This window comes from Stegodyphus dumicola, chromosome 5 (genome assembly GCF_044657685.1).
Source record: "Stegodyphus dumicola isolate Sdum_Otavi_A_Nest chromosome 5, ASM4465768v1".
NCBI classification, from domain to species: domain Eukaryota; kingdom Metazoa; phylum Arthropoda; class Arachnida; order Araneae; family Eresidae; genus Stegodyphus; species Stegodyphus dumicola.
In genome coordinates this window covers 82164355-82308533 of record NC_140772.1, presented here as the reverse complement: position 1 = coordinate 82308533, position 144179 = coordinate 82164355, and the positions used below count along the sequence as shown (strand labels likewise).

Genomic DNA, 144179 nt, shown 5'->3' with positions numbered 1-144179 from the left:
AGCCTTTCTTTTCTGCGTTATCTATTCTCTTGTTATCAATTTGTAAAAATCCTTCAATAGAAAACTTACTTCTAAAAAGCTGTAGCTCATTCATTACAGAATGTCTACCAACAGACCTTTCGTTAAAAGTAATTACTGCTTCATTTCCAGCAATTTGAACTATCCTACTACCAGCACGACATGTCTTTGGACAAAATTTCCAAATTAAGGAATTAAATGATTCATTATTATTTTCTGTTTTGCCGCCAAGGCAACGTCTATATAACGAAGGTTGTGACAAATCTATAAAAACTGGCTTTATTGCCTCCATTACAGCGACTGGTTCAGAATTTATATGCTTATAATCAGCTTTATTTTGCTTAGCTTTATTGTATTTGCACCATGTGGTTTCATTTGTAGGACAAACGTCATGAATCGGCTTTTCATGACTCGATATTTTGTGGTAGTAAATTGCCCAAATGGCTTTTCTCATATCACTAACAGACTCATTATATTCTCTAATCACATTACCATATTACGAAGTTATTTCATTTAATTACTTATCTGTTAGTCTCCCTTTTCCAGACAGATTTTACCGTCATTTAATTTCACTTTTTTTCTTTCAAGTTTTAATTTGCGTAGCCATATTCCCATTCGTTTTTGAATATGTCCAACACACTCAATTTTTTCTATATTTAATGAACCATATGGTTTGGCGTCAGTTATACCTGCAAATGGTTTTGCATCACCTATGTAAGGATATTAAGTATTACTAACGTTTATTTTATTTTAAATCTTTACTATCACTTCTTATTTTCTACTTCCGGCCAGAATTAAAAGCGTTAACTTATTTATGCAAAATTTGTGTGGCGAACGCCAAGTACTTAAGATGTGGCTTTTTGCCAAGCGAGAGAGAGGAAGGAGTTAGTCGAAGCAGGCCGCTTACCTTAGAAGTTTTACTCAGTTGCTGGTTGCCTTCTAGGCCAGAGGTTTAATCCTCGTGATAATTTTTAAACGTATTGTAGTTTTAACAGTTCTCTGTACTACATACGGCTTCCTGTTAATATAAGGCCAATCTTCCACGTTTATTATTCCAAAGTTAAGTTAGAGTTTAGTTAAATATTTTTATATTCTTACGTTTAGACCACAAGTCGTGGGACTTTGTATTCCGAAATGCGGAAATTATTGTAAAGAGAGAAAAATAAAGGGTTTTGTATACCTTTCTTGTGTATCCTGTCTACTTCCCACAGTTATTGAACATAGCTTTAGTAAGCTCTCTGTTCCGAGTCAGGTCCTTGCATATTCCCGAAGAAAGTAAGACGGAACATTGAACCTGATAGTGGCGCCCAACGAAGAAGAATAACCATGGCCGAGTTTCAAGAAGAACCTGTGCTGCCTGCAGAAGCGGCTCAGAATCCAGAAATGCCAGCTGCCGCCCTGGAAAGATTTGGTTACATCGTCCAGACCATGCGCGCTTCGATGAAACAAGAAGCAACATTTAATGGAAACTCACCGGTAACCAGTTTTTTGGAAAAATTGGATGACCACTTCATGCTCTACCCCGTGCACGAATTTCAAAAAGTTACCTTAGCTACCAGCGTTTGAGGGGCCAAGCGCTTAATTGGTTCAAATGTATAGGCAGAAGTCTCTTGGGTCAAGCAGGAAGTCCCACCTATACTTACGAGAATTTCAAGACTGCCCTAGTAAAAGCCTTCCCTGTCGTAAGGGATCGTGCGAAATTAGAAACGGAACTTTTCAGCATATATCAGCAAAGAATCGAAAATCTCTCAAGCTGTATTTTAAGAAAAATTCACGTCTTCAAAATCTTGTATGGAAACCGTCCGGATCCTGAGATAATTCAAGTGATTTTGCCGAGGTTACTCCCCCAAGTGCAAGACTTTATTGAATTAAGAAATCCGACTACACTGGAAAATTTATTTGAGCTAGCAATCCAGTTTGAAAGTAGAAGAACGGCGGACATTGAAAGAAGACGCCAATGTCAACTGCGAAACCAATTTGGTGCGCCAAGTCTACAGCAAACTCAAGCACACGGCTACGGAAGCAAAGCGAATCAGTGGGCAAGGAAACCCGAGCATTCAAAAAAAGCCGGCGAACGTCGACAGTTCAATAGCAATCTAGGAAAAAAGTCTCAAGGCCAGTGGAAAAAGAAGGAAAGCACGGAAATGAAAAATAATTTAAACTAAAACGGATTTCTGCTGACTGGAGGGTGCGAAAATCCGAAGGCCACGAAAAGCCCTATTCCTTCAAGTTAAATACAGTAATGGTGAAAAATTTGACTCTTCCGAAGATTGAAGTGTTGGTAAATAATATCCCAGCCACCGCACTCCTGGATAAAGGCGCGCAGTGTTCCTGTGTGGCAGAAGATTTTTTTAGGAAGTATTTTCGTAAATATCGTATATATAATTCGGATAATACGACAGTGTTAGCTGCGCAAGGAGAGAGATGTAAGTGTATAGGTAAATTACCGCTGTATGTCCGTATCAAGGACGAACAAGTAAAGGTTATGTTTTTCATAGCAAAAAATCTGCAAGCACATATTATCTTAGGAATAGATTTTCTTTCAGATGCACAAGCAACGCTAGATTTTAATGAAGCGTCTCTTAAGCTGACAATGAAACCAGTTCGTGAAGAGAAGGCTGAACCGCCGATGTTAAACCATGACCACCTGCCTAATGAAGAGCAACAAAGAATCCGACAAGTGGTAAGTGAATTTGCTTCGTTATTTAGTGATATTCCAGGATTTACTCAGGTTACTAACCATAGTATTGAAACCGGAGATTCAATGCCAGTTCGCCACAAAGCATACCGGTATGATAAGAATAAGGAAAAAATTATAGAATGGCATATCACCGATATGCTACGTATAAAGATCATAACGCCCATCTGAAATAGTTATGCTAGCCCGGTGGTTTTATGTAAGATAAATAATGACTATCCATTGACACATCCAAAAAGGTGGAGATTCGCAATTGACTACGGTATATTAAACTCCATAACTAAATATCCGGTATATCCGTTACCTATTACTGAAGAAATTCTAAGGAACATAACATCCACCAAATATATGACGACTTTAGACTTAAGGACTGGTTATTTTCAAATAGGGATTAGGCCTGAGGACGTGCCTAAGACTGCTTTTATAACCAAGTCTGGCACTTATGCATTTCTGCGCATGCCGTTTGGCCTTACAGGGGCACCGGCAACATTTCAGCGATGCATGGACATTGTGTTAAGGACTGTTCATGGAAAGTCCACATTTATCTATTTAGAGGATATCATTATTACTAGTGATAATCTCGACCAACATGTACAGGATTTAAGACAGGTGTTTTCTTTATTAAATGAGGCCGGTCTAAAAGTTAATGTCGAAAAGTGCAAATTAGCAGCACTTGAATTAAAATATTTAGGTTACAAAATATCTCAGAAAGGAATAGAGACAGACGAATCAAAAATAATCGCTGTACAAAAGTATCCGACTATGCATTAACGCAAGCCCCTGTGCTGAAATTTCCTGAAAAGGATGAGAATTTAGAAATTTCAGTGGATGCTTCGGATTATGCGGTAGGAGCGCTACTTTCGCAAAATCAGCAGACCGTGGCATTTTTTAGCCGAACTTTAAATCAAACACAAAGAAACTATTCCGCGACCGAGAGAGAGGCACTTGCAGTTCTGTTAGTAGTGCAATAGTTCCGAGTCTATTTTGGAAAGGCGCCAATAACAGTGTACTCTGATCATGGGCGGTAACTAGATTGTACTCAGGGAAAAACTTATCCCCAAGGTTAATAAGATGGGCACTCAAGCTACAAGAATATAATCTGGTACTCAAGCATACCCCCGCAAAGGAAAATATCGTAGCAGATGCCCTATCCAGAATTAAAATAGATGAAGAAGGTAATACTGTAAAGGTGGCAATGCTCACAGCATGTACAATAAATTCCCGAGAAACTGTCATAACCGAACTGGGTAAGGATCCTGAGTTTGAAAGCATTTATTAGTATTTAAAGGATCCTGAAAATTTTAGCGACCAAGATATTGTGGCGATAAGAAATAGGGCGGCCCATAACGAACTAATAGATGGTCTATTATTTTATACAAAAACTACGAATTCCAACAACGAATTTCGACCTGTTATCCCAGCTAGTCTTAGATTAAATATCCTGCAGGAGCTCCATGACAGCCCTTTAGCTTCTCATGCTGGTATTCGAAAACCTATCCAACGCGTACGCGAGGCAGTCTATTTTCCTGAACTGCAAAAGTTAACAAGGGCGTATGTCCAGTCCTGCCCAACATGTCAAGCAGTTAATTATATTAATTTCCGCCCGGCCGGGTTTCTAAATAGTATTAAATCCGAATTTCCAAATGAAATAATTGGCATCGATTTATTGGGCCCTTTCCCAAAAAGTCAGTTAAATAAAAGTCGCTATCTCCTTGTTATGGTTGATCATTTTAGTAAGTGGACCGAAATTGTTCCCTTAAAGCGAGCCTCCGCGAAATTAGTTACTGATTCTATTTTAAATAAACATATTTTAAAATACGGAGCGCCCCTATAAGTTATATCGGATAATGGTCCTCAATTTGTAAGTAATGTATTTGAAGACATGTGCCAAAAACTGGGCATACGTCATTTAAAAATGGTCCCGTATCGGCCGCAATCAAATATAGCGGAACGGGTGAATAGAAATATAGTGAAAATTATCCGTAGTTATGTTAACAATTTTCATAAAAGCTAGGATAACTATCTCAATGAATTTGCTTTCGCCCTTAGGACCGCAAAACATGATACAACGGGCAAAACTCCTGCTGAGTTACTTTTAGGTAGAAAGATTATAACGCCGTTAGATAAATTATTTTATGTGCAACAGAGAGCCACAGAAATTAAAATGGCTGATATAGAAAAACTAATTAAAGAAGCAAAAAAGAATACTGAAGTAGGACAGAGAAAACAAAAGCTGTATTATGACTTGAAACGACGGGGAGTAACTTATAAAGTAGGGGATGAAGTGTTAAAAATTAAGCATTAACTTTCTTCAGCACCAGAAGATAAAACTGCCAAATTTTTTCCACGATTTGAAGATCCATATGTCAAAGAAAAAATAACTCACGCTGTAGTAGTGTTAAAAGCCAGGAATGGTGAAACCTGCTCCGCAAACATTGATCAAATCAAACCCTACTATGATCGTAATAAAATGCAAATATTTACAGATCTTTTGCAGGATCCGGCACGGCAGACACGGCGGGCACAAGCTCCAGAGGTGGAACAACGACAAGTACAAGGGCAAGGAATTAAGAGGCAGGAGCAAGTGAAAAGAAAGTTTCCCCGCGGGAAAATTAAAGGTAACAAGAAAAAGAAGCAGTTCCACCGTCCAGAAAAGAGAGCTCACGAACACCCCCAGAATGAAGAAGGGAGAAGGACGACGTATGCAAAGAGAGCCAGGAGAAAAGACGGCAACTATAATCCGGCTCTAAAACGGAAGATCTACTCATCCGATAGGACTCTCCGCAGCAAATGTCGCCGAACTGCGGAAGCGCCACCAGCGGCGGAGGAAAAGTTACAAGGAAAATTTGAACGGCCAGCAACGAGGTCCAAGCAGGAACGCGAAAGAAGTCTCCCGGTTCCGCCAAGACCAGCTGCCATCAAACGGCCAAGACCACAGGCAGAGGCGAAAAAGAAGGTATTCAAGGTTGACCGAACGGGAGAAAAAAAGACAGCTTCTAGAGGAAGGCACTGAAGGGCGAGCCCGCACAAGAAGGAGGATAAATCAAACGAGAATCTCTGCTACCTTCCAGGACTGGGCTCAGAAAAGAATGTCCGAATATAACAAAGATAAGTAAAATTTTATGTTACTTTGCAAACTTAAGTTAATCTTTCATTCTTACTGCAAGTGGCAGATTTCAAAAGTTTTACGTCATGCGAGGTCTAACTTTATCGCCAAAAAGGCGAGAAATGAGTTGTTACCGATTTTGGTATTATGTTTTTCAATTACTCGCGCGTAAAACTAAAGTTGATGTATAATAGGAATATGTAAAGACTTAAATATTGTAAAAGTTACTGTATAAATTTTATTTAAAACATTCTGGCAAGAAAGAAGTTTTAGTCTGAAAGACTTTTTGAAATGTAGTATTTCAATGTAGAAGAATTGGCACTTGATTTGAAAAGAATAGAAGTTAACAATGTGCTACTAATGTATGTTTTCAAATGCGTAAAATTAACGGCATGTTAATATGTTCTTATATACAATGTGAACTGTTATTTTAAATGTTAAGAAATACCGTGATATGGTAAAAGTGAAAGTAATGTTAAATTTTTTTTTTATTCGTGTGACTGTAAAAAGACCAAATCATGGTGAATATGTGTTAAAGGTTGAATGAATGTAGTTAGGCTCTCTGACGCTACACTTCAGAGTTAGCCACTTTCAGAATAGTACCTCAGGGTTTAGAGTTGAAGTTAGGGTGTGTTATGAGGTCTTGGTATGTTGAAGTTTTAACACGTTAGTGTTTTGATTGTAGGAGGAAGTGTTGAACACGTATACATAAACACGTTCGTGTTTGGTGTTCTTTTACAACACATGTCAGAGAGCACGGGGAGAGAGAATTAAAATAAAGTCATGTATGAAATAAGAATGTTAAGAGAAATATAAATATGCATGTTACTTGCCATTTCATTGTGTAACATTTCATTAAACTAGTTTTCCTTCCAGATCTCTGGAAGGAACCAGATTTGAATAAAAGCTCCTGTTTAGATGCAGTACAGATGAAAAATTGCGTGTCCTTGGAGCTGCTATTGTAAAAACAAATTTCTTTCTTTTTTTTTTTTTTTTTTTTTTTTTTAATTTCAAGTTTTTAGTGAGAAATGTTTGTAAAAGATTAGGCCTCGCGTTAGATTCTAGAGCTAAAAGTTTTCAACAAGGCCGTTTTAGACCTCAGTTTAAAACTAATTAACTCTGGCGGGAAGAATGTAAGGATCTTAAGTTTTACTAACGTTTATTTTATTTTAAATCTTTACTATCACTTCTTATTTTCTACTTCCGGCCAGAATTAAAAGCGTTAACTTATTTATGCAAAATTTGTCTGGCGAACGCCAAGTACTTAAGTTGTGGCTTTTTGCCAAGCGAGAGAGAGGATGGAGTTAGTCGAAGCAGGCCGCTTACCTTAGAAGTTTTACTCAGTTGCTGGTTGCCTTCCAGGCCAGAGGTTTAATCCTCGTGATAATTTTTAAACGTATTGTAGTTTTAACAGTTCTCTGTACTACATACGGCTTCCTGTTAATATAAGGCCAATCTTCCACGTTTATTATTCCAAAGTTAAGTTAGAGTTTAGTTAAATATTTTTATATTCTTACGTTTAGACCACAAGTAGTTTGTCTTTGTATTCCGAAGTACGGAAATTATTGTAAAGAGAGAAAAACAAAGGGTTTTGTATACCCTTCTTGTGTATACTGTCTACTTCCCACAGTTATTGAACATAGCTTTAGTAAGCTCTCTGTTCCGAGTCAGGTCCTTGCATGTTCCCGAAGAAAGTAAGACAGAACATTGAACCTGATACCGTCACCAATATAAGAAGTATATTTTACACCTCTTTTTTCCATGGAACATGAAAAATTGTTTATCTTTCCATTCATTTCCATTTTTCCTGAAGAACCAGCATGATTCTCTAAACAGGCCTTGTGTTCACTTACGCCATTTCCTAGAAATGACTCGCAACCTTTGCAATATAAAGACAGTATTTCTGTATCGATTACTGTGTTGCTTTCTGACCCTATTACGGAACAGACTCCAACCAAAGACGTATGTCCTCGAGTCTTCCACGTACCGTCTCCACTTACAGTCACATATAACGACGAATTTGAAAGAACGATGTGCAATCACAGGAGGGAGATCCATAACGCAGCAGAATTTCTGCATAGCAGCTTTCCCTTGACCAAGAGTTCGCATTGCATACGTAAATCTTCTGTTTAGCTCTGATATATTTTTTCGGACACCCATCATATTAGAGTTTCTGAAAGTTCTTTTACATGAACACTTTGAGCATAGTAACTCAAATTTTGAGCTTAAACCATGATGAAATAGTTCACTTAAATGAACATTACAAATTTTACAACATAAATTATTTTCAATAAATTGAAATAGGATATCCAAATCAAATAGTCTATAACCACTAAAATTAGGCTCTAAAGTTATCTTTATCTCTTGGTGGCAAAACAGTGTCACTATTTAATTTTTTAAAAGAAGAACTGACACCACACTTCTTATTCATTGTATCATTATGCTGATTTCCCTGGAACTTTTTTTCTTTGGTCGATGACCATAAGATCTTTTATTTTTTACATCTTCCTTACAATTTTCCATAATTATCAGGTGATAAAAATACTAAACAAAAACTGCAATGTTATAATAAAAACACCTTCAAAAAAGTCAAAAGAAATTTAGAAATCGCAAAAGAGCTTGTAAACAATCACGTTTCACGCTAATCCAAAGCTGGAGTAAGATTTCAACACATGCCTATGTTAGATGCCTATGTTAGAATAGTGCTATGTATAAATCTAATATATTCCTAAGTCGCGCTTTCGAGACATGAAAAACGCAGTTTGAATTTTGTCAATCGGCCCAGTAGAACGGGAGATATAGCACAGTCCTCCCCCCCTTTTTTTTTTTTTTTTTTTAGCTTGATAACACATCAGCACTGTTTTTCCACCATCTCAAAATAAATTATGAAGATTTGTGCTTTTGCAACTAGTTGAATTTCAACAGAAATACACGTTCATATGAAAACGTTGAAGCTCTTTTAAGGGGCCGGTTTTATACCTTTATGCAAATGTAATTCTACCGCATATAGCAGTACTTCCCTGTTAGCTGAATTACTTTCACACTGAGTCTTCCGATGAGAATTTTCCTAATTAAATACCAAAGGATGAATGATTATAAATTTCAAAGCACCTACTATCTTAACGATCGTTTCACTCAAAATCAAATATTCGAAAAGTGAGCAGAAACGCAAAATAGACAATAGCTAAACATGGGAACATTGAATGTGAATAGCACTTTATTGTTGGTCTGCTGCCTTTTACCAGCTAAGATAGTACTTGCCAGAAACCTAAGATTATCCAACTGTGGGCATTGTGGTAAGAAGTCCTTTGCTGAGTTCTCCAGCCGAGTAAATAAAAATGCGATTAACCTCTCGAAGCCGGCTCGTACAGCAGTTGTACAAGGAGAATGACTTTCTCAGACGCCGGCATTGGTACAACTGTCGTACCATCCATGCCCTCCCCATTTTAGAGAATCGCCTATCTGTAGATCTTTGGGTGGTCCATTGTCGCTGCTCAGAGTAGCCGCTGGCTACGCATTATTTCCCTCTTATTATCAGTTTAGCTACATTTTGGCAAAAACCGCAGGTTTCGTCTCGCGCCAATATACTTGAAAATTAAATAGAGGCCATCTCTTTCTCAATCTGTCTCATAATTTTAATGCTACTTTTTTTAGTACTGACTTTTGCTATGATTAAAACGTCAGCGATTTTGCACGCTCTTTAAGCATACCATATTTAATGTTCTTTAATCATAACAAATAAGAATAGATTAATATTTTAGATTTAATGCCCTTCTAGAAAATAGGTAAAACCGTTTTTATCGTTTACTCGTTTACTTCATTTTCCTACTTATGAATAATAAGATTTTATTTTGACATTGTTTTGTGGAGTGCATAAAACCCTTAAGAACTGTCAACTCTTTCAAAGTGCTTCTATTATGCAGGCAATTTTGTCTGATTTATCAAGAGATAAATAAGAGACAATTGTATGCATAATAGTTTTTCTGATTTTCATTCATTCAGTGATTGCTTTCAATGATTTTCATTGATTGTAAATTAAATAAAATCAATTTATCTTTACACCCTATTTTAGGATGAGATCTGCCAAAAAATATTTAAATATCAGTAAAGCTCACGTTACTTCTAAACTGAATCAAAACATCAGTTAAATGTTATAAAATTTTGGCCAGTTTTATTTGCTGAAATTCTTATACTCTTCAAGAGATAGAGAGAATTCAGACAAGTTGATAAAAAAATATCTTAAAAAAGTTGTTATTTTGTCTGTAATAAGGTGTATGTCAACTTACTACTAAATGTATGAAAATTAGGATTGGATTACGGAAAAGCACGCGAACGCTATCTGCTTAAGGGAATGGATGCTTTCGTGTAAACCTTTTTAAGAGAAACTTGCTCGCATTTAAATTCCTGGTGGAAACCTCCACATGTAATCAACCCGTTCTTCGGTATTGATTGGATTAATTTGTTCGCTTACTGAATTACATCAAAGCACCCAACGATTACCTGTATAAGGGGAGTTATGTCTTCGCGGAGGACTTTCTAAGAGAAGCTGGCTTGCATTTACGTTACACAAAAACCATGAATCCAACTATTTATCCGGGATTCAAATCCAAGCGAGCTATAAGTGTTCAGCCACCTTTACCGCTTTACTGAAGAGCAGGTAAAAATATTGATAAAGGAAAAGTATTGAATTAACCGGTTTAATTTACTAACCTATATTTCTCAATCGGCAGTATATAAATTACGCATATGAGGGGGATTATTTGTGAATAAATAAACTGTATTGGACTTTTATCCACTATGTCATATTACAATGGAATTATTGCATTTCAAAGTTATTTCTCATGAATTAATTTTGTTCTTCATGATTTTTGATATTTTCAAAGAGAAAATTCCACACTTTAAATAAAAATATACACGAGAAGATACTTTATGCAAAATTTGGCGTAAACGGTTTTCTTAATTTTGCTTTGAAAATATTGCAGGGTAATCGTTTTCATTACTGGAAGAAATATAAAAAACAAATTTACTACATGGTATCAATACCCAATATTTCCTTATTCTTTTGAAAACGTGAAAGATTACTCTTTCTAAAATAAATTGGAAAATATATTATGTGCAAATAGAATATTCGTTGAAAATGAAATAGACTTCAACTTTTGGATATAACGATAGTTTTAGACGAAATTTCTACCTATGAAAAGAAATTGACGTATAATTAATTCTTCATGAACATTTAAAACTGTTCTCAAAATTCTTTTGATGATTGCATGTATAAGTCACGAATTTTTTTCTCGGCTAACATAAACAAAAGCCAATTTTACAAAGAAAAATTCTCGTTAAAGATATACCTTCTTTGCCTGATAGTCCAATGTAATATTTGTTAAAATTAATTATTAAACGCAACCAATGTATCTCGGATTTTGATTTTTATATTATAATAACAAAATTATCGAAAAAAGCAGATTTAAATCTCTGTTATTGTTATGTAAAGCTTTATTATTGCTGTCAGTTCATCTCAAAATCTATTTGTATTGAATCTCATTCTAATCATCTAATGGTAATAAATATTATTATTATTATTTCATTAAATTAGTCATTACCATTATTTTATTAATGAAAATATGTTATTAAAAATCGCATTCCGGCCTGCAGACTTACAGATCTAGTCTGTATTTACTATATTTTGTTAAATTTTGTTCTCGCTTTCTAATTTCTAATACGAAAATACGCGAATATAAATGAAGAGTGAAAACAAAGTTAAAAAATTCACAAATTATTTACGAGATTGATTAGAAATAATGAATGAAATATAAACATTGCATACATTTTGTTCTAAATAAAGTGTGCACTGGATATGCATCCAGTACTGCACATTTGTTTACGCACTATTTATTTAGAATTTTGCTTTCATTTAAATATGAAAACAAAATAATCATCGAAAAAATTGCAAATCTTGCAACTCCTCTACTATGGGACGTAGGCGTCCGACAAACATGTAAATTTTACTTCATCCATGGAGGGGAACTGACGACTTTTCTCATTAGGAAAGTGTGAAAGAGGGGACAAAACTGTTTCGGATCGCGCTGGTCTGAAAGCTATAATATGAGAATTTCGGCTCGGTATTAGAAGGTTAAGAGGGTAATGCTTGAGAACCTATTGTAATAATTTTGTGGAAACATTTATTTGGAAGAACGTTTATAAAAGTGTAAAGAAACATTACAATGAGAGAGAAAATATAAATTATTATCAGGTTTTAGTCAAATTATCTGTATATGAAACGTCGAAATGGTAATATGAGGAGGATTTTATTCATTTGTGTAAGCATTTTATTTACTTGCATACCAACGAGTTCTGACGAAAAGTCTGCATAGATTTATTACCTAATTATTGGCACTTCTTGCAGACGCAAATGAGATCTAATCAGAAAATAATCAAGCATCTGAATCAGTCAATCATCAACACGCACATTCTAAATCAGATTTCTGTATTACTTTCTTGAAGAGTTTACGGTCCAAATAAAACTGAAGAAACATTTTAAACACAAAACAAAGCAGCAGAAGTGTGAGAAGTATATATTACTATAAAGCCAACACTCTGTCAGTTAAAGACAAAGTAGTTTGATTAAATAAAGAAGGTGAACAGAGACACAGTTGTAGCCGTTTGTAATTTTAAAGTACATAAAGCGCAGGAGTATATGAGAAAACTAGTGAGTAGCACATTGGTTACAATTTTTATTATAAACATGCTGAAACTGTGAATATAATTTCAAGCATCGGTGGCAACATCGAATGGAGACATGCTTCAGTGTCAGATGTATTTCATTAAAAGATATGAAATATTTTTAAACGTTTAAGAACACAGTTTCTGAAGTACTTGACAGCTCACCCTGTATAAGCTTCATTCCTTTGTTTAAAAGTCGGTAAAGAGTTATCACAGATTTTCTTAAAAATTATCGGTGATCAATACTGGTATTGATCAATCATAACGACAATAACATACATTGTTATGGAAAGAGAGAAAGTACTTGTGAGGCTTTCTGAAAAACCGAGTCTCAGTTTTAATATTTTAATATTAATCTCTACAAGTCTGACCTAACTGACACTACTGAAATAGTTACGAAAAATTGATTCCCACTGTTAAAAAATTGATCTGCATTTTTTTTCGTAAATTTTATTTTTTTTAAACAACATGTCTGTAATCAATGTGCGCACCACATTGATGCTGGAAAAACACTAAAATTTGAATCATCGTTGTACAAGCTAAAGAAAAAAAAACAATATTTAATTGTGAGAATAAAATATTCTAACGACTATAATGATAAGTCAAGAATAAAATCAAATCTGTAGCTGCAAGCCTTTTTTAGCGTTATGGTGGTTAGGGAAAACTGAGTGCGATACCGAAGGGCTCGGGTTCGAATCCCGGAGAAGGCATGGATGTAAAATTGTATGTCCCTTCATAGGAGGCAATGATGGCCCGCCTACTAGGCGCCTCCATGATAAAGAGACTACCGATCTGGCCTTAGGGCAGGACGATGCCGACATAGGCAAGTGCCAACCATAAGAAAAAAAATTTGATTGTAATTTTATTCAAAAATTCCTAATTATAAGACGCAAATTTTTAGACACCTTTCTCATGTTCGTTTTTAATGGTAATCAAACTAATATGAAAGTGGACTGAAAAGTCATTTTTAAATGAACCCCATAATCTTATACGTCTCTGTACATTTGCATAAATCCATAATGGGCCAGGTATTATTTTGTCGAAGGACAAGAGTCTAAATGTAACGATTACTTCGCTTGCTTGCGAGTGAATTCTAGGAGGTCCGACGAAGACATCGCGGACGAAAACGTAGCGGAGAAAACAACGTAAGACGGAAACTTCGTTGTAGAAAACATGTGGGAGAAAAGAAGGCAGGAAAACATATCGTAAGTCTAAAACATCATCGAAGAAAACAATCGTGGTACAAAACATCGACGAAGAACAGAAAGCGGTTCCAAAACTTCGCAGTTTAAAAATATCGTCGTGGAAAATATATTCCTATAAAAGAGAGTAAATAAAATAATCGCATGACGATTATTCTGCAGATATATCTTTTCTACTTTTAAAAGGTGCTGGTGCGTATTCGAGTAATGAATTCTAGGTGCGAGTAAGAATGAGGAATATTTTTACCTCTATATTTCATATATTTCCTTTCATTAATAATTTTTTGCTAAAAATCCAAGAAGGAACTCTTGCATTGAAAAGTTGAAAGGAAGTAGAAAATTAATGATACGTATGGGAGTACTACGCAGTTTTTTATTTTTTATTTTAAGAGAATTTTAAATTTATTTACTTAACTATTAAACGTTATTATTTAATTAAGTCATTTCATAAAGTTGTATTGGCAGTTCTTCATGAACAATATATTTTTAAAAATTTAAAAAAGGGAAAAGGAGCATTTACTTTAGATTAAAAGTATTTAAAAGTTTTATGCATGTCTGAAATTTCTAATATTATGTTCTTTGAATAAAATTAAGACTTCTTTTGTTCTTTTTCCTTCAGCTTCTTCAAAGTAATCCTTTTATATGAGTATCCTTTGCATGTTGCGATTCGTTAGTTGTGATGACACAAGTCAGGATGAACTACGTAATATTTCAGTACCGTATTTATATTTATTGGATTATTGGAAGAGCTCGTTAGGGCTCTTTTCCTAAGGGGAGGGAAGCGTTTGGGGAGGACTTTCTCAGGAAAAGTTTCGTACGCACATTACACATTAGAAAAACCACAAAATTCTCAAGCAGCGTGTTTTTGTGCTGGGTCTAGCTACCAGCGTTCAACGACTTTACCTCTGGACCACTGCAGCCAGATAGAGTTATTAACGGAATAGATTATTAACGGAAATGCATTCATTTTCACACTATTTTTTTGAGAAAGATCAAATTTAAATTTAGATCTAGAAAATGTAAACGCAGAATTTTACAAAAAGAAAACATAGGTACAATAAATCCTCTTGTCGATTACCATCCTAAGATGACCGATGTTTCTGAGAAAATAAGTAAATATAGGTTTTTCACAATGTCTCTCTAAGATGACCGCATCAACGGAAGACTAAAGAGATATGGAATCGTCAACGATCGCTTTGAAACGAATATTTTATATTTAACTTTACATTTATATATTTTTATAAATGATTCTAAAATATGGTTAAGCTTTTGTGTCTCAGTGTGCCACTACATGGAACACCCAAATTGAATCGCTTCGAAAGCCTCTAAATTCAACCGTAAATAGATAAAAATGCTTTTATAATATACTTTGAACTTTTCTTTTTAAACCGTAGATAGCAGCATATCACAAGGAGACACATAACTTTAATTTATTATGTGTTATTAAAATCCATTTTTTTTAAGTAATTTTCTCTATTTTTTAATGATATAAAAATTTTATTTGGAGAAAAAACAGGCATAATTTTTTTGGCTGTACTCCAAATTATTTTTTTAATCTTTCATACAAAAATCATACGCAGAATCATTGAATAAAACCAGGCGTTCCATTAGCGGGAACACTGCGCCTTTAGCAATCTCATGCTCTTACTAATCAGAACATCTGTGCTCTTAGGAGAGAACATCCGTTGTTTTCGTTTTCTGTTTCCGTTGATTTTTTTTGGGGAGGGAATGAATTCAAACAAAGCAGCATTGAGGGGCGAGGTGGGTTTTGTGTTATGAAAGCATTAATATTGGCATCTCGAAATTTATGGGGGTAGTTTGTAGGCGGGAATTTCATTAGTAGTTTCACTCATCTTTACTTAGACCTACGCGAATGTTTTGCTGTTTTTTTAGTCTCCTTCCCGTTTATTTTCAATAATTGTGTAGATATTTTTCGTGTATCTCTATATTATAAGCTTATTTTTCTTTTTTGTTAATATTAATCGTAGTTAATTATTTTAATCTTAGTTGGTTTGTGCTTCCATCAAAAAGGTGTGACTTGCTTTGAACAATTTCACGAAGCTAAGAAATAGGAAAATTTATAAACATTTTTGTATATAGGACTTGTGTATATAGATATGTATCTCATTTATCCGTATATATTCAAGAATATTGTGTATATCCAGGAAACCATGTATACAGCCATAATACAGAGTTTTTTCATTCTTATGCAAACGCTTCTACTCATTTTCGTGCTTCACTGCAATGCTCGCTTAGTCGCACTTTTAAAAGCTCTGGCGGCGCAGTGTTCCACCTCATGGAACACCCACAGAATTAAAACGGTAAGTGCAATTTTTACAATATTTTACCTGTATACTTATTTAGGACTAAATAGACTGAATACAACGTTTCTTGCTGAAATTCCGACTTTAACGTACAGTGCGCCGCAAAGGATTAAATATTTTAGTTCTATGTTACGCAAATTGTATTTCCCTCTGTGTACCGAGGAGAGGCGCAGACACAAATTTGTTAGGATCGTAAAGCTCGGGTTTAGAGCTTTTAAGTTGCGGTGAGTTTCAACTAAGACGAGGTTCTCCTGAGTTTACTTGGTGAGCCGCTACTGAAGTCGCAGATTTCAAAGTGTTCTTCGCCGTTCCTCAGCCAACTTAATGTTTGAAAGCCAATAAAGTAGTTTCGGTCAACATTATGACTCTGAGGTTTCTTGGGTTCTACACTGAGGGAACATCAAGTGAATTTACAGTCCACTACTTTTGAACGACGGGACATACAGTTTTCACACACAATTTATTCGAAAATATTTTAGTTATTGCTTGAACTTTTAGAACGAAGTTCTCAGCGAACCACTTTTTTTTACGACCACTTCTTAAAAGTATAGCTGTGGAATTCTGGTACTAATTCTCATCTTTTTAAGATTTCCCATTTAGGTAATATTTTATTACTGTATTTTACAATATAAAGGAAGTATTATAATTACGAAAATTTTTAAATATCACATTTCAGTGGAAATATCCATTTTGTCCATATCTGAATCCATTTGGATGATTTTTGTGCGACATCTCATACGGACAGAATAAAGATATCTTCCTTTTCATAATATATATTATAATGCATTCAAAAGGGATTTTTTCGTGTTCTCTGTATGTATGTAGATATAATATATGTGTGTATGTATCTCGCATAACTCAAAAACGTTTAGCCGAAGAATATTGAAATTTTCTAAAGAGTAGGCTTGCTTCTCTCTTTATATTGCAGGTTAGCTGTACCAACCGTATATGTATATGCTCACGTATATGTACACCAACATCCTTTATCCGGCTTAAAAGTCCCTACACGACCTTTATTTTTGCAATCGTTGCTTGTAGTAATATACTTCCAGTTATCGAAATGTTTTTAAATCACGAAAATATTCATGTTTTGGCGATGTCAAATTTTAAAAAAAATTCTTTTTTGACAAATAAGTAAATCCAAATTTTAATACAGTCTCGCGGTTCGTATACTTACATTTGGGAAAGTTTCATACTTGTTATCTATATAGTATATAAAGAAGAAAGTTTGTGTGTTTGTCCTCTCATAACTAGGTCACTACTATAGCTATCACCACCAAACTTTCTACAGTTCTTTTATCGTTCCCGGAATAGGTCGACGTCACTTTTCTCCAAAAAAAAAAAAAAAAAAAAAAAAAAGTAGCTAAAATCAGAGCTATTAATTAAAAACTCGGAAAAACGATAATTTTCTTTCTCATTTTTCGAGTGGCAACAGTCTCGCAAGCTGGAGACGAAAATCTGCTTTATTTCGAAAGTTGTTACCATTGCTCTCTTTCAAATCCTAGAGTTTGTTAAAATACGAAAATAGACAAAAGATGAAATAAAAATAACTTTCCCAAACATTAAATACGTTATTCCCGACTCCGAAAATTCGAGGGAAGCCATTTCGACTATTCTCATCTTAACCACTTTCATGAGCCAAAATACTAATTAAAAATTCTGAAAGTTCTAATTTTCGCACTCATTTTTCCTAGTGGTAACAGTCTCGGGCGTTGGAGATAGAATTGTTTTATTTCGAAAAGTGTTGCTACTGCTCGCTTGCAAATCGTACATTTTGTTAATAAAAAAATTTGTAAATTTTACATAACCTATATATATAAAGAAGAATGTCTGTTTGTGTGTTTGTTTGTTTGTTTGCGTTATTGATTTCTGATCAATTATGATAAATATTTTGCGACATTGAATCGACTAAAGTTGAATATAGGTGAAATATTGGATGGAACTTGAGCTGTTATGGCCATTTGATTAGAAAGACGAAAATCACTAAAAGCTGAGTGACATTGCTTCTGATACAATGAGAGAGAATTATATTTTTCTATCGAAATTTTTTATGTGGGGTTTCATATCGCACCAGACTGAAAAATGTATAACTATGAATCGTATTTTTTACATCGTTAGAGAAGGATTACAACGGTATCGTTCTCTCTGTTGTTAGATACATTGCTTTCAATCTAACTTAATTGACATCGGGTACTTCCGCTAATAAAGAAATAAAATTAGAAAAAATTCATAAACGCACGACCAAAATTGTGCAGTATACGTAATTTCAAAATCAGCAACTTTCTTTTAGGAATCGGGTATTCAAGTTTGAAAGAGCAATTCGAAGAAATAAATTTAAATGATCAGCAGCAAAAAGTGTGTATAATTTAATAGGCCTTATAAGGAAATTCACATAACTTATAAGGAACAACACATAAGGCCTTACAAGGCCTTATTTGTTGTTCGCCTGAGATTTTTGATTTTAGTAAGCACATAATTTTTCGATTTTTTTCATTCGAAAAAATATGCGTCTGTTTCTCGTACTTTTCTAATATACAGTGAATTATTTCATAAGGGCATTACGCGGAAGTTTCTAATTATTAGTTTATATATAGTATATAGACATTGTCAAACATTCGTTTCCTCCAGATGTAAACCACCTGTTTCTCGACCTGGCCCAAACCGCTTTTTACATATTGTTAACTGCAAACAATCATTCGATTTACTGCATAGTTAAATGGAATGTATTCTGAGAGCTGAAAAATGTCATCTAAGCAATTTGCAATTTGATTCATTACTAGTAAATCTGAAATCAGTTTCGTTATTTTAACAAGAAAGGGCATTTTTATGCATAGTGCTGGAAATAGAATAAAGATTTAATAAAAATTAAATTTTAGGTTCGAGTTCCATTTGACGAATATCAAAATGTTTACCTTGAAATATTAATAAAAGTTTTTTGAAAATAGGAATGTAATTTTTAATTATTTTAAATCTATTTACTCTAAAGCAAAATGCCGTTACATTAAATATCAGAGGCACAAGTAGAAGATATAGAACTGGATATAGATGGCTAGAAGTAAGAAACAAACAGAAAAGAAAGAGAGAGATCAGAGTAAAATTATTCATGTTAAATTCAAATGGAAAGAATTTGAAAATGCTATATTTCAATAGCTAAGATTTAGTTAACTCTAACAGGGAGAAGTACCTCATATGGGCATAGTATACATCATAAGTGAAGTGGTGAAAGCATACGGTATCGTGTTTTTACTATTTGAACACTTTCGAAGATTTGAATGATGAGTTTATATATGTCAAATACTCTATTAATTACTTATCTCTATCTATCTCTAATTTTACACGTACTGTCCACCAATGAATGCTCGATGTATAGGTCACAGCCACTATCCCACCAAAAGAGAAAACTTTCATTTATAAAACTTCCTAGTACGTCTGCCAGGGAAACGAAAACTGGCTTTACATCTAACATTATCCTGCACATTTTTATGAAACATTAACATTTTGATTCGACCCTTTTGTTTTATTTTGTTTTGAGTTTTGTTCAAGCAAACGTTTCGAAAATCATTCCTACTTGTAAATACCTGTTTGTTTCTTGTATGTTTGGGGCACCATTGGTCATGTGGTTAGGATTGCAGAATACTGAGAGTTTTATGGAACTGATCATCCCAATTGTAATTTCCATTATTTATATACAAAAACAATATAGGAGCATGAAAAACACCAATATGGATAGTTTAATAAGACGAAACTTCAGCTCGTAAGTGCTGATAAAAAACAATGTACAATAACTAAATGTTACTCTAGGATGTTTATTATAGCTTAAATAAACAATATTCTGTTTTTGCTCAAACACAGCGTTAAAAATACCAAGTGGTTGACACGAAGCCACATAAATTTCGTTTGACTAATTATTAATATATTATTATATCATAATATTAGTTAGCAGTGGTAAATCTAGGTATTAAAAAACCGTAAACACGAATTTTTGAAAATTTTAATATTTCTCCTTTGACCACGTTTGAATTATCCATTTGAAGGTGGCAAGGGGCCTTCATTTTCAAGGAATGATTTCTACCGGCAGTAATTTTACAATAATATTATAAGATTAGACATAATAAATCTGACAGCATTAATGCATTATATGAAAAAAACCAGGAATTTGCATTATTTTGCTGTAGAATGTTATACTAATTCTCGATTATCCGTGTGTGGAATACCCGTCTTGCAATTTGGAACTAGGTACCGTTGAAGCAATTTTAAGCGACCAGCGAATATATTTTTCATTTAGTGAATTTGTCGAAATTTTAATCTTTTTAATTGCAGTTTTACATATTTTGATTACCATTAAAAACGAACGTGAGTAACTCATCTGAAAATCTATAAGCTGTGAGAGAAATCATATTGAATGATCTGAGCATACAGAGGAGACTAATTATATGCCTTTGGCTTTACAATCCTTGTTAGAATATTTCATTTTCAGAGTTATGTTTTTGTGTTTATTGCAGCTTGTAGGAAGATGAGTGAAATTGCTTGGAACTCCGTGCATTAAATAAGTGCAAACATTGATTACAGACCTTGTTAATTAAAAAAAAATAAACTTTACAAAAAATAATATTACAGAATACATATATTTATTTTACATTCCGAATCAATTTTCCGTACCTAGTTGAGTCACATAAATTATGACAAACTTTGAGAAATGAATTTAAAAGAATTAAATATGAAAAAAAGAATTTAAGAAAACAATTTTAACTTGGCTGTGCGAGAAATCTCACAAATACTACGTTTATGTTTCTGAACAAATGCATAATATTCCCTTCATTTCTATCCATCAATTTTATCATTTATCTCTCACACACTTTTTTATAAAAATCTGTGATAACACTTTACAAACATTTAAACAAATAAATGAAACTTATACAGATTGGACTGTCAAATACCTCGAAAAATTAGTTGTTAAATTTCAAAAAATTTCAGATTTGATTACGAGATATATCTCATAGATATCTGACATCGAAACAGGTCTCAATTCGATGATGTCATGGATTTTTAGAATTATGTTTACAGTTTGAAATTATCCTCATTATACGAAAAATATTAAATAAATTTCTTAATTATTAGTTTCCTTGCACACTCTTGTGCTATATGTACTTTAACGTACAAAGAACGTTATAGAATAGTGTTATCAAGGGTTATTTAAATCAAACTGCTCTGCGTTTTAAGGCTGAGCGGTGGCTTTCCAATTAACACGCTGAGTTCGGCGCCGAATTTGCTGTCCTTTCCATTCAGCCGGCAGCGAGTTAAACCTTAAAGCTAAGCCGTATTATTGTTTAGAATGTTTCAATACATTTCATTAAAGCTAAATTTGATCACATTTCATTGACACTATGTTTATTAACTTATACTGTCGGTCCCGTGGAACGACGCCAGGCAAACGAAAATTCCAGTGCCGGTCCCCAGGGACCGACGCCGGCCACACGGAAAGTTCACTGTCGGTCCCCAGAGAGCGGCGCCGCGATCAACGTGTTAAGAAAGTTTCGGGCCGGTAAGTAAATATGTATTTAATTCAAATATATGAATTAATATGTAATCTATATATATGATTGATTGCATTTGAGTTCCATTTCGAATACTCAAAACTTAAACACAAAGAACTAGAGCCAGCAGATACATAAATCAGTTTATTGAACGCAATTTAACAGAATCGTTAGAGGTGATGAGATGTGGGTAGCTCACTTCACCACAGAAACCAGCAACTCACGATTGATTGGCGTCACAGGGATCCACGCGCCGGACGATCCTCAGTCTATGCACGGAAATTGATGTGCACGGTATTCTGGGATAGTAAAGGCATTCTTCTCATTGACGTATTGGCGAGTGGTGCTCCGGTGAAAGCTGATCTTTATTACGCTTTACTAGAGAACATCTGAAGAGCCATTCAGAACAAATGGCTTGGGATGTTCAGTGCTGGTGTTGTGGTGTCCTACGACAACATCGGACGCATACGGGAAATTCCACAAAATATATGTTGTAGACGTTTCGCTGGGAGATGTCTGACCATCATGGCTCCGATCTTGCTGTCAAGTGCTTTTACGTGTTATTGCACCTGAAGACGTTCTTGTCTGGGCACACTTTCCTACAGGTGAAATGTTGCAGACAACTGTGACGGGCTTCCTTTCTTCCCAGGCGACAGACTTCTATGACACTCTAATGGAAATAGGTAACCGACGCTATGACAATTGGTATAGTTCCGATGTTTCTTATGCTGAGAAGTAGCAGAAATATAGCTGTATCTTTTGCAATAGATCTTTCCAGGTAATAAGACTTTGTTTTTATGGTTTACGGCAAAGTAATTTTTCGGACGACCCTCTTATTGTTTAAATAATCATTATCAAATGAATATACCTTCATCTAAATAAATATCTAACTCATTGAAATCATCATCTATATAAATTTCCTTCTAAATCCAATCAACTTCATCTGCTAAATTTAAATCATCATCTAAGACATCTAACTAAGCATAACTACCCAAAACACATCTTCATGTTAAACCATCATATATATATTATCATCATCATCGTCATTGAAAATATCGCCAAATTAAGATAAATCATCATAGCTCAAATCAACTAAATAAAAAGCAGTATCATCTAAATCACCACCATCAACAATATGATTCTCATTTGATCATCGTCTTCATCACCTCAACCGTCTAAATCACCATCAAAATTGTTATCTGAATAACCAAGAAAGAAATTATAAAATTATCACCAGATAATTCAAAACCATCATTTAAATAATCATCATCATCGAAATCATACCTTCAGTTTAAACCGTCGTATGTGTCATCATCACCATTATCATCGTCGAGATAGATAAATCATAATCCTCCAGATCATCTAAATAGAAAGCAATATCAACCAAATCATCATCTTCTTCATCCTCATTTAATCATCGTCTTCATTGCCTAACTCCTCTAAATTATTATATAAATCACTCTCACATCATGTATAAAATCGTCATCAGTCAAAACTATGTCACCATCAAATTCATCTAAATATTTATTATCACTTAATACACATCGTCATTTTAACCATCATGTATATCGCGTCACCATGATCATCGTCAGAATAAGATAAACCATCATTACCCAAATCACAAAATTTTAAACCATCCTATGTATCATCTTCATCATCATCATTGAAATCGTCGTCAAAATAAAAGATCTTCACCTAGATACAAAGCCCAATCACCTCAAGTTTTATTATCATCCTACTCAAATATTCATACTCTTCATCATTAAACCATATACTCACGATCAACTAAATAAAAAATCATCAGCAGTTAATCTAAATCCTCGTCCTTAAAATACCAGTTAAATTATTTAAATCATGATTTTTTAGTGTTTCGCTAGTGTGCCGTCAAAAAGAGCCAGTTTCGTTCAGGTACAGACAGAAGGATATCACCGGAAGTTCACTATCTTTGGTACAGGTGTAGTAACCAAACGCCCTCAGGAGATGCCAGAGGCTTGGGTACGTAGCCGAAACCTATGCCATCTTAGATAACGTGACACTCGGAAGTGACATAAGAGTTTGAATAACGTAATGTTTCAAAAAGTTTTGTTTTTGTGACAACGAAAATATTTTTTTAAGTTTCATGTCAAAACGACGAATTGTTTTCTTTTTTTTTAGGCAACGGCCTCTTGAATCTCTTGAAATCTTGTTTTTAATGACATTAAAAATTTCCCTTTTATCATTAAATCTGTATTTGATTTTAATTGAGCATCTCATTACTTACTGTTTGTTCATTTTGCATAATTTTAATATAATAATAATAAGCAAAATGCAAAATGTTAATCGTTAATGAAAAATGCGACCAGAGATATAAAATAAAAAATTAAAAGACAAAGAATTAAATTTATATATAAAGTTTTACCAGAATAGAAAAAAAGAGAAAGGACTTTAAAGAATAGAATAGTTGAAGGGGTGTTGTTTATGTGAGTATCGTTTGCTTCATTTTATTGTTGCAAACAGCGTAAATTCCTTTTGCTTTTCTTCCTTTAGTTTTGAACTTTATGTGTGGCAACAAGATAATTGATTGATAGAATTGTGTTTGTGACAGCCATGTAGAATGGCTCGCTTATTTTGTATCAATTATTTTGCATCGCTGACAAGTGTAATTTAATAAAAGTGTAGGAATACAGTTCACTTGTTGATTGATTATAGTTTGTGAAACATATTAATTTAATAGAATACAGGTGTTGAAAGCAAAAACATTTCATAAAATGAGGATTTCTGATATTTGCATTTTCAAATTCTCTATAATTTTAGCTTTCTTAAAACACCATTCTTTAATCTCTATGAAAATTAGGACTGTACAAAATCTAGCTTTAATTTGTCATTGAATGCTTTGATAATTGAGAATTTTTACATAAAATCGCCTTTTTCGAACGTGATTTTTTTATACTCGATGTAGTACCTGTTCTCAAGAACTACTGCTCACAGGTATCCGAAATGTTTATACCTTATTTACTACGTTTCCAAATATTTGCCGAATTGAGCTTTTGATTATAATCAGTGCTAAATTTTACTATGCGTAACAAAATATTCTGTAAAATACTCTAAAATTTAAAATGATAAAAAAGCTCGTTTCAGGATATTCAGCTAGGTATTGTGATACCTTCCCTTAGCGAAAGACGTTTCCAGAACATTTTATCCGCGAGGGGCGAAAGACGTTTCCAGAACATTTTATCCGCGAGGGGCGAAAGACGTTTCCAGAACATTTTATCCGCGAGGGGCGAAAGACGGTTAAAGGAAGGGACGTAGTTACGCCGGAAAACAGAGTGGAGGCAAGGTGGTGGGAAGAATACGAGACTTGTGACTTTTGCGGTTGGACCGGCAGTCATGCCGTGTGCAAAGAGGTAACTTAAGCTAAATGTATAGTAGTGGTATTTGTTTTATTGTGTATTGTGTAATAAATTAGTGGATAAAATTTCAAAGCTGATGGAGATTATTTTCCTATTATGGCGAGTGCATGAGAAATAGACGAACCCGCCTCGGAGTTGAAACGGCGCGAGGTGCAAATCGGCGCAGTCCATAGGATAAGATTGTGAAAAAGGAAATCCCTGAATAGTGAAAATAATAAATAAATATTATCGTAAAAAGTTACTGAAAATTATAAAATGAAATTCGGTGATAGTTCACGAATGGATCTACGGTATGAGAAGATTTTTATGAGGAAAGAAAATGGCGCGTTTAAGGCAATGTGTGCGAATAAATCATCAGATTTTGAAAGCGTGATATGCTAAAACGTTCACAGCCAGTAAGTGGTAAAATGTGATCATCAGTGTTCATCATCCTAGTGAAATCGTGAAAAGTTAAATCAGGGTAACGTGAATTACCGTGTTGTAATCATGTCAAGTTACGTGCCAGTGCAGTGTGCTCATGATTAAAGTTTACAACGTCAAGTTGTGCTCTTCGTTCGACATTTTCACTATCGGGATCAAAGGTAAGTCCTTCTTAATTTATATATTAACCATATTAACTTGGAAAATTAAAATTGTTTTTATGTCTGGTAATAACATGATTCGAATGTCAGGCGTTAAAACCAGTAGACGCCGAGAAAGTATTTTTTATATGCAAATGAGAAATTAAGGTTCTTATTTTTATCAAGATATAGGAGATATTGATTGTTAAATGAAAGTTAAAATAGTTCGGAAATATGATATCAGAAGTGATTCTGAAGCATTTGATTGTTTACTCAGATTACTAAGCAAGGTCGAACGGACTTGTTTGTTGTCTTGTTTTACCAAAATGTTTTAGTCACTGAAGTTAATAAGTTGATTAAAAATTAATTCGTTTAACCATTTGAAACAATACGTTTAATATGTGTGTCAAAAAGAGCCAGTTTCATTTAGGTACAGACAGAAAGATATCACCGGAAGTTCACTATCGTTGGTACAGGTGTAGTAACCAACCGCCCTCAGGAGATGCCAGAGGCTTGGGTACGTAGCCGAAACCTATGCCATCTTAGATAACGTGACACTCGGAAGTGACATAAGAGTTTGAATAACGTAATGTTTCAAAAAGTTTTGTTTTTTTGACAACGAAAATATTTTTTTAAGTTTCATGTCAAAACGACGAATTGTTTTCTTTTTTTTTAGGCAACGGCCTCTTGAACCTCTTGAAATCTTATGCTGCTGCATTGCCGTGCGCAATGCAGCAGTCAGTACAGGAATGCGTAAATGCGATACGGCGCAATGCAGCAGTATTCAAAACATTTTATTTTCAGGATAGTTTAAAAGATTAGCATATTTCTTTTTGCATTTATGTGTTTAACAATATATGGTTAAATATATGTTAAATGTTTAATATGAGAATCTATTATTCATTATAGTGTTCCCTAATGATATTGTATGCTAAGTGAATAATGGTAGTATTCAGTAGTAATGAAATATGTACGTTTGCCTATAATCAAGTGTTATTATTGTATTGCATGTGTAACGCTGTAAAACGGAAATATCACAGATTAATAAGGGTCTTAAAAGGAGAAATAGGGTGGCAGAAGAATCAGACGAAGTCATAAAATCCATGCAGACTTAAATTAAGTTAAAGGAAATGGGGCTACAGCTAGAAAAGTGTAAGTTGGAGGCAGATGCGGCTAAAAAGCGGTTAAAAGAGATGGGATTTACGGAAACACAATTAGAGAGAGAGCGAGATAAAAATTAAAGAAATAGAGCGTAGGAAAATAGATAAAGAAGGAAGCGTATCGCAATCAGAGGAGGATGGGGTTTCAGATTCTTAGAGCAAGGGAAACGATTATTGAAACATTTGAAAATAATGAAAGGAGTTATGATTGACCCACCATCGAAAGCTGAGAAATGGCCGTTCTTTTTACATCATGCTGAAGTGATTCTTAATCTCTATAAAATTTCTGAAGAAGGGAAAATTATTTTGCAGAGTTTAAAAAAAAAAGTTAAAAATTTGATCGCGACTCTCGATGAAATGGATTTAAATAACTATATTATGATTAAAGACACCGTATTAAAAAAATTCGAGATTCCTCGGAAAAACCGATCGAGGCAGGGTGGTGGGGTGAATACGAGACTTGGTACATTAGCGATTGGACCGGCAGCCATGCCGTGTGGAAAGAGATTACTTAAAACATGTTTTGCGCGTCTTATATTATGTATATAGATGATATTACTTAAAACATGTTTTGCACGCCTTATATTATGTATATAATTGAATGTATACTATACTAGTGATATATGTTTTATTGTGTATTGCGTACCGTTATGTGTAATAAATTAGAGGATAAAATTTCAAAGATAGAGATTATTTTTTTACTATGGCGAGTGCATAGACGAACCTGCCTCGTGCTTGAAAGAGCGCGAGGTGATAGATGTACTTTAATTACGTAAAAACCTTAAAGCCTGTAAGAACAGTAGATTTTTCAGAAAAGGTAATCCAAAAATGGCCAATTTAACATTGTTGCTATAGGGTTTCCAACACCCCTTAATAAAAAGGAGTAAAATATTTTTAAAAAATGGCATTTATGGAAATAAGAAAAAGAAATATGTTTAGCTTATAAGAGTATATAATATTTCTGTAAAATAAATAAAGTGAGCATTTAAAAGTAATTTTTTAAAATAAAAAACCAAAAGGAAATATTTATAGTTTTTAAAATCAGTATTACGTTTGTAAAATGAAAGAACTTAAAATCTTTTTAAAGTAAAAATAGCGAAAAGAAAAATTTAAATGAAAGTTTCACGTTAGTAAAGTTAAATATTAAAGAGAAAAACATTTTTGACACGAGAAAGGGAAAATAAAAGAATTTTAAAGTCAAAATTACATTTGCACAAGTTGCAAATTTGATAGAGATACGCGTTCCTTTAAGCCTCGGGCGCATCCCTATGACGGTCGGTTACTATTAAGCTTGTTATTGTAAACTGGCTATTCAAATTACAGTCGGTATGCGCAAAGGGGGCCTGAATCTTCATCCTGAAAAATAAACAAAATTATTGTGACACATCACATAAAAATATCAGTTAAAATGATAATTCAATTCTGAGTCACAAGCATGAGAATATTTGAGAAGTTTATATCGCATACGCAAATAACCAAAATGAAAGATACTCGAAACGGATGACTGTGCACTGTCTGCAAAATTTCAGACCGGATCTTGGTCGTTTGTGGTGGGCATTGACTTCCAAGTACAAAAGTGTCTTGAAAAACGTAAATGTTTGCGCTTTGGTACTTTTAAATTTAAAATAATTTGTTTTGTAAAAATTACGAAGCCTAGCTTTTCATATGTTTCTCCGACACTCATGATTTTATGAGGAAAAAGTTTGCACTCGTTATGAAATAAATTTGAACATAAGTATCTCCGTCTGATTTCGATGGACATCAGTCAATTGTTTTGTGATTTATTTCTTATAACCAAATACCTAGACAGAAGTCTAGGTATTGGAGGAAAAAATAATTAGTCAGATTTCGTACTTTGTGCAATAATAACCGTTTATTATTCGAAAAGACAAAAAGTTGCGTCATTTAAAACAGATTAATAATTGAAGTATATCCACGGTTGCACAAATAAAGAGCGAGTGAATATTTTGTGGACAGAGCGTGTACAATTTGATGAAAGGCATATGCAGTAGAAAAGTGCCCAAACTGGCGTAAATGGATAAAACGGCTTTTGTGGGAGTAAAATCTTTTTTATACTTAAATTTTAAATTAGTAAGTTATTTATTATGATATAAATAGTAAAATATAGATAACTGGTACTTTTGTTTTCAGCTTTTTTGAAATAAACTCATTACGCATCGTGCCAAAAGAAAATAAAAAACTTCTTTCAAAATTTAATGCTTAACTTTCTTTTTTGGAAATGAAAATATCAATTAACAATAGAGAAAACTCTTCCTTGACCTTGCAAATTATTCTAGAAATCCTTAACTTCCTTTAGCTGGTAAAAACCTGAAATCTCTTAGTAAATTTGGCATGGAATATGCCAGTAAATTTCAAACGTAAAAATGTGCGCCATTTGTTTTTACATAAAATTTCTCATATAAATAACTCTTGGATTAGACTTTTTTTGAAAAGTATCTTGACCCAAAACGTCTAAACTGTTTTCTTAAAACATTCGTTTGCTATTGAAAATTTTATAAATATAACTAGACTGAGTTTTGAATAAATGAAATTACAACGCATAAGCACATTGTTGGAACATTTTGTATAAGAAAACGTAATCGCATATAAATCAAGTTCTTATATCGCTTAATTACAATGCATCAGGTCTTTAGTAAATAAAGAAAGCAATAAAATACACATGGTGGTTTGGCAATACCAAAAACATCATATCCCGCAACAGCTCTTCTTGATTATTTCATACCTTAGGAAACACGAGCAAATATGTCAATTGCGGAAACATTGCAGTTTGGCAAGCGATAAGGTGGTGCGCAGGAGAAATGATTATCGGGGAAAATATTTCTGCAAGGTAGGAGGTGATTTGTATTCATTCTGGATGTGGAAGAGTATGTTATTCTAGGACTTCGAGAAACAAGGAACATAATTTGGATAAGAGTGCACTTTCGACCAAAGTGAATTTGCGGAATTAGGAGTCATGTTCTTCTTTCTGTAGTCATTTGAAACCGTGGTTCTGATGTCAACATCAAAGACTTAACGATATCACATTTGATTTTAGTGAAGTGTAGTTCATCCAGTGCTTTCTTCAGCAGTAGTTCTGGCTTTTGCCGAACGAAACAAACACAATGCAAGTTTCAAATGTTAAGTCATTCAGTTTGCGAAAGAAAATGGAAATCATGCAGTTTGGTTTTCGTGAGTGCTTCGTACACGAGTGGAGGAAACATGAAATTTTACAATGATTATTGCGCCAAAGAATAACTGTGCATTGCATAAAGAAGTAATGAAATAGCTTACCGTCGGCGAAAGTGTTGGAAACTGCATTGTAGAAAATCCCCATCATCGCTAGAATGAATTAATTGTAACAAGAAACAGCGTACGTTTCTTTGACTTAAAAATAGAAAAAAGGAGTGCAAATGGAAGTGAAAACTCTAAAGCAAACTGAGTTTGTGTTTTCGATTTACTTCACGGAATAATTCAGTTCTCCGAGAAAAAAAGACAAAATTTTTTCAAAGGCTTCGCAAATATAGAGATAAAACTTTGATGAGTTTTTAAAAATATGGAAAAATTTAATTACTATCACGTGTTGCAAATATGGATGTCATTCCAGTAGTTTTTATACGGTAGGAGATAAATAAACAATGATATGAAAGAAAAATAACGGTTAACATAGAAACAATAGTCCAACGAGAAATCTCACCTCACCGTACTGATTTCCTGCTTAGCCGACCGTACGAAATTAAAATCCCATCGATATCTTTAAAAGAAAGATTTTGCAGAAGTGCAGTTTCCCGAAAGTGTTTTCATCCGTATTCAAGAGAAATGATCGGCGGAGAAAAATGTCGTGAAAGTGTGGATAAGAAATATTTGGCAAAAGCTTCCTTTTGTCTCAGATAATCAAGAAAATCCAATACTTTGGGACATGTTCGATGTCCCAAAGTATTGGATTTTCTTGATGTTTTGGGACATGTTCAGCCTCCATCTAACGGATAACACAAATATGTTTTTGAAATAATGTTATACAGATATGACAGTTTATCCAGGCGGATTATTGCCATTAGTTCAGATATTAGGCATATATGTCAATATATCATCGATAGAATATTTTTAACGTCAGTGGAATACTCGAGCAAACGTGAAGGTGAAAAAACTGGTTACAAATGGAGACCAAATACGTCATGCCAGTCCATAAATAGTGTGTCAGTAAATAATAAAAGCACGGAATAAAATTAAACCCATTTAATATATGTGGTATATCTGACGGTCTAGTTGAAACGGAAGATGATTATTTATCTGTGGATCAGAGAAAAAGTGACGGCGAAAATGAAACAGAATCCGATGATGTGCTTGAAGATATAACTTAAGCCGAATATGAGGAACTTGGATCTATGGAAGTATGGATCAGATGTGAAGGTGAAAATGAAACAGAATTTTTATAACGAAAATTTTTAAGTACATAAACTGTGTTATTTCTTTTAAAGAAAAAAAATTTAATTACACGCAGAAATCTAATTTTCGTATGCTCACTTTTTCCATATTTCCAAACATAAAATTTTTATAGCTGGCGTACAGCGCGCACGCATAAATTTCTATCTTACATTTTGTTTTAAAAGTGCGTCTTATACGCCTGAATATACTATAACAAACATAGCTGAAACTTAAGTGATAGAGATATTTACATGCTTGCTGAACCATTATATTCTGCTTTTTCCCTTCTATTAGTTTACAAATGTTTTCAAAATGTCGATGTTACGTTTTTCGATCTTTGTGTTGAGAAAAGAGATAAGGAATTAAAATTTTTATCTCGGAAAACAAAATTCCAAATCAGATTTCTAATGAAGAAGTGAAATTTTCTATAGCTTTACTTTCCGGATTATTTAAAATTAAGAAAAAGAAGAGAGGAAAAAAAGAACTGATTTGGGTAACCAGAATATTTAGCCATTGAGTATCTATTGATGGGAATGTATATAACTCTAATGTATAGTACAGAAATAAGATAAAGTTACGTTTCGGTTTGTAGGCCTTACATTTCAAAATGCTTTTATACATCTTAAAGCGCATAGCAAAAGATTAGGCTCTCAACCGCTTTTTGTGTAATAACGTCAGAGAATAATTCTTACAGTTACAAGGTTTTCAAATAATACATTCCTTCAAAAGTAATCTATTGTATTAAGATAATGTGTTTTCGAGGGGGAAGAAAATGAAACAGAACGGCGAGATCCTTCAGAGTATGATCCTGTAATGCTTTAGCAAATCTTTCGCAGTCTAAAGTAATAGAGAAATGTGGTAGAGCTTCATCTTACACTATAGTAATGTAGTCAGATTATTTATATTATGTGATTTCACTATTTAGAATAAATATTCATTTTTCTGTCTAATGGGTTGGACAATAACCGAGAGAAGGTTCACAGATGAATGCTAAATTAATGATTAGATTGTTTGGATACACTTTGGGAAAACGAATTACAGAAAGAGAAATTTAACAAATAAAAGTCCTGCGACTCCTGGCGTAACGTGGTTTTTTTCTTTCGCAGTAAAATAATTTGTAGATTAACGCAGAGCTTAAATTGTGCCGGAGCCCACTGAGCCGGAGCCCGGGTATACTTCTCAGTTTCTGAGGTAACTCGTGATTCTAGCCGGAGCGCACCGGAACCCCATATAATAGGGCTCCTGCACTTCTTTGTGTAAATGAAACGCAATTTTAAAGGACACATATTTTGAAAATAAATATGCGATTATAAATTCCGAATGCATGCCTGGTTTTCTCTGGGGAATAAACAAGACGGAGGTGTTAGGACTTTTAAGGAAAGAAAATCCCCCATCCACATGTAAAAGACTTATTCTCCAATGAATTTATGAGAGCAGGAAAAAGGTTTTATTCCCCAAAAGTACTAAAAGTGGTTATTTTGGTCTTGAACGTCCAGTGCTAGTGACTTCTCACTGCAGAGCTCCTGCAGATTTCAATTATGTAACCAAATAAGGGGGATAAAATTTTTTACTTGTGCAGACCTTATGTTTGTTCTCATGTTGTTATCGGATCGGATTTGGGGGAAGTCTTTTTGCCCAGTTGCATTCTGCTTGACCGGTGAGAAAGCGTAAGGCTCTTCTCTCCTTGTTTTGGAAGCTACACTTCTCCATTTAAATTATTTTCATACCCTCATATTGTTTATAGTAATCACTGTATTCTCAGTAGTGACATTTTAATCGATTTACTTTTCTTCATTTGTGTGCTGAAAAAAAGAATGGCTTTTATTTCTTGAAGTAGTACGTTATACCCTATATTCAAAACTTGAATTTAGCCGGAGACCGCTAAGCTTTTGCTTAGTTTTCTGAACGAAATTTAAGTCCAGCCAGAGCTCCAAGTGAAATGAGACCGGATATTTTATTTCTTTTTTAACTATTTAATATAATGTAATAATTTATTAAATTTTTTTATATGTTTATATTTTATTGAGTTTTAATTTAATGATTTAGTCATTTTAATTATTAGCCAATTTTATTATTTTATTAGTTATTTTATTTAATTAAATTTCCCCCTTCTTCCTGACGGCCTTCCATAGGGATCCTGCACTTCTGATTTTGGAAACTGAGCCCTGGAGTAACGCAAAAACGCTACTAAATAGTATTGTTTGCCCATTGTTAATATCTTGCTTGTATTTAGCCATTGCAGATTCACAACAGTGTTTAATTCTATAGTGAACGGTATGTAAAATCGAAACTATTTCGAACCTAATTTCCTATGTAAATAAACTTATGTTTTTATTGTAAATAAATGTTATTGTTAATAAACTTATGTTTTTATTGTAAATAAATGTTATTGTTAATAAACTTATGTTTTTATTGTAAAAGGCAGTTTTTAAATGCCAGTTTACATGAAATTGATTAGTAGAAATCACTGGTGTCAGATCTTTTCCAACATTTTGGAATACGACAATGGGACATTTGTAAACGTCTAAGTTGCAGAAATGGTTAAAAGTTCGGTTGCAAAGCTTGTTAGCAATATCTTTGTAAATACTTATCAAAAAGATGTATAAGGTATTTCGTCTGCTTTCTTAACATGCCTTCGTGTGTAGTAGTCAGCACACTCGGCGCGTATTCGAGAGGTCCGTGGTTTTTTATTCCCGGCGAAAGCATTGCCCATTTTTCATCCCTCCTGCTTTCAAAAAATACCTAATGTCTCTACAGTGGTGCCTGAACTGAAAGTGTTGGATGATGATTCTCCACCACCAGGATTTGGCGATAGGGTCCTCTAATCCCCTGCCGGCCTTTAAAAGGGGGAGTGTATAACGTATTTCCCCTGCCTTTTTAGCATGCCTTCGTAGTGTAATAGTCAGAACGCTCAGCGCATATTCGAGAGATCCGTGGTTCGAGACCCGGGAAGGGTACATTTTTCATCTGTCCTGTTTTCAAAAAATACTTAATATCTCTACAGATGCAGATGCTATTTTTGAAGCGGAAACCAAGTTTTAAACTTTAAAGGTTAACTTCGAGGAGCTTCAATACTTGAATAGACAATTAATGGATTTTATGTTAGAAGCTGACAAAAAGAAGAGGAGATTGAAATCGAAAGTATGTTGAACAATATATTTAAGTAACTATTTTAAGGTCAAAGTAATGTTAGATGAGAAAAATAAAAAAAAAACAGATATTGATAACGAAACAATTTTTTTTGTTAATGTAAATATCTTGCAGAATAAAAAATTTAAACTTCCAAAAATTCAAATTTGAAGGAAAAAGTATAGAATGATTGTCATTTTGAGCAGAGCTGAAGAAAATAAAAGTAGGTGATAATATTGATCCTGCGGTTTTACTGTATGAAAAATTAAAAAGTAATAAATTATCAGGCCGGGGAACAAATAGACAGTTATTCAGCTATGGCAGAGAATTACTCACAAGTATTAAGACTTAACCTTAAAATTGAGATTTGGTAAAGAAGATTTATTAATCGTATACTGGAGAACTTTTGCCATTAGCCATTCATAACACCGCACAAAATTCTAATTCTTATCTTTTGGTTTTATCCGATAAATTACAATCTCATTGTAACGACAGAAACATATAATCCAATTCTGTTTCCGTTAGTCGAATCTTATATTCCAGAGGAAGAAGAGTCTCGCAAGCACAATCAGTAGGGGAAGTACCAAAAGATAGTCTCGGTAATTAATGAAATTTAAGATACTGGCATTGTATTTTTTCCCTCTGCGTTCTCCTTTGTTCTATTAAGCAGTTTTTAGAGTTCCTTGAAAAATTACGGTAGCTGAGAATTTTTGTTGTTCTACACCCGATGAATTATAATAATTTTGCGTTGCTGTAATTTTTTATGAGGAGTTTTCATTAGGCTTCGTAAAAATATTATTATAATATTTTTATATAAATAAACATACATAATTACTTTGCATAATTATAAAATTACATCGACAGTTATGTTAATTTAAGCGACCATCTCATCAAAACTGTCTGGGACCGTGGGGGGTCATCTTAAAGAATATTCACTATAATATATTATCACTTGTATCCAAATAGTGTTTTATGTTTAAATACAAGAAATTTAATATTTAGAACACTAACATGTTCTTAATATATTTAGGATAACTAAAGATATTTTATATCGAAATTTATCGAGCTTAGCAACAAATTTGATGACCATCTATATAAGCAATTCATATAAGGCAATTTTTGAAGTTACAAGAATTTTTGAGATAGTCAGGTAAGTAAGTTTGAATGCGTTTTTTAGCTAGTCATGTAAAAAGAAAAGCGAAGTTTTTAGACTTTCTCTTCGATTAACTTATGAAAAGCTTTCAAGAAAGTGGCTGCGTGTTTCACTTTCTTAAATATTGATCTTAAATATTTAAAATTTATATGAAATACGATAGAAAGGTTTACGGAAACAATTTTAGCACTCGATAGACTGCTTCTGAAACAGCAAAATTAAGTTTTATATGGTTTTATTTAGTTTTATATGCTTCCTGGACAGGTAATGCTCAAAGAAATGCCCGGAAATGTTCATCTGCCTTTAAGAAATTCAAAGAGATTCTGTTTCTTTACTTTCCAAATTAATGAAACTACAAGGAAATAACTTTGTTGACATACACCACTTTTAAACCCACACTTTCCCTCCTAAATGAAATATTTCTTAATGTTTCCTCAAAACTACAGGTAGCAGTTACCAAATAAACAGCGATCAATTAAATCATAATGGGTAAAACAGCACAGTGTGACTGGCTTCTAATAAATTATTAATGTCTCAAATCTGCCTGTATTTTGAGCGTAAAGGCGCGAAAGTGATTGCATTTAACTTGCTAAAGTAGAATAAACATTTTTTAATTCGACTTCTTGCTTTATTATACAAAAAGTTAATTTTTTCATTTTAAAAACTATTCTAACTAAAAATATTCTCATAAAATTCTCCATATTATTCAGAGAAATTTTATAGCCAGAATCATATCTTGAATCAGTAGTTAAGGAAATAATGTCTGAAGCTATCTCCCTTAAACAGTATCACTAATGCAAGATATCTTTATAGTTAACTTACAGTCTCTACAAAACCCAATCCGTGCGATTTTAGCGTAGTTTTTTTTTCTGACGTCTTTTAGTGTGTATTTTCGAATATTCTTGGCCATGAATAACCTGACTTATAGAAGCGCACTGAGAATGAGAAATTTACAGAATCTGTATATGTTTTACGAATGATTTCCTCCCTTAATGAAAATATGTTATCTCCATAACATATAACCTAATCTAATCTCTCTCAGTCGAACATTTTAGAGACCATTACCTTGATTCCTCTTCTGCTAAACATAGTGACAAAGAGTGAAGATGGATTCAAAGAGCGAAACCATGAAAGTGATGCATCATATTATTTTCACAGCTGGTATCGCAATTAAATCAAAAATAATGATTACAGCGAGACCTAATTTTTTGGATATAAAGTCGAAGTTCACTAAGGTTATTTTCTTTAAAATAGGAATTAACCCTATCGTTTATTAATTCTATCAAGGCCTTTCCTCTTACGATTCATCCGATGATTAATTATTTAAAAGTAATTATTATAACTCTCCAACGAAATTTTTTTGCAGGTTTTGGAAACAGAAACAGTGAATAATCCTTAAATCTTGGTAGGAATACATCAGGTGTTATCACGTCAACGGTGTCGTTTCTCCACGATATCTCCTCCTTTCTCCTATTCATAAAAACCAAACAAAACGCATTATTTATCGGGCGCCATAGCAACTGCCGAGAACCGTTGCCATCCGAGCAGACAAAATTCCCTGGCCTGGAAATGCAAAGCGGCATGCGCGTTCGCCGAAGCTCCTCAACGCGAGCAGCAAATCGATGATCTTGTTGCTCTTCGCTTCCCTACCGTTTTGCGCCGGTATCGTACCGAACAGAACGATGGACCCCAACGCACAACGTCCGTATGTGTCCGCTGACCGACCCGTCCACGGTCTACGAGTAACCAGTCGGAAGTCTGGCATCGAAATCTGGACGTGAAAATGATCCATGTGAGTTATCCTTTAAGTCACTGTATGCATGCTCGTCAACCTGTTTATTGCGTTGATGAAAAAAGAATTCGTGGCGACCAGCCAGGTTGGTGTTATTATGGGGAGGTCGCAGACGATTATATGCTGATTGCGTTAAGATGCTACCGTGATGCGGGTAATATTTTTGAATTTTCCCCCCCACCTCTCTTCAGAAACGTTTACTGTTTGAGCGTAATTATATTTGGATATCTTGTCATGCGATTTTAAACATTGCCGTTCCGTATGACTTTTTATCGACATTTGTAGACAGAATGTTCGCTTTGACACACGAACGTTTTTCAGTAGATAAAACTTTCTCCCCCCCCCTTATAAAATATTTTCGATTTAAAAATCTGATTGATGAGTATTTGATTTCATTTCACTTTTTTAAAATATAAATAAATGCTTCATATAAATTGTAAAGTTTTTTTCTTTTGTCGTTCCTACTCTATTTATTAAAAGATCCTTTATTGAATATCATTTTTGTTGTTTAAATTGTATATATTGAGCTGATGAAAGAATAATTCGTGAACGTCAGCCAAATTGGGTTATATTATGGGATGTAACAAACGATTATAAAAATTGAATTAAAATAGGTAAACAATTTTTTTAAATAAAACTAATCAAAAATGATAAAAAATTAATACAAATATATAAATATTGTTTTAATTTCAACCAGAAGAATTATTTCTCAAAACCATCTTTTCAAATGATAATAATGTGCATACGTGAATTTGTACTTTTTACCGAAATTTCTATTTACACTAAATTTAGATTTATGAAGTTTTTAACATCGAACTTCAAACTAAAGATGTGTCAAGTTAAAAATATTTCATAATTTACAGTTAAGGGACATTAATTTAGACTCTGTAATGCATTTTATAATTTAAACGATTTTGATATTATAAATTGAAGTGTTTGTTTAAGAACTCAGTAATATGAACATTAATTTTGAAGTTATTAGCCTCAGTGTTTTTTCAATGATCCTGAAAAAAAACTAATTTGTTTTTTAGTTATTTATTTGTTTTTAAAATTTATGCGTACAAAGCTAATATAGAAAAATTTTATTTATAACTGTCATTTATGATTATTCCACACTTTTAATATTTTGCTGAATTGAGCAATGAAATTTTATATTGTTACTACTAAAATAATTTCAGTTAAAAATAATTTAAACTGTCCTGCATTTTAAAATATTTGTCATGCAATACTTTAATGATTGTTAGCGTTAGTCAGCAAATGTGGGAGAAAGGGCCGCTCGGCCGGGGGAGCTGGGGTCTTCGCCTATCATGTAATAAGTTTCCCAGAGGATATTTAATGCTAAAGTCAGAGGTGGAGGAAGCTAATGTGTAATCATTAACAAGCTAATGTTGACAATTGCGTAGTCCTAGCAGTTCCTAAGATTCTGCATGAGCTTACACCATTCTTGCACCCTTTTAGATGTATTAGTATGCATTTATTTGTTAAGGAATATTATTTTAATGTAATACCATAGCCTACAGTTGTATTTTTAAAATGAGATCAACGCATTTAACTTATCTTGCATATTACGGAATGAAACATAGTCAAATTCTAATGTAATGATTATCACAGGAGCACTGAAAAGTTCTAAATTTGGATTTAATTGAGGAATCGTTTTAATTCAATTTTCAGTTTAATATAAATTCTAAAATGCTAAAATTTTTGTTTGCAGCAAGTACTCCTTTGATAATCATTTCATTAGCACTAAATTTGGATTTAATTTAGGAATCGTTTCAGTTAAATTTTCAGTTTAATATAAATTATAAAATGCCAAAAATTTGCTTGCATTTACTGGCTGCATTTACTGCAAGCTGGCTGCTTAATATTTTAAGCATACGCAGAGCAAAAATGTTACTTTAATAAAGGGTTAATTTTCCATTCATTTCATATCTTTCAATCTAGACGAAAACAATCGCCAAATAGAGGATAATATTAAACACGGGATTGTTTCTGTGTTTAAGGTATGAATAAATTATTTCTATATTTTCTTAATATGCTAGTCAGTGCACTGACTCCATGACAGAAACTAGTTTTATTTGTTATTTGGCAGGATATGCATTCCAGTCCATCGCAAACTAAATGCTAGTTAAAAGTATTTCTATTTAAATCTATATTTAGGATTTGATCTATTTTTTATGGTTATAATTCTTGTAGAATTATCTCAAGCGGTGCATTAAACTGCAATTGGAATGTCATTAATAGTTTAACACAGAAGAGTTATTGACACACAGCATAATCAATAATAAGCATAACAAAATCAATTTTTAAATAAAAGACATACAGAGTTGTTGTCATTTTCTTAATTTACGTATAACTATTTCTGTTTTTGTAGATCATAAAGGGTGGGCATAATTATGGACTTAAGAGATTAAAAGCTACATGCGATTGCTTAGAACGTAAAGTTTTTCAAATAAACAACAAACCATTAGTAATTTTATGATCCTGGTTTTAAAATTTATGTAAAAATGTCTATGTATAAAGAGAGAGTGTATTTGTTATTCTCTGTCGATTGGGATAATCTTCAGATAAAAAGACAAAAGTGTGAGTGGGAGGGAGGGAGGGAGGAATCTCTCATCTTTAATTTTGCTTAATTAAAACATTTTATTTTGCTTAATTAAAGCATTTTATTAAAGCATTTTGCTTATTTCTGAAGGGAAAAACTCATTTTTGCAGTGCATCAGCCTTTTAATCGAAAATAGCGTCAAAAAAGTTTAAAATTTGTTGATTATTAACTAATAAAAATAATGCTGGTTTTTAATGTTCTGTCGCGTTCAGCATACACTATCAACTTAATTAAATAATGTGTTATAAGAAACAACATTTTAAAATATGATGTAATAAGAAACTTATATATAGTTTTCTCTTGCGCATCATCAATTTGTGTTCTCTACTTCACTTGGAGTATGATAGTAAGAATTAAAACTGTTTCTCTTGGTAAAAATTCTGGTGACATTACTTATTTCTCAAATATGGCCTTACTAATTATCGCTTTTAATTTTTCGTACAATATTTTACCTGCAGTGTTTATTTCTGTTTGAAAGTCGATGATGAACCAGTTAAGTTAAAAGTCTGTAAGCAAAAGACTTCTGGAATCCATAGAGGAAAACATTAGTCTAATTAATTCAGTTGAAGCTTGAGGTTTAAAAATGTGTTCAAAGACTTAATCAGAGAGCAACGCATGTAGGTTTTCACTTTATATAAAATTATTTTAATTATGCTGACACAAAAAATGCATATGTCAGTTGAATCTTGACAAAAAGACTAGATAAAAGCAAAACGCCTATCACATTTAAGATCTTATGAAAATCTCAAGTATGCATTAGTATAAATCTGCCAGACAAAAAGGAATATAATAGTTAGAATGAAATGAAAGAGTATGAATCATACAAGCGATTATTTTTACCCCAAACGTTAGCCATTGTACATTTACTGTGAAATTATTTCATAGATTTAAAACTAAGTGAACTATAATCTTGCAGAGAATGGAATATGGCGATTAAGGCATAAAATGCTTGAAACATTAAAAAGACAGTTGTTAAGTTGAAGCATGTTTCCTTCAGATCATTTTCGAACATATGTAACCACACTTTTCCTCAAGAGTCTGATCATGGAGATAGTTATCGAGAGTGCTAATTCACAGATGCTGGTGTCTAGCTTGGTGCTAAAATCTTCTCAAAATATTAGAAATGATTAAAAGTGTTGAGAAAATACAGTAATTAGAATCGTGGCTTTTAAATGTTGATCATTCTAGATCGCAGTGAAGGATTAAAAAGCTGAAAGTTAAAAGCTAATTATTGAAAATCCATTGATTTATGCATCAGACACACAAACACATACACAAAAGAAATAAAAGAAGACAAAAGTATAATCAAACGTTTCAAAAATGAAGAAGAAAAGAAACGAATTCACATAATTTTTAAATTTACTTATTACACTTTTGTAAAATATCTCGTTAAAAATTATTATTTTAAATAAAAATGAGTTTCAAGCAGTTCCGAAAGTAAAATATTTTCATAACACATATATTGAAAGTTATTTCCTGTTTTTCAATGATTTTTTAATCTCATAACTTGCTTTTTGAACTGGGTTCGATGCTACACGAGCCATGATTGAAATTCAAACCTACGAAAGCCGCATGTTAATATTTGGACTTATTCAAGAGCCACAACTAGATACTTACATAATTTTAAATTAATAAAGTAGTACTTAAACAGAACAAAATATTTTCAACAAATGAATACGGATTTCACATTTTTAATCAATGAAATTATAAATAATTTTTATCATAAATTTTTTTTTTTTGCATTCAGAAGCTCTTTTACGATATGCAACTATTAAACTTTTACTTGATATACTGGAAATCCCCTCTAGATAAAACAGCAAGCTTTCCTTATGAGTTACATTTTCTCCTATTCTGATGACCAGCTAGTTTTTGATAGAAATAAACTGAAATCCAGCGAAAGATTAATGACCTTTATAACAGCGTAATAACCCAAAAAGATACCACAGTAACTTAAAAAATCGAATTAACGACTTTCAGTTAACATTAATGCACATTCACTCGTCTGGAAAAATAACATTTATGACAGAATACAATTCGCTACAGAGAAATCGCAGATTTGATAAGAAAATTATTTTTTTATAAATTTAGAAGTGTCCTTGAATGAAAAAAAGATTGTTTAGTTTGTCACAATCAACTAATATCAGAACCAAAGTTTAAAGGTCACACTTGTAAAGACTTAATGACTTCATTAGATACAGTTTATATCATAATATTTTGTTAACTTAATGAAAATTCTGCTTTACATATTTCAGCTTTCGTCAAGCAAATATGAGCCAATTTCACTTAGGAAATTCTCCACGAAGGTATCCGTTTCTTCAGGCAGTCCTCAAGTACTTTATTCAAACAATTTACCATTCAGTATGGTTTCAGATATATCATTTCCGCAGTGTATTTTCGAATTATCTGTTTTTCCCCACCCCCAACGGCATCAAGTCACAGAAACGGTGTTATTTGTTCATTGTTTTCACTTTGAACATTCACATTTTGAAATTCTTCTTAAATTGCTATATTCATAACGTTATTACAAATAAATTAATGACTGTCAATAGCATGTAACGTATCGCAGCAATATCTGCTTCTGTTTTTTTTTTTTTTTTTTTTTTTTTTTTTTTTTTTTTTTTTTAAATTATACTACAAGAATAAAGCTATTGCTTGTTGCAATGAGAGCCTACATTTAACAAGCTAAAGAACCGCAGTGCAGTGATGCCGACCAGTTGGTCCTGTACTTCTATAGATTCATTCTACAGATATTTGTTCTGTAGTTCTACAGGTTTAGCGAATGTTAGGTAATGTATTGCATTTGATTTTCGATGACTTCAGAATTATCGATTTTTTTAAAATAATATTTTTACCTTATATGTTGAAGATATTCAGCAATGGCCAAATGTACCTTCAGTATGCACACTGGTGGTAAAAATTAAAGGAACAACTATAAAAAGGTACTTTATGTTAACTCTAGATAGTGATGTCTAGTAAAAGATTGTCAGTTAAGTGTACTAACATTATCACGTAGTCCAGTGGGATTTACAGTCGGTTGTTCACTCAGAACTTCTCACTGGCGTAGCAATTAAATTTCGGAAGCAGTAACGCAAAGCCGAAGCAATTACAATCGTATCAGAGCTGGCGAAACCTAGTAACGTGGTCTCGAATGGCAGAAACACGCTCTGTTCTACAGTCCCAAATTCCCAACTTAAATACTGTCAAACTGATTTGCATTCTTGTGAGAAAACGGAAAGGAGAAGGTATAGTAAAAATCTAAATCATAATAACTGCTTAATTAAAATGATAATAATCTTAAAATGAATTCTCTTCAGAAAAGAGCTCTTACAATAAAGTAATGAGAAATAAATTTCGCGAAGGAAGGAAATTTAAACTTTAAATGTCATGGTGAAAAATCAACGACTAGAGAGTAAGTCCAGATCCTGGTGGTGACGAATTATTGTCAGCCACCTTTTAGTACGGGCGCCACCATAAAGTTCTAGCTAATTTACATGTCCTTGGGTACTAGAACTTTAGTGAAGAGTCTAGTGACTATTCGCTGGTCCAATGAAGGTCCAAAGAAGGGTTAAAATACCCTTTTATTCTCTCAAAGAACTAATACAGTCAATCTCTCCTTGGGCTTACAGGAAAGCCTCCATTGGGCTTTAACTTAAGATAGAAAATAAGGAACTAAACTAATTCTAACTAGCTATTAGCCGAATCTGTACAAAAATTACTAACCGCGTTGGCATGTTATTAAACCTCACCAGCGAATATTAACGGGCCGAACGTAGTAAGATAGGCTTAAAGCAACGACGTCGCCCGAAATCGGAATATCCTCTAATGAGAACTTCTGGGCTGTTCTGTTGAAGTGACTGAACTTCTCATTAAATAGTGGTTCTACTTCGTTTACATAAAACGCGATACTGAAATATCAGGGAGTTGTAGGTGAAAAGCAGGAATTTAAACGAAAGGGTTTCAAAATTAAAAATAACTATTAGGAAATTAAAATAATCCCTACAAATGTTTAAGGGAACTTCACAAAGAAGTAAAATATAAATTTGAAGTTCTATTACACGTAGGTTTTTGTTAATGATTTATACATTGTTTTATACTTATTATAACACAGTAGGTGATATTCATCTTTATTTAAAAATAACTTTATGCTTATTGCTTAAAAATAGCTTATAACGCATTGCTTGAAACTGCGAAAGTAGACCACAATAGTAGTTCTGGTACCCATCTAAAGAAATTTTTAATCAAATGGCAGCATTCATGATGGCATTCATATTTAAAAACACAAGCTGATTATTATGTTAAAGGCAAGAATAATAATGAAATGAAACATAATGGCCGCTACCAAGATCTAAACATTAAGCAGCGTCATGCATGAAAATGCAAATGAAATAGAAGACAAATTTAACAAAAAGTAATTGCCACATTAAAATGAGTTCGCACTGGAATAAAAGAAGTCGGCTTCCTAACTGATATTACGAAAGCTAAAGTTACCTACAGAACGGCGAAAAATAAAAATCAAGCAAAGTATTCGTGACATGAAAACTAAAAATACTAGCTTCCAAAGTATTATTCTTAGGTTACTATCAGTTTATACTTAACTCTCTTTATTCCTTGGGAGCACAAACAGAAGCAAAATTAAATTATGTTTCGAAGTAGGGCACTTAATTCTGAGATAAAAAATGAAACTTGATGCCTTTCACTGGCAATCTTGAAATTGTTGACAGAAACGAGCGCATTATTCTGTTGCAGCATTTAGCATATCTTTCAGAACTAGACTGCGTGAATTTTGGTAGATTAGTTAAAAGTTAAATCAGCAACATATTTTCTTTTCCTAAACTGTAGCAACTATACTAATTTTCTAACGGGCAATGTTTAACTCAAAGTTCAGTGACCTTCAATAAATATGATTCAGAACTACTAGAAGAGGTTTTCAGAACTATTGAATACAATATAAATTTTGCCTTTGAATTTTGTATTTCTTAGGCGGCTTTTTAAAAGAAAACGTAATAAATATACTAGATTGTAACAGGATTCATATATTAATACAAAAATATTTCAAAATCTTATAAAAATCTAAGAAATGGAAATATTTTTTAATATGCTAATCACTACCGTTGTTGTATCTTCGCGGATATTATACTATTTTTAATTACTAGTTGTATTTCAGTGAGCAAATTGGAAGGAACTTTTCAAGCTTTACAGGTAATCAGTCTTTTGTCAAGCTATTTAAGTAGCACTGAATAGAAAGGGTAAAAAATAGAAAATTTAGAATACAAATTTGTACTATTGGGGTAATAATTATTTGGAATTTGTAAATAAATACACAAGAATTGTCAATTAAAATGTAAAAGAAAAGAATAAAACAACGTAATTATTGCTGATTCCATAGAAAGATCTCGACTTATCAAAGGGAATTGGAACCTGTCCATACAACCATCAATAACTCAAGAAAAGCGCGTTTCGTTGTCTCGCATATCTGAAAAAATCCCTTTGCAATTTAATTATCTTTTGTTAATTTCATTTATTTTCTCTCTTACTTTAATTATTATCTTTGAACCAATAGCGCAGGATTTTACATTTTAGTCCTATTAAATAAATTTTAAAATTCACTAATTTTAAAGTTTTTCTTTAGTTAGAATCGTAAATAAGCATTCGGGTCCAGCCTTCGATTTGTTTATACTTAAGCAAACGTTTATTGGAATGACTATTTTATTATATTTCGGACAGTAACATTTTTACTTCTTTGTATGAAGTAAAGGAAGTGTTGTAATCGCGAAAATTTTCGGGTGTCATATTTCAACGAAAATATCCATTTTGACCGCCGTCGAATGCAATTTAACGATGTTTAGCGTGACATTTGCACGTAAGGACAGAATAAAGGACTCTTTTTTCCCAAACGGGTTACAAAAAGGATTTAAAATGGATTCAGAAGAGATTTTTTTCGTGGCGTCTGTACGTACATACGTATGTACCTCGCAAACTCAAAAACGAGTGGTTTCAGAACGTTGAAATTTTGTATATAGGACTGCTATAACATGTAGTTGGTGCACTTCCCTTTTGGGTTGCAATGAGCTGCACAATATATATATATACATACATACATATCCACTTTTTTACTCGGCTCCGTGAGCTCAATTTTTTTATTCTTACATTTTGGTAAATTGTACATTTTTTGCTTTAAAAATAATTGAATTATGTTGTTCTTACCTTCCAGTTAAAGGTTTTATGCTTTTAGTTAATCCGCAGGCAATAGCTGTAGAATTATCAACAATTTAAAAGTGGTTTAAGTGCGGCTAAGCCTAATTTTATTACCATAGCAGCCATATTTGTATGCATTTTAAACTTACAGAATAGTGAATTAAGTCAGATTCTGCACCTTCAGTGTCATTTCGCGGAATGGGACCAAAAGTAAACTTTCAGTTTTGTGCACCGAAAAGTCTGTCTTGCCCGCTGGCCGAATTGATTGTTTTTGCGCAAAAACTCTAATTTTAATTGCAAAAATTGTTTTAACTGTATTTGGTGTTTTTTCCCCTATATTTTTGAAATTTGAATAAAGGCATTTTGAGGTTTCATGTATTTTTGCCTTGCAGCAATGTGAGAACTGAATTAATTGAATGAAACATATATGTTTAATGAAATTCGAGGAAATAAATTTAAATGAAATGCAGCAAAATATGCGTATAATTTGTTATTCCGTACAAGAAAATCATATGGTGTAAACATGAGGTTTTTTTAATTCATATTTATCGTCAAAGCAAAGAAGCAATCGCATTCTATTCAAAGTGACTTAGTTACCTGAGTTGCTTTTGTTTTAGCCTTTATTTATTAAGACTGTTTACAAGTCGCTGAACGTCCTCAATTTGCATTTTACAATTTATTGAAAAATGAAAGGAATAGCTAAGAATAGTTTTCCAGAGTCCATTGTATTTTTTCCTAGTAGTTTTTATTTAATTCCAAAAAATCTTAATGAAAAAAATCAGTAAAAGGAATATTGTCTTTTAAAATATATTTTTCATAAATGACGGTATGCATTAAAGATATAAAGAATAATATTCACAGTACAATTTCCATTTCATTCGCTTCATGAAAGAAAAAATTCATAGCCATTTAGAAAAGTCATAGCGATAACATTGGCAGGAAAGGTAATCAAAAGGAAAAAAATAAATAAACATTTTACAAAATCTGGCTTATTAGAAAATTTTTATTTCGTCTGAAGTTTTATTTCTTTCTTCGTATTTTATTATTCTCTAATAATTTAGATTTTGGAAAGCAATCAATATTAGGGAGAAATAACTAGCATTTGGTAATTAGAGAGATTACATTTACAAATAGTTATAGAGCATGCATTCTCATTTTTTTGTTGTAGATTACAGTTAAAGTTAATTTTGTATCTTTAAGCTAGAAAGGAATAAATTCAAAAATATATTTACTCTCGACACAATGCTTTACTGCTTAACTATTACAAAGAATAGAAATTTAAACAATTGATTTTAGAAAAATATTAATTTTCTTTTAAGTAAAAATAAGAACATACATATGGCAGTAGCGATTTAAAATATGTGGATTATATGTGAAAAGATAAAATTGCATTTGTCCAGCATCATATGTCACATATGCATACGGCTCCGTTCTAATCAGGCAATAATTGTTTCTCTCACTTATGACTTTATAGGGTTACGCTTATAGTTCTATAACCCTAACAAACGTGAAGCGAGTTATCGATATATCTCAGATAAACGACAAAGTCTTAAGGTTATAACATCCTTTTAACAGAATTCGGAACATAAGGATGCGCTCTTCTACAAGAATTATAACCATAAAAAATAGATCAAATCCTAAATGTAGATTTAAATAGAAATCCTTTTAACTAGCATTTAGTTTGCGATGGACTGGAATGCATATCCTGCCAAATAACAAAAAAAAAAAAAAAAAAAAAAGAAGAAGAAGAAGAAGAAGAAGGAAATAAATAGAACAGGGATCGGAAAAAGTGGACAGTATTGCTCCGCAGCACTACTGTTACCGCTGGGCGTTCATTTGGCTCGCATCAGAAGCCAGCCTAGCAAGACATTTACAGAGATACTTTACAATAATTCTAGACTTTCGTATTGAATATACGACTTCAACAACACGGTATACAATTAATACAATGAACTTAATCTATTAACAAAATTTGGATTATGACAGATTAATATAGCATAATTACTTCTAACATACATTAGTACATCATACAAACAACACACTTACATTAGTATATCTAATTACATAAAATTAAATTAAAAATTTTTTTAAGGAACTAATTATTGTAGAATATTTTGTGCATTCCCTAGTACTTTGTCGTATTCCTAAGGCAATTATCTTGTTAATATATTTCCTCTTATTTTTGTCATGTCACAGACAATTTCTGAAATCTTACATTGTTTTTGCAAGTTAATATATTATAATTACATCAAAGACATAAAGTAAGAAATTTAGAGATAAATAGAACAGTCAAATTTAAATTAAAAGTTGAATAGTAGTCGAAGACTACACAATTAAATAATAAACTAGAAGTTTTTTCCCTAATTTTAGCGTCCGAATTAAAGTATCAGCGGCGAGAGATAATTAAATCTCTCGCCCAATAATTACAATTTCTGAAGCTGGCAGAAATTAACCAGGTAGCGCGCACGCAATGTTAAAACCCTCTCCTCTCCGTCTCCTCGGCTTAAATACTAACAATTAAATTTGCATTCTAATGAGGAACAGAAAAAGGAAAAGTTACAGTAAAGACAGAAATTATAATAACTAGTTAATTAACATAAGACAACTTAAAAATTTAAGAAGTGATGATGGCTCCACTTAATTAAAGGCTGCATATTTCAGACTGAAGTACTTCATCATAATCTTACGTTCGTTTTGGTTCTTTGGCCAAAAGACGTTCTCTGCGATTTCTGTGAATCAAAATAAAAGAATGCATACGAATATCACTTCCGGAAATTAAATAAAGTGTTTTACTGTGCATATAAGAAACAGACTTTACAGATCAACAAAGCTGTCAGTTTTAAAAAACATCATTAAAAAAAGTAAAAACATATTTATAAGTTAAAATCTGTGAGTTCTATACGAATTAAAATACAAAATCATCGGATAATAAATGCCAAATTTTAAGTATCAGATGCCTTAAAAGATGATATCGGATGGAGACATGAAGAATGCTTTGGAGTAGAAGTAAGAGTAACGATTACGGAAGCCAATAAATTAGAGAAATGAGCTCCTCAGCTAAACACGGTAATGCACTTTTTGGAAAAATTCCAAAAATAAGGAAAGTGAAGAAGTAAAATAAAGATATGGTCACGAAGAATTTCATTTTGCACATTTGACGCCAGCGATGGCTAAATTTTGATATTTTCATACAATCTATTTATTTTTTCCATTTTTAAAAGTGCACAATTTTCTATAATTCTTATCATTTCAATCGAACAGTTATTATATATTTCCTATAGTTTTGACAGCAAACTGTGAATTGACTACAAACGAAATTTGTTAGAATAATTTTGGTAAAATTTTATATTGGTTCTGATAAAAAGAGAATTTTTCCGAAAATGTCTATTTAAAATACTATTCGTACACCATAGAAATGTGAATTCTATTTTGGATAATTTGAAAGATTCTGTGAGCGCTAAGTTTATATTGATTAAATATTACATAGTTGAAAACAAATGTTCTCATAAAATTATGTATGGAGTATCAGCTATGCTAAGAAAATAATATTAAGATAAAGTAATTTTTGACCTGTTGTGTAAGAAAGTATCCAAGCAAGGATTTCTAGAGAAAACAAATTATGCTTCACTTCTTGAAGATTGATAGGTTTGTGTAGGAGGCTATATGTATTATAATATACTCCAGAAGTTAAACGCACGTACTAATGTCTTTAATTATTTTTCTACCAGGAAACAAATTATAGGTAAAAAAAAGAGGGCAGGAACTGTGAATTTTGATTTGCTAAAGATAAATTCCTTATATTTTGAATTAAGGTACAGTTATAAGCGAGTGAGACATCAGAATTTCACCATAGGTTATACAAGTATAGTCTCACCGCACTAACTGAGCAGTTCCATCCCAGTTTTGAAGCTGAATACCCAAGGCGACGGTTCGAGAGTCTTCCACCCCTCTTCCCTTACCTTCAACTACTCGAGAGAATTTTCGACTAGCCTTATATTTCGAGTACCCCGTTGCCGCGCAGAAAATTCAGGCCAATCGGCACAACAGTTAATGGCACTAACACCACTATATCGTCTGGGCAGCTTCAAATTAAGGTAAGAAAAATGTAGCAGTAAAATTTTGTTTTTTATACGCGTCCCAGACAAAGAATTTTTTAAATTCCGATAGAAATTAACATATTTCTAAAATTAAGAAATAAATTGAAACAGTTAAAACTCTAATAGATTGAATGTTAGTAACATTCTAATATACTGAGTGCTATTAATTACCTTATACACTGATTGCTCTTAACTAATTTACTGTTAGTCTCCTTTAATGGGAAAATGACATCGAAAATATCAGGCAAAATTTAATTTCGGCGTCTATTTTGTAATTTTTTACCTCTTATATATTTACCAATATCAAACCTCTGGTTATTATTTCAATAATATTGATAAGCTTACTTGGTAATTTCTATTTTTAATCTCTAAGAATTTACCAGCTACCTTCAAAATGCAAACATCATACTCTATTCTTAGGGCAGTAGTTTTACGAGAGGGGGCATAATTCGCTGGGCAGTCAAGGTATAAGTAGTGACAATTCGTGAAACATGGGCGGCCGGGGATATACATTAAGGAATTTACGGTCCGATATTTAACATTTCGGATGAGCTATATGCCAGAAATAAAGCAACAGGAAAATAAATATAATATATAATCAGCTAAAATATATGTATTATACATTTTAAAATTGTAAGTTACATTTACAAACCAATAAGATTTTGGAAACGAATACAACACCGCTATTTTTAGTTTAAGATCACAATTTAATTGACTGCTAAGTTTATACATGATACTGCAGAAACCATGTAGAGACATTAGGTATTTTTTGGAAGAAACAGACTTGAAAAATGAGCAACGACCTCGCCGGGAATCGAACCACGGACCTCTGGAATACGCGCCCAGTATGCAGACCACTACACCACGAAGGCACGCTAAGAAGGCGGGAGAAATACCTTATAACCCTAGGTCCGCATTATTAAGTTGTACTTTTTAAAAAAAGATCTTTAGGTATCAAAATTGTTTGCTGTTATTTAGAAGCAAAGAAATGTGACTTTATGTACTTCTAGAAACAAATTTTCTCGGATTCCTGGAAGTCTAATAAAAATTAAATGCTAAGTTCATTCTCTAATTTGCATTTTATAATATAGTTTTAATTTAGTATTAATGTGCAATACTAATTTACAGAGCATGTTTCAAGAAATTCTAACGAAAAGTAGCATAAAAATTATTTTAATAAATGATCAATATAATCATCATAATATAAATTAAAAATAATAGGAAAATATCCAGAATTCTCAGAATAATTGAACATTCATGGAAAACTTTGATTTTGACGAATTCAGAGTTCGTGAAATAATCTCAAGAAAAATCTCACCTTGATATAATTGTTGCATTAGGTATTACGGATATCCTAGAGTTTCATTAATTAAAAAAACTTTCACTATTTCTATGAAATGGAAAAGCATTATTGAATCTTTCACTACTAAATATGTACGGATAACTGGCTTTTTGTTTCCTTTATAAAATATGGAAACTCTTATAATTGCATTACTACGTCTTAACTACGAATAAACATAGTACTATCTGAAAGTGTAATGCAGTTATAAGAGTGTCTGCATTACTCTTATGATTGCATAACACTTTCAGATAGTCTTCAAGCAATTTTGATTTGAAGTTTAAGCAAAAATATAGGAATAGTTCCTGCTTTAAAAGCAACTGATTACATATGACGAGGCATAATTTTGTTAATTGTACTTGATTCAAATGAGGTTAATATAATACTAGATATTTCTTAACACAAAAGGGGGTATCGATGAGGCACTTCGTAGGTTGAATACAGTTTAGAAATCGGCTGAGAGTTGAATAAAATTCTTTATTCGTCATTAGGCCATTTCGTGTTTCATATAAAATTTTTTGTCGATTCAACATAATATGCCTTGTGGCAATAAACCAGAGACGTTAATTTAGGATTCTGAGCTCTAGAAAATAGCAGTACTACTATTGTGTTTCTTCGATTTAATGTGTTGTTTTTATCAGTCCTTCCAGAAAGTATAAAACCGATGGAAAATTTCCTGTTTTAAAGATTATTTTTCAAAAGTAACTCGAGAATATAAAAGAGATACCAAAGAGAGACTTTTATGGGCTGAGATAAACAACAACAAATAACTGTAGTAAGAAATAGTTGGAGAAAATAAATATTTATAAACAGCTCAGTTAGCACATAAACCAGACGAAGTATCTTTTCTGCGCCATCTTTTCTTTTCTCTTTTTTTTTTTTTTTTTTTTTTTTTTTTTTTTTTTTTTTTAATACTGTGTAGGGTTTATATTTATTTTAACTAACATTTATTTTAAGTTTAAACTATCTTTCCTGTCAAGCCTTACTTTCCCCTGGAACTGCCAATGCCAGAGTATGTAAATTTTAGTAGAACGCGCAAGGATTCAAATTATCAGCGGAAGTATTCTGAGTTAAATAAGAAAGGAAACGAGTTCGAGGTGTGCTGTTCTTACTTCACGAGCGCGGAGGTAGTTAGCCAGAAATTGAAGAACCCCGCTTTTCGGCTTGTGTGCTTGCCTCGGAGAACTGTTAATCGTTCAACGTGATATTCAAAGTTTGCTGAATTAGCAGCGGTATTGTAAAACGCGGTGAGGTTAGTTACGTTTAGAGAGCCTCGTAGTTAGAGTCTTGTTATTATTTCTTTTCAGGTTCTTATTTTTATTTTACCGCCGGGTCGGCGTAGTTTGTGAGTGTCAAGAGCACGCAATTGTAATTTCTTAAGTTGAATAAAAAGGGACTTTAAACCCTTAGCAAGACTCTGTCTATTTTCCAGTTTCAACAGTCACCTCTTGGTTGCGTGCAGGTTGGAGGCGCGCAACTCTACATTGGCGCCCGAACACTTATCGAACAGAAATGGCCGAAAATCGGATGGAAGCCGCGGGACAACACCATAAAATGGCAAGCCAATTGGAAGGATTTGGATACCTGGTCCAGACTTTGAGAGCGTCAATCAAGCCAAACGTCAATTTCGACGGAAAAAATTCGGTGGCGATATTTCTAGAAGGCCTAGAAAATCACTTTCAGCTCTACCCTGTGCCTGAAAGACAAAAAGTTGCCATCGCCACATCTGCACTAAGAGGACAGGCCGCGCTATGGTGGAAGAATATAGGCAAAATTTTATTAGGGGAATTTGGAAGCCAGACATATACATTTGAAAACTTCAAAAAATCGTTAGTAAAGGCCTTCCCCATAGTGAAAGATCGAGCATAGTTTCTATCAACGGGATATAGAAGAGTTGACGGACTTTATTCTACGAAAAATTAAGCTGACAGATATGCTGTATGGGAAGAAACCCGACGCGGAGATTATTGAAAAATTCTTACCAAGATTGTTACCTGCTGTTCAAGACTACTTTGAAATTAGAAACCCAAGCACATTGCAGGAGCTCTTCGAATTGGCGAAGTTTCAAAATCGCAGAATAGCGGAATAAGCTAGAGGGGCATCGTATTCTCAAAGAACCCGAAGGCAATCTTCAAATAAGCAAACCAGAAATGAAAACCGCTCTTATGGGGGAAAGAGCTATCAAGCTAACTCATCGAACCTCGAAGGTCAAGGCCCAAAAAGAAAATTCGAAAACAAACATCCGCGTACCCAGAAGGCAGAACTTGAAAGGAAAGCTTTAAAGGAGTAGAGGGGCCTGTGAAAGCGAGGGTCCAGACCCCGGAAATTTTTAAAAAACCCTCAAAAAGACATTTAAATACGGTCATCGTAAAAAACTCACATCTACCAATTATACAAGTCCTGGTTGGCGATGTACCAGTAGAAGCCCTCATCGATACAGGAGCAGAAGGAAATTTTATGAGCGAAACATTCTTCAAAAAGAATTTTTATAGGGTACGATTATTTAAAACCAAAAATACCGAAATTATAGCGGCGCAAGGAAAAACCTGTCACTGCATCGGGAAATTATCATTAAACATACAGGTAAAAGAGGAAAGCCTCAAAGTATTAATTTTTGTAGTGAAGAATCTGCAAAATCCTCTTATTTTAGGTATGGAGTTTTTAAGGGCCGCGAGGGCCAAATTGAATTTTCAAGACAGTTCAGTTGTGCTGGAAATGGACCAGAGGGTGGTGGAACCTGTGGAACAACCGCAAGTGGACCTTAGCCATCTGAATGACCATGAAAGTCAAGCCATCCAGCAAGTGGTGAGTAATTTTTCTAACTTGTTTTCAGAAAAGCCTGGCAGCTGTCAAATAGTTACGCATCAGATACAGTTAACTGCCGAAAAACCTTGTAGGACTAAACCATATCGTTATGATAAACAAAAAGACGTAATCATCGAAGAACATATTCAGGAGATGTTAAAGAATAAAATAATAACGCCCATAAATAGTGAGTACGCGAGTCCAGTCGTACTATGTAGGAAAAAGAACGAGTTTCCTCCTTCGGATAAAAGGGCTTGGAGGTTTGCTATCGATTACAGAAAACTAAGTATTACTAAATTCCCAGTTTACCCTTTGCCGGTTATAGAGGAAATTATTAGAAAGATCAAATCTACAAGATACATGTCTACTTTGGACTTAACGTCTGGCTACTATCAAATAGCTATGAGACCCGAAGACATACATAAAACCGCGTTTATAACAAAATCGGGAACTTATGCATTTTTACGCATGCTCTTTGGGTTGTGTGGGGCCCCATCAACATTCCAGAGAGCTATGGACATTGTTCTAAAGCCTGTCCTAGGAAAATCAACTTTAATCTATCTAGATGATATAATTATAAAGAGTAGTACGTTGGAACAACACATTAAAGATCTAGAAGAAGTTTTTAAATTATTAAAAGAGGCCGGTCTTACAATTAACGCCTCAAAATGCAAGTTCGCAACTAAAGAACTTAAATATCTCGGTTATAAAATTTTGCAAAAGGGTATAGAAACGCAAGATTCAAAAATAAAAGCAATCAAGAATTTCCCACCGCCCAACACCGCCAAGAAACTTTCTTCTTTCCTTGGGTTATGTTCTTACTATCAGTCTTTCATAAAAGATTTCGCTAATATTGTTGAACCACTCTTAGTAATTAAAAGAAAGAGAAGTAAATTTACGTGGACAGCGGAAGCAAATACAGCATTTGAAAGATTAAAAAAAGCGCTCATCAATGCCCCTGTCTTGAAATTCCCGGAGGGGGACGAAAACCTGGAAATTGCAGCAGATGTGTCGGACTATGCGGTGGGTGCGGTTCTTATGCAAAATAGCCATCCTCTGGCATTTTTAGTAAAACGTTGAATCAAACACAAAGGAATTATACAGCTACAGAGAGAGAAACATTAGCCGTATTAATGGCTGTACACAAATTTCGAGTTTATTTCGGCAAAGCGCCAGTAACAGTCTTTTCGGATCATGCGGCTGTTGGTAGACTTTACTCGGGGAAAAACCTAACGCCCAGGTTAATAAGATGGGCTTTAAAACTCCAAGAATATAATCTCAGAATAAAATATAAACCGGGTAAGGAAAACAATGTAGCTGATGCACTTTCTCGTATAAAACTGGACGATGAAGGAAATGAACTTAAATGCGCTGTGTTGACTTCAAAAATTTTAGATTCTAGAGATACGATTATCACTGAACTGAAAGCTGATCCTGAATTTGGAAATATCTATGCATATTTGAAAGACCCCGAAAGCTTTGAGCACACAGATATCGATGCGATAAGAAATAGAGCAGAAAACTATGAAATAATAGATAATTTATTATTTTATACGAAAACAACAAACGAAAATCTCGAGTACAAACCAGTCATCCCAGCCTCGCTTCGATTAAGCATTTTGAAGGAATTACACGACGCGAAAACAGCGGGTCATTTAGGGGTCAGAAAGACTTTAAAAAGGGTACGCGAGGCGGTATATTTCCCGCAATTATACAAAATAGTAACTGCGTATGTCAGGTCCTGCAATCAATGTCAGTTAATAAATGATATTAATTACAGCCCGGCCGGGTACTTAAATAGCATTCGCGCTACATTTCCGAATGAAATTTTAGGCATAGATCTTCTTGGTCCCTTTCCCCAGAGCGAGTTAAATAAAAATCGTTTTCTTATAGTAATAGTAGATAATTTTTCAAAATGGACAGAAATTGTTCCACTTAAACGCGCGTCAGCCAAAACAGTCGCAGATGCATTCTTACACAGATGCATTTTAAAATACGGTGCACCGATAAAAGTCATTAGCGATAACGGAAAACAATTCATTAGTCAAATATTTGAAAACATATGCACTGGACTTGGCATATGCCATATCAAAATGGTTCCGTATAGACCACAGGCAAACATAGCAGAAAGAGTGAATAAAAACATTGTAAAAATAATTCGCAGTTACGTTAGCACACATCATAAGCGCTGGGATGGCTACATAAATGAATTAGCTTATGCCTTAAGAACGGCAAATCATGATACTACGGGAAAAATCCCAGCAGAATTATTTTTAGGCCGAAAGTTAATTACGCCTTTAGATGAATTATTCTTTGTGCAACAAAGAGAGCAAGAGTTTAAACAGAAAGATGTGCAAAAACTTATTGATCAGGCGCTTAAAAGCTCGGATACGGCAGGAAATAAGCAAAACGTGTATTACGATAGAAAACGCCGTGAAGCAGATTTTAAAGTTGGGGATAAAGTATTGAAGCGGAAATTTTCTTTATCAAGTGCCCCAGACAATTTTACTGCAAAGTTAGCTCCAAAATTTGAAGGCCCCTATGTAATTCAGGAAATCAAAGGAGTCGTATTGTACCTTAAGAACGAGAGAGGGGAGATCTGTAAAGCAAGTCCCGACCAGGTGAAAAAATGCTATAATCCAAATGATTTTGAAATCCTTAAAAGTTTCTTGCAGGACTCAAGCCTAAAAGAAGTAGAAGGTCCAGAAATAACGACAACCGTTCCACCACCCAAGAAGCAGAGAACTGAAGAGAGACCTAGCCCTTCTACAACCCAGACGACGGTACCAAAAAGAAAAAATGAAAACTTTCAAACTCCAGCATTTAAGAAAAGCAAGAATGCAAAGCAACCGCGTAAAGAAACCTTGGTAAAGAGGAAAACACCACCTACAACGTATCGCAGTAGAAATTATACATCAAGGAGAACGCTCCCAGGGCCAGAGAGTCAGGTGCAAACAAGGCCGCCGTTCCGGAAACTGAAAAGACAGCAGGAGGAACGAAAATACCAGGAACAACAGAAGAAATTCAAGAAGGACTCCAGACCGGAGGACGTCAAGACCAGCCGTCCAAGAGAAAAACGAAAAAGACAGCAACCCGACGATTGCTACGCCAAGAGGCCAGCATACAGAGGACCCAAGAGAAAAACTAATGTGGACGACACTCGGAGATCAGTAAGGAGAAGATTGACGTCCATGAAACCTATAACGTGGGAACAATTTTGCCAGAAAAGAATGACGGAGTTTCAATCATCGAAAACTCAAAGATAAGTTAAAATCTTCTATAAAATTTTTTTCTTTTGTTCCGAAATGTTATGCATAAGTACGAAGTTCTATGTTTTGACGAAAGTCAATATGTCTCGGTTGAGACTTAGTTTTGTTTTACCTTATTTAGCTAAGGCAAAAGTATTATTTTCTTTAAGTATAAAAGCTAAGAACAAGCATTTTCTGTTGGTCGAAAGACTAATTCTGTTATGTTAAAGCCAAAAATTGGCCAAAGATAAAAATAACTTCGTATTCTTGTATTAAGAATTTTAGTTTCAGTGCCGTTAGCTTGGCGAAGAATGAGTAAAGTAAAAATTAATTTTCTCTTATTCATTTTATGATAAATTGTAAAAATCATATGTATTAAAATTTTGTAAATATACGTAAATACTTGAAAGTTATGTAAAAGTAGAATTTAGTCTAGAAGCATAAAATTTTAGATGCTAAAAGTAAAATGCTTAAAAGCAATGAATTCGAATTTAAGTATTAAACTGTAGATAAAATCATGCTTTAGAGCGAAAGCCTGCGTGTCTAAAGATGAATGAGGGGGAAGTTACAATGAATGTGTTTTGTAGGGTTCTCCACCTACACTTGAATTTTTAAGAATGTTAAAGTAGCTCATCGAGTTGTAGAATGTCGAGTAAGGTGTGTCTATTTGGTCGTTGAATTCTAACAAATCATGGTGGTTAGGGGAAGTGTTGTAAGACTAAAACACGAATATTCCCGTTTGACACCACACATGGTGGAGAGCCTGGGTAAAGTTAAATTAATGCTTGAAAAATTGAATGAATGTGAATTAACCCTTTAAGCGTGCTTGACGAACTCACCTCGTCATCAGTGCACGCGCAGGAGCAAACGCTACACGCTTAAAGGGTTAAGCAATAACTAAGGAAAACGAATCGTTTAAAAACAAAAATTTCTTCAGTGTCAAGAAAGTGTAAATTATAATGTAGTTAGAAAGATATTGATACTTATTCCTTCCAGATGCTGGAAGGAAAAGAACAAGATTGATTCATTAAGTCCAGGAAATGTTGCTGTAAGAAGAGAGATTTATATAAGTATCGACAGAAATTTAGTATACATTTTGTTACATAAGATTTTTTTTTGTGTAAACGAGGCTCTTGAGAGTTAGTTCAGAATTATAGAAACTTTACAACAAGTCGTTTGTAGGACCTGCTTCCAAGTTTTCCAAATTCTGGCAGCGGCAAATGTAGGGTTTATATTTATTTTAACTAACATTTATTTTAAGTTTAAACTATCTTTCCTGTCAAGCCTTACTTTCCCCTGGAACTGCCAATGCCAGAGTATGTAAATTTTAGTAGAACGCGCAAGGATTCAAATTATCAGCGGAAGTATTCTGAGTTAAATAGAAAGGAAACGAGTTCGAGGTGTGCTGTTCTTACTTCACGAGCGCGGAGGTAGTTAGCCAGAAATTGAAGAACCCCGCGTTTCGGCCTGTGTGCTTGCCTCGGAGAATTGTTAATCGTTCAACGTGATATTCAAAGTTTGCTGAATTAGCAGCGGTATTGTAAAACGCGGTGAGGTTAGTTACTTTTAGAGAGCCTCGTAGTTAGAGTCTTGTTATTATTTCTTTTCAGGTTCTTATTTTTATTTTACCGCCGGGTCGGCGTAGTTTGTGAGCGTCAAGAGCACGCAATTGTAATTTCTTAAGTTGAATAAAAAGGGACTTAAACCCTTAGCAAGACTCTGTCTATTTTCCAGTTTCAACAGTCACCTCTTGTTTGCGTGCAGGTTGGAGGCGCGCAACTCTACAACTGAAAGGCTCAATCTCCTTACAAAAGGCACAACCCAGACACGGAAAGTGATATTGTTACTTAAAGCTAACGAACATTGAATTGGCTTCTCCTTTGAGTGCACTCCACCACCAACTCTTTCTTCTCACTCCTCCATTCCTGTATAACGTAGTTCTGATGGCCGATGGCATACTCTACCTACCCCGTTATATTACAGCACGCCAGCCTAGTTGAAGGGCTCGGCGTTTCCCGGGCTTTACGCAGAGTGAAGAAGCCTCGTTTAGGGAAATGGGTTAGCATTTCCAAAATATGAGGTAGAAAGTGATTTTCTTCTTATTTTTGAAAAAGAAGGAATTGTTCTAAATTTTACCAAGCTCAAATAAGACTTTAGATCAGTGCAGAGCTAACACAGTTTCGCGTAATGGTTTCAATAAAAATAGTCATCGGTTATGTCTTTTCAATGTTTTTGTCATCGTCTTTTCAATTGTCTTTTCAATGGCTTTTTCATCGGTTATGTCTTTTCAATGGATTTGTCATCGGTTATGTCTTTTCAGGTATAAACTTTCGAAAAATTACAATCTGCTGTGTCCGATTTCTTAACTTTCATGAAATGTTCGCTAAAACCTGAGAGAGAATGCACTTTATGAATTCTATACTATCTCAGAAGTTCTAAATCGCTTAATTTGTTTTAATTGAGAATAAATTTCCGAATAAATTTGAAAGAAAAATTAAATATCTGCGTGGAAGATATTTTAATTCGTGCAGTGACAATACATTTCTTTTAAATCACCGTATTTGCTCATTAAATTTGTAAATAAAGTGGCAACATCTTTTGTATCGCTGAAATATTAATACTATCTCACGATTCGCAGAGAACGCAAAACAAGGCAAAGCGTTACCGCTCACACAACGCAAAGTTTTACCGATGACACACGTCCTTACTGTCTTATCTATTATGGATTTATAATAATATGAATAAATAGCTTAGCATTTCTTAACGTACGATAGTTTAAAGTTGAATTAAGACCAGTCCTTAGTTTAATGATAAATTTCAATAATCGTTTATTCAAGATGTTACAATAGTAACTGCAATAATATTTTTTTCTTTTCGCCATCGACAGAACAGTTGGCCCAGCTGGGTTAAGTGCTCTTCATCCTGTTGGATCGCATCGACAGAACAAATAATAATAATAATAATAAAATAATTATAGCTTAGCTCTGTGCCCTCCGGGAATTGACTACGGAAAGGGACGAATACTGAAAGAAGGGTCAGAACATGGAAAGAAAGTGCATGGTGGAGACTAAGGGGAAAATGCTGATGACCACTTATCTTGAGCACTACAAGGTTGCTACTGCTTATAAGGAAGTACTGTTATTGTCGATTATAAAGACAGTACCTCTTTGCAAGCAACAGCAACCTTGCTCAAGATAGATAACTGCAACAATACTATACTTCTTTAACAGACATACACACGCCAGAAAAACATATTTGGTGCACTTTAAGAACATTTTTGAACTTTCATGAAATTTGGCTTACAAATTCTTCAGGAATTAAAAATCAAATGACAGATGAATGGCAAACCATAGGGAAAGGAAAAGTGGCATCAAAGAGCATATGTCAAGGTCACACTCGAAAGCAAATGTAGTTCTGCACTATTTACAAAAAAAGAGCGACTATTTTTTTGCTGTCTATTACAAGTGAATTCAAATATTTTACACGTTCCTGTTTTGTGATGTCAATTTCATCTAGAAAAGCAAAGATACAAACTGAACGTAAAAGGGACCTGAGAGACCCAAATTTTAGGATTCTTGTTAAAGATCATTAGGCATTTTTATCCCAAATCATGGACGAAGAATAAATAAAGAATTTAATTTATTTCATTCATCCTAATATGTTTTTATTTTAAATATCTGTTAATTGATGATTTATAACTAGTTTTAAGAGTTAAAAGTTTTGAGATTTCAGTGAAAAGGGAAGGATTCCTTGAAGGATCAAAGCTCTAAAAATATTTCCGATTGTTGATCAAAGGGCTTCCTTGTATGCTGGATATGGGCGTTTTAGATGCCTATATGCAATTTATTTCCCTCTTTTTAAGAACTTTTTAAAACAAGTGTAAACATGCTAATCATAAAACTACATATGTTATGATTTTCGCAGAACTGCAACTGTTTAGACCATAAATTATACGCAGCACTACTTTTATGAGGCCATGTAAACTTTAGTTAAGGGTTAATTTATGTGTGCTATGTGTTGTTTCGTTTCAGTCATTTAAGTAATATTAAAAAGATATAAACACGTATTGTATATTTCTAGGAAAATTTCAACTAATTTAGACGAATGTGTATTACATGCTTATTGGCTTAAAATTAGAAGTAATTAATTTCATTAAGTAGTCAAAAATATGATATATACATTCATCCTATTTAAATTTAATAACGTATTTTTTACATATCATGTAGCAAGGATATAACACAGATTATAAATATTAGCAGAAATGCAATCAGATATCATATTCACACCTGTTGTTGTTGTTAACTTATGCTCACTTGTCTAACAGAAACATCAGCCCAAGCCCACGAAATTCCTCAAGGCAAGGGGAGCTGAAGGTACGTCTACTCTTAGCAACAGCGTTGAGCACCTTACAGGTGACAGTGCGATTTTGCTCAGCCCAGGAAGGGTCCGAGGATCTCCCATTCCTCTCCTCTGCCACCAAACCACATGTGAGGACTTTCTGCTCGCCTCATATTTTGAGCGTACATTGCCGAACGTACATTTTACAAACATCTCTGGGATTCGAACCCGGTCCCTTCGGCACGGCAATCGACGACGCTAACCACTATACTGGCTGGGCGACGCATATCTACACCTACTGCTGAGTCATGGGTTAGCGATAATGAGCACTTTATTCCTGAAGAAAGAGTAAGCGAAAAAGGGCCAGTAAATAGAATTAGGTTACGCATTTTGTTTTATGAAAATGAAAAGTAATTTAATTTTTGATTTTAGTGCAGTAAAAATAAAATCCAGATTATGCATTTAGCTTTAGGTCATTCTTTAAATTACATAGAAATTTATATATTTCACTGCTTTATTTTACTTGATATGCGAGTGAGTTGTGTGTTTTGGCAAATCGAATATAATTTCATCGTTGCATTGTCGAAATAACGTTAATTCAACAAAGTGTGTTCTGAATTTTGTCTAATATGTATACAGTTAACTGCATAAACCCTTTTGGCATAAAAGTGTATTAAAATAAAAGGAGGGGGGTCCTCTCATTCTAATTACAGTGAACTATTACTTTTTCTATCGCCCCATAAGAAAAAAAAATCCTGAGTTTGGATGAACTGCGGTTTCTATTAGTCTGAATAATTAGATTTTATGTAAATAATCCAGTTTTAAGCTCAGTTATAATATCTCTGTAAATTTCGGATATACTATTTCAGTTTACTAATTTTAACACTGGCCGATAAACATGAAAATCACCATGAAAGAATGAAATCAATATTTATCTTCTTCATCCTTTATTGCATCTGGTTTAGATTTATATTCAGGCACAAGACTACGCCTACTCGAATTCGAATATTTTAGTTTTAAATTCTAGTGCCCAGTATTTTAAAACAGATGCCTAAAAGCACCTATCTTCGACATGCAAACTCGTTGAAAGCTTTTCTACTAGAAAGGGCGAAGTAGAAAGTTTCTCAACGCTTTTAATACCCAAACCTAGAACAGTTAAAAATTAAGGATGTTGAGAAAGAACTCGAATTTGAGCATTTTATTATAGACATCACATCATTTTAAACAGACACAAATTGTTTTCCTACATATTCAGATGCAGTTGCCGAATTTCTTTTTCTTTCATTAATGGCATGGCAAGTGTTTTATTTAGATGAAAACCACAGTTTCCAGTTAAATAGAGCTCTAAAGGTTTTTCTTCCGATCGAAAGCGAGACACACAAAGTGGCCGATGAAAGAATAATTGGTGTGAATAGCTTTTTATTTCTTTCTCTTTCCTGTCTTCCTTTATTCATGTGACAGACAAACAGGTGCCCTGCAATTGATCGACAAAAACATTCACTTATAGAGTTCTCAGCTGTCTTTTATAGTGAGTTGTAAAAACGAGAAAGCTGTTTAATTTCTTTTTTCTTATACGCATGATGAGCAGAGTAATCTTATATGGTAAGCATTTAATGCAACTAGTTCTTTCGAAGTTAAGATTCCAAAAGTGCGAAAAGAATAAAAAAATAGAGAATGAAATTTCTTAGAACAATGGATGTCTCTTCCTTGGATCTTGGAACTGCCTGTATATGTAATGCAATAGGTTTTGCAAGTTTCAATTAGTTTCTTACAGTGGAATTTTATAAAAAATAGCTTTAGAACAAAAGCTTCAAAGAAGAGCTAAAATGAATAGAAAGGCCTTTTGTCTCTGTAAGCTCATTATAAGCAAATGTAAAAGTGTGACGAAAATAATTCAGATGGTCTTCCTTAATCTTTATGTTGAACTTTTTCTTGCAGGTAATAGAATTATCAAACGGTAGAACACCTGATTCAATTAGTTCCTAATGCAAACAAGAAGATAATTTTAAATGACAGCTGGATATTGCTAAAGATGTTTAATCTAATATTTCTCAGATCTTGGTTCGTAGCCAATTTTGAGGTTTCGAAAAAAATGAGGTGTATTATAGCCTAGAATAAAATATGATTTAATACCTGAACTCTTATTCAGAATTCCGTTAAAGCATTTCCTACCTTCTCGGCTTTTAAAACCAATCAAAGGAGACTTTATACTGAGTTATATCTATATCTGTATCTATCTATCTATTTATCTGTCTATCTCTCTCTATCTCTATATATACATACAAATTTTTACTAAATATTTGAGAATAGGAGAGAATTCTACTCTAAAAGTTACAGTAGAATAGTACGGGGAAGGTTATATTTGTAAAGGACTTGTAATTGTTTTCTGTGGAAGAATTATACATTAATATATGTGAAAAATAGCATCGCCAATATTGTAACGGGTTGGAGGGAAAGTTCTGTCGTATTTTAAATAGGCAGGTGATTTTTCTTGTAAATAAAAAAAAAATCTGGCTAGTGAGTCAATCGGATTTTTTTTTTTTTTGTTTTTTGTTTTTTTTAGCTGCTGTATAATATAAAAGGTGCCCTTTTTTACCGTTAATCATTTACTTGTAATATTTAAAGGGAAAAACATGTCGGTAGATAAAGTGCATTTACGACACTGCATTTTATATGAATTCCAAAAAGGAAGCAACGCATCTGTTGCATGTAAAAATTTATGTGCGGTATTTGGAAAAGATATTGTAAATGTTCGTACTTGTCAAAGATGGTTTAGCAAATTTCGTTCCGGGGACCTGAGCCTCAAAGAAAGTGTTCGATCTGGACGACCATCCAAGATCGATAATGATGTTTTGCGATCCATGTTGGAAAATAATCCACATTTAACAAGTCGAGAAATTGCAGAAGAGTTTGGCATTTATCATACAACTGTTGGAGATCACATTAAATCTCTTGGGTTTGTGTTAAAGCAAAGTGTTTGGGTTCCACATGAATTAACGGAAAAGAATTTGTCTGATTGTGTAAGAATATGTTCATCACATCTGATTAGACACAATGTGGAGCCGTTTTTGGACAGGCTGGTTACTGGAGATGAAAAGTGGATTCTTTACGAGAATATTAAAAGAAAAAAATCTTACTGCAAACCAGGAACATCATCAGCAACAGTTCCAAAAACAAGTATCCATCAACGAAAAGTACTGCTTTGTTTGTGGTGGGACAGGAAAGGTCCAGTGTATTACGAGTTGCTGAAACAGGGAAAAAACATCAACGCGGATCTGTACTGCAATCAGCTGGATAAATTGAATGCAGCTATCAAAGAAAAAAGGCCAGCATTAGCGTCCAGAAAAGGAATAGTGTTCCATCACGATAATGCTCGCCCGCATACTGCAGTGGTGACACTACAAAAACTGAATGCGTTAGGATGGGAAATCCTTAGTCACCCCACGTATTCACCTGACATTGCACCCTCTGATTATTACCTGTTCAGATCTCTGCAAAATTATCTAACGGGAAAAAAATTCAAGTCTTTTGAAAGTGTTTCTAAGGCAGTTGCTGACTATTTTAACTCCATGGATGAGAACTTCTACAAAACAGGAATTTACAGGTTACCTGGAAGATGGCAACAGGTTTTAACAAATAACGGAGCATATATAATTGATTAATATTAAACACATATTTTTATAAATGAATTCAAATATTTTCTTTAAAATACGACAGAACTTTCCCTCCAACCCTATAGTTACTAAAATTTTACATTGTGAGGAGAATTTACTCATAAAGTTAAGAAAACAAACTGCAGTTGCACTTTTCAATTAAGTATGTGTACATTAGGATTTAATCTTAGTCTTTTTTTAGTAGGGCATTAAATATGAAAATGAATAAATTATTTAATATTAAATAAATCCGAAAAATTTGGAATTATTCATTATTTTTATTTTTATACGTTCAGTGATACATTATACGTTAACATATTAAGATGTTAAGTAGTACTGAATTAGTAAGTAAACGTGCAATAAAATGTAAATAAATATACAGTCTTTTTATTCATAGCAAATGCATTCTTTCGAGATATAAGTTTAAAATGATATATAAAAGAATTAACGAGTTCATCAAAGGTTTTTTTCTTTATTTTATAATTTCTTCAATTATATGACTTTGCAGGTTAAATGAATAGTTGATTTAATTATCAAAACTTTTCATTTTCCCACTCCATTTGTTACAGTAATATTATCACAAAGTTTCGAATTTTCCAGATTCTAAGGAAGAATGCAACTTTTTTAGATGGCTAAAATTTTTTTCTTTTCGCAGTTTATTCTTGTATTCGTAGAAGGAAAAAAATATTAAAATCTCCCCAGAAGTTATACATTTTAATGAAAATTTGCTAGTACATGATCGTTTTGAGTTTTTACCTTGAAGTTTGAAAATCAGAAGCTACAGTTTAAATTAGAAACTGTAGGATTCCCCACTGTGCACTTCTAAGTTACAGATGAAAATGAAGAATCTTAAGAACTAGTAAGCGAATAATCACTTGAGCTCGTGAGACAGTGAATAAACTTGGAAAGGGTTAAAAGACCCTTTATTATTCAAATAAGGTTTAACAGAACTCCGTCTTGGAGTTGTGCAATAAAGCCGACACTCGGACTTGAACTTAAGAGACTAAGAATTAAACTAAACTAATCTTAACTAAAGAGATATATCCGAAGCTATCAAAATTCTAACAGAGTTGGCCCCTTAACGCTAACTGACTGCGAAGCTATCAAGGGCCTAAAGTACGGCCGAGCGTAATAATTGCTTACGAGAGAGTCGCCTAAAAAGGCGGACGCTTGCTGACCAGAATATCTGGTATCTCTCTCACTAAGACAGTAGAACTTCGCGCTTAAAGACCGCTCTTCCTCATTAGCATTCAGACGTGATTCTAAAACTACGTTCTGGCCGGAAGTGGTAAGTTGAAATTAAGAAGCTATAGGAAAGGAAGTTTAACTCAAAATTTAACTGTTAATAAAATTAAAATAATCCTTACATAGCTGAAAAATGAAGTATGTTATTAATAAGTTTGGATATATACGTATTTAAATCAGTAAATTTACTTTAATAGTACGTTATTCACGTAAGTTAAATTGAATTACGTTTATTAAGATAAAGTTACATTTCAAAAACTAGAAGAGTGTGAAAATTGAAGCTAAGGTATGGGCTTAATTTCATTTAAAAAAAGAAACGGTCATTTCTGGTTTTAGATGATGCTAAAAGCTTTGTTGTAGATGAAAATGCTTTCTTCGTATCATGTATTTTTTCTAAATAAGGTTGGGAGCCATAGGAAGGCTCTAAGCTAGCCAATCTTAGATCCAAACAGTAAGGTGCTTGAATATCTAAACCAAGGTTCTCCGTTATTACAGCAATTAATATTCGAGTGTGAAAAGACATTGGACAGAGTTGGCAAATTTTCAGTTAGTACTTACATCGCGAAAATGCTTGTATGAATAAGAAGAACGTGATTGATTTTCATTTGTAATCTTATGAATCTTGTAAACGAGCTACCAAATTCTATAATAGGAAACCGATTTGAATTATGAGGTTTGTTTCACTGAATGAGATGTAGTTGGAGTTTTACTTGGATAGATCATAAAATTTCAGACATTATTCAATTATTAATTTTCTTCGAATCACGATGTCACGAGAATACCTTATGAAAGGAATTTTATCATTTCATAGATAGCGAAGTAGCCGACCAATAGTGCTTAATAATATAGTGATCAGAAACGATTGAAATAAATTGTTTGCGCAAACAGTTATGTCAGTGGTTCATTCATAAGGAATGCTGCGTTGAAGATTCATGCTCAGTATAGAAAATATCAAAGACATATCAACTATGATGTCAATACAGCGAAATTTAATGCAAATTTATTGCTATGAAAAGACTATCTATTAACAGAAGAACATAGTGCTTCACCTGGGGCTGTGAATACATTAATTGGACTTTACAGGACTGGAAAAAAGCAGCCTTTTCCGTTAGGTCAAGGCATCATCTGTTATTTTCTGATGGTGGGATCATCAGCCCAAGATGTCAGCAAGGTATTTCGCAACTTAGCTGTGGTTCCATAGTAATATATTTTCCCGATTTGTGTCCTTTGGTTCTGCTAAGTGTGCCACTGAAAGGGAATAGCTAATATCTACTTACTTCATGACTTGATACACTTCATGGGCTTCATGTACTCCAAAAACGATGGAATTTTCAAGACAGCAATACTCTATATCCTCGGAACAGAACTAATCAAGATTGATTTGAAGAGACTTCAAGAATAATTTCTAATTACGTTTTCAGACTGGAACCCAATGAAGTAATTGTGTGCTATAATTGAAAGAGACATTTGTGCGCAAGGTCCAACTCCAAAGACATACGGGCAATTATGGGCATCTATTCGGATGACATGGCTCAACATATTTCCAAGAGATTTCTACTAAACTTTAGAAACCATGCTCTGAAGAATTGTGGAGTAAGTATTTTCGCTGTTTTTTCACAGATACTTTGATGAGGAACTTATGTAAAACGCCTTAATTAAATAGGCTGCCTTCCTTTTTAAACATATTTGGTGATGCCCTTCTTTTTTGAACAAGATGCGCTTCCTTTTTAGAAATATTCTGAGATTTAGCTTATAATTGATCCTCTTAATTTCGTATGGTAAGACTAAGGGATGCTGTGTTGAATGATAACGAATTCCATACCGTCTCGTTGATAGAACAGTCAATTTTAACGCTACGTACAATGGGACAGAATTATGGCAAAATTACGTAACGCCTTTTTGGGAAGATTATGACATCCATTTTCTTTTAAAGAACGAAATTATTTTATTAAAACATTCCTGATAACATTCGTAACTTGGTATAGTTCGTTTGATCCCTAGATCTAAACCTTTTGAGTGAACTTGAATTTCCTAAAAATACATCAGTTCTATTTTAGAGCCTAATATGAGTTAAAAATAGCCTTTATGGAGGAATGATCCTAACGTGTTGATAAAAATCTTCCGGTGAGTATTCCTTTATGTAAGAATCTTGAAACAGTATATAAGAACCTTGTCATAACAGGTCTTTTAATACTTTAACTTTCTGCTGTCATTCAAGATCTTTTTGAGGAGCTTTCAGAATGTAATGTTAGACAGCAGTTTATACTAATGATTATTGCAGTGAAGTAATCTCTGGACTATATGGTGATACAGTGAACCTTCTACCAGTACCGTCTCTGAAAGTGATCAGTATTTCTGGGAGTATAAATAAGCATCGATACCGAGCATTAAGCAAGAGAAATACACAGAAGATAAAAATCAATTGGAATGGGTAATAATTCTGAAAAGGGTTCATTGTATTTCTTTGTGACTTTAATTCAACGCCTAATAATAACAATACTAATACTAATACTAATACTACTAATAATAATAATAATAAAATTAATAATAAAACGAAATTTTCGAAATTTGCCAGATACCTTTTGTAACAGATGTGCCCAAACTCAATGACAGTAGAAATTGTAAATTAAAATTAAGGAAAGTTCAAGAGCAGCAACTTGATTTCCCAAATGCTGCAAGTCTTTACTCACACAGTGAAACAAATTTTGAATGAAAAGAAACCTTTGAAGTATATTAATAAGACTTTAGCAAAATTGTTGTTATTATTATTGTAGTTACATTTAAATAAACAATTCTTGCATGTTTTCCTACGAAGTTTCTTTAGCATATGATTTAGAAACTTCTGTCTTACGGTAGCAATGTAAAATGTATGCGCAAATAGGAATGAAATTTGTGTGAGTAAAAATAATATTGTTGAAATTGATAAGCCTTTTGAAATGCATATTATTAATAATATTAAAAATATTAATGTGTCTTTATGTATGCTTTTCACTCTGCTACCTTTATCACTTAAGCTGTGTCTTCAGAAGTAATATGCACAACGCAATTTTCCCCTCCCGGTTTTCAAGCGTTAAAATTAGTAGGAAAAGGGGGGGGGAGAATATGAGAGAAAATGCGCTATTTCTTTTGCTGTGTATTCGAATGGGTATGTTTCTGTGAGGTACAAATTTGAAATTATTGTACTACACACATGGGGAGAAAAAAAAAAAAAAAGAAAAAAAAGAAAAAAAAAAAAAAAACCTTTTTTCAGACAAATATAACTGAGCAGTTTTTTCGGTTTTCTCTTCTCTCTCTCCCCGCTTTATAATTGCTTAGGAATTGTTAGGAAAAAGTGAGCTAAAATTGGAAGAAGATGTAATGACGCTACAATACTATTAGTGTGAAAAGCTTTTCATTTGAAAGGAAGAAAAAAACACCAATTAAAAAAAACATCCGGTGATTTTTTTAAAAAAAAAGCATACGCATTTCTCTACACTGGGCGATACGCAAATAACAAAAAAAAAAAAAAGAAAAGAAAAGTAATTACACCGGTTAATGCGCCCTGCGGAGAGATCACTATTTAAGAAAGGACAATTATTCTAATATAAGCAACAAAATAAATAATATCATTTTTGTAACACAATTAATACGAAGGACATTCATTGAACCAGTTATTAAATGCAAACTAGATTTTTCAGTTAAATTTTGTTTCATCTAACGAGAAGATATTCGAATCTTTAGATCCTTTCAATCTTCAAATGATTTAAAATTTCAAAACTCGAATCTAGGCACCTTATAATGTATTTTCTCCCTCCTTTCCGCATGGCTTCCTGATGCAATTGGAAACATAGATGCGTATTCGAGAGGTCCAGTGTTCAAGTCCCGGCGAGGGCAGTGCACATTCTTCACGTCTCCTGCTACAGAATAACCTAATGACTCTACAGTGGCTGTCAAACTAAAAAGAGGTGGACGCTAATTCGTTACTACCAGGATTTGACGATTGGATATTATAAAAGGAGTATATAAAGAGGGTATTTTCTCCCTTCTCTCCCCAGGCCTTCGTGTTGTATTTGGAAGCATACTCGAAGCATATTCAAGAGGTCCAGGGTTCGAGTCCCGGCGGGGGCATTGCACATTTTTCATCTCTTCTGCTATAACCTAATGAAACCTACATCCTTTTTCAACATTCCAATCTTTTGAATCCGAAAATAAGAAAACGTTAAATGTTTTAACTTAATATATTTAAAAAAAAAGTTTTATTGATATCCATCAGCATTCATAGATCGCCAGTTTCTCTTCGTACCTGGCTCATTCTTTTAAAATGGCATCTAGAGAAATCTGCTGGAATTTTCATGTTATGACCCTTTCCACAATTCTCGAAATAAACTCTCAAACTATCTCTGTAATTCTGGACAGAGATAACGTACTTTTGAAAGATCTTGGATGCTTCTATCAATTGATACCATGGTATAAATGTTGCATCACGCACATGACTTCCATTGCCTATCAATTGAACTATTTATTCATGGTTGATGAATTTCTAATTATTACTTGAAATTTGAATTATTACTTAAATATTGTTAAATTATGTTAAGAAAATGAGCTTTAGAATTTAAGAATTTAATTATGTGCTTCGTTTAATAAGTTTCATTAGTGTGCTTTTTATAAACATAAGTGTATTTTTAGAAACTCTCTTTAACTCTTTAATTTGCTTTTTATTAGATTCAGATTTCAAATTTAGCTTCATTTAAAAAATGTTAATAATAATTAAAATATTTTCTCTTTTTACCTTTTTTTTCTTATTGTTCTTAGAGAAAGAATTCGAGAAATCTGAGATTAAAAAAAATCGAGAAATCTTTCAGGAATCAGATTATTCGAAGAAATTTAGGATTCAATATACCTTTTATTTTTTCCAATGCAAGTTAAAACTATATATATTTATTACGCTGTTCAGCAAAATTTCAGATATATCATCAGCTCAATGCAATACAGATATACAGGTTATTTAAATAACAATAGGCAAAGTTGCAATACTGAGAAACAAATGATGCAGAAACCAACATTTATTTCCTCTGCTTTTAACTTCATGAAAATTTTGATTAGAGTAATAACAACGAAGTTCCCCCAGATAAGTTTAACTGAATGGTAAGATAGGTAGACAGAATGATCAGTCATATATAGGAGCACTCTCCTCCAAATCCTTGAGAAATTTTTTTACAGAAGATGTATTTCAGACAGATAACTGAATAAAATTTAAAACAACAATGGATATTTTCCAGTCTTTTATGGAAGATTCAGTGTAGAACAATGTAGGTGTGCAACTAGACAGTATTGAGAGTATTCGAGCTGCTATGTTTCGGCTATGTTGAGAATTGTTTCGCTACGGAAATTTAGAGCTTAAAAAATTAACGGCAATTCCCCTCTTCTGTCACTCTGAAACACAGATATTGAATCAACGGATACGGAGCACTTGGTACAGAGAAAGGGGGGCTACTGCTACATTTGACAAGAAATACGAAATCTTCTGAGATATTGGATCACCACTGTCGAGAAGGAGAGGACTTCATAGATAGATTATAAAGAGAAGTTTCCTGAAAAAATAATTTTTTTTCAGTCTCGCGAGCATTAACTATTATAGGCGTTGGCCACTACTAAGCACGGAGGGGTGGCCACTTTATTATGGAGGCACCTAATAGGTGGGCCACCGTTGTGTCCTATGAAGGGACATACAATTAACATCCATGCCTTCGCCAGCATTCGAATCGGTACTAAGCACTTTCCCGTCTGGACGGCCCTTGAAATAAAATTAAAAAAAAACTTGAAAGAAAAAAAAAATAAGTGCATTATTTTTAATTGACCTTCGTATTTGTCACCTGTGCTATCCCGATAGCTGTTATTTACTCTAGAATTAGCATAGCAACGTAATTCGCAGAAACGATGTTATTTGCCATTTTATTTGTTAGCGTGATGATTAGCGAATGGCAGATAATTTGAAATACTCGATTACATTATTGCACAAATATAATTAAAAAAATTAAATTTTCGGTTGATAAAGAAACAAGGCGTTTTAACTCAAAAGGGGCTATTATTCTAGCAATGGATTTTGCGTCGGCTTGCTGTAAACGGCGTATCACGTTTCAAATTGTTGTCACCAAATATTGTGGCCCTGTATTATTTTTAAAGAAATTAAATAGTGAAAAATTTGCATGTATGGATGAATGCTCCTCGCAGTGTGAGAAAAAGACGGTACCTAAAGCTATTCAATTTTGAATTCCTCCAACCTTACTATGCATGTACGTATGGAGAACTACGGATATTACAAATTCGTTAACTCTATTCAACGTAGTCCTCCAACCTTACTATGCATGGCTTGCAGAAGTATGGCTTACTATGTATGGCATGCCTTTATATTTTAAAGAGGAAAATATCATGCTATATTAGAACAGCGATGGCACATGTGTGGTAAGAAGGAATCAACATCGCTTTCTTAAGTATCATGCCCTTTAGATAAATTTTGTATAACTAATATTTTGCCTTAAAAGGCCTATAGAATAGGAAGCTATTATTTGAGAGAAGTCTAAAAAGGTCTTGAACTTTAAATATTGCAGTGACTTTGCACACAAGACATTTGGCAATAAGGATCGTTCATCTAAATCCATTGCTCCCTGGGGAAAAATCGTCTACAGTAGCCACACCCATCATTAATCGACGCATGCCAGATTCGTTTCATTGATTTATTTCACCGTAAAGTATTGTAAAAAGAACGTTAATAGTTTTTCATAGCATTTTTATATAGTTTGATATTTAATTTTAAATTACGGATAATCTGTATTCTGAATAAATTTTATGAAAAAGAATATGTTTCCTGTGTAATTAATCAATAACTGCTGAAAATTATTGCGAAATTAACGAAAACATAAATAAGAAGAATACGATTTATGAACTGCTTTCAGTTACTGAAAACTATGTTATAAAATGCTGGTTTTAAGAGATATTGCATGATAGAATTGCAGATATGCTGAAGTTGTAATAGTTTCTGCAACAAACACGAACTGAATTCCTATTATCCAAACGTGCATATAGTGAAACGAAAGGAAATAATTATTAAGGGTGTTTAAAATATGAACTTTCGATTATCATGTATGATATTTATTAAAAAAATTTTAACGGTCGCCCAACGGGATTTGCTAAGGTTTTTACGTTCTGGCTGATCTCGCAGTTTACTAGTCTACTCTCATACAGTTCAACAAACATAATCATAAAATTTTTAAAAGCTGCATAGTATCAATTGTTTAGAATTCCCGATGCAATGTTAAGCATTGACCACATATTTTCATATTTTTTCCAGTCTTTTCTCAGTTCATCCTATCAATATTCGATCATTTTTCAAAAATAAATGGACAACAAAATTTTGTTATCTTTTTATTATTAGCATTTTACATGTTAACTTTATTCATTAAATATTATATTCTTCACTCTTACGTCACATATAATTCAATTTAACATCAAAATTACAAAATATTTTAAAAAAGTATATTTTTACAATTCCTGAAACAAGATTGCTATGCATATTTTTATACTCACTGTATTATTTCTTTATAAAATAATCATTTGCGTATTTAGCCGCCTAAAATAGTTATAACAAAAAAAAAAAAAAAAAAAAGCACATAAGGATTTTAATGAGTCTAGTTAGTGTAATTTCTTAAAAATGTTGAAAATATTTCTAATTATTATAATATTATTTTATAAATAATATTATTAGAAATAATATGACTTTACTACATATTTATTTAAATCAATCACATTAAAGAGTACAAATACGTTCTATTATTAAAAAAAAGTAAATAATGAAGAAACTGTACCTATACATATATGTATATTCCTCGCATTGTGGAAAAACGTCGGCGCCTAGAGCTAGCGAATTTTTAATACCTGTAGTTCTCCATACGTACATGGATACCTCGAAGCCCAAATTTTGAATTTCGAATTTGTTTTTGATTTGTTTCATGTTTTGCACAATTTTGTAAACTTTTGTTTATCAAACTCAGCGATTTGAAAGCGAGAAGTGCCAACACTGTTCAAAATGACATTTTTGTCTTCGTCGTCCCAGACTGTTGCCATTCGGCAAAATATAAGATATCTATCTTTCAGTTTTTATCCAAAAATAGCCTCTTTCAAAGCAATATCTTGTCACTGCCTCAGATAGAATTCTTATTATCCCCACGCATTAGCTTGTTGATATTCAGTAGAGCGTAAGGTATTTAACTTTTAAATTTAATCTTTCTGTTACTGAGCAACAAATCAAGTGATCGAAAAGGAATAAACGCAGTTCTTAAAAGTATTATTCTACTTTTTAATCTGATTGACCTAAAAATAAATACATTTTAATCATGCGATCACTAATTAGAAATACTGGTACTTTTCTATTATCTGAACGGGATTCAGAATTGGATGTAAGTATGCATATACGTATGTATGTATGTTATATGTGCATGTATGTACGTATGTATGCGTGTGTATATACACATACATATACACTGAGGAGCCAAAACATTATGACCATCTATTTAATAACGATTTGCGCAACCTTTGGCCTAGAAAATAGCTGTAACTCGCCCTTGGCAGGGAAGCCACAAGTTCTTGTTAGATGACTGGAGACAGGTTGTACCAAATGTCTAAGGATCACGCAAATTCGAGATATTCCGACAAGGCGGTTTTTGAGCTCTGAGCTGCCGCTTCATGGCATCCCAAATGTGCTCTATCGGGTTATGATTCGTGGAGTTAGGTAGTTAGGTAGCTAGGACATTAATTGAAATTCATCCTTATGCTCCTTGTACCATTCCAACACAATTCGAGCCTTGTAACATGAGGCATTTCCAGTTGGGAAGACAGACGTCATGTAAGGGTGTGCAAATAATCCACAGTTATATTCAGATAGTCTGCAGCTTCCATAGTGTGTTCTACCACAAGTAAGGGTCCCAGAGCGGCCCATGAGATCTCTCAAAGCATAATACCCCCACCACCAGCCTGCCTGTGTATAACCTGCTGTACGGCGGGGAGCAATTGTTTGCTTGAAAGACGGCGTACCCTGACACGCCCATCGACATGACATTAGAAATCGTGATTCAGGCAACTGTTTTTCACTTGTTCAGTCTCGATGTTCACGGGCCCATTGTAGGCGCTGTTGACGATTACGCTTGGTTAAGAGAGACACACGAGTGGGACATCTGCAGCGCAGTCCTACATTCAACAGCGTCCAATGAATTCTGTGTTCCGAAACACTTGACCTGCACTGTTGGTTGGACTGTCAGTTGAGCCACTGTCTAGCGTCAATTTTGTTCTAAGCGTTACAGTCTCCGACGATCAACGACGATAACGGTGGACGTCCAACACCTTGGCGACTAGTACTGGTTTCACCGTCTTTTATCCACTTCGCATAAATACTAACAACGGCAGATGGTGAACAATCTTCCAGTCGTGCAGTTTCGGAGGTACTCGTTCCGAGTCCTCGGTCCATTAAAATCTGCCCTTTATCAAATTTGCTTAAATCAACAGCTTTTCCCAACAATCGTAAAAATAAGTGCAAGAATGATTGCTTACTTTCTTCAGCAGCAGTTAAATATCATTCCCGCTTAATTACATGCCCTTCACGTTATCCAGACGAATTCACTGAAAGATTGGGGGCGGGGAGATGGTCGTTATGTTTTGGCTCGTCAGTGTACACATATACATGCATACATACATACCTTTCTGATTCCGATTCCCATAACAGAAAAGTACTGAAAGATTAAATATCTTTATGAAATGATGCTAGCTGGTCTCTTTAATATCATTATATACTTTTCTCTTTTTTATGATAACTCTTTTACGTGGCTAGCCGCTCGAGCGGCTAGTCTTCAAAGATGTAATACTGCGAATGTATATATATATAAAGTAAGAATAACATTTTATCGGGAATTTTAAAGATATGTTGTTTTTTAAATATTTTGTTATTTTCTTTTTGAATTTTATGTGGAATAATTGCGGAGAAAACGATGCTTAGTAATAAAACTTAAAGACAAAAAAATTGTGTTGGCAGGAGTTAAGCCCGAGAGCAGACTGGTAATCAACGATGCTTAGCGACAGCATAAAAAGATTTTAACAAATCCTGTGGTGCCAAGTTAAAATCTGAATCCTTTCAGATTTTCTTTCTTTCTGTTTTTGAGCTGCAATTTCGCAACAGAGAAACAGACTAGAGATTTAATTTATTTCTGTTTTCATTTATTCTGCTCTTTAATATTATTTGTCGATTTTATGAAAATAGATCATTATGAATGACTTTTGTTTTCTTGTCTTTAACTAGCTAAAGAGCTCAACAAATACAAAAGTATTCTATATTTAACAATAGAAAGTTAACAGAAAAGCAATTTTACGTCTTTATGGAAAATATAACTTATATATTATTTTACCTGATTTTTGAGTTATTGCTAAATACGAGGACAAAAGCATTTGCCTAGTAGCACTTTTACTGTTCTCATGTGTCTTTAATAGCAATTAATGCTAATGCAATTTTTATCTACTGAGTTTTAAATTTAATAACTATGTAATTTTTAAAATAAGGTGAAATGCAGTAATACTCAGATGATTTTGATTTATGGCTTTCCGCTGTTTCGTATATGAAATCCCTACTATGCATGCCACTTTTTGTTGAATATAATCGAAATAAATGGATAATTTTAAAAGAGATGTCTAAAAAATCTTGTGGTTTAAGTGAGATGATTTCTTTCATTTTTTCAGAATTAAGGTATCTCTTACATTTATTCACTTTTGCTGCTAATCCGTGTATTAGAACAATTATGTAACCCTGATGACGAATCAAAATGTGCGATAATCTTAAGCAGCAAGCAATCGCTCTTAATTTAAAAAATACAATACTCATTTCCATTTTTGTCTTATAATGTCAGTTTTCAAAAAGTAAACAATAAATTCCAGTTAATTTCCGAAGATTGCATAAATTATATAAATGAACACAAATAAGGTAAGCTTAACTATTTCAATACTTTAGTTTTAAACGAAGATTTCAAGATTATATTATTCAAACAGAAGTTTACATAAATTATTCACATTTCCGCAAAAGTAAGTAGTGTTCTAAAGGTGGCACGTGACTTCGAATTCATTTCTTTACCTGCCACGCAGCGAACGCTTATCCTTAAAACCGTCAGATGATCTACCACACTACAACCATAAATAATTCAAATGGCTGCAGCAATCTGCAACTCAACTTTGCATCCATGCCTTTTATTGAGCAGCAAGCAGATCCCTGGCTTCGCTCATCAAAAATGTCACGCAACCGAAAACGGAACCTGCCGTCTCATAATTAGGAACGACTACTGCCGTGTCTCATGGGCGAACCATATTCTGCTCACGGCTTTTAGACAGAAATAAGGAAATTGCTTCAGCAATCGTCCATGAAGCTGGAGCGTTTGCAAGGGCTGTTCTTTCTCTTTGCGTACTTTTGACATTTTTAGCGAGTGATTTACGATCACCGCAGGATGCGTTTTATCGGGTGTATCGATGGGGTGCCCGGAGCGCCGTTTCCTTTTTTCTTTTAATGCTAAGTGTTTTACCGCGATGAGATATTCCTAGTAAATGTCAAAGTATTGATAAACATTTTTGCAGCTCTGATTATTTTTCTTACTTTCTTTTTCCCCACTGAAAGAAATTTTGCACAGTTTAAGCGTAGCATTTTTTAAAATTTAATTATCGAATACTTCGCTCCTTAAGCATCGTGGGGAATGGCCAAGATCCATTGTTCATTGATTAGTTTCTTCACCGAGAACGTTAGTCATCAGTCAGGGCAAACACGGATTGAAGCCATGTCATGTTTAAGCGATGAATCACTATTTTCGCTTGAGTTGAGTGACCAAAAAATTAATATGGGAAGAAGTTCTGGCAAGCATTGTTCATCCGAAGTCTGCGTGAAGCAAATTATGTCCATCATACTTGATGTTACCATTTAGAAACTATTGCCTATGTTACCTTGTCTTTTATGTCCATTCACTCGTAGGGAAATACAATTTCGAGTAAATTTTGTAAGGTACGAATCTTGGAATAAATATTAGAAAAAAAATGTAACAATAACGTGCGTATGCGCAGTAGAAGTGCTGTGTTTGAAGTGACTCCTCCACATGATGATAAATTTTATTTGGAAAGCTGTATATGAGATAATTATTTTTGATTTTAATGGAAAAAAATAATTTTCAATCCGAAGCATGAGACAGGAGATAATTAGCAGAAGTATTGGAAAACTGGAAATCTCAATTTGATTCGATTTCTTGTGAGTAAACAAATTTGTCTTAACAAATATTGTCCGTTTAAAAAAACTCTTAGAGGATAAAATGTTTACATTTAAGAAAGCTTATTTATGCATGTAGGTTCAGCGTAACAAGACTAAAACCATTCACAGAAATAAAAGTATTAGCTTGTAGGATTCTCCACTGTGTAATTCTAAGTTACTGTTGGAAGTGAAGACTCATAAGAACTGATAAGGGAATAATCGCTTAAGTTCGTGTGACAGGAAACAACAAAATAGAAGGGTAAAATAACCCTTTATTATTCCAACTAAAGTTTTACAAAACTCCGTCTTGGAGTAGTACAATAAAGCCGACACTTGGGCTTGAACTTAAGAGACTAAGAATCAAACTAAACTAATCTTAACTAAAGAGATATAGCCGAAGCTATCAAAATTCTAACAGAGTTGGCCCCTTAACGCTAACTGACTGCGAAGCTATCAAGGGCCTAAAGTACGACCGAGCGTAATAATAGCTTACGAGAGCGTAGCCTAAAAAGGCGGACGCGCGCAGCCAGAATACTGGTATCTCTCTCACTAAGACAGAAGAAATCCGCGGTTAAATACCGCTCTTCCTCATTAGCATACAGAAGTGATTCTAAAACTACGTTCTCGCCGGAAGTGGTAAGTTGAAATTAAGAAGCGATAGGAAAGGAAGTTTAACTCAAAATTTAACTGTTGATAAAATTAACATAATCCTTACAAGCTTCATAATCTGATTTCAGTGTTTGCAGGGTTTTAGCTATGTAGAAGTTTAAATTATATTCTTCAAATCCTACAAGTCTGAGAAGCAAGCTATTGTTCTAGTATGAATTAAAATGACAAAGTCTTAAGCCTGTTAAAATAACTTTTTTATGAACTCTTTAAATCAAACAAAGCGCACTATTTGTGATTACAAATAACTTCTGCTACTTACCGATATTTAAAATGGCATAAGTTGAAATTCGAATTCAACTAACGTTATTGAAGTCTACACGTCGGTCTACCTTACCTGGATCAAATAGTTTAACGGCATGATTTTAATGTTCGGCTATAAAAATGGCTAAAGCCAGAAGAATCTCTGGATAAGCTGGCAATAGGACGTGAACTACAGGCGAGGCTCCAAAAGCTTTAACATTAAAATACTTGTAAAGGCTATATCTCCTTGGGAACTTACAAATTAGACTTTAAAAACTGACTATTGAAGAATTATCTTATAGCCTGGTGAAACAAAACAGAAATCAGAAGAAGGGTGTATAAAATCCTTTTATTCAAACATAAAATTAACAAATGGAGTTACAATCAATCAAGCACTTAATAATAATTTCCAGGTGTGGTAGGTTAGCTAACGGCTCAGAGATTACTTTAACGTGCAGGAAGAGCTCTGGTTTGTAGTAAACCGGCGAGGCAAAGCCTCTTAACGACCTCGTTAAGAGCTTAAAATCTAACTATCTAAACTACCTAACTTTACCAGAGCCCACCTCTTACAATGAGATTAGATCTTTGAGTGTAATTGAATCTAAAAGTTCAAAATTTGTTAAAGCATCTTGATTCTTTTTGATATGTACAATTTTCAACAGCTCACATTCTTGCAGTATATCTGGAAGGAAAAGGACTTAAGAAAAAGCTCTACAAACATAATATAACAATTTTCACAAATTTTCATTAAATTTTCTTTGCACTTTCATGCCACACGTTTACTTCACAATTAAATCTCTTCCCTCTTACTCTTCAGAAAAAATTGGAGTATGCTAGCTGAAACAGTGTCTTTTGTAAGTGTGTTTACAAACACTACTAACTAACCAACAATGTGCATGTTATTAGAATTTGACACTCAAGACCTCGAACACACCCTATTTACAAAACTGCAATTAATGTTCTAACGAGAGCATGATTTAACATTAAGTGTTGGCTGGAGAGCCTGACTTACTCATGCACATATCTAAATTTACTTTTAACTTAAGTTTCTCAATTTGATAGTTTTCACTCTGCAATATAATTAAATTCTTACAACTAAGCAAGTCTTTTTAAAACAAACATATATTTGCGAATACTTTTCGCAAGAAAACAAAATAAAATGCATTGAATAACTATAGAATACAACTTGCGCTTTACACCGAGATTCACGAGTTGCTTTGAATTTCTTAACATTTGCACTCGCGTTTCCTGATAGCAGTCTCTTAGACTAAAATTGAATGCTGATTTCATAATTAAATTAACATAAACACAGTACAATTTAACTTCCAAGCCATTTTGCTCGTTAGAATGAAATACAGTAACCTGAATTAAAACTTATAAAAATGAATTTAGCAACTAGTCCTTCTAGATATAAAATAAAGCTGAACTTTACTAAGGTGAAAATAAAATTGAACTTATCTTTTCGATCTTTGATGCTCGTCCATCCGTTTTTTTTTTCTTTTTTTGATGAACTGCTCCCAGCTGGGGGAAGGTCTGCATTTGCCGGATCCTTAGCCTTTCTCGGAGTTGATATTCCAGTCCGTCTTTGAGCTTCCTCTTCCTTTGCTGCCTCCCGAAACCTTGGTCTTTTCCTGCGAAGCTGGGAGTCGGTGGTTCAAATCCCTTGTTCCCGCTTCATTGGACTATCTGCTGGACCTTCCATCTTTAGATCGCGCAGTTCACCACGCTGGGTTTTCCTTGGCGCCTCTGCAAAGCTTGGTCGGTTGAACGTTTATTCCTTAGTCGTCTTGAACTTTGGGGCTGTTACTGAGGTATCTTTTCGTCTTTTTCCCTTCCCTCGTAGCTCCTTTGGTGGCTGCCATGGAGGTAGGAAAGGGTCCTCCATGGTGGCTGCCGTCGCTTCCTGGAGTTGCTACGTGTTAGCTCATTTGGCTTTCTTGCTTCTGTTTGGTTTTTGACTTTTTTCGTTATGTTGTACTCCGCTCGTCGTTGTCTTCCTTTTGGCTGCCGGAGTTTCGATTTCCATCTGATTTTGCACGGAATTGCTGCAGCTCGTGGCATCTTGATTTTCCTGCAAAATCGCTGCTCGTGGCATCTTGATTTTCCTGCAAATATGTCCATTTTATTTCTTTTATAGTAAGGTTTAATTTGATCCACATTTACACCTACTTGTTCCCGTCTCTACCTCTCAAGTAGACTATGACTTCTCTAACTCTTTCCATTATATATGGTCCCTGAAACTTGAGACAAAATTTGGCAACTCCCTTGTCGCCTGCCGATGTCGAATTAGTTCTGTTTCCGCGATTTCTCTTTTCGCGTTTTCCAAAATTCTTCCTGTTCCCGCGAAATCGGGGAGTACAGTCCCCCTCCCATAGCTCGTCAGGGAATGTCACGTCATTAAGAAGTCATTAAGAAGAGCTGGGCAGTTACAATGTGAATGTTGTTACATTAGTCTTCGTTAAGTTTAGGCTTCTCTCGAAATCTTTAATTTCATTCTGTTTATAATTCTGCTACAATATTAGCTGTTATTTTCCCATCTTATGTTAATCAACATGGATGCTTTAGACATTATTGAAGCTAAAAGGAAAAAAAAATTAGTCCTTTATAAAGGTTATCAGTATCGAATTTGGATTAGAAATAAAGAAACTGTAATTTATTGGATTTACATAAGTGAAAGAATTAAAAGCTGCAAAGGCGCAATTAAAAACAAAGCAGAAATCTTTATAGAAGAACGAACGTCATTTTAGAACTTCGTTTTCGAAAAAATATTTGTTCTGAAAGATTTTATTACAACTCATCTTTATGAAGAATTCTGGAAGAATATTGTTTTTTAATTTAGGAAACGATCTTTTAGTTCATTGCCAAAATAATCGCAGAGTTTGAACATCTCTCTTTCCTTTTAAATACGGTGTGCGGAAAAAATACAGTATTAGCTTCATTCATGCAAAGCTCTGAAATCGTAAATATTTTTCGATTATTTGTTTTAAAAATTCTTTTTTCTAAATCTAAAAATTGTTTGCTTTCCTACTTTTCGGAAGAGGCCAAGGTCCACTCGAACCCCCACTATGTAACCCCTTTGAGGAAGGGGTTAATGAAGATTGATGATTTTTCGGAAACAGGAACTTTTTGACAACCGAGGAAACAGGAAGACACCGTCGATGTCTGGGAGTGCTTTATTTTTAGCATTTCGTCTCCCACTTGATAATTTACTTCTCTTTGCTTCATATCGTAATATATATATATTTGCTTCTCCCTTGCCCTATCTGAACATTCAACTCCTTCATCTATTAGTTTCTGGATATCTTTCATTTGGAATTCCGGGGCTGTTTTCTGTACGAAAACATAATCTGTCCAGCGGTGTAATTAACTCAGCTGGGCTTTTCCCCGTAGTATCATCATGCTTCGCATGCGTAAGCTAACTCACTGATCCCGCTATCCTAGCGCTTGTGATAATTTCTCACATAAATAGCGTATTATTTTTACTATGCTCTTGTTAACCGTTCTGCTATGTTGGTCTGCGGCCGATAAGGTACCATTTTTAGGTGGCGTATGCCAAGTCCTGTACATTGATCTTCAAATAATCTGGGACAAAAACTGTTTGCGGTTGTCAGAAATTAATTTTAACTGACCTCTGTATTTTAAGACGCATTTATTTTAAAAAGAATCTGTTACTATTTTGTAGAGGCTTTTTTCAGGGGGAATCTTTCAACTCATTTAAGATAATGATCTACTACAACGAATAAATAACGACTTTTTTTTATTTCGCAGCTCCGAAACGGGCCCAACAAGTCGATCCCGACTAATTCGTTAGGAAATGTTGCTTTTATATTTTTTAAGCACTCGGCCGGGTTGTAGTTAACGTCATTATTTAACTGGCAAGTATGGCAGGACCTGGCATACACAATTACGAACTTTTATAATGCAGAAAATATACCGCCTCACAAACTCGTTTTACAGTTTTCCTGATCTCAAGTAGCACACGACGTTGCAAACTGGTCCGAGAGGTTTCAAAGTAGTCGTGGTAACTTCTACGACATTTTTACAATGTTGCGAAGACGCAAAATATTTGCTGTTGCATGTTGGCAATTTGTCGACTTTGCTGAAACTTCATGCTATGACGGCTTTTAGACGTGGTCGTTTTAGCATTTTTTTCATAGTTCATCCGCGTTACTTTTAGAATGAAAAGAAACTAAATCTGCTTTTTCAAGAATCTGAAGTCTGCATAAGATTTACTTTGCAACGTTTCATTACTTTATTTCATCTAAATATATTAATCTAAGGTAGATTCATAGAATGAAATATAAATTTAATATAAATACTTTTGATATAATAAATTTAATTAGTACTAAAAATACATGCTAAATTTTTGTTTAAAATTTTGTTAAAATAATTAATACTTAAAATATTTTTTATAAATATTATAGCAAAATATTTAAAAATGAAACTAATCTGAAAAGTAAGTTATAAAGTTATGCATTTTATATATTTAAAAAATCATATTTCCGAAATCAATGCAAATCACGTGCTTGCTATTATTTCACTACTGAAATATGACTTTATTTATTATTTTTGAAATAAGGACGAATTTATTTGAATTAATATAGTGACATAATATGAGATGAGATGAGGGACGCAGCCCGACCTTCCTGGTAGACTTTAGGTAACCCCATGGCTTTTTTGCGGGCTGAGCCAGAGCAAGCTAGAAACAGCACCTCTACCAAACAGACATAAAGAACATAACTAAAAAAGAAAATAAAAATAAAAATCTCTACTGAAAGATTATCATGATTAAGCTTCTCCATCATTTCCCTGGCAAATTTTTTCAGTCTTAAAATCATTTAAAATATCATATATATTAAAAACATAATTTTTTAAAACTCGTTCCTGATATCAGTAAAATATTTACATGTTTCTACATAATGCTCCGCAGTGCCCGGTTCTTTACAGATATCACAGAGGTCAGACTCATGTAATTTAAACCTTTTAAAATAGAAAGGAAAACGGCCATGACCTGTAATGATTTGGTTAACGTCAATGTCTGAGTAACATAAACCTTTTTTTAAGTTTAACAAATTTCATATGACGATTCATTTCGATCAGACCTTTCCCACTCCTTCCTCCATTTATCATAAATATAATTTTTCATAATAGTCACAGTTTTCCTTGTTGACCCTGTACATAATATATTCAAATTCATAATAAATAGAAACAAAAAGTTTCATCTTGTGCTATTTAACGAAGAGCTTACTTTAACAAAGTACATTAACACATCATTATATAGTCTTTCCTTTTCATAATAACTATTTTAGGCTGCTATTTATAATAAATGTAATGTAATAATTGCCTTAGGAAACAATTGCGTTGACAAAAGTAACACTTATCTTACTAAAAACAGGCTTTGTTCCAATAAAATATTTAAGAACTGGTTTTATATACAACTAGAGGGCAAGCCCGCCAGATTAGCAGGCTTTTTAAGCAAACAACCCAATTCGTAAATATATTTTTTGTTGAAAATATAGCGTTTTCAGAGTTTTTAATTAATGTTTCAGTTGATTTAAATAGTATGAAGATGAGATTGATCGAAATGTTTTCCTAGGAGGTTTTGGCATTCCGGAGTACCTTTTCGAAACTTAACTCTCCGCCGTTCCGGACGGGATGATGTTACAAACAAACAGACAGCGTTTGATTTACTGTTTGACATAACAACTACTAACTATTATATTATGTGTTATAATATATTGTACTGTGTGTATAAGTGTAGAAACATTTGTTGTAATGTTTCAGATTATACATTAGATTTCAAATTATTTTAGATTTATTTCAGATATTTAAATTTCAGACTACTATTTGTATAATAGTATAATAAGTAAAATAAAAATATAGGTGAACATATAAGATAGTGGAGAAAATCACTGTACAATTAGAAAAGCTAAGAATATTCATCGTTTAATTAGAGAGCACTAAGGTCTACTAAGCATAAATCTAAATCGAGAAATTTCCAAGACTGACGCAGTAAAACAGTTATTACCAAGAAAAGTGTAAATACATAGTCACGTCATAAAAAAGGTGCTAAACTGTTAATTTTATTCCATTTCATTGCATATTTTATCACACGACTTCGCATTAATAGTCAAGTTGAACGAATTAACTTTAATGAGAAAATTTCACGCTTGACACGCAAATCAAAAATTTCCGCAACATACTATACAGCCGCGTCTTCCATTACGATTTAGCGCATTAGTGTATTTCCGATTGCCCATAGTTACGGTGTTATCTCCTTTACAGTTTTGTCTATGCCAAGGCCTCGTAAATTAGAGACAATTTGGGCTTGGACACTGTTATGCAGTGGTCTCCGAACTAAGATTTTCAATATTGAAAATATGAAAGACCCCTGCCAAATGGAAACAGAATCTTTATAGAAGCTTGCAGAGGAACCAGATACTATTCTTTACCTAGTAGGTATAGGAATGCAAAAAGTTTTTCACATAAGTATCAACAGCTAATAAATTAAAGCTTTGGCTTGAATCGGGCAACAGCTGTTCCTGCGGTGTAGGTATTTTTATGTCAGGCTACCGTGACAAAAGTTATATCTCTTGATTTATGTAAATTTATTTTCTAAAAATTAGTTTTTTTTTCTAAATTTTGTTGAAATATGTGACAGTTTTCTTCAGAAAGTTTATGAAACTTCTTCCGAAGATCTGTACAAAAAATAAATATCATTTCCTTTCAGACCATGGAAGACATACTCGGGATGCGAAATGCACTTCATAGTATATGATATAAAATACAAGTTCTCATGTGCACATTCATTAGAAATCTGTATAACACATGATAGTATGGTTGATACGAAATTAATTCCTACATGTTAAGTGACAGATCATGATATGACACTATGTCATGAAATCAACTTTTACACACTTTCGCCCAAGAATCATAAAAAGAGGTAGTACAATATTTTACGGACGAAGGCAATAATAATCTATAATGCAATAATTATAAATGAAGAATTATTCGTAACTCGAGTTATGATCACAGTTAACTATGATCATAGTTACTTCAGTTCATTGCACAAGTTTTAGAATTGTGCAAAAGAGATAACCTCATCTGAAAACCAGAGAAAGATTTTTTTTAAGAAGAGAAACCAGAGAAAGATTAAATACTTTTTAACGACTTAGGTGGCAACTGAGGTATATAGTATTCTTATAGAAATTCCTAGAAGCTAAGCATGTTCACCCTTCAGAATATCTATTTTTTCAAAAGCACCGGTATACTGAAATCGTGAAACACCGTTGAGAGCCTAGCAATTTAACTAACCTATTTCTCCTTCTCAAAAATAATTATATAGCACAATATACTTTATCAGTTAAAAACTAGCACAAACATTTCTCGTTAAATACAATAAAGCTTTCTTTATACAGATTTTTTCAAACGCTTTGACGATTATAAAGCATAATTTATGTAATATAATTAAGAAGACAAGTTTTTGCATCACTAGAAGTGTGAGTCTAAAAATAGTGCAGAATTCTTTAGAATAATTAGCTAATCGTAACTTCCTTTGGCGTTTAACGAATTGAAAAATAATTCATCCTTGTTAACGATTAAGCGGGGAGGATACTTAGAGTCAACCTCTTTCTTCATCATTTTCTTTCTTTCATGTTAAATAAAAGGGCGATAAAGCTGACAGGACTAAAACAGAAAAGATAAATGCATTTGAAAACAACGTTCTGGGCCATAATATTCACTTTCTATGAGAAAAACACAGCTGCATACAAAAGTCGACCCGTTAATTATCTTAGCAAAAAAGACGAGATTTTAAATCTTCTTCATTTATTCGGTATATAACATTTAGCTAGCTGTTTTTATATCTTTTTCCATAATTTGTTTTCGTTTTTTCATCATTATGGTTTTATTTAATGACTTGAAAATGCAACACCTTATTTTTATCAATCTTTTGCAACTCAGTTTTTTTAAAATAATCGTGTTAGATACGTGTAGAATGAAATTCTGATCCTAAAATATTCCATGCATATTTCCGATGACGTACAGGTTTCACAACAAAAAAAAAAAAAAAAAAAGGACAATTCTGAGTCACGTTCTACTGGGTTTGTAACGATCTTAAGTTTTACTAACGTTTATTTTATTTTAAATCTTTACTATCACTTCTTATTTTCTACTTCCGGCCAGAATTAAAAGCTTTAACTTATTTATGCAAATTTGTCTTGCGAAAGCCAAGTACTTAAGTTGTGGCTTTTTGTCAAGCAAGAGAGAGGAAGGAGTTAGTCGAAGCAGGCCGCTTACCTTAGCAGTTTTATTCGGTTGCTGGTTGCCTTCAAGGCCAGAGGTTTAATCCTCTTGATAATTTTAAACGTATCGTAGTGTTAACAGTTCTGTGTACTACATACGGCCTTTCTGTTAATATACGGCCAATCTTCAAGTAGACACTTGTTTATTAATCCAAAGTTAGTTTAGTTAGAATTTAGTTAATATTTTTATATTCTTACGTTCAGACCACAAGTGGTTGGTCTCTGTATTCCGAAGTCCGGAAATCTTTGTAAAGAGAGAAAACTAAAGGGTTTCGTATACCCTTCCTGTGTATCTTGTCTACTTCCCACATTTATTGAACATAGCTTTAGTAAGCTCCCTGTTTCGAGTCAGGTCATTTAATGTTCCCCAAGCAAGTAAGGAGGAACACTGAACCTGATAGGTTGATTGAAGAAATTTCACTCATTAAGCCATCATTAAACAGTTTACAAAGAAACACTGTAAGTTTATATCACATTGCTACTTCAGAAATCTTTAAACAGCTGAAGGGAAAGAATCAGTTTATTTTACGAAATATCAAAGAATATTTCCTCTTCTACATTAAAGGTGATAATTATAAATTTGTTGCTGGGAATAATTTAGATCTTATAAGGTATTTCCTACACCTTCTTGGCGTGCCTTCGTGGTGTAGTGGTTCTGCACGATGAGCCGGTATTCCAGAGGTCCGTGTTTCGATTCCCGCCGAAGGCGGTTGCTAATGTTTCATCTCTCCAGCCTCCAAAAAATCCTAATGTCTCTACAATCTGATTAAAAAATAGTCTTTAAGAAAAGCAAAAGTCAAAATTTTCATAGAACATAAAACTTTTAATTTGAGATGATTTTTCTCGAATATTTTAAATTATTTTTGGAATCTGCAAGATGTAAGTAAATTTTTCAGTAGCGCAAAGTATTTATTAAACATGCTATATAAAATAGATGTGTCAGAATAATCAACGAAAAATAATGAATAACTTTTGGAAAATTATTAGTATAAATCCTAGGCCGCCAAAATTTCAGGAAATTTCATATTGTACTGCGCGATTTCCCAGCAAATTTTAAATGTATACTAACGCGAATAAATTCAATAATGTTAATAACTTAAAAAATATTTTTCTCTTGGAAATTAGTGTTTAATAGAAATTAGTGTCTTGCAAAATATGTTTTCTACATTAGAATTCAGATTATAATTTCGAACATTAAACTGCTTAATTACAACAGACGCACAACGCTACATCTAACGTATTTTTGACAGGATAAAATTTGAGAGGAATCGATGGGCAACCAATTCTTCGCTTAAACGCTTCCTTTCAAGTGCTTAAACAAATTTTCGAGGTTCCTCAGTTCTAAAAGTTCATAAAGGCCATGCTTACTGACAGGAATAACATTTTCTTTTAATTAATATGGCAAGAGGAATTGAAACAATTATTCACAAACACAGGAAGTAATTTTTAATAATGTAATTTCAATTATTAAAAAAAACTGTTTAAGCAAGTGGAAAGAATCAATATGAGACAATGTTATAATGGAAATCATTAATAGGAACACTAGAATTTTTTGACTTTTTTCACTTCAAAATATCTTCAGTATAGCGAAACATATTTTTATCTTAATTATTTTTTCTAATTATGCTGATAAATAACTGAATAATAAATCTCAATTAAACTTTTTTTCCTTTCTTGTTGATTGTACTTTACTATTTACTTTATATGCATAATAAATAAATCAAAATAAAATGGAAAAGCATGCAAAACATGAAAAAGAAGAAAGGAACTAGCATAACACATAGAACATAAAAGCAACGTTGAATTCTCGAAGCTATATTGATATATCCATTTTACGCTATGTTTTCAATGTAGTTTCCAGAAGACAGTTTAGACGAAAATGTAAGGCTAAACGTTACGAAATATTATACTTGAAATGATAGCATATTTAATGTAGTTTTTGACTTGGATATTAACAATATTTTTATTTGACTGGCTTATGTAAATTAGAGTTGTAGGTTTTAAGAATATTTATTTATAATTCCCAGGATATGTTTAGTTAAATAAAAACACCAACTTACCAATTGATTAAAACATGCTCCTATACCATAAAGTTTCCTATCTAAAGTGCTAATGTATTTTTCAAAAACACAGACTGAAAATGTCAGATTTTGCCAGATAATTAGGACGTTAATTTAGCCTTTTAATTACTAGAGTTTAAGAGCATTAATATTTTATTAAACTACTTCTTTTTGTAATTTTAAACTTAATTCAATTATTTTTCACATGTAATATATGAGCTCTCTTTATATTCCTTTCATCATATTTAACTCTCACTTCTCTCCTAAAAATTGTACATATTTTATGTAATCCAGTTAAACATCTCTCGTTAGAAATCGTTCAAATTAAACTTAAAATTAAACCATCATTCACATTAAACCAACAAAAGTTAGTTTGCGCAGTCAGGCGCAATTATATGAACAAGTGTCCAAAGTTGTATTATCTTCGTAAATTAATTACTGAATTATATCTTTAAACATCTTAGTAATAAACATATATACTCGTAAGTATCCCTACTTCAGATACAAGCACAAAAATGGCAATCGAAAAATGGGTACTTGAAAATGAATATGAAAAGCTGAGGAAAAGAAGAAGGGGAGGAAAATGTAAACAATTTTTTCTGAGAAAAGATTCACCGAACCAACATTGACAAGCGCTGAAAATTAAGGCCAAAACTGATGTTATTGTAAAATCAGATTTTTGACACAACTAAGTGATTTATGTTTTTCCCAAGTTAATCAATTAAAGAATTTAAAAGAGCAATAATCTCAAACTGCCATTTTGAGAAGAGTCTGAGATTCTGTTAAATCTTAAAACTATTTTAATACCATAATCCCCAAAATTTTTCTGTCCTTTTTTTTAGCATATTGCAGACTTTTGCATTTTCTATTAATGAATATATCTTTCTATAGATTTTATTATTTATTTATTTTGAAAGCTTGAGTGGATATTTCGAAGTAGTTTAGATAAAATGTTGAGATTTTTCTCTAATGATATCGTTAAGAAATTTTTAGCTGCGGTAAATAGCTTCCCCTCAAAGCGAGTTTAAGGTTACCAGAAAATAGCAAGGGAAGGCAGGGTTGCAAGATTTGATGCGAAATCGCCCATTTGTCGACAAAATTGGCGGTATGCCATAGACGGAGCGAGAACATTCTAGAACGAATTCTTATCGGTTTACCCCAGAATATTCTCGAACGCAGATAAAAAAGCTACAAACCCTGCATGTACGCGGAGTAGCAGTGTATTATCAGTGCCTCGCGAGAGTGTATCATGGGTTTTATCGTGAAGAGTATCTTGAAGTCAGTAGCAGAGAGTAGTGTCTTAAGCTCCGAGAGCGATCGAACGAGTCGGGAGTTCTACTTTAGTGCTTTGCCGTGAAGCTGTCTTCACCGTTATAGCCTGGTAATCTGAAGGCTGTGTTGCTGATTGTTTCAGCGTGCTTGTCGTAGTTTATTGACGACTGTAAGATGTCTTTGGAACTGTACTCTGTAATACTGACGAATAAATTATGTTTTGATTCTTCATCAAATGTTGTCGTCGATCACTCCAAATCCACGAACCCTAGAACTCAACAATATAAATACTTACACATAAAATGCAGTCAATTTTTTTTTCATACCGATTTGTTTGTTAATTTATTTATAATTCAACAACGAGTCCGAGGCCACAACCCCTCTCAATGTTATATCTATGTCGATATGACATTGATGTCTTCCTGACGTACAGAGGGATATGATATTATTATGGCTTAGAATTATAATGTGTATATCAATAAACTCTGATAGTGTAAAAGAGCCAAAAACCTAACTAAACTAAAGTTCGTTTCTAGCATTTCATTTTTGTAATATAATTCAACAATAAACTACTTTTTTTGAACAATTAGTTACCTATGCATATGTGGTTAACTGCAATTAGTTTAATGGTTTTCTTTTAATATAAAAACATAACGCAGCTCAGCTTTCAAGTAATTTTATCAATGATGAAGATGGAATTGTTGATTACACTCTTATATATAAAAACCTCTTAAAGCAGTAAGTAATTTTTATAGAAATATTTTCAACTTACTGAGTTATGTTATTTCCAGAATGGATTGTTTGTTCAAGAAGCTCAAGGGACTCAGGGGACCTAAGCCTGAGTCCCCGAAATACCGAAGACAGAGGACTGCAAGAGACAAAACATCTCAGGCCTCAACTTCGGATACCAGCTCATATTACTCCGCGTCCTCCAATTTCATTGATAAGGTAAGCATCCTTAAAGAATTTTAAAAAAAATTAAGATTAAAAAACCGTACTAATTTAAGTATGTCCAAAATATTTTTATAAATATTGTAAGCTAGGTATCTAGGGGAGTTGTAGACAGGCGAAAAACATAATTATTTAATTTAGCTATTGGTGGAGTTAGTTACATTAGTGATTATTTACGAACTTAAAGAAAAAAGTGATGATTAAGAGGTTACATTTTCGTTGCCTCATTATTACGAATTGGTCGATGCGCTCACACTCCTCTTATTTCTCATATACATTCCGCCTGCAAGATTGTCAGTCGTGTTGAGTTGTCGCACTCCTGACCTTCACAATGTTATTAAAATGGTATCTAAAAACCTAATAATCTTTATGAGGTTTTACGCTGTAAGCTCAAATAGCACTGAAACGTTCAGAGGCTCTAGGAAACGTATCAGTATCATTATATAATAAACTGGTATAATTGCTTTATATGCTGTTATGTGTTAAGCGTATTAATTTAGAATACCGATATTTAAATCTATTGGTAATTGATATTAGCATGGCACTGAAAATAAAAAAATTACAAAAATGCTTATTTATTAAACAGCAGGTATGAAAATTGATAATCACGTAGTAAGCGAAATGGTGGGAAAAAGAAATTATTAAAATAACAACTTGTTTTAGTGCCGCCATTAAAAGAAAATAAATAACTGAATGCAGTAGATTGCTTACTACATTAAAATCAATTAATTTCGATAATTATTTTTCTTATTGGGTTAGAATTATAAAATATTCATAAGTAGAAAGTTTAAACTCGATCCAGTAAGTTTTAACAAGTTTAGTAGGAGAACTATAACATTAGATTACCACTGCTAAAAGTTGAAATAAAATCGAAACGTTACGTTTTACGTTAATAACCATAATCAGTGAAGACTGCTTTAAGCTGCTTATCTTTTTTTATCGCTATACAGTGGAAACTCTTTTTTCGTATTGCTTAGTCACACGTCATCATTATGATTTACTAGATACCATAGTCTGGTTCATAAGTGAAAAGTTATAAGTTGATAAAACGTAATCGATTATTGTCCAGAAAGAATTCTCCCATGTTAGTTTATAATAAAATCTTAGAAGCTACGGAAAAGCTACAAACTATTGCAAATGTAGGAAGGAGCTAGTATGAACAACAGTAGATCTCATTCCGAAATCTAGGCAAAGTACCCAAATAAAGGAAGAAACGAACTTGCTATTGAGTAACTAATTAAAGCAAAAGGACCATTATTTGTTATTTACTTCTGTTTCATTGTAAACAGAAATGGGCATTTTTCAAACTGAGTACTGCTGTATGTATCAATATAAACTATTCGTTTTTTAGGACATTGGTATCAAACTGGCGGACTGCGGACCACATTAGGCCCTCGGATTAAATTTATGCCGCTCGCAAATACATTTTAGTTATGTATTTGTTGCAACTACGGTGTTGCAAAGATTTCAAGAGTTTGGTTACTTAAAGTCCGAGTTTAAATTAATTTCATTTCCTTTAAAAACGAACATGAATAACGTTACAGAAAATCGATAAATAGACCTAATTAACTTACAATGTGATATAAATCTTATTAAAAGATTTGAAGATGCAGATTTTACTAATACTTTTTCGTACTTGTCAAAACATGGATAAGCCCAGAATTTTTGTACTAAGAACAATCGCTTTGTTTGGGAATATGTGAACAGATTTTTTTCCAGTTGAAAACTAATAAGAAAAGAATCCGACTGACCGATTATCATCTGAAATCCACGATGAAGACAATTTCTAGTAATTTCTACTTTGAGGATACAAACTTTATCAGAAACAAAATGCCATCAAGTGTCAGGCTGTTATAAGAGGCAAGGAAGTTTATAATTATGTACATACAAACATATGTATTTTTATTTATGCGGCGAAGAAAAAGTTAATAAATAAGAGAAAGAGTTCACATTGTTATTATTTATGCTCAAGTTTTGTCTCATTTGGTAAATTTTCTCTTCGGTCTTCTTGCAATAACTGCCGTACATGTTCCACACATCGGTATCAGCTCTGGGAACATCTTGCGCTGAATCTCTGCCTTGACGAAACCGTTTAATGCCACTGGAAACCACGACTTCTTGAAAGTGCCTCGTCTGCATATGTTTGCTTACTCATGTTCCAAGTTTCACTAGGGGTTTTTCCGAGCTTAACGCAGAACTTATAGTTCCCTTTTTGCTCACAGTAAGCATCTATTGTGTCACTTAACGAATGTGACAACAATCCGAACAGTGTGTTGCTAAGCACAGCCCTGCCACCTATTACGTTTGCGAGGAAACATGGCCATGGTCATATTAAGTAAGAATACATACTAGGTAACATAAAAACAACATTTGTTCCACTTTAGTACTGCAAACTCAGAAATTAAAAAAATAAATTGTCCTAGAACTTTTCTGACAAAGGATGTATATTGCACAGGATTATTTGTAGAGAATGCTATGTTGCAGACTTTACCTCCAAAACTTGCTTCAGACTGCGTGGCATCCAAAAGTGGGAGCAGCTTTAATAATAAGAACTTTGAAATTAGATGCTAAAAAGATTTTGAGAAAAGAATTTAACTTTCTTTACTTCTCTTTCATATTAAATGCTCTACAATTAGACAATTGTTTTGAAAATGTACCACTTGTAACGGTACATGAGAACATAACAATGATTAAAATTTTTTAAGAATCCTACTCAATTAACCAACAATCTTAAAATCTGTGTTTCTGAAACTAACCTAACTTTCTTGTGCCAAGGAACTAGAGGATCGAAAAAGTTTCTGGGGTTGATTTATTCAACAACCATGTTATTTAACATATCATTAATAGCCAGGTAAACAAAAGGAATGAGAACATATACATACAATCATTGCGGAAACAAATTTTCTGAAATAAGTTATTGTGACATGAAAAATAAATAATTTCGGAAACAGAATGCATAGAAAGAGAATCGATACAAACAGCTGCAACTCGCCTTGGCATGGATACCACAAGTTCTTGGTAGATGACGGAGACAGGTTGTACCAAATGTCTACGCAGCGTTCATACAAAGTCGAGATATTCTGACAGGGTGGTGTTTGAGCTCTGAGATGCCGCTCCATGACACCTCAAATGTTATCTATCGGTTTAAAATCCGGCGAGTTAGGCCGGGACATTAATTCAGTTCATCCTTATATTCCTCGAACCACTCCAACATAGTTCAAGCCTTGTCACAGGGGGTGTTGCAATAATGGAAATTTCCATTTTTAGAAGACAGACGTTATGTAAGGCTGCAGCCTCAGTTCAGACAGCCCGCAGTTTTGATGGTCTGTTCTACCAAAACTAAGGGTTATAAAGCTGCCCATGAGAACGTTCCCAAGGCATAATAACGCCACGACCAGTCTTTTTATGACCTGCTATATATGGGGAGCAATTGTTCGCCTAGAAGTGGCAAGGGCTGAACGAAAAGACTAAAATATTTAATAATTTACACCTAACCTTACACGCAACAGTTACTGAGGTAAATTCAGATTAAATTGTTATTATTATTATTATTATTATTTTGCTTCAGCTGTTCTTTGATTACTCGGCAGTTAAAATTAACAAAATATAATTTATTATAAGCGAAAGAACTTCGAGTATTATTAAACTAATTTATAATGATTTCACAAAATTCATGTTAGAATGACAGCAGATAAATATGAGCTAATTAGTTAAAATATTCATATTTATTATTTACACACGTCTATCAACATCATCTCTTACTAAAATTAAAGAATAGCACCAGCTGTAAGAGAATAGTTTAGGTTGATGTTTTACACATGTGACGGTGCAAAACGTATCCTTGCTTGGATTTAAAAAAAATACCTGACATGCCCATCGACGGGTTGAATGAGAAATCCTGCTTCATCCAACCAAGACAACTGTCTTCCATTTATCTGTGGTTCAGTCTCGATTTTCACGGGCCCACTATAGGAGTAGTTGACAATGACGCTTAGTCAACGCAGCCACACGAGTGGGACGTCTGATGCGCAGTCCCATATCCAACAGTGTCCACTGAACTGTGTGTTCCGAAATACTTGCATTTGGACCTGCTTTGTATTGGACTGTCAGCTGAGCCACTCTCTGACATCGATTTCGCTGTACCAAGCGGGACAGTCTTTGACGTTCTTTTTCTCTGATAAGGCGTGGACATTCAACATCTTGGCGTCTACTGATGGTTCCATCGTCATTTATCTACTTTGCATAAATACTAACAACAGCAGATGGTAAACCACCTACCAGCCATATAGTTTCGGAGATACTTTTTCCGTGTCTTCGGGCAATTACAATCTACCCTCTATCAAATTCGCTTAGATCAGCAGCCTTTCCCATCACTCGCAAAAGTAAGTGCAAGAATGGTTCCTTACCTTGTCCATCAGCAGTTAAATACATTCTCACTTAAGCACATGTCCTCCACGTCCTCCAGACGAGTTTATTGGAATATGTGGGAATGGTCATAATGTTTTGGCTCGTTAGTGTAAGCTAGACAAAGGTATATAACAAAACAAATTTCCTTAAATTAGTAAAACATAAAGCAAATAATTTTATCGCAGCTTTGCTAAAAGAACTAAATTGAGATTATATGGAAAAGACGGTATATATTGCGTTTTAATAACTGAAGCTTACAACTTAGGAAATTACTGCTCTTTTTAACTTAAAACATTCTAGGTAATTCTAGGTATTTATTGATGCAAGCACAGTACTTTCACTTCAGCCAGTGTTGTCCAGTATTTTTGTATGACTAAAACTTTGCAGGCATATTGTGAGCCAATCTCAAGTGAATGGTAAAATAGATAATTAGAGAAAAAAAGTATTCCGTCGATGCATTTTTAACTAATTTCACAGTGTGCCAAACGCAGAGTAAAAGTTTCAATTTTGATTTAAACTATCTTCTTTGATAGTTTATTTTAGTCTAAATTTATAGATTACAAACAGAATTCCTACGAATGGAATTTTATTTGATATATAACTTTCTTCCAACATTAAGAATTTGAGTACTTTCATAAACACATCATGATTGTGAAACTTGTCCTATCGACTAAAATTCCAGACTCATTAGAAAGAGTTTTAGATGGACGCAATCCGAAGATCTTGAACCTTAGTGACAATTAGTTATGCAAAGAATATAAACAATTTATCGACGAAAATTAAATAATAGTGCTAGATGCCATTTTCAACATTTAATTAGTGGTAATTCGTTTTACAATTTTACTGCTTATAGACATCTTATGATCATGAAATCTTTTTCTGTGGCTTAAAATTAATTCCTGAGCAGATATAAATACTGATTGCTGTTAATGTGCACAAAAGTATGAATACGTCTGATTGTAGTCTGTAGCCGTTAGAAATGGAAAGTAATGACCATGAAATATTGACCAAACATCTGAATAAAGAGAGAAGAAAATTACAATATCAGCTCTGTTTTATTTTTATTTATATATTTATTTAAACTTCAGATGACAATATAAGATCCGATATCTAGACGATCTCAGGTTATTTGACTGACCATTTGCCATTTTTTAAATTTATTTTCATTCAAACAAGGATACGTATTGCACCGTCAAATGTGTATAACATCAACCTAAACTATTCTGTTACAGTTGTGTTATTCTTTAATTTTATTAAGAGATGATGTTGATAGACGTGTTTATTTAAGAATTATGAATATTTTAACTAAGTAGCTTATAATTATCTTCTGCCATTCTAACATGCCTTTTGTGAAATCATTATAAATTAAGTTAATAATACTCGAAGTTCTTTCGTTTATAATAAATTATCTTTTGCTAATTTTAATTGTTAAGTAATCAAAGAACCGCTGAAGAAAAAAAAATAAACCTTAATATACCTCAGTAACTGTTTGCGTGCAAGGTTAGGCGTAAATTGTTAAATACTTCGGTCTTTATGTTCAGCTCTTGCCACTAAATTCTGACCACTATCGATCATCCGCATGACCCAGTTGGTTAAAAGCCAACAACAATAAATTAGAATTTTGCGATACGGAGTTTTTCCATCTCATTTCTTGATATTTATTTGTGGGTCCTAGAAACGGATCGATAAACACTAATACTTTCATTTAGAAAATAAATATGGGTCAGCTTCTGCCCCAGAAGAGCTGATTATAAATTGAATTATAAATTGCGTTTTGACTTTTAAGAAAAATGCATTTGGTATGTATCCTCTCTCTCTCAGACACAGAAATCACATACACATGCACACAAATTACTTCATTAGATTACACATAAGTATACACTTTTAGAGAAAGCAGTTGACAGACACGATGATAAATAGCAAATTTTCGTTGCATTAACCTGTTGAATAAATGCTGCAGATTTTAAAGGTTCCTGTTAATAACATTTTTATACAAGAATTCAGCTATGGAAAATATCCCGTCCGCAAGAGATCGCGTGAGTTAGATAAATAAACTTACAATTTCATGCTGAACTAGAAGACAGTTTGACTCTCTTTAGTGTAGATCTTGCGCGTTTATTCTTAGTTCGACTAAGTGAACAAACAAAAATAGCTTCAATGTTCAGTACAAGATTTATTTTTGTTGGTAGAATAATCGATCTTAAATACGCAGTGTACTCATATTAAAATAAGATTCATGAAAAATTAATGAATTTTGAATTATCGATATTTATTTAGTAATTGAAGTAGCTTTTCCTGATCATGTAAAGCCTAATAAATCTATGTTTCACTCATTCACAACTAAAAATCTTTTATTGTATATTGTCATACACAAATATACACGTTCAGAGTGACACAAATATACACGATGGCTAAATAGCAAATTGAGTGCTATAAATTTATTAAATAAGATTGGATTGTTATTTATTAATGTTATAAAACAAGGATAAACTATCGCGTCCACAAGAGCTAGCATGCAGCTAGCTCGTTCGCTGGAACATCAGCTCGAAACTAGGGTTTAATAGCTTCCATCTTAATTATTTATGGAGTAGATTTTTTTAAATTCTTTAATAGAATGATCTGAAATTGCGGAAAATTTTCGTTATTATCTGGAATAGTTAGTTCATTTTATTCCTTTTGAACCCTTATGAGCCCTTTCTTTTTCCTTATGAGGTGAAATGTAATTATATAAGCAGATTGGGGGAATCTGGAATCTAAAACAAACTTACGCGATCCTGAAACATAACACTCTCTTTACAATACGTTGGAAACAGCGACACAACGCTGAGATAATCTCACATCATTAGTGTGGACAGGAACCTTTGTCGCTCAGTCATTTCTTAAACATTTGTAAAACCTACACACTTAAAAATTAAAAACCAAACAAACCTACACGTCTTTCTACTAGTTATCATCCGCAAATTTCTCTTTTTTTTTTCTATTAACACTCAAAGCAAAAGAAAAGAATGCCCTCTTAACCACCAAAAAAGACCTCTTTTCCTATTGAACTATTTCTAGAAAATATTTCCTATTTTAACCCCAAACAAAGTTAATTAAAAGACATTTTCTGACGCAGCCACGCCTCATTTGACCTTAATCCCTCAATCACAGTCTGCCACAACGTTTTCCAAATCAATTATAACCATGTAGCAATTAAAATTAAGCGCTGCACGTATTTCCAAATTTTCATTGAACTGTCAGAGTTTTGAAACTTCCTTGAAATACACTGCTAAAAAAAATGGCACAGTTCTATATCTCCCATTTGCGTTTTTCGTGTCTCGAAAGCGCGACTTAGGATATGTGTTAGATTTATATACAGCATTGTTATAATGTAGGTATTTTGACACAAAATCGGACTTTTTCTGAAATGGCATGCCCATTTTGTTCCATATTTATATCCTATCATTCTTAAATTATGCCAAACTGCCAAGTTTAATAAAAATCGTATTCGTAGTTTTTAAAAACTCGGCTCTCAAAATTTTAGCTCCTCAATGTTACTTGAATTTGGTATATATTTGTTATTATTTCTTTTTTTATTAAATTTATTTTATTCTTCCTTTCAAATTTCGAAATTTAGGTTTTAAAAACTCGGCTCTCAAAATTTTAGCTCCTCAATGTTACTTGAATTTGGTATATATTTGTTATTATTTCTTTTTTTATTAAATTTATTTTATTCTTCCTTTCAAATTTCGAAATTTAGGTTTTAAAAACTCAGCTCTCAAAATTTTAGCTCCTCAATGTTACTTGAATTTGGTATATATATTTGTTAATATTTCTTTTTTTTATTAAATTTATTTTATTCTTCCTTTCAAATTTCGAAATTTAGGTTCATTCCAAATTTATTTGTATTTTAAAATAATTTTTATAAATTTTTTGGTACAGTATACGTGCGCTTATATATAGTATAGTATACGTTACATGAGGTCATCGAATCATACTTTTCCAAAAATGAAGAACATAGTACAGTGACCCTAATTTTGGAACGGTACTTTGAGATGCTGGAAACTTCTGCCACATGTATTTAACAGGTTTCCACTACTACCCGCGTTCTTTAGGTTACTTTTTCAGAAAATTCCACTTTGTAATGGGCAAATATACTTATACTGACCAAAAGCTATTTTTTAATACATGTGGACTCTAATGTATTTTTGAGTAAAATTTTCCGTAACTGTGTTTATGATAATAGTTTCTTTTACAAGTTAAGAAATCTGAATACACCCTTTAGAGAGTTACCGCTATAGAGGAATTGAAGCGAGGTTCGAACCCGGATAATTACTTTAATGATGGATTCAATAACCGATCGGGAACACGTTAAACCGATGCTGTATCGTTATTATTAAAACATATAAACATAAAGATTAAATAAAGTTTTTAGTTCAAAGGGGCATTGTCCCTGAAGGACTATTGTTTTCGTTTTGCGTTGAATCATTTTCAAACTGTTGCCACCAAATGTTAGAATTCTGCATTATATTTGAAGAAATTAAATAATAAAAAATCTGCATAAATGTATGTATATTTCTCGCATTGTGATAAAACAACGATACAAAGAGCCATCGAATTCTGAATGACGTAATCCTCCTACGAATATGGGCATGTGGAAGACCAAATTTGAAATTTGGAATTTGTTTTATTATTGATTTCATATTGTGTAAAACCTTAACGAATTTTTGATTAACAAACTCAAGGATTTCAAAGCGAGCAATGGCAACACTCTACGGGTTGGGAAAAAAGAAAACCTTTTTATCTTCAGGGCGCGGAACTGTGGATCGGAGATTCTAAAGATATGCTTATTTAAAAAGAATTTTGCGACATTGCTATTGAACTGAATTTTATGGTTTAAGTGCAAAGAACATGATATTTAATAAATAAAGGAAACCCACAAAACGTTAAAAAAACGCCCCTTTGGACGTTATTTAAAATCTGAAACCTTTCAGATTTTTTTATTTTATTGTAGTTTTTTTTCTTCTTTTTTGTATTATTAGAATCAAATTTTTTATTACGTTAATAAAAGGAGAGATTGCTTAGACACTTTTGTTATAAACTCGAGTTTCAGCTTAAAACTGTGCGATTTTTTCCCTTTTAATTAAATCATGCACTTTTGTAGGTTTGTCATTAATTATTTCAATTAATAACGCACTTTTGCAATTTGTTTCAATTAAATCACACAATTGCATTTAAATCTTAGATACCCTTAAGCTCTAATACTAAAACTTGTTGTGGAGATAAACAGCCAATTTTTCGCCTTAGTAGGGATAAAATATAATAGAAAATCTCTCATTTAATTAAGTTCGGAAAAATTCCTACACATTTTTTTAACGCTTCAGACCAACTTTTAGTCATTAAGCCACGACTCCAGTCATAATACAATAAACGACAGATTAATTGAATGCCGGAGGAAAAGATTCGCTATTAAAGCGCACCCTGGTGAGTGAATTATGATTTTTCTCTTAATACGTGTGAATTATGAGTTATTCTAATACCATTGTTAAAATAAGGGAAAGTATGAAGGACTAAAATTATTATTATTTAAAATTATTTTCTATGAAATTGCTTGTGAAGAATATACAAGCGTTATTGGGAGTGAGAACCATTTAAAGGAATAAACATTTCAGAGAAATTTTAAAGACATAAAGTTAGTCGAGTACAAGAAATTTTGACTCTTTTAATGTGTATAAATTTATTTTTAGTAATAAACTAACAATAAAACCTTTTTAATTGCCCTTAAAGTAATTACGCTTATGATGTTCCAATGAATATATTTATAAAATATACCTTTCATTATTTAACGAGGTATATAAAGAATCAAGCTTCTAAGGTTAAGACAGACTATGCTTACAAAAGGAACACTTAGAATATTTAGTTGAAGATGAAAGTATGCAGTTAAAGAGCTTAATCGAGTGCACTACTTTAAGGTATATGGGTAATATTTTTATCGGGGATAATTTATGATAATATTTAATTTCATTTTGTAGTACTTTAGTCAAAATGAATATTTAACCAAATGTTATGACTTTGCCGATATATTAAGTTTTGATTTGTAATAATTACCTTAAAATTAAATGCTGCTTCATCAAGTTTTTATAAATTTATAATAATTTATAAAATTTGCTAACACATGAGCTTTTAGTATTCTTTCCGTTAGTTTTAATTTATTCCCTCATTTTGTAAAGGAGCAGTTAAATATAAGAGAAGTTAAGAAGAAGCGAAATTATGAAAGAGCTGACGCATAGTGATATACGCAGCTGCAGATATACTTTGATCGTGGTCGTTGGTGATCGAATTAAAAAATTGCCCTTTTCTCGGTAATTAATTGAATTTAGTTAGAAATTTTAAACTAGAAACAGAAGTAGAAGTTTTTCTAGATTTTAGCTGATTTCTGCTTTATGATACGGAGTTCAATAAATCTACTGTGTTTGTGTTAACAATGTGCGGGTATCATCTGCTGATTTGTTAATCGTAATGAACTGTCCAATTGAGTCTACGATTTAATAAATGCTAGTTATGAATTTCATATCTGCATATTCAATTAAAGTATTGATTTATGTTTTAAATTAGATTAAGTGGCTGTCAAAAATGGCAATTTTCTAACATTAAATCAGAAACTGTTAAAAGGATAATTAGAGAAAACAGCTCGCAAGCTCTTTTAGATGCAATGATCTCAGTTAATTCTGTCAAGAAATTTCCTTGCTCTCTGAATATGAGAAATGAACAAACTTTCAGCCTGTATAATAAGTCACAAACCAGAACTGATGATATTATTTCTCCTGTCTTTATTTGTGGAATGTATCACCCATGACCGTAAAGAAGTTTTCTGCATTAGAGTTGCACTAGTTTAATTACATTGTCTTCCATTTTCTTTATGTTCTCAACGTTTAACATTCTCCCAGGATTTATTATAAGCTTTTTTTTTAACTAACTGTTCTAAAAGGCAAATTTTATAGAAATTCTGAATTCTAAAGAATAAGCATATATTTTAGACTTTTGTAAAATATAGTAGACCCTTCGTATCTGCGGGTAACATGCACCATGGCTAATCTTTCTTCATGAATACCAAATACAGCAAAGGTCCAATAACCTGATACATTTAGGAGTTTAGCTATGCAGGATTATCGGGATAAAACAGTATAATGCTAAAACACTGTTCTCTTGTTTTTGCGTATGTATTGCAAATGTAATGAAAAATTTTACGCGAATGTATTGCGGAATTAAATAAAAAGTGCATATAGCAATTCGGCAAATATATTTAATCGGTCACACTTATTAATAAAGAAATTTACTCATAATTTGATGATTTCGGTTTGGATATATATATATTATTCGGTCTCCATGTATATATTTTTTACTGGCGACAAGTGATCTTGGTTAAATCTTATTTCTTTAGCTACGAAGAGTCTCAACACACTTTTTGAATTAGAATGTCATTACTTAATTATTTTGCTATTACTTCATTTCAATCACTTTCAATACATTTAATAACTCATGTTTTTTAAAGCATTATAAATGGATTGTTCGAAAGAACACTTTCAACTAATCTCAACTGCTCAGCGGGATTTTTATCAAACATTTTGCAACATTATGCCCTTTACATATTTACAAGCAATGACAGCCGTGAAAATTCATTTTTCATATTGAAGGCAACAGTCAGAGTTTAATAAATTTTGCGTAAACGAGTTTCTGTACTTGCAATTTTAAGTTTTGAATAAATTCTTGATCTGTAGATTGAATCAAAGACATAACACGGGGGGAAGGTATAATTCAGTAAATTTTCCTGCTACGAAATCAGAGGCTGTAAGGTATGTTAAAATTGTCCAAAATTTAGAAGTATAGGATAGGCCAAGCTTTTTAAAATTATTTTAAAAGCTGATGCTAAATAGTTATAATATCCCAAATGCGCGAAATTTTTAAAATCATATTTATGTATATATGGATATTTGAATTTAACGAATATTCTCTATTCGTATAGAGCTAATATTAAATTTTAATTGCAAAAAAAAATAATTATTATTGTTGCGAACTAATTTACAAGATCATTTAAATTCAAAGAGCATATGTAAATTAAGTGCACATATCTAAAACCATGAAAAACTATATTATACATATATAGATATAGTAGATATCATAGTGTAATTGCGTAGAAAATACTGGGCTGAGGGTGAAAGCATACTGACGAAGCTAACAAAAACTAGATTTTGACGAATCTCCAATCTTTATTTCACACATATCAAATTATTTTAGTAGACATTCCTCCAATCATAGCTAAATACGATAATTTTTATGTACACTGGTTTTAAACGCACGACGTAAGCATCTTAAACAGGAAAGCATAAGCAACGCCGAGATGTTGGTAAGGCAGAAGTTAAGAAAAGGAGTGACGTAGTTGCTTGCAAAGCAGTATTCATACGAAGTAGGTTCATAAGTATAGCTAAACTGTGATTACTTAATTTTAGGTTTTAGTTCCATTTTTCAAGCAGCGTTTTGTAATTTGGAAAGATCTTGAATTTGGGAGAACAGAAAATTTTGAGATCGCCAACCGCTTCTTAGAGCAGCCATCGTATTTTGTTATATCTTACATATTCCACCCCTTCAAAAGAAAGGTTGGGAGAGCATTGAGATCGTTTCTTAGAGCAACTATCGTATTTTGTTATATTTTACATATGTACATGTATCATATATGTATCCGTTTTCTAACGTTTACTACAGCAGCAAATGCTGTATACTGGTTGAATCTGAATAAGGGGGCAAAACTTTACGGGGTGATAGAATGCAGCTATACGAGCAATACTCGTCATAGAATGTATCGTCGAAACGCAAACGGTGAAAAATTAAAAGGTAGTTTTTTACTGAAACATTTGAAGAAATAACACAAGAAAGAGAGGAGATACTTCAGAAAACATTTTATTAACAGGAATGTAATTGATGTACATGTTCAAAGAAACTGCTAAGACTTCCGCTATCTGTAATGCAGGATTCACATTTGTACGATAGGAAATGAGGCACATTTGAGAAAACACCTGTCATTTTCCGAGTATCGCCGGCAACAACGGCGAACCTGACGACTAGATCCATAGTCGTTTCAAGGGGCATTCGTGGATTAGGCTTTTCATATGGCCCCACAGGAAAAAATTCAAAAATACGAGAGATTCGATTATCTTGGTGGCTAAGCTATGGGTCCACTTCGAGCAATCCATCGCCTTGGAAAATTTGTGGTTCGTATAACAGCCATCGTCTCGGCCATCGTAAAAACATCGCCTCGGCAATCTACAGTAGTGAAAACCGTTGGATGCGAGGACCGACCTTTTTTATTCCATCTACAGCGCCACCTAGCAGCTCGCCGTTTGCCCAGACTTTATATGACGAATATTGCTTATATGGCTGCGGTCTATTAGCCCGTAAAGTTTTCCCCCCTTATTCAGATTCACCCTGTATATCGCAATATTAATGTAACATACCTAAATAGGTAAAATTGAATTGATAAATTCCAACAGCATGATATTATCAGCTTTAAATGGAGAAATAATGCACTGTGGTGCCCGCCGAAAGCATCGCGGCAAAAACATCGCGGACGAAACGTCGCGGAGAAAACAACGCAAGCCGAAAACGTCGTAGTACAAGACATCGCGGAGGAAAAGAAAGCAAAGAGAAAACAAACAAATATTATGGTCGAAAATAAAGCAGTTTAAAAACATCGTCGTCGAAAATATCGTGGTAAAAAATAAAGCATCTACAAATCATCGCATGACGATAACATTGCACACACGTGTTTTTCAGGTTTTAAAAGTAAGTGCATTTTCGCATAATGATTTGGGAGCGCAAGAAAAAAAATGATATTTTTACTTCCATATTTCATATTTTTGAACGAACTAATAAATTTTGTTTATAAAAGTAAAAAGGAAACTTACTCATTTAAAAACTGAAAACTGAAAAATACTGAAAACTAAAAATAAAAACTGAAAATGAAAAGACAATTAATGGAACTTACAGCACTTAATTTTAAATTTACATAGTTAATTACAAATTTTATTATTAGTCCAAAGGGATTTCAGTCCCGAAGGACTATTGCTTTCGTTTTGGCATTTTGCGTCGGACTCATAATAAACGTCGGTTCACTTTTCAAACTGTTGCCACAAAATGTTAGAGTCCTGCATTATATTTGAAGAAATTAAATAATGAAAAATCTGCATAAATGATTGTCTATTTCTCGCATTGTGATAAAACAATGGTACATAGAGCCATCGAATTTTGAATGACGAAATCCTACTGCGAATATGGGCATCTGAAATCCCAAATTTGGAATTTGTTTTATTATAGATTTTATATTTTGTAAAACTTTAACGAATTTTTGATTTACAAACTCAATGCTTTAAAAGCGAGAAATGGCAACGTTATATAGAAAAAAAATACTTTTATCTCCAGCTCGCGAGACTGTGTATATCGGAAATTCTAAAGATATGCTTAATTTAACATTATTTTGCGATATTGCTCTTGAACTGAATTTTATGGTTTAAGTGCAAAGAACATGATATTTAATAAATAAAGGTAACACTCAAAACGTTAAAAAAACGCCCCTTTGAACGTAATTTAAAATCTGAAAAATTTCAGAGTTTATTATTTATTTTTTTTAATAAAGCTTTGCGGATAATTTTTCATGAAAAATACAGTCTAAAAATGTTTAGTAAAAGGAAGATAATTAACTGCAGCAGGTTACCTCTATACAAATTGCTTAGTTAATTAGTACATTATTTTCTTTCACGTTTGCTAACCTGTTATTGTTTAATGAAAATTATATCTTGTTTTACTTCCGTTTATTCTTAAATTGTCGTTAACATTTTCACCCTTTTTCTTCTTGCACTACCAAATCATTATGCAAAAATGCATTTACAACTTTTAAAACCTGAAAAACGCATGTGTGCGATGTTATCTTCACGATGTTTTTAAACTGCGAAATTTTTGAACCGCTTTATTTTCGATGACGATATTTTGTGCCACGATGTTTTTAGAACTACGATGCTTTCTTTTCCCTCACGGTATTTTGTTACCTCGACGTTTTCACCTTGCATTGTTTTCTCCGCGACGTTTTCGCCTGCGATGTTTTTGTCGCTATGTTTTCGGCTGTAACCGCAAATACTATGTAAGTAATAAAAATTTGAAATAGCGCATACTTTTTTTTTTTCGTCGTTGTTGTGATGCCATGAAAAGAAAATAGCGCTTTCGAAATGATGTTGCTTCACCATATTATAACTCATATTCACTTCGCACGACTTTTGTATTTCAAAAATTATATATCTCTGAAACGCGACAAACCTCGGATAAATGAAATCAATTTAAGTACAGACAGGTGCATGTATGGGTTTTTATCGATGTTTCGGTATTGTATTTGTTGTCTTAGAAGTCTTATTATGCTCTTTTAACGCCTTTTTTCTTTTATACTAGGTGATACTGGGAAAGCATATTTACATTCAAAACAAATGTGAAGAAGAGCCTGATTATGCACTATCGGAGTTTGTAGTGGATTGTCTAAACTGGCACAACATATTCAGAGACAAACACGGTGTGCCTCATCTCATTCTCAACAAGCAGGTAAATACTGCTGATTTTAAAACTTTTTTTTTGCCTGGAATGCTTCAGATTACAATCTTATCGCTTTAAAATGCTCACCTTTGATTCGACTCTTCCGTACTTTTGAATATTAAAATAATTGCTAAAACCCCTAAGTAATTGGAGAAATACAAACCCTTTCAAAGTTACCTTGTTATATTTTAGGTTAATAATCCAAAATATTTTCACAAATTCTTTAATAAGTATAATAATGATTTTATTTATGATTATCTGAGTAATCACAAGTTTAAAGACTCCATGAAACTCCTGCAAAAATTAGTCGAAAATTAATGAAAAAAAAGATTGCAGAATTAATGTTTCTCAAAATGAATATATATTTGATGCCCACCTTGATAAATCCAACAAAGCATAAAGGGTACTCAGACCAAGGAAAATTTATTATCAAAGACAATACATTGTTATCAAAGACAATACATTATTATCAAAGACAATACATTGAGAATATAATGGAGGATTATATTTGAAGGGGGTAATATAGGAAACTAACTTACAGTTTAAGAATGTGATTCAAAGAATTTTTAAGAAAACTTCTCCATAAGGATTAATGATAAAATTTTTATGGGCTTCATATTTGTGTTATTAGATATTTTCTCCCACCTTTCCTCATGCGCTTTAAAAGGAGAAGTATATAAGGTATTTTCTCCCACCTTTCCTCATGCGCTTTAAAAGGAGAAGTATATAAGGTATTTTCTCCCACCTTTCCTCATGCGCTTTAAAAGGAGAAGTATATAAGGTATTTTCTCCCACCTTTCCTCATGCGCTTTAAAAGGAGAAGTATATAAGGTATTTTCTCCCACCTTTCCTCATGCGCTTTAAAAGGAGAAGTATATAAGGTATTTTCTCCCTCCTTTCAGCTTATCTTCGTGATGTGATTGGAAGTATACTCGAAGAGTAATCGAGAGGTCCAGGATTCGAGTCTCGGCGAGGGCATTGCATATTTATCAAGTCTTCTGCTTCGAACCCACCCCCCAAAACTGGCTTTTCTAAAGCGTTATTTTATTCATATAAGTCGCCCTGGTGACAAAAGAGTTTAGAGGAACTGTCACCCTTGTCTGTAATTTTCAATTTTCAGACTACAGGAGAGATTTCCAAATATCAACTCATCGAAAAAAAAAACTTATTCATTTTCGTATACCATCTTTATAAAAACAAGTTAGAAGAAAAATGAGAAATATTAATGCTGCATTCAACTTATCCATAAAATGATAAGAAAATCATTATTTACTTGCAATTTTATCCACGAAACAGATCTGCTTCATATTATTTTATACAAAAATAATTTATAATATGGAAATTAAAATTAAAAATGAAATAAATAAAAAAGTAATATTTGATTCATTATTTGAAAAGTTTAGTTTTACACGTTATTCAAAACTTTCGAGTTCTAATTTAAACTTATACAGCCTTTAAGGATTTACATGGATTTTCTGCGAACACTATTTGAAAACTACCTGTACGGAAATAACATACTTCACAAAAAGAAGAAAATAATTAAAATTTGTTGCCTAATAATTGAAAAGTATTTCTAAACTGATATCATAATTAAAGTTTTCATTTTCTTTTGTTATTTATTTCGGAAATCACATGAATATTGAAGTAATCTCTTCTAAAATCGAAATATATGTTCGTATCCAATAAATTAGCTTTACTTCTGAATACAAATGAATTTGTCTTAGATTTTGTTTCTATTTATCTAAATTAGTTTCGAATGAGTTAACGGGTAACATTTAAAACATGAGAAATTACTGTTGCAGTCAAGTATTTTAACTAATTATTTTCAAGTTAATAATTTCACTGTTTTTTCTTATATTTTTCTCAACCTAACGTAATTAATATTCTTTTAGCTTTGTGGCATGGCACAGTTTTGGGCTAACCACCTCGCACATACAAATACATTCGGTCATCGGAATCTGAGAGACATAGGTGAAAATCTTTTCTCAAAATGGTCATACATTCCTGAATTTGACATAACAGGTATTACTTTTGTTTCATGTTATATAGTTTATTATTCTTCATTCCATCTATTGTTTTAAAATGTATCTGGTAAAATCGTATTCTTTTATAGCAACCGTTTGATTTCATTGTAATAAATCTCTAATATGGACAACACATACAGTGGATGGACAAAAATATGAAAACACCTTGTGAAATGCATGTTTGAAAAGAAAGATTGATTTTAATGAAATATGTAGGTGGCGCTGGCGTTTTTGACTATTGACGCCACCTATACAACTTCGTAAATATGCTAAACAGTTCAGTTGTTGTCGGAGTACTGTTATGTGAGGTTGTCATTGCATTATGTCAGAGTTAACAGACTTCGAACGTGGGCAAATTGTTGGAGCACGTATGGTAGGTGCTTCCGTAAGCAAGGTAGCCGAGGTGTTTAGTGTTTCAAGAGGTACTGTATCGAAGATTTATTCCGCATATTTGAAAAGCGGAAAAACATCATCTGCTAAATCACAGCGCGGACGAAAGTGTGTCCTGAGTGATCGTGACAGACGATCATTAAGGGCAATTGTGACGAAAAATAAGAAGACCACAGCTGCAAAAGTTACTGCTGAAATGAATGTTGTGTTACCGAACCCTGCGAGTACCAAAACAATTAGAAGGGAGCTTCATAAACAGGGAATTGCTGGCCGTGCTGCAATTGAGAAGCCACTCATCAGTGATGCTAATGCCCGTAACAGGAAAAGGTGGTGTTTAAGTCATAAAGCCTGGACTATAGACAGTGGAAGAGAGTAATATGGTCTGACGAGTCTTCTTTCCCATTGTTTCCCACTTCTGGCCGAGTTTACGTCTGGAGAACGCCATCTCAAGCCTATAATACAGACTGCTTGTTGCCAAGAGTGAAACATGGCGGGGGTTCTGTTATGGTTTGGGCAGCCATATCGTGGTTCTCTGCTAGCCCCATGATAACTGTGTCAGGGCACATGACTGCCAAGACTTATGTGAACATTTTGGCCGATCAAGTTCATCCCATGGTACAAACTTTGTTCCAAGATGGTGATGGTGTCTTCCAAGACGACAAAGCCCCTGTTCACACAGCTCACATTGTCCAGGACTGGTTTTCTGAGCACGAGGATGAGTTGTCCCATCTCCCCTGGCCACCACAGTCACCAGACTTGAATATTATCGAACCTTTGTGGTCTACATTGGAACGGAAAGTGCGTTCTCGTTATCCTCCGCCAACATCGTTATCTGAACTTGCCACCGTTTTGCAGGAAGAATGGTATAATATTCCCTTGGCAAACATACAGGAACTGTATTTATCCATTCCGAGAAGACTGCAAGCCGAGAAGACTGCAAGTTAGCTTGTTATATTTTAGGTTAATAATTCAAAATATTTTCACAAATTCTTTAATAAGTATAATAATGATTTTATTTATGATTATCTGAGTAATCACAAGTTTAAAGACTCCATGAAACTCCTGGAAAAATTAGTCGAAAATTAATGAAAAAAAAAAAAAAAAAGATTGCAGAATTAATGTTTGCCAACGGGTTTCCTACACCATATTAAGCAAAGAAACACGTTTTTTAAAGGTTTTTCCATATTTTTGTCCAACCCCGTACATGACTTCCTTGTACGGCCTATTAAGGGGACTCGTACACCTTAAAACCCATAAGATCTTCGAATATGTGACTGTTGCAAGAATTGGAATAACTTATTTATTTTAAAAGATATTACTTCCAACTTTTTACAGCTGACTACATAATATAGCTGCTATCTGAAATAGTCATCAGAAAATTTGTGTTGCCACAAATATTTTTATAATTTAATCCGCTTTGTGACAAAATTTTTCGTCAAGTTTCCACCTTGCGCGCACAGTTTAAAACATTCTGTTGCATAATTTAATTCCATATTTAATATATAGCTTTTACAACATTTGGAAACTACTGTGAACCTAAAATTCTAAGAATTTCATGTTAAATTTTTATTTTATTTGGAGTTGAGTTTATAAAATGTATTTTATTAAAAAAAATCTGTAATGTTTTCGTGCATAAAATTTTTTAATACTAAAATATTCATCAAATTTTTAGTTCACTTAGAAAATAGCGCCCATATAAAGAATTCTATGAAATTTCAAGTACGTACCATTAGCCATTTTTAAAATATCATGCGCGCAAGGTGACAACATGACGAAATATTTTGTCACAAAGCGGATTAAATTACAAAAATATTTGTGGCAACACTAACTATCTGGTTACTAGTTTCTAAAACAGCTATATTATGGAGTCAGCTGTAAAAACTTGAAAGTAATTGCTTTTAAAATAAATAAAATATTCCAATTCTTGCAACAGTCACATATTCGAAGATCATAAGGGGTTTAAGGTGTATGAGCCCCCTTAACTTATACACATTCTTTGCTGAATTTCATTTAAACTTAATTCCTCGAGTTATTAGAACTTAATTAACTGGTTCCTCAATGAAAGTTGAAAATGACATCAAATACTGCAAATTTTGAAACCCTGGTTAAGCTTTTCGTATCGACTGTAAAACTTTCCCAAATATTAGTATAGAAACAAGAAGACCACATTAAAAGTTAGATTTCGTTATTTGTTGAAAATTATTATTATTTAAAAAATTTTACATGGCCAATACATGAATATTTTTGTCATTTAAAACACGTTTGTAATATGAAGTATTTGACTAGCAACGATTTCGTAAAGAAAGGCCGGGCAAGGAATTTCAAGCCGGGTAAGATGGTGAGCATATATACATGTATATATACACGTTTGATACTGCCAAATTGCAATAAAAAAGGAAGATATGCATCTAGATGTTATAGCAGTTTCATATGCAAAATTTCAATATTCTACAGCTAATCGTTTTTGAGGTATGCGAGATACATACATGCATACTTACGTACGTACAAGACGTCACGAAAAAAAAATACCTTTCAAATCCACTTTAAATCCATTTTATAATCCGTTTTCGGAAACGGATTATAAAATAATTTGGAATTATAACGGATTATAAACGGATTATAAAAACGGATTATTGGAAACGGATTATAAAAAAATTTGGAAAAACAGGCCTCTGTTCTGTCACTAAGTAAAGACGTCACGCAAAAGGTCGTCAAAATGGATTCAGGAACGGTCAAAATGGACATTTCTGTTGAAATATGATACCCGAAATTTTTCGCGATTGCAATAATTCCTTTACTTCCTACACTGAAGTAAAAATTAAAAACGTAGCTGTGTTTATGGTATATAAGAAATGAAGCGAAATTAAATAACAACATTTTTCAAATTTACGCTTCGGTGAAAGAGTAATTTTGAATTACCTTTCAAATAAGTATATGTAATTTGATTAAATACGCTTTAACTCTTAATGTTTTCCCGGCTAAAGCCTAGAAGTAACTACACGGATAGTGGGCGTTGTTTACTTGCTTTAGGCCTTGAACACACATTTTTATGACGTATTGTTGGCTATGCCTCTTTTTAGAAGAAGGTTACAGTTATGCTTTAACTGATTTAATATGGAATTTTTATATTAGAGATATATAGCTTCATATCTGAAGGAGAGTTAGGTTATTTGAAATATTAGGTTTATAATGTTACCGCGCCAGCTCATTTTTATTACAAATTCATTTTTTTATTGGTTGTGTGTGATTGTAACCGCTTCATACAGCGTGTTAATGCTCAAAAAGGCATTACTAAAATTTATGAAACGACTGAAATTATTGAATGAAAAATTTTAAATTTATAACCGTTAACTGCTCAAAGAACTTTTTGATCATTTAATTAATATATCTGATTCTGGTATTTCCTGCATTATGGATGAAATACCTGAATTTGCATTTTTTAACCATTTGTAGGAAAAAGGGAGCATTGAAGGTAAGTTTCATAATTTGCTAAAGTAAAGTGTCGAGTACACGCTAAGTTTGCCGATTTCGTTGTCAGGTAATTACTTTATTCTAGTAAACTTCCTTTCGTCGTTTAGTTATTATTCTGGAAACCTTTTGAGAGGGAGGTAACTTCAATCAATGGAGTTGTCTGATATTTCTCTCTCGTTCACGTGTTCTGTATTTCTGAGTCCTATTTGTTATACTTTGAAAACGCCGAAAACAGGTCCCCTCTTTTATTTTCAGTACTTTGGAGTAGAGTATACATTGAAGTTTCAGTTATTATAGGGTAATCGTGCGCAGTGCCATATATTTATATGTAATATAATGACATAGAGTAAGCTGTAACAGAGGTAGAAGCTTTAGTGCGCTGTTGTGACTCCTATTAAGTTTAGCATTTCTTGTTTCTGTATTTATTTAATAGTTTGTTTTGTAATTTTGTTTGATGTATGAATCTGGCCACCAGTTTTGTTTTTGAATGTAATGATCAGAAAATTCCCGTTCTAAGCAGTTAAGTTTAATTTAAATAAGCAGCAGTTAAATGAAGTTACTGAGATACTGAATGTTTTTCATCATTAAAATGCACGCATCATTTTGATCATTATACTAAACATGTAAATAATCGCATTTATCTGTATGTATTTGTAAAAAGAAATAAATTGGATATAAAACGAAGTTGGATTTCGAGTCAAAACATGCGCAATTATCCAATATGGAGACTCACCAAGAAAAGGTTTTGGTTTAGGTTAAAATTAGCTACGTCATCAGCGTTACGCAAATCATGTGACACAGACTGACCAGAAATGACGCAGTCGAGGAAAGTCATTGCAATTTTTAGAATACGGCTAGGAAATACCCAAACTAAAAATCAGGAGTTAAAAGGCTATTACTAAGTTAAATTATAAAGCTGATTTACATGTTTTTTTCCCTTACATATACCGGGTGGCCATAATTAAACTGACAGTGCTCAGTGTTCTGTAGCGCGATCTATTTGCGAGAATGATGCCACATTTTGTAGGAAGATTAAACAAGACGGGGGACGAAGGATACCGCGAAAAAATAATAGTTCCAAAAGTCACCGCTAGGGGAATATTTGGCGCTGTGTAATAGAAAATAGAGTGTTAACAAATGCAAATTAATACGGAATAAAATTACCTTTTATTATGGATATGCCTTATGGAATATGGATATGCCTTACAGTACGGTATGGAAAATCTTACGAAAGATTATCAACTTCTATCCGTACAAGATCAGCCGTGTACAGGAGTTACTGTACCCCGACCATGATAAGCGATTGACATTTGCTCTCACCTTTCTTGCCAGAATGGAGGTGAATGATGCTTGGCCGTGGAAAATCTTATGGGGAGACGAGGCCCACTTTTACCTGAATGGGACTGTGAATACCCAGAACTGCCGAATTTGGGATGATAAATCACCACATGCAGTCACAGCAATTCCCTTACATTCACCAAAGGTAACTGTTCGGTGTGGGTTCACAGCGGAATTTATCGTAGGTCCATTCTTCTATGAGAACTTTACCCCGACAGGACCAAAAACCTGTTCTGTTACCGGAGAGAAATATCGCAACATGTTGAACAGCTTTCCCATTCCGGCACTTCAGCAAAGACAATGCCTAAGGGAAATCATTTTCATGCAAGATGGAGCCCCTCCACACGTTGCTGTACGGGTGCAACAGATGCTACGACAGAAATTCACAACAGAAAGAGTCATTAGCAGCTACTTTCCAACTGCATGGCCACCTCGGTCGCCTGATCTTACCCCATGCGACTTCTGGCTATGGGGTTACCTTAAGTCCAAGGTCTATCAAGGAGTGGTCCAGGACCTGGCTACGTTGAAGGATAACATATCACGAACTGTACGGGAGATTCCTGCAGACATGTTACTTTCTGCTGTTGTGCATACTGTGCACAGAATGCAATATGTGGTCCACAACAACGGCAGCCACATTGAACCTTATTTGAATGCAAAATAAAAGGCAATTTCCGTATTGATTTACATTTGTTAACACACTATTTTCTATTACACAGCGCCAAATATTCCCCTAGCGGTGACTTTTGAAACTAATTTTTTTTTGTTTCACGGAATCCTTCGTCCCCGGTCTTGTTTAATCTTCCTACAAAATGTGGCGTCATTCTCGTAAATAGATCGCGCTACAGAACACTGTGAGCACTGTCAGTTGATTGATTGTATTGATTTACATTTGTTAACACACTATTTTCTATTACACAGCGCCAAATATTCCCCTAGCGGTGACTTTTGAAACTAATTTTTTTTGTTTCACGGAATCCTTCGTCCCCCGTCTTGTTTAATCTTCCTACAAAATGTGGCGTCATTCTCGTAAATAGATCGCGCTACAGAACACTGTGAGCACTGTCAGTTTAATTATGGCCACCCGTTATGTATATGATGTTCAATGAGAGCACTACTGGCTGTTCGTGAGGCCAAATTAGTTCATTTTCTGATATTTTTTAAGCAAAAACATATTCCTGTGTACACGGGAAGAAAAACAATAATGTATCATATATTATGTGCAATGTATAATGTATCGTTTGTGTATTTTTAATTTTTACTATTATATTAATTGTAAATTGTATTTCTAATGAGCCATTTTGTGTTTTAATTGTAATTTCAATCATTCCTTATCGTTATGTTGATGTTTTCCGACTTAACGATAAATATCGATAGTTTGACGATCTTTTTAAAAAAAGGTGGAAAATTCGCAAACTTGCATCCGGTAAGTAACCTTAGCATTTTAGTACACGGTGATTGTCCGTGCTGTTAAACTTTCTACTCGAAACAATGCATGTTTTTCCAAGTTTGCAGTTTTTATTTTTTATCGTGAGAGTAATATGCGTAAAGAGAATATGACGCCGATAAGGAGTTTAAGAAACAGTAAATGAAAGCTGTGTATGATGTTTAATTGCCGCAAAAAATAATTTTCTTCGTTCTTAAATGCTAAAACTTAAAAATTTTACATAATAATGAAGATTGCCTACTTAATATTATGTAAAGGACTGTGATCTTGTGTAGGAATAAAGCAATTTGTAAACACATTGAAATTAAAATGTTCCATGATGGGAATTTAAAGAATATTTTTTTTTGTATTTTTAATGCGAAAGCTTAAAAATCTTTGAAAATATTAAAGTTATATGAAATACAAGTATTTGAGACTGGGACGTTATTTGCCGTTTTAATAAGAGACAAAACTGAGCTATTCTATCATGTTGATTCAAAATAAACAATTTATTATGTTTATTTTCAGCTACACCAAAGCTTAATTATTAGAGATTTAAACATAAAATAAAGAGTTTAATAATAATTTAAATGAATAATTAACTAGTTACTAATATTTCAGCAGAAAATAGTAAATTAAGTACCCGCAGTATAAAATGCAGGATTACATTGTGACGTCATAGGCGTAGTATCACCCATTTATGAAGTGACTAAGCTTCGCCTTTGCAGTTTTGCCATACAGCGCATTATGAGCTCTTACCCCCTTTTTGGCTTAATTAATGAAATGCTATTTTAAGTTAATTAAAATGCCACAATGTAAGACTGTATAATTCAAAGCTATATTTAATTAATTAAAAGTGTTACTTACCTTACTATGATGTTCTATGAACTTTAAACTGTAATCGATAAATTGGGAGTCCATGAGCAAAGAAAATGTAAACCATGCATCGCGGGTATGGCAACAGAAATGAATATTCTGGGAACATGGTGATTGGGTATAGCTAGTTCAGTTTAATAAAGAACTCTGTGAATAGCTAATACTTTTGTGCCCGTAAAAATTTAAAATAAAATTATTGTACTTCAAAATGCCAATTTATTTGAAGAACCACTGCAGAACACTGAAATCTCATTACGGAAGAAATTTAAAATTCTTATACATTAAAAATGCAAAAACGTAATCATTTGATTCGGTTTTAAATTCAAGTTAGTTTAATTCGAAGGCAAAAACTTTATTTCTCCATATATTTTATGTAATGAAAAACAGAATATATTTGATTTCGCTTTTATGTTGGTAAACCGAAATTTATTATACGTGTTTTCCTTTTTCAGCTCAACAAGTCACGAAGTACTGGTATGAAGAGATAAAAACGTACAATTTCTTCCAGAATCCCAATTTATTGCATGTCAAAGCAGGTATTTTCATTCAATGATTGAAACTAAGTTATTTTAAAAATTAAAAACCAAATTCTAATGTTTGATTTATTTATATATACATCTTGTTTTAGAATTATAAAATTATTCATATATTAGAAATGAATTTTGAGGTTCGATGCTTAATGATAAACTTGAATACATTTTGAGTAAATCTCTACTATATTCGTGTTAATTTCAAATAATTAAACTGTGAACTGGGCATGCTGAACATACTCTTCGAGTATTTATTAATCTGGATACTAATTTCTACGATTTACCAAATAAGAAGGGTGATGAGAAACAGTATTGTATCAATAATAAAACCATCATTGGGATTCACCCAATTCAGCCTATTTCAGAAAACTCACATATGCTAATATGCTTTTTATTTGGTGAATCAATTGTTTTTTATATTTATTTAAACATTTTATTAAAGGCCAAAATTTTCGTGGAATTTTTAATTACGTTTTCTTTGTGATTGCTATTAAATACAAACATAAATGGTATAAATTCATAAAATTTCTTATTTCTGAAAATTAACAGTAAAATATTTAAAATTTCTTACTTCTTAAGAAGATAAAGATACCAGTGGCCTTGAGGTGAATATACACTCTATAACAAAAAAAAAAAAAAAAAAGACGGACCAAGAAGGAGGTGTCCAACGGAGACAAAATTTTTTGGATAGGAAGATTATGTACAGAATAGAATATGATTAAAATTTCAGAACAACTGAATAATTTATTTCAGAGTTACATAGTTACAAAGTAGCAACCTCAATAAGGTGTTGATCTACCTCTAGCCTGGATGCAAGCTGCCACAAGGCGTGGCATAGATTGATAAAGCTCCCGGATGGTCTCCTATGGTGTTTCTTGATAAATTTGCTCCAGACATTTGTCATTTGTATCTTGACAAATTTGTCGGGCTAGATCATCAACATTCCCTGGTAGATGCAGTCACATTCCCATCATATACCAAACATGCTCGATGGGAGAGAGATCTGGATGGTCAAGGAAGTGTTTGACAAGCTGTAAGATAGTTCTTAGCAACACATGTCGTATGTGGTCTGGCATTATCTTACTGAAACATAAGGCCAGGGTCTGAAAAAGGAACGGTAGCACAACTGGTCTCAAAATGTCGTCGACGCACCGTTGTGCTGTAAGTGTGCCTTTAATGACGACCAAAAAGGTCCGGCTATCAAGAGGTCACGACACAGGTGGAAGCGGGATTCCTCGCTAAAGACTATACGTCCCCAATCAGCATCATTCCAACCTGATCGAGCCAAGCATCACTATAATTTGGCTCAACAGTGTACAGGCATGAGTGGCAGGTGTTGGCACGAACATAGATTTTGCTCTATCAGCCATCTGTGAATGGTTATGGTGGACACTCGTGTTCAGGTCGCACGTCTGATGGTTGATAGCGACGAATCAGGCGCTGTGACAGCTGATTTGACAATCACTCTGTCCTCCCGATCTGTTGTGGCCCTAGGTCGACCGCTACCATCATGACGCTGAAATCTGCTATTGTCCATCCATTCTTGCCAGCATCTTCTAATCGCCACAGCGCTTCGACTCATATGATGAGCGATTATCCGATTTGCCCAACCTGCTTCTTTCATTACAATGATACGACCTCTTTCAAATTTTGACAGTTGTTTATAATGAACTCGAATCCTGTGGCAAGGCATTTCTTCAGTCTTTGAAAGGTATCCTAAGTCGCAATGCAACAGAAATTTTTAACAACAGTTCACACAGATCACAGATCATCATTCGAGTAAAAGGCATGCGGCCTGTTGAGGCCTTTACCAGTCTATATTTTTTAAGTTCCTAATGGCATAAAGATGAGGGGAAAAAATTCCGAACAAGCGGAAAGTCTTAAAGCACTGTGCGCGGATCTCATAAGAGAAAGAAGTACGACGCCTGTGTGGCGCCATTTGTTGACTTGAGTAGAATCTTCAGTAATGGCATATCTTTGGAGTGACGTTCATGTGGCGCCATCTGATGTCATAAGCAATGGCATATCTATGGCATAGCTTTGAAGAAGTAGATGCGAGAGCACATGCATTTAACATTTAATAAATAAATTTAACATCAGTCTGCCGCAGATCGGATAGTTTACTGGTTGCTTGCGTAACTGTAAACTGTTTTATTTCCCGTGCAATGCAGCGCGTGGCGGATATTATGAGAAAGCTAATCCGGAAAAATTTTAAATACTAGAGCACGTGCATTTAACATTTAATAAATAAATTTAACATCTATATACAACAGAATTCGGAAATATGCAACCGACAAAAACCGGCAACGATGAAAAAACAAATGAAATGTAATAAATAAATATCTTTATTATATGCGGCTTAAGTGTCTGTCGCCGATAGTTTATTGGTTGCTTGCATAACTGTAATGGGGTGAAGTTGCCACGGCACAGGGTTGCCGTTTCAATTGAGACGTAGAGAATTTCCTGTAAAACTTGCCATTGCTATGACCATCAATAAGTCTCAGGGCCAAACGCTTAAGCGTGTTGACTTTTTTTTACCTGAGCCTGCATTTGGACACGGTCAACTTTATGTTGCCTGTTCAAGAGTTCGTGAAAGAACGGACGTAAAATTAAAAATAATGGATGGTCCTCTGCAAGGTGAGCTTAATGATGGAAAAATCTACACAAGAAGTGTTGTGTGCAAAGAGATCTTTGACATGTGAATTAACATTTTATTATTTAAATTACCTTTATTTATTGAGCTAGCGGTGGCTCTTAAGAAATGTACCGCCAGTGGTTTCCTTCATTGTACTCTACTTTAAGCAATTAAGCAAGTAGAAAGGGGAAACCCCGTGGGGCAGTAAGCAAAGGGGCGTCCTCGCCATCTGCCCTGGGTAATTCAGTTTGAATTAACATACACCTTTGCACAAATCATTTTAATTTCAATTTATAATATCTAGAACAGCGGTCATTTCGTATGACCGGCGGGCTTTTTCTAGTACAATATATACAAATACAGTCCACAAAACCTGCTATACCAGGTACAAAAGTCTTCTTTGCAAGGTACGAAAATAAAAACTTGGTTAAATATGAATTAATTAAAACTTGTTTAAATGCAGTAAATGAAAAAATATTATATAATATACACAAGCCCTACCATTTAGAATTGTGAAGAACAGTTCAAGAACAGCTCCTATATATACTATATCTGCTGGATGCGCAGTTCTGATGCGCTGGAGATCGCAGTATTCATTCATTGGACACCAAATTTTAATAATTTGCATATCTGGTCAAAACATTTAAGCATACGAAATTTCAAAGCAATCGGATGATTTCTTCTTGGTGCGTCGATTTTTTTTATTGATTATATTGTTATTTTTTTTATATTTTTCCTGAGTAAGTCTTTTTTAAAAACTTGTCAGGCATGAATATGGATATTTTGAAATCGCAACAGGAAATCTTCATATAAACGGAGCAAATTTTATTTATCTATTTTATTTTGCTAAACGTTTACTTCTTTCAGTACGAAACTGCATCATATTTCACTTCTCTCCATGTTCAGTTACAATTACTAGGTTACTTCATCCTAACTGTTCTTCGCTGCCGATCAGTCAACGTGCGTTAGATTACAGTATGCTAGGATCTTGAACTGCCGGATTTCTATACCTGAATTACTTATGACTTTTCCCTGCCTCAGATTTATCAAATACATTGATTTCAATGCGCCTTAGTATCGATCACATTGCGAGAACTTTTATAGCAATTCGTCTCAAAACTATGCAGCATCTTAAACGTGTGTCGCATGGAACCCACTTACTATGGTGCTGATGGATATCGATATATAGGAGATGCAGAAATAAAAATATTCTGGTATAAGATAATCTCCATTCCCTCCTCTAATATATATTAAGTTTCTGCAATTATGAAGAAAAACTTTGCAAAGAAAATCTACTCTTTCCTTTTGAAATGTCATGCATTACTGTGTTAACTACAGCCATTTGTTTGAAAAGTAAGAATAAGAAGTTGTTTTTCTTTTTTTCTTTAGGCCACTTTACTCAAATGGTTTGGCGAAGCAGCACCGATTTTGGTGTCGGGAAAGCTCGATCTCGATGTGGAAAAGTGATAGTAGTAGCTAACTACAAACCAGCTGGAAATGTTATTGGCGAGTTTCAGGACAATGTCTTTCCACCAATCAACGATATGGATATTCTCAACGAAATCTGATGAGCATTTCTTTCCAAGAATAGGTCATTGTGTACAAACATAACATTACTAATATTTGTGATATTTTCTTTACCTATGATAGGTCGAAGGTGCTGCTGAATATACTCTGATACTTTGTTTTTACTTTTAGTTACACAAAAATAAAAAAATGCTGTTAAAAAGATTATCTAAAAAGGGAAACATCTTTTATTTATTTAGAACATGAGTATTTATTTAGAACTTGCGCAACATTGATTGCATTTCCCTTTTGTGTAATGGTATACAGATCAAAATAACCTAAGAAGAAATATTTCAGTTATTGATGCAAATTTATTTGATAAAATATGTATGAGCTTCCAAGAAGCTTCTGCCACATTAGACAAAAAAGGTTTTTTCTGAAGAACAGCCTAACTTTTATACTAGATTAACAATCATTCTTTATTAGGTTAAAAATGAAAATAATTAAGATTAAAAATAATTATTCCCATAACTGTACTGTGTATTATAGCTTCTAGAACTTTGTTGACAATACTTGCTGTATACTGCTATCTATTACGGCAACGAACGAATATTCACTGACGTACCTAAAATTGTGCATGAAATCTTGTTCTCTCTCTCTCTTTTTTTAAGGGGAAAAAAAGAGCAGAAACAGAAATGATAAGGATTTACTCAAATTTTCCTTTAATAATTATTTTGATTTTTCAGAATGACTTCCAGGTTTTTGTAAGAAGTTTAGTTAATTTAATATAAAAGAATTAGAATAAACATAATGCATATACTCATATGCTAAAAATGATTTTTTTCATTCAATGATTATTTTTTCCAAGAACGATTTTCGAGTTTCTTTAAAGATAAAATAACTGAACTGGAAATAGTAACTTTGTCTGATCAATATGATGCATTCGTTGTCTTATAATCGATAACGTAAAGAAAAAAAGAGCCATTTGAAATTTTAAATTAAGATAAAATTTAACCTTAGCTTCGTTAAGAAACCGGAAATCTTTTCAGAATACAAGCATGGAATTAAAAAGAGTAAAGCGATTTATTTTTATTCTTAAATGGAATTAATATCAACGATATTAATTTTTCAATTGAATTTAAGAACAGAGAGCAAATTTTTAAAAGGTTAGAGAGTAAATGGAAATATTATTTTTAAATTTTATTTGCATTTACGTAAGATTTCAGTTGGGCAAAACTCAGTCTAATATGGATGTTGACTTCAATCCAAACCTGCAGCATTTTTAGGGCAAAACGTAATTTTTTGGTATGGAATATATTTTCTATGAAGCCAAAAATATTCTGTTGACAATTTTAAAATAATATTTTGAAACTGATTTGAATGATCTGATATTTAGTTAAAAATTTTTATTTTTATTATTTCGTATTCAGACCGTACTGTATTTAATTAGGATAAACGAATGTTTTTTAAAAATCTAGATCAAGATATTTCTGACGAATAAGCACTGCAACTGAAATTTAGCACCACATTTTCCCTTTTTCTTTCTTTCTTCTATTTTTTAAGAGATAGAAGAATGAAAAAATGTTACCATTATTATTTACATTTTAATATTATTCCTTTTTATAACTGATGCAAAAAAGAGAAATTTCAGAGCTTTGCTTTGTTGTAACATTAAATTTCGAAAGCTTTTAAGTTAATGTTTTGAGTGTGTAATTAAAAATAAAAAATATATTAAAACAGTAAAACTAAACATGTTTACAGATTCATAATAAATTCAGCTGACTAGAGAAAAATATTTGATTTTTTTTTAATTTGAATTTGACATATTGGAAAAAGTTTGCATCTGCAGAAAAACTTAAGTTAATTTTGTTAACGTATTTTATAAAATATATTAAGGTAATATTTTAACACATCATTAACATCTATTTGACAGCATTTTATTGTTTTTTAGAATTAAATTTTAATTACTTTATTGCTGTATTTAGGTTATATGAGAATATTCTAGCGTCTTACAAGGAAAGCTGCCTGACTTCCCATCGGCAATTGTCACGAAGCTTTCGAGGCAGATAAAATGTATCAGGAAGAGCGCAAACTGAAGCATTTCGCAGTTGCCGGAAGCCTCCGGAGCAGAGCCTATAAAGTAGCACTTGCGCCTAAAGTACGTACAGCGACAAACTGGCAAGCGTAATTTACCTGTACGTTACAACATTGTTGTGATAAGGCTCATTTATGGCAGCTGACATCCATATTGTACGGCAGAGACTGTTGTTTGAGTAGTGCGATATAGAGGAGCATCGTTGACCTACAGCAAAGTAGTATTTGGAAGTAATAAATATGTTGCATCATTATCCATATGGCTTGTAATCCTCATGATGTGGTAGAAATATAAGGAGAAGATGATGTAAAAGTACCTAACATACGACCCAGATTTAAAATAAGTTGATAAGTGCGTTGTATGAAAATTGTTTGCTCTGTCGGAGCGTCGGACCAAAAATAATCCTAAAGAGAAGGTGACAGAAAATACAAGATAACAACGAATACAGCGTGGAAATCTGTCAGGATTCTTGAGCCAGGTGGTACATTAGAACACAAAGTGGTATGAACTTGCTAGCATTTGTATATCAAATTCCAGAAGGAGCATAATATGGGACTCGCTGACGATAGAAAACCTGAAATTTCACAGATATTTAAGTTAAAAAACAAGAAAGGAAACAAAGAAAATTAGATACAAAAGTTTGCCAATTTGTTGCTGTAAATATCGCGGGCGTAATATCGTACTCATAGTTTTGGGAGATATCGGGCAATTGTCAAATGCTATACTTTGTCGCATATTGCTTTGTCCACATGCTTGTTCCCCCTCCGAAAGATTCGTGGCAATTCTCATCGGAAAGAGTCATACATTTTGTTGTTACTTACATTATGAAAATTATGATTTTTTCAGAATATTAATTTTTAATTCTATTTTTTCAGATTTAATGTTTGTAAAATAAAGTAAAAATGTTTGAGAACTAGTAAAGCATAGATAAATTTTTGTGTTGCAATTAAAAAAATCCCAATGTGATAATTTCCCGAATGTGTATTTCATTTCAAGAATTCATTGAAAGGGATTTGTTATGAAATACAAAACAGAAGGCGAGAAGAACAATATTTATTGCGAGAAACGGGACATTTGTGACTCATCAAATATTTTTCACTAAGAACAATCAGTTTCCTAATGTGTAACTGAATTATGTAAATATATGTATGCATGTGTGTATGTATCTGTATTATATTTGTATAAAAATTAATTACTCTGAATTGTACAACTGGAATGATTCTGCAAAGAACCGAATTTGGAAGAAGTTTATTCTTCGTAATCAAAGTATTTGTACTTTATTTACATGTAGAATATAAAAAGCTGTTGTACATATGAATGATGTAAAACGTAAAAGAGTATATTACGAATGAAGTTTAGAATGTATAGTGTTATTTATGTCAAACGTTTTATTATATTTACCAAGCTTACCATGTTTTTATTGATGTGAATTAAGTTTTTTATAACACAAGATTTACTCGGATGCGAAAGCAAATCGTTGGCAGCGTGAGGTAATCAAATGTTAAAAAAGAATTCTGTAACTTTTAAAAGGAAAATTTTAGCGCGAAAATTAGTTTTTGAAGATTGTTACAATTTTTTTAATTAAGAATTAAATTAAGCAAAATTAAGACATATAGTCATGGATGATGTGAGAAATTAAGTGTTTTCTAAAATAGATTTCAGCTTGAATAAGCATCAGGAATGACATAATGAAAATCATACGATTTTAAGTTCGAAACAGAATCTCCTGCTTCTGGTGCGAGAGTGAAAATGGTGTGAAATGACACATGTGCTTGCATAAAATTGTAGAAATTTCTAGTTAAATGATAGAAAACGAAGTCACTGGCGCCATTTGCTTATCCAAAGGTGAAGGAACAACAGCTATGAAAAAAATATTTCAAGAAATCTAGATAAAAAGGGATTAAAATTGGGATCACTAACCAGAAGCGAACCATGTTTATAGATGTGAAATGCTTCTAGAAAATCGAAGTCATCGCAGAAGACGTTTTAGGCTGAAGAGAATTGGAAAATACGGTTTGTTTGTCAGGACTGATATGTAATAGAGGATTTTTTCCCTGAATATTTTACACTTTCCAAAAATTATCACTTCTTATTTTGTCATTCCCATTTCCTCAGCTGAGGAAGTAGTGCAAATTTACTCAAGTTAAACTTATCCCTATTGTTCATTATTTGCTTTAACTTTTAGATTTAAACTTTCCAAAAAACAAATGAAATAAACTTGAATTAGAGAGTAATGTATATACACGTTGTCTTAATTGGCTTAATGATTCATAGAAACAAATTTCCCTCTGAAGAGGTGGGATTCGAATCTTGAATAAACTTATAGATGTCTATGTGTCCACTACATTATGTGTCGTTGTAGCCTCTCGATTTATTTAAATTAGGGGAAGACGCGTACAAGAACCTTGGATTATATCCTCTGAACTGCTCTTGACCAGACTTGGAATACGAATATTGGGCAAAAGCCTAATTTTTATCACTGATGTTCTAAGGTCTCTGAACATAACAATGCACTCCTGTGTTTTGATTTCAGAGCTTTGTCCGCTTAAGGACTCGAAGTAAGCAATAGCAAAACCAAAAATACGTGTGAAATATGTCTGAAACAGTGTTTTGAACTTGCTGTTACATATTTTGCAGTTTCTTAATGCTGCGTGTTTGCATAATATATATGTAACTGATGTATATATTAATAAAGTCCTCTTTTGATGTAAGAAAACTAAAAAGATAGTTAAAAGTATGTGCATTTTTATTGGAAATTAAGATGCCAAATAGTAAGCGATTAAAAGTTTATTATATACATAAACAAAGAGTGCACTTTCTGTAATATGAATTGGTTCTGAACTGGATATCGTATAGAAGTTATTTCTGAAAATCTTATACGTATGCTTTGCTAAAAGGTATATTTACCAAATTTGATTTAGCAACTAGAGTTAACAATTTTGAAAGTAAGTCCAAAAACAATTTAGAACTAAATAGTTAAATGAATAATTCTCACGCTACCAATTGTGCTTGAACATTTTAAATCTTCCAAAACTTTAAAGTAGCTTGCGAAATATAATTCAAATACCTCTTGCCTTTTGCAATTAGGTATGCATTCTTTCTCATTATAATTCTGAAAATATAACATCTCTTTCCGAAATTATCTTTCACATTTTGTAAATTTTCCTCTTCAAACTGAAACAAGCTAGATTAGCGTTTCTTGATGACTTTCGAGTTTATCCATTACAATATGCGTCTCTTTTACCACACACGTCTGCGATTATAAATACTAACCACGTTATGATAATAATCACATATATTTGTCATAACTTAATATTTAACGTAAAACAGATATTCACTTTTTAAACTGACGAATTTATTTGAAAATGCATCTATCATTTATTTGAAAATGCATCTTAAACTTTCTTGTGTGGAAATTAATGTCAGTTATATGTTGTATAATAACTGATTTCTTCAGCCAGTAATTCTTACAATGCCATTTATCTTTCTATATTTTATTGAATTTAACTCTGAAAAATATTTTTCTTTTGTAGATTTTTGTTTTCTTTAGCTTCCAAACTCAAAATGTTAAGTCGAAAACTGATCTTCGCATAGTTTAATAATCTTTGATGACACTGAAAAATTGATAGCCTGTTTAAATAGCCGTAGATACATTTTGAGATGATCCAAAGCTTTCTTATTCAGACTAGCTCTCTTGCTAACGTGGGCCTAGCCTTGTATATTCCTTTGCACGGACGTTATTAGGATCCAAGTAGGATCGTCTCATATAATAAAAATATTCACTAAGTTAATCAATCCTATTAAAGAAACCTTTTATGTTTTTATCTTTGTTCATCATTTGCATGCTTTCAAGAAAGTAAACAGACCTCTTTTCCTGCATATAGTCTTTCCATTATTTATTTAGCTTATTCTGAAGCATAAAATTTTATCTCTTTTATTTCTTTTCTGCTGTGTGTGCTTCAAACATCGATCTTAAAGTACTGGAACAAATATGAAGTGGATATAGCACAGATGCTGTTTTTCAATATTTTTAATGGAATGGTAAACACTTTTACTATAGCAATTTCAATCGAATGGCGAACACTTTTACTCTAGCTGCGCTATAACTACTTTTATATTAATATTTTGTACACAGCACCAGCCCGATTCAATGATATCTTTGATTTAACGTGGTTCATACAAACTTTGATTTAACTATTGGTTCATACAAAAATGTATAGAAGTAACAAATTACCCCTATTTTAGCTATAGATTACTTAACGACAGCGTTTCGTAAAAGTTAATATTTCCTAAAGCCACACATAGGTTTCAGATCGAGCTAAAGCAAGCAATAATACTTTTATTCATTCATTTATACTTTTGATATATTTTTAACTGCGATTCAAATGCGTGTGTACAATATTATGCATTTTTCAAGCAGAAGATTGTGATACGGAAGCTCTTGAAGAAATTAACGAATAAGCAGTGAATATGAATTTCTGCTGCTATGAAAGTGAAGATGAGGTGAAGGAAATAATTAAGAAAGTAATTGCTGACGAAGCAGCGCCCAAAAAATACCTCATAATATTTATTGCTGAGGAGATTTTTTAAAATTAATTCGTTGGTTTTCAAAAGATTAATAATGCATTAAAATTTAAAACAAATAAAAGTATATCAAATATTTTTTTAAAAGCAGTGTTTCTCATGCGCGTGTTTAAAACGTAAACGAGTTTATTAAGTTCAAAATAGCATTTTTTAATATCATGAGATTTTAAAGCTGAATTAAAACTACTCTCCTTTAATATGACTATAAACCCTTAATTAACAATAACTTTCACTAGTTCCTTCATAATTTCTATAACGGGATTGGAATGCACGCGAATTTATTGACTTTCAATGGATATGGCAAAACATAAAGGTAGTATATGCTAATATACAACTGCATAGTACTCTTTCTGAATTAGAAATGCATCCGAATTTTCCGAATTCATTCATTAATTCTGAATTCAAAACATTCCGCATTCTCAATTCAAAATTCATCCGCACAGACGGAGCTGTGCTTCACTTTTTTACCCTTAATCAAAGTTTAAAATATTATTATTCTTCAAATACAGCTCATAACACTAGATATGCACTTATGCACATAGTAGTCTTTTAAATCACCTTTCGGATAAACAATCTAATCATTTAAAGAAATTAATCGGAAAGGGTACCGTACTGATTTAACTTGTAAACTTTGGATCATATAAGAATGATTTAAAATTATGTAAATGAGAAAACATGTCTATTATAAGTGATTTCTTTCTCCTTTTAGAAACGCTAATCCAGCTTCTATTTTGAGTTCATAATTCAGTTTAATTGTACATTGTATGAAATATTATAAGAATATTTTCCTTCCTATTATGCTGCACAATCAGATCTTTTAAATTTGCATCATTGTGATAACAATTTCTATCTGAAACTTGTTTGTGATACAATCTGCAAAGCGTATCTATTTCAAAATGTTTCTATTAGAGAAATAGGTAGCTTGATAAATTTGCAGATACCTTTATTTCAACAAATTTTTCACGTGTGCAACATTGTTGTAAAAACCCGCTGCTTATATATGTGCTGGGATGTATAGTTTTAGGTTTTGCAAAATGGCAACATAGTGCTACTGTACTTTAGCGTCGAGCTTTAAAATTAGATAAGTAAGATATTAAAGGTGTAAATTATTTACTATATAGCAGTTCTCTCTATGTGTTATGAGAGTCAATGGTATAACTAGATAAAAGAATCATAGATTTTAGGGCTCAAACGTATGAGTAACTTGTTGTGCTACTAGAAAAACATTTTTATCCAGAAGTTTGGTGCAGATTGTTTTAAAAAAGCGGTCGTACAAAATAGTTTAATTATTTTTTTTTGGAAGCGAACTAGATTTTATAATAAATATAAATCAATTTCTATAAAATAAACTTCCAAACGTGGTTTGTAAACTCTTAGCGGGTTTTCTAAATTAAATTTATTTGAACTTTTAATGCCTTTCTTTCTGCTGCACCTGCAATTATATTTATTACCTTTATAAAGAAATTATGCAAGGAAATATGTTAACTATTCTCCACTTTTTATACTTTGAAGTAATACTGAGAAATATTGTCGAGGATTTCGTGGGTTAATGGTCACTGTTAACGCAGATATTCATTTAGACTCATTTGTGCATATGCACCTTGAGGTAATCTCTCAAAACTAGATGCATTTTATCTATCATCTAGAGAGCTGCTGATACATTTTGGGAAGTCTGATTGAAACAGGTCAGAGAGATAGCATCATAATTACTATTGAATTGATGCAAATGCTTTATAGGAGTTATTTGAAGGAAGAAAAGGAATAAAGTTTAGGTTCTAAGCCTTGAGAATATGTCTGATGTGACAGCAGGAATAGCTAGCTATTGCTGTATTTCAGAAGTGAAAAGAATTATACAAGACTGATATGGCATGTTTTTCTATCACAGATTAAGACCTTTTGGAAGAACAGATTTCGGAATTTAGCATACAGTATTCATATAGCATCCTTATTAACAAAAAAAAAAAAAAAAAACTCTACAATACCTCAGATTGCATCATGATTAGTCACCAGGTATGAGAATATTTGCAGAATAATGATAGCGTTAAAATCATCATAATACTCATAAGGTCTTCATACTGATCCTGAGATAGAAATTGGAGTGAAGTGTGCTATGTCATATTAGACATACCCATCTTTTCCGTGTGAACTGCGTAACAAGTGTGATGTTTGATTTCTGTAGCAACAATTACATTGCAGCCACGTTTGGCGATTTACCAAACACCAAAATATTTCCTCTTCTAAATCTCTGCTCTGGTTCTCACATATTTGTACTGACAGTAAGCTTATAATAATTGACATTATCCTTATTTTCAATCATATGTTTGCGCCATTTAAGCAAAACACAGCAACCATTGTCTCCCCATGTACTTTTTAAGAATATCAATGGTTCATCGCAGATGCTCTTAATTGAAAAGATTATGTTTCTTCCTGTAACCAGTTTCTAAAATTATGCACTTCGCCCGGACCATCATTCATTCATTCTCAAACCACATAAAATCTTTTCTTAGAATGCGCACGTTAAGTGACATCTAATTGAAAATGTACTATCTTTAAGTGGCAGCAATTTTATATCATCTGGTAAGACATGGCAGATTGTAAAGCCAGCAGCGACCATTCTACGGAGTTTTCGACGATAAAATAATTTTAAATGCTTGAAATGCCGTTATAGATTTTTATGCGAAAACGAACGGAAAGCAAGGTCATTACTGTGTCTGCGTTCAACTTCTTAATTTCTGCGTAGAAGAATGCCTTAAGTTGCTCCTACAGGTCTGTTACTTCCGTTCTGCGGTCACGAAATACAGTGTAGCTTGAATTTCTTTTTGCATGATTTGACTTGGGTTCTATCGCAGATAAACGGGCTGGCTGAATGGACGTTTTCGTGATTTTCCCCATGTATAACGTGAATACGAGCTAGTTTCCCTTATAAAGTCCTCCGCGGAGGCTCCCTTAGGCAGACTGTCCTAGCTTGTTTTGGCATTATCAAGTAACCAAAATCAAACCATTCTTTTTGTATGGACAACTGCTATGTTTTTATGCCATGCTTTGCATTTCACACTTGGGGGTCGTAAATCATAGGTCATAACTAACATATGATTCCCACCAAGGGCGAAACAATTTAATTTCCATTGATCTTTCTTAATTAATACATCGATACTATCAAGATGGTTTTGTATACAACTAATTGATGGCAAGCTTGAGAGAGATTCATGAAATATATCCTTTCTACCCGTATTAAACTTTTCTAATCACTTGAACACACTAAAGTATCATTAGATGAATTTCAGGGGATTGCGTACCCATAATTTGCAAAAATTTAACAACTTTTTGCTGCTTGAAGGTGGAGTATTTAGATAAATGACTCTATACATTTATGCTTTTATAATGCTGAATAACCGGGGGAAAGGCTTCTCGTTTCAGTTATAAATCTGCCACAGTTCTGCTAGCTTACGTAACCAGAGGATTTATCTTACTTTTTAATTCATCTGTATACTCTAAAATTATAGCATTAAGTACAGAAGAAAACTCTAACAGTCAGTACGTAGCATGAATTTCCGAGTATTCTGTGTGTATAGGATATATAATTTCAAAAAGATTTTCTCAAAAGTATTAAACACAGGGAAGACTGCAGCACACAATATTTTTCGGTTAACCCGATATTAAATATAGTCATTTTTCGTCAAATATTTTTTCCAAAATTCCTGTGTTTATTGTTTTATATTTATAAGAAAGAAGATTAAATTAACCAGAAATTTTCTAGATATTGCACCTTATCAAACGTAAATAGTTCAAGAGGCATTTCTTTGATAAAAATATTGGTCATAAAAGCATAAAGTCTATGATCTTACTATCATTACATTTATTAATAACTTTGATACATAAATATTAATTCTAAATAAACTCCATATTTTAAGTTCGAAATAAACTGAGGAGCATTTTTGCCACTTTTTCTGCTTCTTCATCGCAAATTCACGAATTTTGACAAGATTTTGGAGCCTTTTTGAAATAATTTTAACTTTTAAGACGTTTCAGGTGAGCTTTTGTCATTTCATTCAATAATTAAACAGTTGATTTATATTTAAAAACATTTTTCTATTCAACTTGCATTCTGTGATAAATAAAAATGTGTCTATTTTGACTTCATTTTCACCTATTTCACTTATATCATATTGCCCGCGGTATATGCATTATTTTTTTCATATATATATATATATATTGTATATTGTAAATTACTGTTGAATATTGAATAATTTTTCAGTATTGCTCAAATCATTTTCATAGCTGCATCATGATTTTTTCATGTTTTATATGATTAATAAAACACATAAACGCCGTCAATTACTTGAGTTTTGTGTTATTTACTTAAAATATTTACATCGCTCTGAAGAAGCCGATCTCAATTATTTTACTTTGAAGGAACTCTTCAAATAATGTATTTGGAGACAGGTAACTGCTTGTGCCTGTGTAAATGACACATTAGCTTGAGGAAGTAAATTCCGGTGATTATGAATAAAGCTCTTTTGAGAGCAGAATTTTTCTCAGTGAATCGACTTTATTTGGAGGGTTTATTGCACAAGTTTATTTGGTGGTTTCTTCCCTTCCCACATTCATAGAGGACATCAGCTGATCGTAGTGTAATAAACTTCAGTATTTATTATTGAAATTTTTTTCTTGACTTTCTTTTAACTTTTTTTTAAAAATCTCTTTAAATCTTCTTTAAATCTTTTAAATCTCTTGCGAATACTCGCTCAGGCGTGAAGAGGAACATCACCAGGGGAAGGGTGTAAAAGACCCTTTTATTTAACACGAACTGTTTAACAGAAGGCACGGACTTACGTGCGTATAAAACAGTACCGACCACTTGCGATGAGAACTTAAAAGTTACTTTAACAATTAATTTAAAGGTAAGGATAAACCTTTTCGTTCCAATAGTTAAGATACTCTCGTTCACTCTACTTAATTTACATCCTCTTGAGGAAATACGAGGAAAATAAGAGAATTCAGGAAAGGCTCACAAATTAAAATAACTATTAGTAAAACTAAACAGGACCCTACCAAGTTACCTCATTATAAGTTGTGGTTGATTTGTAAGCACAAGTTGCACGTTTTGTGTTCAAGTTCTAATTTAATAAAATATTTGCAAACCTTCTTAAGACTCTGTAGCTCATACTAGACACAGCGATAATTCAAGTATGTTAGGAGTTTCATACCAGTCTATGCTATCGAACTCTATACATTGTTTGAATGTTTTCTTGATCCTGTAATTTTTTTTATTAAATTCCAAAATATCTAAGTTGTTTGCTATTTTTATAACAGCAGTTTCCTTTTTAAAATATAGAGAATTTATAGATTAACTAATTATGATTACATTCAAGTTTTTGAAGAATTAAAGACAGGAGAGATTAAAACATTATTTTTTTTCATTCGCATTTTTGTAATAATTATGTTCTTTGAATGCAAAACTTTTCTAGTGACGGAGGGAATTTTTTAACGTAAAAATATTTAAAGCCCATTAAGAATAAATTTACCGTCAAATTATAGCACATGAAATTTCTATTCGGGAAAACATTTACATCAAATGCTTAAAAATACAGAAATTTTTAGCAGAACTAGATCATATAGCTACTATTTCTACTGAATTGAAAATTCAAGTAATCTCTCCACTATGTTTTTTTCTTCTGGGTTTTGTCAACTAAGTTCCCTTAAGAAGTATGAAAAACAATTGAGCCACCCGTTAGCGGACATACATGGGACCAAGCATTTACGTCATTTTAAGACAGGTTTTATTAAAGGGTGATGCATTAATTCATTGTATTCGAGACTCCTGAGATCCAAAAATTGGGCATTAACGGAGAGTGTCTGTGCAAGGAGATTCGAGATTAGACTTTCGTTTTGTGAAGACTGAGCTTAAAAAAAAAAAAAAAAAAAAAAAAAAAAAAAACTTAAACATTTTTTTTAATCACTGATTATTATTATTATTGGAAATATGCATATCGGAAACCTTTCTTTGAATACGACATCCAAACATTAAAAGATATGGGCCATAGGCATTAATATTTAATACGTAAGGTCACTTTAATTTCAAATATGAAAAGTAATAATACGTATAGAAACGTACATATAGAACATATATATAAAAACGAAATCAAATTACCTTCTTTAGTAACATATACAGTCAAATCTTCGTTACAGACACTTCATTTTAACAGATATTTGTCATTAATGGTCAGTTCCTGAATATCCGGACCTATGAAGCAGGATAACAATGCGCTTCCATTTAGTAAGAAGTTTGCCAAAATGAACTAAAATCTTGGTTCCGTTAGTATTCGTTAAGGAAAAATTCGACTCTGCGCTGAGCTTTATTTTTTAATTCCTTGTACGAAGAAGAGAAAATACTGAATCGCGAAAAATTTCGGGTATCCTATTTCATCGGAAATATCCATTTTGATCATTTCCGAATCCATCGGACGATTATTTTGCGTAATGTCTGTACGTACGGACAGAATAAAGCACTCTGTTTATCCAAAAGAATTGCAAAATGGACTTTTTTCGTGACGTCTGTACGTATGTATGTATCACGCATTGCTATAATATCTAGTTATCTGCTATAACATCTAGCTATAACAACTTCCGTTTTTATTGCAATCGATAGTACCGAACGTACTGCTATATACACATTCCCTTATCCGGCTTCTATTTTCTCGACCTTTGGCCATAATCATATACTTCCAATTACAGAAGTGTTTTAATTGAAGAAGATATTAATGATTTGTCAATATCAAATTAAAAAAACAATAATTTTGGTATCCACATTAGATTTTTTTTAATAATGTAATAAAGCTAAGAGTTCAGTCATTAAACATGTTTTTTTTTTTTTTTTAAAGCCTTTTTTTTTTGCCGGAACAAGGATGGATGCGGCAGTTTAAAAGTGGTTACGATTCTATTACAGTGTCAGTCCTAACGGTATAATCTTAAAGAGTCATGACTGAATCAAGGTTTTACCCCTTCTCAATGCGCATATTTCTTAATTATAAGTTCTGTCTATGATACAGCAACGTTGATTGCATGCCGATATTGATTGTGTGCAAAGTTGATCGTGCATGCCTACGATCCCTGCAGTATATTCTTCAAAGAATGAGGCAGGAGTTCACAATTTAGTTAGTGTATGCCTGTGACGAATCTGTGGAAGTTATAAATGTGCATTTTATTTCTCTTATTTATTATCAATATCAAAAATTCGTTTTTATCATGACGATGGTATGCATGTCACTAATTTTCAGGGGTATGCTAGTATAGATCCTCTGCCGGGATTGATTCTATGTCATGTAGATGCTGTGCGATGTTGATCTTCTACCTCGTTGACTCCACACGGTATAGACAAAGATTCTTTAGTATAGATTTTATGAATATAAGCAATTACGTGCTCTTCTTACAGCTTATGTTCATTTGAATGCAATCCTTGTAAAAGTATATACGATATTTTCGAGCCTAACGTATTGATGTTACAAATTATAGCTTAAGCTCAAGAAGCAAATCAATTGCTACATTATTTGAAATACAAGTTTGAATTAAGTCTTTAACATACTCAATACAAATGTACTTTTAAAGGACTTTCGATGCTCGAAGTTTATAACTAATTTGAACGCAGATTAATTCTTGAAAATAAAAGCAAACTGTAAAAATATTTAAAATACTGCATAAAAACATAAAATAATTTTTCTCTTAAAACAAATATGCGTAAAATTTCTTTTAAAATAAATTCTGTTCGATTAAAAACCATTTCATAAAACATAACCTTGTTTTACTCGTCTACAATTTTCCCATTTCGATAACAGATGGCAGCACAGGACGACAAAAAACAGGATTTGCTGTCGCATCACTTGCCATTGGCAAGTTCCCATATTCCTAAGCAAAACTCTGATTTTTTTCCACGTAATCTTTTCTTAAATCTCTTAGTGTTGATGAGAATAATCAGATCTTTACAAAATTAAATCTGAAACATTTATACAGGTTTCTCTCGTTTTTTAGAAGTAAAATTTCTTGAGAAATCTACCTATTAATTTAAAAATAAAACAACAAAAATCAGCGTTATATTTGCAAATTTTCACAGGACTAATTTCGATGGTTTTACTCAACCATCATCGGAACAATCTAACTATGCCGAAAAGAATAAAGTAAAGACGCATATTACAGAAAAAGAAGTGCGATTTTTTTAAACATTTTCAAGTCTTCAGTATATAATCATATCAAATGATATCGAATACTACTTAAAACCTAATTTGTTCACTTTAAGTATTTGTTTCTATCTTTTTCCTTTTCATAAATTGTGAAATTTATATTCTTGTACATCTCCAAAATTTATTTCATTAATAAATATCATGTACTTTTAATGTTCAATTACACAGTTGCGTGAGTGGTAAACTAGGGAGCGTGAAAGAATTACTTAGTACTTGGAATTTTTCTAGAAGTACAGTATTGCAGCATTTAAAAATATCTTATGTGGATGCCGCATGACTTCCATATACGGCCTATTAAATTATACAAATTTTTTGATGCACTTCATTTAAACGTATTTCCTCGAATTTCATTAGAGATACTCATTCAATCAATTCAGTTCTCACTTCGCAAGCACGGCAAAAGTACATTAAAGTTCAAAACATCTTCATTAAATTTGTAAAATACAGAAAAACCTAAAACACAAATGCAGTTAGAAACAGTTAAAAAATTTTACAGTTAAAATCAAAGTTTTTACGCCAAAATAAGCAATTCGACCAGCGGCCAGAAAGACAAAATTTTCGGCGCACAAAATTGAAAGTTAAATTTTGGCCCCATTGGCCAAAAAGACACTGAACTTAGCGCATAACTGACTTAATTCACTATTCTACTAAAGGCTTCAAACAAAAACAACAACTGTCTTGTTCAAATTAGTGTCACTTTTAAATTGTTGTTAATTGTACAACTATTGCATGCACATTAACTAAAGTCATAAAAATTTTGATCAGAGCATAAGAACAGTATAATTCAATTACTTTTAAAGCAAAAAATGCACAATATACCAACGTAACACATAACACAACAGTATCCACCAAGAATATCACAATATTAAAAAAAAATTAATGAATCAAATTATACTGTTTAATAAAATTAATTAATTAATTAAATTAACCAAAATTGCTTTGTTTTCAAAAAGAAGATTGAAACATAGTTTTAATTACTAATTTGAACGCGTAGTTATTTCTGAGATTGCATGTAACTCAGAAATTTAGACATTAAAACGCTACTAAATAATGCATAAAATATTACATTTTTCGAAAAGTTAATCATTAAGTTGTTGAATTCTTTAATTTTAGGAGATTAGTTAGTTAAATAATTTGAGTTTTTGCTTTACTTAGTGTCATGTAGGATGCAAGAAATTTCGAATTTTAATGGCTGCCTTCGGAGATCATATTATAAAGTGAAACAATTTATGTTGATAATTGGCGACACACTCTCAAACTCCTCTTTAATAATCTCTTAATAGAGAAAATTAAATTGGCAAGAAATAAAATTACTAAACTTTCAATGGAATTCTACTGTTATTTTAATATTATCACAAACCCTCCCTTTTTAACAATGTTTATGATATAGTTAGAATTATTTTTCACAGGTAAATAAATTAATGATTCTGTTTCAAAGAATGTAAAATAAATTAATGTATAAATATCCTTTATAGTTTATGCATATACTTTAAATGAATTTAAACCTGAATATAAAAGTAATTTCACTGTTATAATTTTATTCATACTAAACGTCAGCTGCCACTTATGGAACAATATGCTAGTTGCGAAAAGAAACTCTATGTAGGTACAAAGCACTTTTAGAAAGGATATCTTTTGCCATCTAGATAAAGCAAACGTAAAGCAGTCTAGCAAAATATAAGACATATCCAATCCTCCACTGAAAGAAAGTGTATATTCTCTCACCAAAATTTCAAATTGTAAGTCACGTCTTGTAGAAAATCTTTACACTTAGAAAGGAAAAGAATAACATACGAGAGTCTCGAACAGTGCATGTGTCACTTGAATAAATATAGCTGCAAAGGGAACAAAATTCCATTTGTGACAACCTGTGGCTGAGTGGGAAGAAGCAAATAGAAAAGCAGAGAGAATTTATGACAGAGCAAGAAAGAAATCTTCCACATGTGGTAATCGATCAAGATCAAATGCATAATTCAAGGCTCCGTGTTAAAGAAGTAACGCAAGAAATTCTTTATGCCAATTCCATGATCTTTTAAAATGCTTGCTACATAACAATGAAATTTCATCTCAGAGTTTTCTTTCAGACTTTCTCAGAGTTTTCTTTCAGACAGTTTCTTTTCTCAGAGTTTCACACATAATAGAAAAAGAGTCGTTTATTAATTACGATTTTAAAAATACTTCTGAATCATGTAGTAAGTAAATAAGCAACAGAAGTAACCAAAATATTTTCAACTTCCTTCGCTTCTTTTTTGATACAAGAATACTTAAAGTATATATGGTGTAATTTTATTTATTTATTTTTTAAATTTTAGAAACAGTAAAGATACTGAACAATGGTAGTTCGATCCGGAGTTATATTTCCGGAGAACGGGTTGGCTGCATAGGAGCTTTTGTGGTTTTTCCCATGTGGAAACGTGTATACGAGCCAGTTTTCCTTAGAAAATCTTCTACGAAGGCTTTCAGCTTTTAACTTAGAAACATCATCATATTCTTTATCCACATGTATCTAAGTATTCCTCATAACTTTCTAAGTATATTCGCACTGGTAAAATTCTTTTGAAGATGGTGATAAACTTAAAAATGTCTCTCTTCAGTACTCACTTATGGTTTATTACCTTTTTCTAATGTTGAGCATTAAAATGTCTTTTAATCGAACTTCAAGAATTACATTTCACATATATTGAAATAAGGGGGTTAAATTCTGTCAGTGAAGTTTGAGTCAGATCCACTTCGTTTTACAAAATAATTATTGTCGCCAAGCTGAAGAACTAGATCTGAATAAATCTCTCAGTCCACTACTTCTTGTCATTTACATGAACTATTTTGATATCAAAATATTTGAAAATCTATTATTTCCGCTCTCGATTTGCTACGTTGAGGGCACTTTCACACTGTTTAATGGTAATAAAACAGATTTAACTAAGATTTTATCTTTTTTTCATTCAATTCATCCATCCATCCAATTAACTTTTGAAGCTGAATCTGATAATTCATTTATTTTCCATGACATTCTAATTATTTTTGAATTTTCGATAATCTGTGAATTTAATTACAATACTATAAATTATACTATTATTTTAAATACTATTATTTTAATTACAATACCGTAAACCTTTTTTGTTTATTAACCTGATTATGCTACATTCTGTCCCCCTGCTCAACAAAACAAAACAAAACAAACAAACAAACAAAAAAGAGACTTCATTTTTTTGTTTACTTTTATGTATGTCGAGCTGTCAGGTGTATTTTTCAGAATCTTTGCTTTTTAATGCGCTCAATTCCTTAAAATCCGTTTCTCATCAGCTTAGTTATTTGAACAGAGGATTTTCTCTCACGGTTATTGATACAGCTTTAAAAAATGTTTCGTCTTTCAGCCAAAGAAGGCATATTCCTTTGTTAATATCAACAAAGGAATCATCCTTCCCCCTTGCTATAAGTTACAATTGCTCGGATTCTCCATGAGTTCAGCTTTCAGGTCAGGTTTGCAACTATCAGTCATAATTCGTTGGTAGATTTTTAATGATTATTTGTTAGGAAATTTAATTGTTGGGGAATTTAATGCTTATCCTGACAGTGTGGTTTATCACATATCGCCAAACTAAAGCAAGAATTGTTGTTATAATAACAGGGGTTGGATTTTAATGACCTAAAAGTCCACCAAAAATGGCCTTTAAGATGAAAAAAATGTCTTCAAAAATAAAAACGTCCACCTAAAATAAAATATAAGAATAGAAAGAAAAAGGCACCATTGACGAACATTGATAAATGGACTAAAATTCACACAATTACGCATACCTGTTATGTGCATTTTATTTTCTCCGAATTTTCAACTTTGCACAAATATATTACAGTTCTACTGAATCACTAAGTGTTTCAATTGAAAGATCTGTTGTCGAAACAGTGGCGAATTCAACAAACGCAATATTTGAAACTTTGCCTTTGGCCTTTTTCTATTTTTCTCGAGTAAGAATTTAATAGGCGAAATTAAGATCCTAAAATTGGATCTAATCTACGCAAGATTTCCTTCAATTTTGTCTGTGGAGAAAACATTCTGTGCAATTTGAATAAAAGCTGACTTCACGGTTTGAAAATTTCCCTGTGGTACATGCAAATTTGAACTATGCTCCCGAACGTATTGTAACAGACTTCGGAATCAAAGCTAGATTAAAAGCTTGAGATTTGAAACACTGTACAGGAAATGATGCTTTTAAGAACATTTTCTTTACGTTAGGTACGAGCTTGTGAGTATCGAGGTAATTTCTATGGATCTCTTCGGCGAGACAAAGCAACGCGTGAGCAAGACAAGTGACATTCAGCTTAAGATAAAATCCCTTTATTAATTATTCTGCTTTACTATGTATGGCGCAGCATCACTTAAAAAAGCAACACGTTATTGAGTTATCCAATTTTGCCATAAAATACTTAGTGACTTTTTAAACAACGAAGAAATTGGAGTGCGTTTCATTTTCTCCAGTTCGTAGATATTAAGTATAAATACTTTCCCAACCGCACCTGGATCGAGAGTGCATACGTGATGCCGTGATGCATACGTGATAATCATCAGCATTATTCATTTTATCAGTAGAAAAAAATATGCTTTTCTCTTTTCCTAATTCCCGCCCCCAGCAGTTTCCTTAATTAAGGGTCCCTAATTTTCCCCATTGCTTCCGAAAAACAACTGCCTATATAATTTTTCCGCAGCGTAGATTCGTCAGGTACCATTTGGCCTATATATTTTCCTAAAAACTGTCAGAATCCAGACTTATTCAGTTTTCTTATAAGGAAGCTAATGGCCATCAGATTCTCAATAACGTAATCCTCCACCCGAGCATCGGCACCTGGACGCCCGAATTTTGAATTTCGAATTTGGTTTATTATCTGTTTCATACTTTATAAACTTTTAATGGGTTTTGTAATTAATAAACTCAGCGATTTTATATCCAGTGCGCGAGACTGTCTATTGGAAATTCTAAAGATATGCTATTTTTAAACATTTTATTGTGTGTTTCAAATTTTGTAAATATTTAACAAATTTTTGATTAATAAATTCAAGGATTTCAAAGCGAACAACGTCAACAATGTATGGTAAAAACTTTTTTATCTCTAGTGCGCGAGACTATCTATCGGAAATTCTAAAGATGGAGGAACATTAGCCAAACGCGTTATGTGTATGTAAATGAAAAAAACACCGCTTTGGGCATATTATAAAATCTGAAAGCTTTCAGATTTCTTCTTTATCTTCCGGTTAAGGTTTTTATGCCTTTAGTTAATCTGCATGCAATAGTTGTAGAATTATTAACAATTTAAAAGTTGTTTATGTGCAGCTAAGCCTAAATTTTGTTTTACTATGCCAGCCGTATTTGTTAACATTTGAAACTTAGCAGAATAGTGAATTAAGTCCTTCTGGACCTCTAGTGTCTATTTGCCGAGTGGGGCCAAAAGGAAACTTAGTTTTGTGCACCGAAAAAAATCTGCCTTCTTGCCTGCTGGCCGAATTGACTGTTTTTGCCTAGAAATGTAAAAATTGTTTTAACTGTATTTGATGTTTTATGTTTTTCTATATCTTTCACTTTTTAATGAAACTATTTTGAGTTTTTTATGTATTTTTGCCTTGCCGCGAAGTCAGAACTGAATTAACTGAATGCAGAATATATCTCTAATAAAATTCGAGGAAATATAAGTTTAAATGAAATGCAGGAAAAATGCGTACAGTCTAATAATTCGTACAAGTCATGTGGTATACACATCAGCTTTTTTTCTTTTGCTTTTCCACCTTGTTTACAACATAATGAGAGTAAAAATGGCTGAAATATTCAAAACGTTTATTCTACAAATAATTTAATATCAAAATTACTTAATTACGCTTAGGATATTTTCTTAAAGCGCATATTGTTAATACTCTGATGTAAGAATGCTTTTTTAAACTCAGGCATTTTGGTTTTAACATTTAAATGATGTGAAAAGTGTTCTAAAACCCTAGTATAAAGTTGCACTTAAAGAATTTTGAAAAATAAATGCTAAAGACTGACATCGGGATAAAATATGCATGTAAGCTATGAACGTTTTTTGTATTTTCAAATAGATAATATATTCTGTCCCACACAAATTTAGGCATAAATGTTATTTTATGGTGCTTATGTTACGTTAATCGATTAAGGCAAAGCAACTCGAGGACTTATATACCTAATAGGGAAGGATGTCTTCATGAAGATTTTCTAAGGGAAACTGGTTTCATATCCCTGTTGCACATAAAGAAATGCTTTACTTTGTAAATTCTGAAAGTGCTTACTAAATTATTACTCGCCATTATTTTGACCTGATTGGTTTACTTCAAATTGTTAGTAATGTCAATAAACGAATAAAAAATTGTAAATTATTCACAAAATGTTCTTGATTTTTTAAAATATAGTTTTCCGAAACTATTTGGAATTTTTATGAAACTGTTTGGAATTTTGGTTTATAATTAAATCATTTCATATCAAGGAAACTAATAGATTATCTCACCTTTTTCTTTTTCGCTACGAACAGCTGATCTGT

At 32.9% G+C, this 144179-nt stretch overlaps 1 protein-coding gene across 1 annotated transcript; it reads left to right on the top strand.

Annotated features, from left to right (window-relative positions):
- Positions 1–37022: 37022 nt before the first annotated feature.
- Positions 37023–133737, top strand: LOC118200487 (Golgi-associated plant pathogenesis-related protein 1-like). The gene is made up of 6 exons (XM_035372441.2): positions 37023–37207; positions 92360–92516; positions 108396–108542; positions 110426–110555; positions 118511–118594; positions 122613–133737. The coding sequence occupies exons 2-6, from the start codon at positions 92361–92363 to the stop codon at positions 122789–122791; spliced, it is 696 nt and encodes a 231-aa protein (XP_035228332.1). The 5' UTR covers positions 37023–37207; position 92360; the 3' UTR covers positions 122792–133737.
- The last annotated feature ends 10442 nt before the right edge of the window (positions 133738–144179 follow it).

Coding starts and splice junctions, on each gene's coding strand:
- LOC118200487 (XM_035372441.2), top strand. CDS start 92,361: ATGGATTGTTTGTTCAAGAAGCTCAAGGGACTCAGGGGACCTAAGCCT. Junction 92,517..108,395: donor CCTCCAATTTCATTGATAAG/GTAAGCATCCTT, acceptor CTTTTATACTAG/GTGATACTGGGAAAGCATAT. Junction 108,543..110,425: donor ATCTCATTCTCAACAAGCAG/GTAAATACTGCT, acceptor ATATTCTTTTAG/CTTTGTGGCATGGCACAGTT.